The sequence below is a fragment of the Haliotis asinina genome, chromosome 6, assembly GCF_037392515.1.
Source record: "Haliotis asinina isolate JCU_RB_2024 chromosome 6, JCU_Hal_asi_v2, whole genome shotgun sequence".
Lineage (NCBI taxonomy): Eukaryota > Metazoa > Mollusca > Gastropoda > Lepetellida > Haliotidae > Haliotis > Haliotis asinina.
In genome coordinates this window covers 53576704-53720882 of record NC_090285.1, presented here as the reverse complement: position 1 = coordinate 53720882, position 144179 = coordinate 53576704, and the positions used below count along the sequence as shown (strand labels likewise).

At 39.2% G+C, this 144179-nt stretch overlaps 5 protein-coding genes across 6 annotated transcripts; 2 read left to right on the top strand and 3 right to left on the bottom strand.

Moving 5' to 3' along the window:
- The first annotated feature begins 12010 nt into the window (after window positions 1-12010).
- Window positions 12011-30850, top strand: LOC137287595 (sterile alpha motif domain-containing protein 9-like). Its single transcript, XM_067819967.1, has 6 exons — window positions 12011-12245; window positions 18790-19099; window positions 21055-21274; window positions 21410-21456; window positions 22069-26780; window positions 27631-30850. Exons 2-6 carry the CDS (start codon window positions 18796-18798, stop codon window positions 27700-27702), a joined length of 5355 nt encoding a protein of 1784 aa, XP_067676068.1. The 5' UTR covers window positions 12011-12245; window positions 18790-18795; the 3' UTR covers window positions 27703-30850.
- An 8951-nt stretch (window positions 30851-39801) lies between these two features.
- LOC137287955 (circumsporozoite protein-like) lies at window positions 39802-40230 on the top strand. The gene has a single exon (XM_067820322.1). The coding sequence runs from the start codon at window positions 39802-39804 to the stop codon at window positions 40228-40230; it is 429 nt and encodes a 142-aa protein (XP_067676423.1).
- A 3677-nt stretch (window positions 40231-43907) lies between these two features.
- On the bottom strand, window positions 43908-52568 carry LOC137287954 (brain-specific homeobox protein homolog). Its single transcript, XM_067820321.1, has 7 exons — window positions 52550-52568; window positions 51714-51764; window positions 49607-49683; window positions 49233-49322; window positions 48240-48516; window positions 45830-46014; window positions 43908-44177 (listed from the first exon to the last, which is right to left on the bottom strand). The coding sequence occupies exons 1-7, from the start codon at window positions 52566-52568 to the stop codon at window positions 43908-43910; spliced, it is 969 nt and encodes a 322-aa protein (XP_067676422.1).
- A 39389-nt stretch (window positions 52569-91957) lies between these two features.
- On the bottom strand, window positions 91958-99473 carry LOC137288212 (leucine-rich repeat neuronal protein 1-like). The gene is made up of 3 exons (XM_067820654.1): window positions 99307-99473; window positions 95162-96405; window positions 91958-94183 (listed from the first exon to the last, which is right to left on the bottom strand). The coding sequence occupies exons 2-3, from the start codon at window positions 96388-96390 to the stop codon at window positions 93889-93891; spliced, it is 1524 nt and encodes a 507-aa protein (XP_067676755.1). The 5' UTR covers window positions 96391-96405; window positions 99307-99473; the 3' UTR covers window positions 91958-93888.
- Window positions 99474-101865: 2392 nt separating this feature from the next.
- Window positions 101866-143750, bottom strand: LOC137288211 (centrosomal protein of 164 kDa-like). 2 transcript variants are annotated; one of them, XM_067820652.1, is made up of 35 exons: window positions 143556-143750; window positions 142125-142208; window positions 141530-141641; window positions 140013-140143; window positions 139769-139839; window positions 139259-139414; window positions 137430-137534; window positions 134811-134873; window positions 133919-134002; window positions 132910-132993; window positions 130514-130537; window positions 126046-126146; window positions 125408-125522; window positions 124929-125026; window positions 123738-123869; window positions 122763-122880; window positions 122359-122535; window positions 121899-122018; window positions 121613-121735; window positions 120503-120646; window positions 119973-120056; window positions 119181-119249; window positions 118451-118644; window positions 117640-117860; window positions 117102-117157; window positions 116321-116391; window positions 116021-116174; window positions 115491-115649; window positions 114753-114891; window positions 114003-114209; window positions 113514-113598; window positions 112991-113079; window positions 110486-110558; window positions 110084-110251; window positions 101866-108424 (listed from the first exon to the last, which is right to left on the bottom strand). In XM_067820652.1, exons 2-35 carry the CDS (start codon window positions 142198-142200, stop codon window positions 108265-108267), a joined length of 3963 nt encoding a protein of 1320 aa, XP_067676753.1. In that variant the 5' UTR covers window positions 142201-142208; window positions 143556-143750; the 3' UTR covers window positions 101866-108264. The 2 variants fall into 2 exon arrangements, with proteins under 2 accessions (XP_067676753.1, XP_067676754.1); XM_067820653.1 differs by lacking the exon at window positions 130514-130537.
- Window positions 143751-144179: the final 429 nt, after the last annotated feature.

Here is a 144179-nt window from a genome sequence, read left to right as displayed (position 1 = left end):
GAGTGAACGCTTTAACCACTGTGTGACCCATACACATGTTAAGAAGTGTTAGTGTTTCATTCCATAATACAGCTGTTAGCAGTATTTCAGACATTGTGGCCATATCAAGTCTGGGTGAGATAAACCAGTGATTGAGATTATGAGCAACAGTTAATGTCACGACACAAAAGACGCACGGCGGTGTCAACATTTTTTGAAGATGTATTCTAATACTTACTTTCACTTGGGGGTGGGGGTGGGGGTGGGGGGTCACTTGCTGGTAGAAAAGCCAGGTTTGCAAGGTGCACGTGTGAAATTGACACATGTGATTTGCTCGGCAAACCAGACATTCGTGATTTCAGTACCTGAAACAATGAGATTATCACACGACGCTAAGTCAATTATTTGCAAAGTATTTAACTTTTTTAAAAACGAAGGTGAAAGGGGTTGGTCTCAATATGCTTTGGCTAAGTATCGTATACGAACAGCACGTGCTGTTGGGATGACTGAAAGAAAGTTAAAAACTATCTTGAAAATCTGTACCGATTTAACCTGCACGGACACAACTGAGGGGACCGTCTCAAAACCCACATGATGTGAGAAAGTCGATTCATTTCAACAAAAGCTGGTTAGAAACGCCATTAAGTCTCTATATAAACAAAATACCTTTGTCTCTCTGCGTATTCTGAAAAAGCATATGGAGACAAATCATTCTTTGGTCATTTCAAAATATCAGTTATGGAAGTAGCTTCACAAATTTGGTTTCTGTTACGAAAAAGTAGGCTCAGAAAATAGACGTGCACTGTGCGAGAGGTCTGATATTGTTCGTCTAAGAAACCAGTACTTACGCAAAATTCGAAAGAAACCTACAGAGGGTTACGAGCCTGTATATTTGGATGAAACATGGTTAAATGCTTCCCATACCACAGGGACACAATGGTTCGCTAGCTCCTCCTCAGAGTCCTGTGCCAGAAAATTGCCACCTGGCAATGGAGAGCGACTGATTGTGCTCCATGCTGATTGCAAGAGTCGGGGATTCCTACCTGGCTGCTCCCTAGTCTTCAAGGCAAAAAGACAACAGAGACTATCATACCGAAATGAACGGGGTGGTTTTCTTAGAATGGGTACACAATCAATTGGTACCAGCACTCTCCCCCAAAAGTCTGATTGTCATGGATAACGCTCCATATCATGGGCGTTCAAGTACCTAATACAAAGGCCCCAACATCTAACAGTAAGAAAGGGGACATGATAGAATGACAGACAGACAGACAGACAGACAGGTTTTATTCAGTAGTGAAGGCCCAGTGGCCCATAGTACAGTTAATTTTTCTTTTTAACAAATACTGGTCACGTGACACGAAATTATGGTTTTACATGTAATTTAAGGATGGACAACAAATGTTTAATAAAACTGGCAGCTGATTTAATAGTGTCATCGTTTTTAGATTTAAGTATTTTATATATCGTTTGTGGGGAATCATTAAAGCATTTTAAATACTTCCTTCGGCCGGCAGAGAATGCCTCACAATCTAATAATAGGTGACGTTCGTCTTCAGTTTTACCAGAAGAACAATAAGAACATGATAAATCTTCTAGTGTATTTTTATCTTTTCTATAACGCTGTATTTTTAAGGCATGTAGAGAGATTCTAAATTTACAAAAATTTCTTAAAAGGGACTTATCATTAAGGACCCTAATATATTTTTCAGGTCCAAACATCGATTTACATTGTGAATAATGACTTAGAAAACTCGATGAATTTACTGATGCGTGCCAATTCTGAATGTATATATCCTTTATTCGTTGTTTAAATGCTGACAGAAACATTTTTATATCACCAACATCTTGCTTAAACCAAACATAAGAAAACCCGCTTGAAAATAACACATTTCGCACACCCGAAGCCCAAGAATACTTTCCACGTTTGTCTAGGGATAATAATAATTGATAGCTTTGATACGGGTAGCGGTAATCGGGCATTCTGATAAGTTTAATCCAGTATCTGATAACTCTCATTTGACTCTCAATATGCATGTTATAGCGTCCTGTATCGGCAAGTACGGCTTTGTTGGAAGCAAATTTACCTACAGTAAGAAATCTTTTAAAATATGATGCATGCACATTTTCAATGGCTTCGAAGTAGTTTACTCCCCAAATTTCAGATCCACATAACAATATTGGTGCTATTTTAGTGTCAAAAAGTAAGCAAGCTGAGTCAAATGAAATAAATTTATTAGCCTTAAAGAGTTTGAAAATGGGAAATAATGCCTTCTTAGCTTGTGCTGCAAGAGTTTTAGATGCCATGGACCAATTTAATCGGCTAGAAAATAAAAGACCCAAATATTTATAATATGAAACAACATTCATACTTTTGCCCCGGAATAACCATTTTTCAGAATGTGCCACTATGCCCCCATTTCTAAAGACAACTATATTAGATTTTTCCATATTCAACTCTAGTCCCCATGTGTCACAAAATGTTTGAAGAATATTTATCTGTCTCTGCAGTCCGTTTACCATAAATGAAAACGTAACAATATCATCTGCAAAGAGAAGCAAAAGTAAATCTTTGATTTGGGGAGTAACAAATATTCCATTATTACATGATTTATACATATCATCTACAAGTTCATTAATAAAGAATATGAAGAGTACGGGGCTTAATACACAGCCTTGTCGCACACCAGCGGAAGTATTAAACGATTCAGTGTTGCCAGAATTAGTTCTAACACAGGCTGCAACAGAGTCATACATGCTTCTTAAAATATTATACATTTTGCCATGGCATCCTTTGGTATGTAACATAAATAGCAATTTCTTACGGTCAACAAAATCAAAGGCTTTCTTAAAGTCGATGAAAGCGCAATAGAATCTCCCTTTAGGTCTGCAGAGGTACTTTGTACATAATGACTGTAATATAAATAAATTATCAGTTGTACTATAATTGGATCTTAAACCAGCCTGAGCCTCGTCAAGTAGTTCGTTTAGGTCAACCCAGGCACGTAAACGCTTTTCTAATATATTAGCAAATAATTTTCCAGAAATATTTAGAAGAGATATTCCACGATAGTCGCATGGTTCTGATACACATTCCAGACTTGAATAAAGGGACAATCATGCCTATATTCCATACCGATGGGAATTTACCACTGTCAAGAACTACATTAAATAAATCTTTCAAATATGACACTAAAGAAGTAAAAGTACATTTGTAAAATGAGGGAGGGATACCGTCATGCCCCGCTGCCTTATTCCATTTCAATTCATTTATAGATTTTATTACCTCCTCTTCGGTAATTGGAGTTGACAAAACATCATGCGAGAATGAAAGCTCTTCACAATCGTCACAGTTATGCGTTGAGACGAAATCGTACACTGATTTATCAAAATCTGAAAGCTGTTTTGTATCTCTACAGGAAAGAAGACCTTTGAAGTAATGATACCATTGGTACGGAGAAATATTATCTGTGGGAACTGTTTTCTGAAGATAGCGTTTTAACGTGCTCCAAAATATCTTACAGTCAGGATTTCTTGCTGCTATTTTAATATCATCTGCAGCTTTGGCTAAATAGTTATCTTTTTTTAATTCGCAACATTTTTTAAAATTGTGTTTTGCATTCAAATAGGAATCGAGGTTAGAATCGCATTTATGCTTTCTGAAACAGTTTAAAAGTCTGTATTTTTCAGACTTAAGTTTGCCACATTCTTGATCAAACCAAGGAGGTTGGCGCGATTGACGGTGATAAGGTGAAGTGAGTCTGATGGCTCCTGCTCTAACGCCGGATAATTGAAGTAGGGATGTAATTTTTGAAATGGCAGAGTTAACATCAATATACAGTAGATCTCTGAAATCATTCAGGATACCATTCTTTATGCCATCTACCAAGTACGTATGAAAACTATCTCTCTGGTCCTCCCGTAGTTTATACCCTACGGACTTGAACATGGGTATTACTGTATCATTACTTACGCTAGGCGTAGAAGCGATTATGTCATAGATTACACAAACAATCGGGAGATGATCCGACTCTGTACGAGGTTTAACCTCAAAACTATCAATATTGTTGAACATCTCAGATGAAATAAGCGCATAATCAACAGTATTACAGCCAGTCTTTGAAATGTAACTTAAACTTCCAGGGATATCAGGCAAACTTCTACCGTTCACAATGTGTATACTCATCGATTTACACAGCTCGAGTAAACACTTTCCATACATATTTGTGACAGTGTCATATGAACTGCGAGGTTTATCAAAGTTATCCTGCGCGTAATCGTCACCAACGGGTATATAGTCAGAACCGTCATTTACTATAAAATCTGGCTCACTCGCTGTTCTGGCATTAAAATCACCAAACAAAATAAACTTACTGGCTGCCCCATAATCAAACAGTACTTGTAAAAGTCTATTTTCTAATATGTCTATGCCGTTGTCTTCTGAAGCAGTATACTCAGGCGATCTTTCTGGGTGGATGTATACAAATGCAATGAATATATGGAAATGTGCAGAGTCATCTGTTAATTTGAAAAATAAACAGTTCTCCCAGTCCATATACACTCTCTGAAAAAAAGAAGAAATATTCTTCCGGATAGAAACTGATATACCTCCTGAATATCTGCCAACATTATGTCGCCTGGCGGCATTGCATACAAAATTATCAAAATTGCTGAATGTAGCATCTAGGACGTGCTGTGCATCAGGACTCATTGTTTCAATACAACTGAATACATCATGAGATTCACAAAATGATGTAAAGTCAGGATCTAATATTTTGGTATTTATACCACAGATATTCCAAGTACAAAAACTTAGATAATGTGAGTGAGTGAGTGAGTTTAGTTTTACGTCGCACTTAGCAATATTCCAGCTATAAGATAATGTGAAATACTTATCTCGTGATCTTTAATACAAAGAGAAGATTCATCAACGGGGCCACCGCCAATTTCCTATCTGGACCCTTGAGCAGACGACACAGCGTGAGGGGAGTCAGCCTGGTGATGAGCAGACGACGTGTTGTCTGGGGGGACAGCGGGAGGGGAGTCAGAGCGGTGATGAGCAGGTTGACTTCTGCTCGACCAATTACGGCGTCGGCCGATCTGACGGATATCTTTGGTATACTCATCAAAAACAAAAACATCACCGTCAATGACAAGCTTGTCATAGCTTGAAAAAGCTACCTTGTTCCCGTCCCTTGCCTGTTTCATAAAGGGAAATAACTGTTGTCTGATCCAGCGAATGTTTTCGGTAAAATCCTCAGAAACTTTATTAACACCATCCCCCTTCAACTGACGTCTCCCCCGTTCCATAACAGATTCCTTATCTTTATAAAATGTGAAACGGACAATGACTGGTCTGGTACTGGACTTGCTATACAAGCGATGGGCGCGGTCAATGTGAACAGATGGGGCATTAAGCATGTTCAGTTTATTTGAGAGAAAGTCTCTAACTCTATTTTCAACTGTGTCCCATGTTTCACCTTGTTCTTCTGCAATGCCATGTATAATGACGTTATTACGTCTGGACTGGGCCGCTAACTTGTCTGTCTTCTTCTCCAAGAAAGACACCCGGTCTCGGAGGGAGTCGTTTTCAGATTGAAGCGCACGTATCTGATCGTTGAAATCACGTGCGAAGCGATCAAATTTATTGTTGAGAGAGGTAAGATCAGCTTGGATCGACTTTAGTGCTACAGCGAGGTCCGACCCATCTGTCAATGGTGGCGATGATACGATCCCGGTGACATTGGTGGTGGATAATCTGGTCTGCATCCTATCCACAGAATTGTTAGTCCTGCTCTGGGACTGGCGAGGTCCTGGGTTGGACTCAACGTCCCCCACCTCCACCTGGCTGTTTGTTCTACCAGCAAGAGCCCCCCATCCCACCCCCACCCCCACCCCTTGTATAAATTATGAGACACATCATCAGAGTTGGTCTGTCGATTTCACGTGGCTGTGCAAAATTTGGTTTTGTTGCAATTATTAGATTTTGTGTTAGTGAACAATTCATCGGTCTCAAATGGAATCAAACGGACTGCAGAGGTAACATGTCGTTTCTCTTCACACGTTTTAGGGTATATAGGTATCTTTGTTAATCCGGACAAAGGAAAACGGATAAGCGAGATTTGATCATATGATTGTGCTGTTGTCAGCAACGTAACTGTTGCCGGTTTTTACAGCGTTGTATCAGGTAGTGTAACCTAAGAGAGGATTATCGCATTCAAGCACACAAGCGCTGTACTTGCGCACTGTAATGTATACTTCAACTGCATCTGCACAACAACTTTATGACTGATAAGCGCACGACGAACCTACATGTATGGCCTCTTGCACGTTTTCTGAGAAATATATCTCACTTACTGGACAGAAGGTCGATCAACGTTTCTTAACACAAGAGGGAATAGGAAATATCGATACAAGAGTTATCTATAGTATTGTAAACTGTAACGGGCTTTGAAGAACCGCACATGGATAGCATATAACTTTCAAAGCACACAAGGTGGATACAAGGTAAGTAATATGGCGGCCCGTACCCCAAACAGCCATGATTTGCTTTCTAGGTTGTCTAGTGAAAACTACGTAGCATGTGTATATACCATTTGATATATTGTGATATATTATCCTGACAGTTTTAGGTAAATTATATTTTGGACTCGGGAGAGCTGTATCGGAAAGCGAGTTGAAAAGTCGTGAAATGGTTCAGGACACACTGTAAATTAGGAGGCGTTGTTGACAAATCTGCCTCATTATCCTGGGTTGTGTGTGTAGATGGGTGGGGTGTGGGCCGTAATGGGTTTTATTCAGTTCAACATGAGTAATTGCAATTTTAATTACATTAAAAGCAGGTACGGTATAATGTCTCTAATCCATAAGTCAACAACACTATTACTGTTTAAATTCAACCTTATCACTCTAAAGCGAAGTTAACTCGAGAAATGTTTAAGTGCACACTCACAGTAAGTACGGCTTCTGTTCATGTCTGTGCATGCTATGCAGTATAGCTGAACATACATTCTGTCAGTTATAAATGTGATTGTGTAATATCCTTTCCAGGAAGTAGATCTCTATTTCGAGAACGATATTTGGGGTGAACGATTACATAGGAGAATACACAACGCGTTGTCGTCCCGTTAAAATTAACGTTTATATTATAAAGGACACATGTAACAACACAGATACGGGTGAAAATTTGGTTTGCTTTGGTTGTTTACCGCCGCAATCTAGGTTTTCCACCTATTACGTGGCTGTGTGAATAATCGAGTCTGGATTACACAGTGTGTTGGATAATGTAGTATCTCCTTGCTTGAATTCTTTTCAAACAGTATATAACTGGTTAATATCATGAAATTAATGCTTCATAGCTATTTTCTTGGTAAATAAAGGAAAAAAATAAATTCTGTATTTACATGTACACGTGTATAATTGGACATATCATCTACGGCAAAATATGCATACATGTACTTCTATCACAGTCATATTCAGTATTCCATGAAAAGGTCCTCTATATTGCATCTGTAATTATAATGATCTACAGATACTTATTCAAGTTAAAAAAATATACAGAATATCAGAATATACATTGTTAACTGCATGTCTCGTGTTACGTTAGTTAGAAGGTTGAAAAGTGCATTTCTACCTCTTTGGGCAGTGACATAAATTTTACTGTTTCCTTGTTGTTCAGACACAGTACAAGAATCTCGAAAAATCTGTGACATGGCATGTCTTTGAGATTTAAGTGTAAAGATTAATTGTGGCATTCTGTCATTCATTTGACAAATGAAGTTTTGTATAGTAAAGTAGCTCAAAGAGTCACTGTTCTGATATATTTTAACAGAATAGGGATAAACACGCTCTTTCAAGATTGAGCCCACTAGACTAAAGATTAAATCAATCTAAATTTAAATCTGAACCCTATCCCCGGGTTTTCCTAATTCAGTTTAAGGCTCTCATATCTACAGACAAGCCAGCACTCCAGTGAACCACAAACGTAGATTTCTACTTGACATTTGGATAACAATGTGTTACGGTTAAGAATTTACCGTGACAAACAATGTAGAGAAATCCCCTTGTGAACCAGCGAAACAGAACAAAGATGAGTCATAAACGTTCAAATTATGTATTATTATGCAACGCGAGCAAGGAATACAAAGTCGCAAGTCAATTTCACAATGCCGATTACAAATACAATTCAAGAGAGACAAAATCTAAGTCAGTGGGTCACAAAAAATACAATATATCAAACTCACCAAGGTCTCAGTACGAGAGGTAATCAACCATGCAGAATGTCAACACAACGATGGGTGTGACGGCAGATAATGTAGGTCAGGCGTTGACGGGTTTTGATGATCAAGCGTGGCAGTGATGTAACTCCAGCAAATATGAATGAGTGTCCCTCAACACGGCAACCAGCCTTTTTATACATATTTAACCATTTCCCGAAAGTTTGGGCACAAACGAACGTCGTCAACACTGTAGAATGCCCTCGAATAAGTCTCCCGGAAGTAGACACATAGAAAACTAGCAGCAGATAAATTCCGGAAAACCAGAATGCTAAAAGTGTTGACAAGATATTAAAACGAAATGTGATCCATCATATTTAATATTCAAAACACTAAATGTTGTGACCCAATAATAATTATTACTTAATTAATAACAAAAATATACAGAAAATACACACTCGTAACACTCACCCCCTTGAGGAAAAGAAAGTTTCGCAGAAACTTGTTACAATCATAGCAATAATAACATAATAACATGACATGTAATAATATGAGTAATATGCAAACTTCTTGCAAAATTACAATGACAAATGCAGTTATATACATACAGCATCATAAAGTCATCAAACATTCATACCCTGGAGAGTGCATCAGCACAAACATTGTCTTTGCCTTTAATGTGTTTGATCACAAGATTGGTGCTTGTCAAATTTCTTTGAAAAATAACAAACTGGATGTTCAATTCCTGAATCATCCTCTTGAATAAGGACATCACCTGCACAAACATCACTTGCATCTATTTGCAACTTAAATGCTTTCTCAAAATTTGGTGCCTGCAATACTGGAGAATTCATGAGTAAGGCTTTGACTTTTTCAAATGCAGTCTGACAACTGCTATCCCACTGAAATTTTACCTTTTTACCCAAAAGGTTAGTAAGTGGAAATACAACATCTGAGAAGTTTTGACAAAACTTTCTGTAATAGCCAGCTATACCCAAGAATCTCATGAGTTCTCTCTTAGGTTGAGGTACTGGAAAATGTACAATTGCCTCAATCTTAGCATGAACTGGTTGTACCTGGCTGTGAACTACAATATGCCCTAAAAATTCCACTTGTACCTTCCCGAATTCACACTTGGCGAGATTCACAGTTAACTTCGTCTCAGACGAAGAAAGCACGAGTCCTTTTAAGATGGTCATCCCACTCCATGTCATAATCGATGACATCATCCATGTGTGCCTCGACACGATCAGGTCATGGTGTGACATTGTTCATGAGTCTCTGGAATGTTGCTGGAGCGTTCTTCAGACCAAACGACATCACCTTGTATTGATACAGTCCATCTGGTGTAGCGAATGCCAATATTGTCTTTGCACGATCTGTAAGTGGAATCTGCCTGAAGCCCTTCAGTAAGTCAAACTTACTTATATACTTGGCTTGACCAATGCTAACATTGCAATCGTCCACTCTCGGAATAGGATACGAATCAGTTCGTGAGAGCGCATTGACAGCTTTCATGTCAGCACAGCAGCGTCAACTACCTCCACTCTTCGGCACAAGAACACATGGTGAACTCCACAGACTGTCACTGGGTTCAATAATGTCATTGTCCAGCATGTATTTCACTTCTTTCCGCAGAATTTCACGCTTCATTGGATTCATCCGATATGGGTGTTGTTTTACAGGTACAGCATCACCTACATCTATATCATGGCTAACAACATCAGTTCGACCAGGCAATAAGTGAGAGAACTCATAAATCAAATCTGACATCTGAACTTTCTGCTCAGGTGATAAATGTGATAGTTTCTCATCAAGGTGAGCTAACACATCATCAATGTTGTCAACATTTTCACAATTGTCTTTAGTACATTCAGTAACTGGGGAGAGTGTGGCAATACAGTTGACATGTTTGGTTTCTGACCTGTCATGATATTTCTTAATCATGTTGACCTGACACAATCTCTTCTGTTTACAACGACCAGGCATCAGGACGACATAGTCTGTGTCGCTAACCTTTTTGTCAGCAACATATGGACCTTGATATCTTGCTCTCAGTGGCTGACCAGGTATGGGAAGCAAAACTAACACTTTCTCACCACAAGTGAAATTTCTCTCTTTTGACTTTTTGTCATAGTTTAGCTTCATTTTTTCTTATGAAACTTTCAAATTTCTTCTAGCCACCTCACTTGCTTTTGATAGTCTGTCCCTAAAAGTAGACACATAGTCTAAGAGACTGATCTCTGGTCTGTCATTGAGCCATTGTTCTGTTAAGTGTTTTAGTGGCCCACGTACACTGTGGCCAAACACAAGTTCAAAGGGGCTAAACCCTAAACTTTCCTGAACTAACTCTCTGACAGCAAACAACAATCTTTCTCTGTCAATCCCAATCTTTCACTGTCTCAAAAAGTCTTGACCATATTCTTCAAAGTTTGATGAAATCTCTCTAAAGCTACCCGTGACTCTGGATGATAAGCACTAGACTTAACTTGTTTAATACCTAACTGGTACATAGCTTGTTGAAACACCTTAGACATAATATTTGAGCCCTGACCAGACTGAACAACATCTGGCAAACCAACTAAGGTGAAAAACGTGATCAAAGCCTTGACAATCACAGGAGCAACAATCCTACGAAGCGGAATTGCTTCAGGAAATCTGGTAGAACCACACATTATTGTGAGTAAATACTAATTGCCAGACTTAGTCTTGGGTAGTGGACCAACACAATCAATAATAACTCTACTGAAAGTTCCTCAAAAGCTGGTATAGGTTTCAAGGGAGCGGAAACTAATTTTCTGATTTGGTTTTCCAATAATTTGGCATGCATGACAGCCACATCTTGTCTCAAACTGGGCCAAAAGAAATGTGCTCGGTTGACACATGTCGTCCGTTCCCAATTGCGCAGATCAATGTTCATGTTGCTGATTGCTGGATTGTCTGGTACAGACTCGAATATTTACATATAGCTGGAATATTGCTGAGTGCGGCGTAAAACTAACTCACTCACTCTGATGTTGACCAAGTTACGACTCAGAAATGTGTTGTTGAGGTGCCTCAATAAACTTGTGTTGCATTGAGGATGTTTCAGTTTGATCACAATGATCAAAGTGTTCTTCTCGCATAATGTATTGTGTGCAAAAGTGGGATATTATTATGTTCCCCATTTGGGATATCATTACATTACATTGCACTTGATGTTTTGCCATTTTTGACAACCGTCATAAGTGTTGAAGAATAAGATGCATTGTAACAGTTTTGTTGTTTGTTTGTTGCTTTAACCACTAGGTGACCCATACTGGTGTTAATAAGCTGTAATACTTCATTCTATAATACAGCTGTTAGCAGTATTTCGGACATTGCGGTCATATCAAATCTAGGTAAGAGAAACCGATGATTGAGATCGTGAGCAGCAACCAATGCCATATGATTCACAATAACCAAAGACGCAAGGTGGCGTCAACATTGTTTGACGATGTATTCTAATACTTACTTTCACTTGTTGAAGTATGTGAACAATTCACCTTATCAGTTGTGAAAATGTTAGCATACATTCAAAAGTATATACGTTTTAGAATATCTAGACATCACCGTTGATCCGGACAGAGGAAAACGGATAAGCGAGATCTGGGGCGTGATCATGTCATAATCGTGTTGTTGTCAGCAGCTAACTGTTTTCGGGTTTTACAGGGTTGTATCGGGTAGTGTAACCCAAGAGAGGAGTTTTGCATTCAAGCACACTAGTACTGCCCTTGCGCATTTTATAATCTATACTCCAGTTGCGTGTGCAGACAGACGCTATGACTGATAAGCGCGTCACGTGCGGGGAGAGTACAAAGCTGTTAGGCATGGCCTCTCCCTTTGTATGTTTTCTGAGAAATATATCTCAGTTACTGGAAACAAGGCTGATTAACGATTCTCAACACAAGAGGGAATAGGAAATATCGATACAAAATTTGTGTAACGCACTATAAAATTTCACGTGCTTTGAACAACCGCACACAGGTGGTACATTGATAACCTATAGCTCTCAAGCAAGGTGGATGCAAGGTAAGCAACATGGCGACATGTACACCATGCAGCCAGATTTTGCTAGTGATTGTCTAGTGAAACTACTATCATATTCACATAGCATTTGCTATACTAGCATTATCATACATTATCGTGATAGGTTTAGGTAAATTATGTTTGGGACTCAGGAGAGCTGTATCGGAATGCGAGTAGAAAAACCGTGAAATGGTTCGGGACACAATGTAAATTAGGAGACGTTGTTGACAAATCTGCCTCATTATCCTAAAATGTAATCATCTGTAATGCTACAGCAACTAGAAATTGTGCAACATCAAGGAACGCCCTTTGATTGTATCACATAGGCAATGGTTGAAACAGCAATTAATAATATGAGGTAATGTTGTATAAGATCTCTATAAATAGCACCCGTAATGGCTGCGCCCGTGAACAGTACACAGATCAATGTTTCAAGCCATTACGTATTGAATTTGACTGATTCAAATGTGACAGCACATGCTAGGGTACTTCAACATAGTGCTAAATATTACATTTTTAATAATGTATAAATTCAATAATCCAGTGAAAATCCGTTGCTGGGGTGGGGGACGTTAATGAGTTTTATTCAATTCAACATGAGTAATTGCAAATTACATAAAAAACAGGTATGGTATAATGTCTCTGACAGCGCTATTACTGTGTAAGTTCAACTTTATCACTTTAAAGCGAAGTTTACTCGAGAAGTGCTTAAATGCACACTGTCAGTAGGGTTTCTGTTCATGCCTGTGCATGCTATGCAGTATGGCTGAACATACACTCTGTCAGTTATAAATGTGATTGCGTAATATCTTTTCCAGGAAGTAGATCTCTATTTGGAGAACGATAGTTGGAGTGAACCATTACATAGGATAATACACAACGCGTTGTTGTCCCGTTAAAAATGAATGTCTTTAAGGACTGAAAACACTTGTAACAATACAGACAGTGAAAATTTGGTTTGCTTTGGTTTTTGTTTACCGTCGCACTCAGAAATATTCCACCTATATGGTGACTGTAAATAATTGAGTCTGGATTACACAGAGTGTTGGATAATTCAATATCTCCTTGTCCAAAGTCTACAGCAGTGTATTGATGCTCATGATACTCTTTTTTGCTAATGGAATTGACGTTTTACTCTACATTTGACCATCATGATTTTATCAACGATATTGATAAGATGTATTCATCTTTACCCTCATCTGATGACTTAATAATAAGAAGGGATGTTCTTTTGTCATTCGAACATTGTCAACTGAAGGAAGGCAAATCTCGCTGCCTTGATATCTTAACTGCTGTTGTTTTGAAAGAATGTGGAGAGCGACTATTTGCCATATTTCAGATGTTTCAATGGTCAGTTAGGTCCAATGTAATCCCCACTCTCTATAAAAATTGAAACGTAATTCCAGTCCCGAAAATAAATAATCCAGTCGTAAATAATGACTATCGCCCAATTGTTTTGACACCTATAACGATAAAGTGTTTAGGATGGGTTATCAAAATATTGCTACTTGTCATTTGCTAGATCCTTCACTGTTTGCATATAGACCAGGGTGTGGAAAGGAGGACGCAAAATCAACCCTCCTTCAAAATTTTTACTCTCATCTGGAGACTTGTAACAGCTATGTAAGAAGCCTCTTCATTGATATTTCTTCTGCCTTCAATACCACCCAACCGCACCTTTTCATGAGTAAATTGTTTAACCTTTAGCCTGCTGAATTAATTTCAGCATTCAGCGTTGATAAGAAGGTGGTAATTTCAAACAGTCGGTGTGTCACTAAATAAGGATCAAATGAAAAACTATTCGGCTCATTAATACTAGATATCGATTTCAATATTCTTATTACTGATATTTCATAAGTATCTGACTTTAATTTCGTTCAGTTGTATCGACAAATATCTGCGTGACGGCAAATTACAAGTTAATTCTGAAATAGTCGAAAACGTTCGTTGTAAACAAATCATATTTTCGAGTCATCACAGGTCTTACTGAAATGGCACTATTACGTTTTTTCAAACGTGTCATGTCATGAAAATAGCAGAATAATATTACATGATTTATAAACATTCATGAGTGCTAATTTCAAGTGTTATGGTTCATTGATATTTGCACAAACCCGCAAAAAGCCGGTGTTAGATCGTGTTTCACGAACAAAAAACAAACATGGCGCGCTTCGTTCAACTCCTCCATAAAATATACCTATATTGTCCTGACGAAAGCATACAGAACGCTTCTAAGTAAGACATGGCGAAAGAGGGAGAAATTCACATTCTGCAAGTGTTTCATTTATCATTTTCCGTTTAGTATGACGAGAGACAGGCGAAAATTATATTAAGATCGTGAAATCTAACTTGTTTTCTACTAAATGCAAAGGCCACCGGATGCGATGTCACAGTCAGGGATTGCCTCATGAAATTCATTCGTTATTGAATATTAACAGAAAAGTTAAAGATATTTTGTCTGGCAAACCCAAATTTAGCACAAATAACTGTTTGGAATGATTAATAAGAGCTCATAGCAATTTCTTGGTGTCTTTTTTACTATGTAATTCGCACACTGCAGATGCCAGTTTTTCAGTATCTTTTATTTGAATTTTTGTTCATATTAGGCACATTACTTTATTGTCCACTTAATATAAAGATAGCAAAGATATAATTGTGATGCATGTTGATCCCAGCTTATTCTTTTTTTCACATGGTCCGACACAAAAACGTTTACAAACATCATTCTCAACAACAGGTGCGCGGATATGGGCGTGGCATTTGTGTTTCAAAATAACATTCATGCTTGTCTTTTTGTGACGATGTAGTGTAGTAGCAATTGCAGTATACATGTTTTATAAACTAAAATATATTTTCGGTTATAGTTTCACATGAAACCGGGGATGATTTAATAAATATTGCGTTCATATTACATGAATGCAAAAATTATATGTCTCACTTGAGAACAAGTTGAATTACATTGATAATTGTATGCAATAGATTAACGTTCTTGCTGAATAATTATGATAGATTTGTCGATGCTTTATGTTTCATAACTGGTTACAACTTTAAATCTTTTCACATATTTTCATATGTTAATTGATATTAATAATATGACAATTATGTTTCTCTCCCAAATAGTCATGGGCAAAGACACTCACGATCTGTCAATGCATTAGCAACGTGCAAATAACCAAATTTTAATTAATGTCTTTCAGTGATGTGGAAAACTGATAATTTTACACAATTCTTTAATACAACTACATGTATGCCATAAAATATATGGAAAGATGTTTCATATTATTTTGTGTATTTTATTTCTTTGTAATATCGTGCCAAAATGTATATCAAATACAAATGGGTGATGAGCTATTTTTGTTTCCAACAGTACCTCTTTGTTTGATGAATTATTTTGAATCACACATGACTAATGTCATTTATGTTGTTGCAGTAACAGTATATCTATCAGAAAATGTTATCATTTGATTAAGAAAAGAAACCATATACATGTAACAATTTATATTGTCTCTGGTGAGAGTAAACAGGTCTCATATTCTGTAAATAGAAATTATTCTACCTCATTCTCTTTTCCTGGGTTTAGGAGCAATGTCACAATATGAAATGATTCTATTGAACTTTCAAGGATTGTTTCTGTTTGTTGAAGTGTCTGATGATGATATACTCCAGTTATATAGAGTTCAATAGCCTACACCATCATAAAACAAGAAATATCAAGAACAGTCTTCTTTAAATAACAAAATGCCAAGGACTGAGCAGTCTTTCGTTTAAGATCTGAAAGCATTTGATAAATATGTCTTTGCCATATACACCTGGCAATGAAAGAAAATCCAACTTGAAATCTTAATGAAATGGCTCCAAACTGGACAACAAAAACCACCTACTGCAGAGCTCAGTATTAGGAAAGAGAAATCTACTTGTCCGTGGTGCCACCGTACATGATTACCTTGATACACAGACTAACACAGGTTGCACCTCCTGCTCAACAATTAATTATCTGTCACTTGTAGTTTTGACATTCCATATTCAAAACATCACTACAAAAACATTATTCTAGGTCTGGTATGATAATTTCACATTACTTCATGAAACTTCATCACAAGAAAAAAAGGAGTCTGTCTTTCAATCATTGTCGGTGTTATCATTGCTCCAAGAGTTCGGATCATCAGTCTGTTTCCCAGGTGAAGTCTGTTTTAACAGTAAACTATGAACATAGACAGTGTGCACGTAGGTAAAAAGTATAGCCATAAATATGAGATACATTTTGCAGTTCAGGTTGCACTAGTGCAATATCTGAAAGCTGTATGGAGCCACGGACTGAGCCACATGACATGATTTTTTTACACAAATATGCATACACTTCAAACAATTTGATCTGAAACATTACCTGCATTATACTAGGAAAGCTCTGCTTTTTGGAGTAACAGAATAATTTCAGTTTTGCTCCAAATTCGTGAACAAAAGATGTGATGTTTAGCTGTTTTAATGTCTAAAATAAATACTGATTCACAAAGACGATGACAGTTATTTTCTAAGCAGTCATTAATTTTATGAAATCCATTTACGTTACATTCTCACACTAGCTCTGCTTTCGTTGGTTCTGCGAAAGGAAAAATGATTTTATTCATGACATCTTCAGTCATCAAAATTGTACATCTTATAACGATATACACAGAACAATATAATATTATTGTTACGACACACTGACATTTATAAGTCTCCCCGCGTCAGAACATTCTTTGAAAAAAATAGACCGCGAAAATCATCGACTTTGGATTTGCTAAACTAAAGATCAACACATCGACGGCTAAGTTGAGGAAAAATACTGCAACACAGCAACAAATGACAACTGCTATTGAACACAACTAACAGTAAATAATTGAGGATGACTGAGAGGTAATTCTGGTGTATAGTATGGATTTTAAGGGGGAATTTGAATCAATTTAGAAAATGTATTAATGGTCGTTTTCCAACTCGTTTATATTTTACCTCCACGAGTGCCATGACGTGTACGCGCTTCCGGTTCATCAAGGGTGGGTACAATTACAAATATTGTGATATTGTTTCCTGATCTGCATTATATAGGTATAACGTCGTTTTCTTTTAATGCATATGAGTTCAGATTCTGCTTACGAACGCGTATTTTCAAACATCTTTCGTGTCTTGTCACTTAGAAAAACCGCAAGGTTGGCCACGCCCTCTCGGGTCACCTACGACTGTCAACATTGTGAATGTTGGAAGGTTTATCAAACAAAATCAAAATAAACTCTCTAAATATTGTAATTTCTGTGCATCACAATAACATTTACCCATTCAGACCATGTAATTAATTCCAGATAAAATAGTTGGATATATGAAAAGGATGGCACATTTTCTTCGGCATCACGATGCATGTGGACTTGTTTGTTTACCGCCGTTGCCATGATCGTTCCTGTTCATCCAATCGATGATGTAACATTGAGATTGGTTTTGTATATAATTATTTAAGCCGAAAGTTAGCAATTTTTAGAAAATGGGAAACTTGTGAGCTTTCTCTTCGTCAAAGAAAAACATATTGATTAAACTATCAAAAAATATTTCAGTATGAAGAAAATATTAGACTGGGTACCACTCGACGTGGTGTGCTTGAAAGTCAACAATGGCCGTTATTTTCGACTGCGTGGCGAGAAGTTTTTTAATTCGTAGGCATTTCGTTTTAAGGTACATATAAATATTGAAGATTATATATTTATAAAGCTGAGAATTAGTACATTCCACGCATAATTCATATGACACGTAAATCCAACTTGTTGAATAATTATTGCAAGTTTTATTTAGAGATGCCATTATCCTGCACTCCTGTCGAATAGGTTCGACAGTAGCATTGAGAGGATTAATCTTGGCGTTAATAGCAACCATATCAAATAGGTTAAAGAGTTCATGGTATTAAACGTAAAATTAGAAATGATATCATTTTGTTTTCAAATATAGCAACGTTTCAGCATTTTTATCATCCTCGATATCTCCAGGGTACACGTTCCGATAAGTCTCCACTATACCCTGTATGCATCTATTACCTCCCTTGGCTGGCTTTTTTATCCAATCAGGTGTCTACGCTGGGAAGTTGAGCGTAGCAATCACAACTTACTTCCGCTTTTTAATTTATCTAGTCGATTTCACTTGGCAACACAAGCCATGCAGAGGTTCTCTGAACGACGTAGAAGAGGTTCTTGCATATATGCCTTTGAAGTTTTGGACCTGTCAATTTGTCTGTATGATTTCCCCCAAATCTGAGTCGCAACTGCGACCGCTATGTTTTAGCTGACACTGGCAAGCGCGATAGTAACGGTGGCTATGCTGACTGGCTACTGTGAAAATGCGGAGCCAGCAAAAAGAGGTAACAAAATTATCGGGCCGACATGTAGATGCATCCAGGGTATAGTGGAGACTTATCGGAACGTATGCCCTGGAGGTATCAAGGATGCATTTTTATACGTGTGTAGAAAAGTAACCAACGCTACCTGTAATTGTCACCTGCTTGTAAGAATAACCAATTTATGTGGTATTTCAGGAGACAATGAATTCCCGGGATTGGCGGAGGTTAATGAAGAATTTGAAGTATCTTAAAACGGAGCTTCAGCTGGACGAAGGGAGTGACATACTCAATGGGCTGCTCGAAAAAGACGCAATCAACGAGAGCGAGTACAGAGAACTCAAAAAGATTTCTTCTGAACGTGAACGGGTTGAGGAACTTCTTTTCAAATTGAAACCGAAGCCTCCAGGCGTACAAGCGTACAAACGTTTCTGTGAGGTTGTGAGGGAAATCCAACCACACATAGTGGAGAAACTTGAAGCTACCCCAGACGACGCAGATTTGCAAGGTAAATTCCTTTTGGAGAGAGAGAGAGAGAGACAGAGAGAGAGAGACAGAGAGACAGAGAGAGAGAGCATTTTGTCAGAGCGCTCGGCCCATTAGTCATTAGTGAGGCGAACAAACCTTTAATCAAATCGTAACTAAGGACCCAGGACAACCCCCTGTTGGCAGTGTGCCTGACTGGGTTACCTTCTTTTCCATGTAGACCAGAGATCCGACCTCGGATCAGAAAGCCCATGGGTCTAATTCCGTCACTGGATTTGGAAACTGGAATTTGGAACATAGCCGCAAAATATGTCTCAGTATCCTCTACTATAATACTGTCAACTATGTGCGTCCGACCTCTGACCAGAAGGTCCATGGTGCTTATCTCAGCTGTGCGTCCGACCTCTGACCAGACGGTCCATGGTGCTAATCTCAGCTGTGCGTCCGACCTCTGACCAGAAGGTTCATGGTGCCTATCTCAGTTGTGCGTCCGACTTTTGACAGAAGGTCCATGGTGCTTATCTCAACTGTGCGTCCGACCGACCTCTGACCAGAAGGTCCATGGTGCTAATCTCAGCTGTGCGTCCGACGTCTGAGCAGAAGGTCCATGGTGCTAATCTAAACTGTGCGTCCGACCTCTGACCAGAAGGTCCATGGTGCTTATCTCAGCTGTGCGCCCGTCCTCTGACCAGAAGGTCCATGGTGCTAATCTCAGCTGTGCGTCCGACCTCTGACCAGAAGGTCCATGGTGCTTATCTCAGCTGTGCGTCCGACCTCTGACCAGAAGGTCCATGGTGCTTATCTCAGCTGTGCGCCCGTCCTCTGACCAGAAGGTCCATGGTGCTTATCTCAGCTGTGCGTCCGACCTCTGACCAGAAGGTCCATGGTGCTTATCTCAGCTGTGCGCCCGTCCTCTGACCAGACGGTCCATGGTGCTTATCTCAGCTGTGCGCCCGTCCTCTGACCAGAAGGTCCATGGTGCTTATCTCAACTGTGCGTCCGACCTCTGACCAGAAGGTCCATGGTGCTTATCTCAGCTGTGCGTCCGACCGACCTCTGACCAGAAGGTCCATGGTGCTAATCTCAGCACCATGTTATGTTCGCTAAATATGATATCAAACAGTCACTTCGCCGCAGTCAGCACTGGCACCAAAAGCCAGGTTTTTGCAAGCATGTTTATAAATGTAGTTTTCCGTGAAAAAAACGGTGAGTGCAATTCTGTTGAAACTAAAGTACTCTCGGAAATAGAAAAAAAGACGTTTTTTCACATTTGTATCTACTGTTTATGTAATTAATATATATGATTAAGTTTGAAGTATCTCTCAAACTAAGTTCGGCCTAACTGCGGTCTCAAAGGTAGGGAGATAGGAAAGACAAATTAGGGACTTAACATCGGAGAGATTAGTGCAAAAACTGGAATGTGTTATTTTTCTAAATCAAAAGCGGCTTATTTGGAACACACCACGGCTTTATGCAGATTAGTGTGCGATGATATAATTGTATTTCAAAGGACACTTTTTCATTGCCCATTCATTACACTTAGCTTCGTTATATATGATAGCTGACGTAAACAATAATAACTTTAATACTCAAGGGTGTAGCTACCAAAGAGTGCTCACTGTCATTATAAAAAGAAGGAAGACATAGAAGGGTGTCGCCGACCGTGGCTGGGGTCGGGATGGGGAACAGAGACGGCGTCATACCTGGCTGAGCTACCTAGTGGGCACCTATAGTCTGATCTATTGTTTTCAACAGCTATGCGTCTTTTTTTCAAAGTTTTGTCCGATTTACGAGTAAACATGCTTTTCCGGATATCCTATTACGCATTCCTCTGAAGCCTCGGTTTGGCCCATGTCGGTTATTTCGATATATCCTAATTGCAGTTTAGGGATGCAGTGTAACAGCATGGTTTCTTTTCTATTTCCGACAGTACTTTAAGTATGTTACTTCCCACAATAATTTATTCATTGCTCGCAGCTGACCCACCGCAAACAGAAGATGTCATCAGGGATGCTCTGCTTGATAGATTTATCAACCGAGGAGGCTCCACATGTCCCCTTCCAGATCTGAAAGATATAATCAAGGAATGTGTGACGATGGCAGAAGTGAACTATGACTGGAGTGACAGACAGCTGAGGGACTTCATCACAAAAGTATTCACTGACGTAACTTGGCAACAGCGTTCTAGAAGCGAAATGTATCCTTTCAGTGTTGAAGTCTTATAATTATGAAATATAAATATTTTATTAACTTTACAAAAACATTTTAGCAATGTTCGTCTCGCATGTTCACCATGCTCAGTCTTTATTCAAATTTCCTTAACCCTTCCAAGACCGTATTTTATAAACTTACAAATTAGACCTTCACTGACAGCTACACGTACGTAAATACTCTATTCAAACTGCTTGAGTGTCACTTATTGCTTCTTTTTGTCTACAAGTTCCTGTGAAATCAATATATGTCTGTCACGTAAACTGTTTGAAAAAGAAGTAATCTGTGAGTGAGTGAGTTTAGTTTTACGCCGCACACAGCAATATTCCAGCTATGTGGCGATGATCATTTTGTAAATAATCGAGTCTGGACCAGACAATCCAGTGACCAACAACATGAACTGAATAAGAAGTATATTTAAAGATGGAGCTTTGTTCATTTATTAATGTACTCTTTAAAAAAAGTAGGGACACATTTTTTTTATATTTACAATTAAAAATATTTAGGAGATTTATCGGAGTCAGTCAGTGTTAATATGATATTATTGAATGCTTTGAGAGTGCGTCACCATTTGCACTTCCTTAGAACCGTAGCTATTTGGAATGTAGTTTTGAAAGATGATTGGTTTTATGGCATGTGATTTGCATGTGTACGATTTTAATTTTAAAACTAAATGAAACAAACACTATCAAATGTGTGATGAGTGTCAAATTTAATGTTCCAAGTGATTCAATAGGCTGCATAAAAATTTTTCTTACATACCATTGTTCCATATTATAGAACCAGAACTGGGCATCACATCAACACCGACCAAAGAAAATGTCGAAGTGATGCAAGTTGACGACCTTTGTTGTTTCCTCAACCGTCATCCTACAATTGGCAAGAAGGACGACGTCACAGCAACATGCAAAGACGAATGCATCACTGGAGAAGTATTCCTTTCACTGGAGGAGAAAGACATAAAGGAACTTTTCCCTTCTTTGAAATTTGGGGAGAGGCGTGCCATGTCATTACTCATTTCAAATATCAAATCGCAGTCTCTTGTCTCTGGAAACACGAACACTGACGAAAGTAACATTAAGTCACTAGACATGCCAAAAGAAAGGCCGTATCAAGAGACATTAAGGAAGTTTGACTGCCCCATAGAACCGTGGACCAAGTATGTGAAAGGAAGAATTGTGAACACTGACTTGCCCGGTGGTAACATGGTAACGCCAGTCAAATATTTTGCAAACATTGAACAGTCAGCAGACACAATTCAGCGAATGGCAGATGTGACAGTTGCATTTGCTGCAGCGTGTATAAACGACAGACTTAATGGAACAATCTACTTTGGTATATGTTCAGATGGCACACTGGAATTTCAGCCCGGGGAAGTTGTAGGATTCAACCTTGACAAAGAAAAATGTTTAAGTGAAATCAAGAGCAAAATACAATTTGCCTTTGAAAAAAGACAGCATGAGATTGTAGCTCAAGTAATACGAGATCCATCATTTGTAGAAGTCATTGACAAGGGCAACACTGACATCCTTCTTTATGTTGTAGAAGTAGATGTTGTTCCAACAAGTCAGGTCGTAAACAATGAAGTGTTCCTCATCAGCTCGAAATTTCCCAGTGGAAAGAAGAATAAACAGAGACTGTTTCGATATACAGATGGTGCTATAAAAAGGCATGATGGTAGAGAACTTGTGCTCTTCACATCTAAAACGGTCAAGGATTTAACAACTTTACGTAGAGCCCAGGAAGACAAGACACAGGCACCAGAACCTACCCCAAACCTCAGAAAAAAATTCCTCAATTTGTTTACCGGTGGAACGGAAACCTTAGAAGATGACGTTTATCTTGTGTTGCTGTTAAGTCCCCTTGGTGAAAAAATGGATGCTGGTTTCATAGAAAAAAATCTATCATTCATCAAAGATATAGATGCAACAGCAGTCTTTGACTTTGAGCCTGAAAGTGACACTAAAGGCCTATATCATTATGTGAAGAACGAAGAAAGAGTTTTGCAGGTCTTAACGACGGACAACTTTGACAAGAATGGAAGCGAAAATCACGCTGCATTTTTGGAGAATCTTCAAACGTCTTCTATGAAAACATGGACATTTTCTAACGGCTATGAATGTCTGGGAAAGCAGGCAATGGGGCCATTTGAGTGGAAACAAAAGCGCATTGAAGGTTTTAGGGGAGCCATACAATATTATTATGATACCATACCCCTAGGAAGAGCACTGGTGGTAGTCTTTCTTTTCTCTTCGAATTATGAGGTTATGCTGGAGGCAGCGGATGAGATATTTACAAAATTCCAAGACCAGTGGATAATACTGGCTGAAAACGATACTATTTCAGATCTTTGGAAAGAACAGATGGTTGCTCGCCACTGTGCTGATACGAGATTACTCAAAGAGAGGTGCGTTATAGGTATTCCTTGGAATCATCTGAACGAAGTCATCTGTCAAGTCACAAATTTGAGAAAACCATCTGCGTGCCTTTTACCAACATCAAAGGGCATGTTTTGCTCTCTGCGTCAAAGGATGAAAGAGGATATGTGTGATTTGGACATTCTCAGTGCTCAGCAGTGCAGTGACAGTGAAATTGCAAATGATGTCGAAAAGAAAGAAGCTAAAAGACGTGAAGTAGAAGAGAACTTTTTCAGGGGAGGTGAAGTAGACTGGTGGAATTTTTGGTTTTCTGGAGATCATGTCCTAAAGAGAGCTTGCCACGAAGACCTGATGACTGAAATAACAGACGCCCTCACTGCTACTAAAGAAACTGACAACAAAGTAGCTGTGGTGACACTGGTACATCAGCCGGGGTCAGGGGGTACCACAACAGCTCGTCAGATCCTTTGGGATCTAAAGGACAAATACAGATGCTGTGAAGTGAAGCAAATCAATGACCAGACACATGAACAAATAGCAACTCTGAGAGGGTACGAGGATCCTGAATCTCCAAAACCCCCACTGGTTTTGATTGACAACCAAGATGATGAAAAGTTAGGCCTTCTCTATTCTGTCCTGGAGGACAAAGCTCGCATTGCAGCAAGATCATCTGATGGTATTCTGTCTGTTTTCTGCGTTCTTCTTGTTTGCCAACGAAGGGCTGACTTGCCAATACAGTGTGACAGTCGGAATGTACTACTCAAGCATGAACTGACCAAAAAGGAACTTGCCTGGTTTGAAATAAAAAATGCTGCTCTTGAGAAAAGGTTTAAAGATGACAAGACAGTTGATCCAAAACTCCTGATATCCTTTAACATCCTAAAGGAAGGATTCAACAGTGATTATATTCAAAGAACTGTTGGAACACTGGTCAGTGACATCACAGATGTAAAAGAGCAAATGGTCCTAAAATTCCTTGCTCTGCTAAATGCCTATGATGTTGACTTCAGTCAGATCCCAGTGGCTTGCTTTGATCCGCTGATGCAAACAAAGTGTAACATGCTTATCCGTACAGGACATCAGCGCATCTATGCAAGGCAAAAAGGTTGGGAGACATGCCTAAGTTCATCATTGAGGGTGCTCCTAAACAAATCATCACGATCAGCTGGCCAGGGGTCAAAGGGACAGACATTGCGCATCATACATAGCCTCCTTGCACATGCAATTCTTCAGAAGCTAGTTAAAAAGCTAGAAGAATCCATTGTTGACATAATGACCCAGCTACTTGATTCCAATGTGTTTCTCGTTCACTCAGCTCATACTGAACGTTTACTGAACATTGTCAAAAACATCATTAAGAAAAGATGTCTCTCTAAAGATAACAGAAAAGAAAGGTTTTCACCATTTGTTTTGGAAGCAAGTGAACGTGTAGATATTGATGGAACTGTGAACGTCATGATCAAAGTATTTGATATGACTGAAGACGCACTCATTGCTCAACAAATCGCTCGATTTTACATGCATTGTAAAAACTGGACACAAGCTGAACGCTTTGCTAAGATTGCAACAAACAAATTGCCCCGAAGCTCCTTCCTCTGGGATACTCTAGCAATGGTTTACAAGGAACAGCTCTATGTTGAATACAATCAATATACAAAATCAGATATGAAAAAGCTCAATGAGGATGATGCCAAACGTATTATTGGAATTGCCTTCAAAGCAAGAGAAACATTCAGAAAAGAGCAACAGCTCAGTGAAAATGAAACCACAGCTATCAACAATGCCGGATATTGTGGAGAGATCAGAGTTATTATACTCTTGCTGAATATTTTCCCTGCTTTTCAGTGCTACACAGGGAGGGAGGACATGCACAAATTCTTGGTTGATGCAAAGTTTGTTCCTGAAACATTTCAGTTTGTTGGCGAAGATGACATTGGGCGTTTGAAACAGATGCAAGATGATGCAACGAAAGCTCTTCGAAGACTTGATGACGAATTGCATCAGCTTAAAAGTGTGACATCTGCTGACATTATGCCAAAGGATTCTCACCTAAACAAAGATCTCCTTATCAAATATAAGGAAAATCTTGACGATTTCTTTGGAGAAGGAACTGATGCAGTTCCCCGTGGCTTAAATGAAGAAGAAGCTATGGCATATCGCAGAAGACGTGCCAGTAGGTTAGGTGTTTCATCACTCGCCAGTGCTCTTCGTCTAATGACAACAGATAAACTGAAACTTTCCAATGCCTACAAGTTAATGGTGGAAAATGTCAATTCACCTGAAGCAAATGCTTTTGATTTTGTTGCCATTCTGAACACAAGTATTGCATACAATTTAATGGCCGAAAGGGAACAAACAAGTGCAAGTTTCCAACAGATGCTAGAGTGGAGTAACAGGCTTTATGAGCTAAGAAATCAACAGCCAACAAGGCCTTACCTTGAGACTTTCCTGTATCTTGTTCTGTTTCATCTGCCAACGGAGGATCGTCACATGTATCAGCTGTGCTCATCTGCAAAAATTTTGGAGGCAGTCACCCAATGGAAAGATGCATTTTACATGAATCATCCGAGACAAAAAGATGGAAACCGCCATTTCCGGAAAAAAGATACAACATATTTCTTCCTTGGAAATGGAAAAGACATGGAGAGCATAGTTTACTATGAAAAACTAAATGGTCTGAATGATGGGAAAGCCGACATTGGAGATGGAGTATGGCGCACAGCAACAGCCTTGCACAGACTGAAGCGAATGAAAGGAGTCCTCCGAAATGACGGACTAGAAATCAGCATGCAATTGCAATCATCAGGGGGCAACATGTTCACTGTAGCAATCCCAACATCACTACCTATTCGAAAACGATCGCTATGGCAAAAGAATGTGTACTTTGTCTTGGGTTTTGGCTGGTCAGGTCCAAAGGCATATGATGTTACAGATGAAGAAGTCAAGGAGTTTCCCGACACTCAGCCTTCAGAAAGCAAAAGCAGAGATCGAGGTCCTTCCACACGTAATCCTCCATTTGTGCCAAAGAACCTTGACACCATCATGAGGAGTATCACAGAGAAAGAGGCAAAACTTGACAAGTTGAAGAAACTGGATGTACGAAGACACAGAGGGGTAATTACCAAACTTGAATCCAATACATTTTTAAGTTTAGTAACGTACTTTCTCACAATACAATGTTCATGAATCAAAGTGTCCTCCTTTAACACTGACACAGTAGTACATAAACTAATGTGCATACTAACCCAGATGTTGTTCATATAATATCAAGATACCTTAAACCTATAGTGAATGAAACGAAATTGTGCACGGAACAGTAACAGACCTTCCAAAACAAGACAATGTCAGTAGATTTAATCATTCAATTTAAACTGTGTCATTTAGATTTTGGTGCTGTGGATATGCAACCTCTCTATTACAATATATGTTCGGGGACCAACTGGACCAGAATCAGTTCAAATTATTAACGTAGTGACATGCCAAGGAGCGTAAACTCGTCTTTTCGGATGAGTACCCTTACAACCTTTTTCTTTTGTTGTGTCATTCAGACTAACAGATGGGGTCGAGCAATGATTTGGGGAGCTCTTAGCTTCAGCCTAGCTTCGTGTCTTCCAACAACTATTAACTGATGTTGCATGTGTGAAAATCATGTTGTCTCTATAATGTTTCCGTGTCTGTTACTCGTCCTTAAAGACCACAAGCTAGACATCACCACTCTACCATGGCAATCTTTATCCCCACACGTTGTTCCCACTAGACATTTTGGGGATGGAACAATGACCGTCAGCTCTTAAACTGACAGCTCTCAATTTAAAATGTGATTTCACACTTTTGCATTGTCCCTGTATGAAAAAGCTTGGTATGAGTGTTACTAGCATGTTCAGTTCATTCTAGAATTTAATGCATAGAACTTTATAATGTGCGTAATTTTCTTATGTGTTTATTTGTATTACAAATTTTACAGGCAGTCAAAAAACTCCAGGAAGAACTTTGGTGTCTCTATCGAGAAAGAAACGATCTGTTGGGGATGCAGTAGACACGTTCATTTGGCCAGTGGCGCAATCCTCACCAGATAATTTCAACAGGACTACTGACTTAATCGTTCAACTGATGTCACTGATGGCATGAAAAGCTTCTTATACAACAGAACTGCAGCATCTAGGATAAGGATGAGAATATGTAAATGTAAATGGATCGAGCATGTATCTTTATCAGCTGTGATGACGAAGGTGAAATTTTGATCTGTTTATGTTATGTTGAATAATATGTTTCAGTTTGTTATTTGGGTTTTGAGGTATTGAGGTTAGTCTGGCATGTACATTTGAGTTGTGTTCTATTCTTGCTTGTGCTCTTGTTTATCTTCTGTTTACTTTTTATGTAAACTGATGCTGAATATGTACTTTTTATGTATGGTGATATTGACTATGTAAATGATTGTTTCTGCACCACACAATCAAGTGATTAACATCATGTGCATTGATCTACACAATTCGCATGGGATGACACGTCAGCATAACTGACCTTTCAGTTACCAAAGCACGGGTCGCTGAAGGCATATTTACATTGGGGGTACAATCATAAGATGTTGAAAAACATCTCTAATACGTGCATGTATGTACCTAGAAGCCTCACCAGTTGATATGCAAGCTTCAGTCACATCGAGTTACATGATGCCCAGATTATTGCACGGTTGCAGTCATGCAACCAGTATAATTTTGTATTCATTACTAACAAGGGCAGCTGAAAGCTTGTTTGTTTTGTAACGTTCAATCATTTCTCATTTTGCTTTGAACTAGTTTATGTACATACTTATAGTTGAGCTACTAGTTTATTCATCAAGTTTGGGGTTAGGGGACGCTCCTTTATACTGTGTATTTGCATTGAATTCTTTTTTTTCTTTTTTTTTTCTTTTTTAAAGGGGGGGCGGGGGGGGGGGGCGGGTTGTCAGCAGTCAGCTTTTAAAAGATTTTGTCAATGCCTTTATGTAAAAGCATGGATGGGTATTTGGACTGGTTATAGGTAAATGTGTTTAGAAGTGTGTGCATACGCGCGTGAGTGAGTAATGTCTGACTTGGTGTGTCAAGTTCGGGAGTGGGTGTCGTGCGTAGTGCCTATGAGTGTGCTTGCTTGATCAATTACTTGATTATATTAGCAGCTTACCTGCTGTTATTTGGCCTTGTTGGGTTCTATATCCAAACATTTGTTTAACGTGACTCATAGCAGTTCTGTAGAAATAGTGTGTTGTTTTATTACCTATTTTATTATTTCATTCACATGCTTGTATTGGTGTTGCAGTGAATAATGTTTCCTGTCGTTAATTATTGTTACATATTCCATGGAATGTAACCTTAAACAACATTTGTCTTTATAAGTGTACACTGTTAAATAGATTAAGGTGCATCCGTTTATCTCACCAGGAACGAAGGCTCAGTTGAGCCATATCCTTTGTACATCCTCCCTCGGACTCCATGTCCTTCGCGCATCGTCCATCTGACGCCATGTCCTTTGTGCATCTTCCTTTGGACGCCATGTCCTTTGTGCATCTTCCTTTGGACGCCATGTCCTTTGTACATCCTTATTCACACGCCATGTCCTTTATGCAGCCTCCATCGATGCATGTCTTTCACGCATCCTCGTTGAGACGCTATATCCTTCGTACATCCTCCTTTGGACGCCATGTCCCTTGTACATCCTCCTTTTGGGTGCCATGTCCTTCATGCATCCTTCTTCAGACGCTATGTCCTTCGTACATCTTCCCTTCAGACATGTTATAGGTTGTTCGTCGCATTCTCAGAGACGGCAAAACTCGTCAGCTAAACTATAGCTGCAATGTTGCCGATGTGAATTTTAACTCACTCATTCTTTTATATAATGAATGGGCTACAGTGCCCAAAGGCTGTTACTTTAATAAGCTAGATGCTTTTACTTTCAATATGAAAAATATTGTTACAGATCTAATCAAGTTTTCAAGATCACCAGATCGAATAGACATGCAATAGGAAGTTGGAAAGTGTGAACCTGGTCAAGATTGTAATCTAAAACCCAAACAAAATGTACATATACCGAGATCTATGACAAAAACTTTCTTTAGTTTATGCTCATTGTAGCATGTTATGTTGATTATTCATCCTGCTACTTCCGGCGTGTTTGTGTGTCATTACTATCAGGTTCGACTGTATGTACTACTGGTCTTTCACCTTTTATGAGCGCTTCTGTGTAAACGTTCTTGTTGCAACGAGTCAGTTTATATGCTTCAAATGTTCGAATGTGTGCCCGTTTTTTTCATGGTTTCATTTTTACCGAATCTATTATACATCCGCCGGCACAAGTACGCTCGGGCAACGGCATAGACAGCTTCGCATACATACAAAATGACAAATATATTTATATTGATATAGCAATGTGCACAGAATTATGTAGCTGTACTGTCGTATTCACAATATGAAACTCTCTCAATATGAAAATGGACTCTCTCTCTCTCTCTCTCTCTCTCTCTCTCTCTCTCTCTCTTTCTCTCTCTCTTTCTCTCTTTCTCTCTTGGATAGCCACCTGCCTTTTTATTGGACCTGTCTGTTCTAGCAGACTTTTGACTGATTTCAAGCGTCAAAAAGTAAACACGATAGGATATGTCATTGCCCATAATGAAGTTAGATGTGATTCGATGATAACTTGGCACACTTACTTAACTTGGGTTATAGTAACATGACTGGACACTCCATCTTGAATATGGTCCGCGAGACCACTGTCTAATCACCAATTTAGTCTAAACTTAATGGATACCTTTTTATTATCATCCTTAGCAAACTTTGATAATTAATCTTCCTAGTCAGTGTTGTTTGTTATTGATACACCCAACTGTGTGTTTTAGAGCCAATTATGAATCACTTGTGAATTAGATAATGCATTTGAGATCAGATTGAGTTTGCTCTGTATCTCTATATGACGCTAACAACACTTTTGAAAGCATACATCAGCAGAATATTTTGTTTCGTATTAGTTTTATACCTGCTACTGAAATACTGTATGCACATTGTTTTCAAACCCACTTACAGTTCATACTTTCATATTCGTAGGCAAGAAATTATAATATATTATAAAATCTACAATTTAAAATATACTTTTCATCCACTGTTTGATAGTGTGGCTCCCTAAAACAGCCTTTATCTTTTATATTTGACTACTGCACAAATAAAATATTGATTGTTTGTTTGATTAACTTGTGTATACTGTGAAGAAGGCGATCTGAAGCGCTACACAGGTCAGAAGACACGTTTCATGTGGGGAACTGGAATATTTGAAGTAAAAATGTAATGGATGCCAACTTCTTTACTGTTATGGACACAACGTTTCGGGGTAGATTCTTACTCCTGAATCAGGTAAGAATATTCTCCGAAAAGTCGTGTGCATCAAACTAAAGAAGCTGACATCAATAAAATTCTTGCCTTTATATGTATCCTTGTAAATGAGTGTGTTTAGTTTAACGACGCACACAGCAATATTCCAGCTATATGGGGGCAGTTTGTATATAATCGAGTTTAGAGCAGAAAATCTAATGATCAACAGCATGAACATCGATCTGCGCAGTGAGGAACCTACGATGTGTCAAGCAAGACAGCGAACCTGACCAACCGATCCCGTTAGTCGCCTCATACTACAAACATGAGTTGCTGAAGCTCAGTAATCTCGAACTTTCATTGGCCCCCTTCTAAATGGAATATTTGCCTTTTGCGTCATGTTCAAGTTGTAAGCTAATGGAAAATGTAGTTTCTGTGATTACAGTCAGCGACCCTTGACAATGGTTACATCGTGAGACAATTTTAACATAGGAGAATGAACACTTGAGACACAAACTGAATTTAAGTGATATAGTTTACTAACATTGTTCGGACTAGTCGCTTCGAACCACTGGTTCACGGTTCACTGAATGTGATGGATGCTTTTTCCATGGGGCGGGGTATACATGATTTATTCTCCCTCGCAAACTTGTATCCGCCGCTTAGGTGGTGTACAGCACCGGGCATAAATGATGACTTTGTTCAAAAGGTCACGCAAACCAATCAGCCATTGAAATTTTACATGAGGAAGGGTAATCGAGCTTGTTGTCTCTATAAATATTTCAAAACGTGTCAAGTGATTTTTGTTCAAACATTCAAGGCCTTATTCACGTTTCACAAAGTTCCATTTCAAAAGTTCTATTTTGGACCCTGACATTATTGCGTATAGCTACCAAATGCTGGAATGGAGGTGGACATAAAAGAAAACTTTACCATTAACAAGTTGAAGTTATTCGTCTTGATATATGCTTTTGTACAACATTTCACTTTCAATCTTTGTTACCACAACAATACCGATACAATGATCAATGTACCACCAGTTACCGCTAAATTATTGATCAGTATCATCAGTTAGCACTGAAGCAGTGATCAGTATCACCAGTTACCACCAAATCAGTGATTAGTATCACCAGTTCCTACCAAGGTCAGTGATCAGTATCACCAGTTCCCACTAAGGCAGTGATCAGTATCACCAGTTATCACCCAGGCAGTGATTAGTATCACCAGTTCCTACCAAGGTCAGTGATCAGTATCACCAGTTACCACCAAGGCAGAGATCAGTATTGCCAGTTACCTATATCACTAGTTACCACCAAGGCAGTGATCAGTACCATCACATACCACTAAGACAGAGATCAGTATCATCAGATACCACTAAGGCAGTGATCGGTACCATCAGATACCACTAAGGCAGTGACCGGTACCATCAGATAACACTAAGGCAGTGATCAGTGTCATCAGATACCACTAAGGCATTGATCAGTATCATCAGATATCACTAAGGCAGTCATCAGTATCACTAGTTACCACTAAGGCAGTCATCAGTATCATCAGATACCACTAAGACAGTGATCAGTACCATCAGATACCACAAAGTCAGTGATCAGTATCATCAGATACCACTAAGGAAGTGATCAGTACCACCAGTTACCACCAAGGCAGAGATCAGTATTGCCAGTTACCTATATCACTAGTTACCACCAAGGCAGTGATCAGTACCATCACATACCACTAAGGCAGAGATCAGTATCATCAGATACCACTAAGTTACCACTAAGGCAGTGATCGGTACCATCACATACCACTAAGGCAGTGATCAGTATCATCAGATACCACTACGGCATTGAGCATTATCATCAGATACAACTGAGGCAGTGATCATTATCATCAGATACCACTAAGGCAGTGATCATTATCACTACTTACCACTAAGGCAGTGTTCGGTACCATCAGATACCACTAAGGCAGTGATCAATATCACTAGTTACCACTAAGGCAGTGATCAGTATCATCAGATACAACTACGGCATCGATCAGTATCATCAGATACCACTACGGCATTGATCAGTATCATCAGATACCACTAAAACCGTGATCAGTATCATAAGTATCCTGAATATACAGCCTTTGTTGTCATGATTCAGCATTTCTCTTTAACGTCTACATTTCATTGAAGACCTTTTTTTAAAAAAAAGACAGCATTTACGAAAATAGAGAAAGAACAGCGAACATATTGATATCATGTGGGTATGTCATTTCAGAGACATATGGGTTTGACCATCTTCGGTGACAAGATCAATAATGTGTCATTTTACACCAATTATTTTTTCATTGATCATCAGTGGTGAATATTATCATAAACGGAGGTTCACCTCCTTTGGGAGTACAAGAACATCCTTTCTCTTCAGCTGAGATAGAAAGGGTCTGGTCTCACAGATGCGGTCAGGACACCCGCAGATCTTCACTCGAGCTTCAGTCACCAATGCTCTGGGGATATTGGGATATCACAGACAATATTTTCAGTGAGTGGATATTGATTTGCTCCACACGAGTGTTTCTTTCAGCTAATCACTTATTTAGTCAACGAGGAGTTACTTAAAGAGTACCACAAAGACACGCGTTCTGATATCTGACAATATTTCATATGAGGGAAGTGGGGTTGGCTCGCTGCTAGCTCGGTCGTCACACCCAAGGCACGCGTTCGACCCCTATCATAGGTACAGTGTGTGAAGACCATTTATGGAGTGTGAAGTGTGTGTGAAGACCATTTATGGAGTGTGAAGTGTGTGTGAAGACCATTTATGGAGCTTCCTGTCGTGATATTGCTAGCATCTTGCCAATGCGGCGTAAAACTCGGATCACTAACTGAATATGTTTATGTCCATTTTCATGCCAAATAGCATGACTCCAGAGCGAAACGGAAAACTGGGTTCGATTTCCACTTGGGTACAATGCGCGAAGCCCATAGTTCGTGTCCCCTGCTCTAATATTGCTTTAATACGGCTAAAACTGACTTAGTACTAAATTCACTCTCTTTCCTCAAATACCGAGTCATAGGTTCCTATGAGGAGGACATAGCTAACAATCATGCTGTGGCATTAAGGTCGCTTCATCTTCATTTGAACTATAGTTAACTTTGAACCAGGTAGGTCATCGTGTTTCATTCGGTCTGGCAAACTGTAGAGTTGCTCCCCATTGAACTTTAACAAACATAAGCTGAGTTAATGGTGCAGCTGGTAGACAGGTGGTTCAGGGGTCAAAAACACCGCAATCCACTGAGTGCTGTGAATATATGTTCAAATCAAATATCTGGGGACGTTCCTAGTTATGATGACTCTATGCCTGTACGCGGGGGTTTGCACCAGACGAAAGACAGGATCTGACCACAGTTTGATCTTTCACGCTGGGTTATAAGAAACGTTCTGTGAGCGAGTGCGAGTACAGGAGTTTTCTCATACTTTGTACCCCTGAGGATTGGAAACTAGAGTACTCATTATAAGAAGTGACGTAGTCGGATATTATTGACATTGAATTATTTTCGCAATCCCACACAAGCAGTTACGATAAACATAAAAGTGTATTGTCTAATCTATGACAAGTGTTCATAAAATCGAAATTAGTCAGTGAATATTGTTTTATACCGCTTAGGGTAATGTTCCGACAGCGTCACGGAGATAAAATGGCTCTAAACATTGTTACATGTAGTTCCTCGAATGCAGGACGGGCAACCATTTTGAGTCATAGACTAAACCTCTGACCCTTAAGAGATCTAAAGGTTTGAAGCCCGTGAAGATCCAGGTGAGATCCGTGCCTATCTTAAGAGGTGAGTAACATGATCTAGTGGGCTTTGTAGGTCATCCATCAATGATCGATTTTAAACAACACAAAAAGTACATGTTCTAAATGTACAACGTTTAATGGTTTGATTAATTTGAACGTCAGATGATGAAAATGTATGCCGTCAAACTGGTTACACACAAAATATAAAAACAACGCCAATATAATTTCAATGATAACAAATCAATTATGCGAGTATGCGGCCCGTATGTGTGCGTGCATGTGTGTGTCTGTGTGTGTATTTGTCTATGTGTGTCTGTCTGTGTTTGTGTCTGTGTGAGTATTTTGGATTCAAATGGCACATTACATTAATTATCAATAAAACAAATATGGCACATGTATCTCTGTCACATACTCAACACACTTATTAATTAATTCAAGAATTCCAAGCATTCATAATTATTTTGAAATATGAATCAAACGTACTTGGTCAAATTTGAACTTAACATCAGTATTCACACCATAAAAAAATCCAATTTAAAAAATCATTATTGAAACTGCAGGCAAATTGCATGCACAAAATATCAATATGCTGCCCCGAGTTGAAAAGACAGCGTTCTGGCTACCTCACGTTCGCCAGAAAAGCCAATTATTTCGCTCGGTATTATGAGACGTTTATCATATGTCTCCGGTCACATGACCCGACGACGTCAGGTGGCGCTTCTCCGCGACAAAGTCATCCGTCATCACGTGACACTCCCAGAGCGAGGCTCAACGGTCGTAACTGGACGTTTAGCCGTCATTAAGCCTTGATTAGAAGGTTGAAAACATTCGTTAATACACCACAGCGGGCTAATTATCGCCAACGCTCTACTGAGGAGCGGGTTATTTTTGACGTGTAAGGTCCCAGTGGTGACAATTAGCCCGAGATCAGAAGGAATAGTGCTGAAAAGCCAGAACAAATATTTATCATGTCTGATGACATTAACCCATTGTTGGCTGGTTTTATCTAGTTTTTTCCCCTTTTCTTATAGGGATTGTAACATTAAAGATCATCTTCAATGAACTCTTGCTTATGATGACTTTTAAACATTTGAAATTGACAGAAAATAATTGAAATGCCACAGCTAATTCTGATTTTCCAATAGAATCAATATTAAATACAGGAAGTTGATTTCAAGTCTGAGACGGTAGAGATTTATTAGGATATCGCAAAACACAGCACCGATATTGTTTGTAGCATGTAAGAAGGTAACCGTTAGACAATTAATCACGTTATTTGTGACATATCACGGTGAACGTTGAACCAAATTGATTTAAAGTGACATGAGAATGCTTCCTGTAGAGACCCGACAGAAAACTTAAGACTTGAATATGTATGCCCATGCCAGAAATATCAATCAGCATTCTTTGACTTTTTATGACCTCAAGAGAAAAACACTCCATGTGGACAGAATTAACTGTCTAATTTTAAACTTATGTTCAAATTACGTTAGTGGAAGACTCATCCACATTTTGCCTGTGAACTCGGGTTTTTTTCTAAGCATGGTGAAAAGCGGGCAGTATTTCTTGTGTAAGCCCTGGCTGGTCCCAGCAGTGACACCAGGTGTCGCACACGCCACGTTGAGTCCCCACAGTGGAAGAAGTAACAGCTTTCTCAAACATATTACCAAGCTCAAATCTTCTTAACTCGAGGTGGAAGACGCTGAAAATTAATCTCAAGACACCAATTAGCAAGCAAGATCTTCGGCAAAAGCTCCCGCTTGAGAACAATGGCTGCTTATTGTCACTGATGACCGGTAGATGGCGGTGTTAGCTTCACTTCCGCTTTCTAGATCTTTGATTAATTTAACACTGTCCCGGCTCTCCAATGCGAGGGCAGGCGTGTAAGTTTTCCTATTAGTCTTCGTCAAATCGCAAATTAACCGGCTGAATATGTCATCAAAGCCTTCTTTGGCCTCGATTCGTCAGGAAATTTGGTAGGAGTCCCTTTTCCCGACTGACTTGGGTCGCAGAAGAGGATTTTTCGGCTGAGTGATGACAATGAATGAGGGGAGGAGTTTCCACTCTGGGCTGGAATATAGCATCTCCGTGTAAAGAAAAAGAGTGTTTGGCCATAATAGCCACATTCAGCTTCATTAGGCTTCAATAACGGGTTCACTGCTGACAATTTCCGAATACAAATCTCATTAAGTTAAAGATCATGAATTACGATAATTCCAAATTAATTGTGTTCCTATGGGATTCAAATAGGATTTAGATGACCTTCCCCCCTGAAGTGTGGTGTTAGATTGAAGGGGTGTATTCCTGAGCATTGATTACGTCACCAAACATCGCCCGAATCAAAATGTACTACAGCGATAGCTACAGCTGCAATGATCGGAACTTTAGTCACGCTGTTTGATTATGTTCAGGAGAACATAATCAATAATTTTAATTTTAATTTTAATTTTAATTTTAATTTTAATTTTAATTTTAATTTTATTTATTTTGATTTATTATTTTTTAATGTAGATATACATGTATTGGGAATTTTCTGTTATCGAAGAAACGAAATAGAAGCTAAATAATTTCATTATCGTGATGCATATTTCAGTGTTATCAATAATATATGTATTGTACCCGTCTTTCGTGATACGTTACTCATATCACATAGTCTCGAATCATTTGAGAACGTTTCTGAGTACGTTTGATGTTGACATGTCGATATAATTAAAAGGGTGATTATTCCATGGAAATACTGTTATTATGAATCCGTCATATTAATAACAGTAAAGATTTGAGGCTGCCATCCAAATGATATTTCCTAGGATATGCTGTTCGTATACATTGTACGAAAATGTCTGACACTAAACAAAGCAATGGTTTCGTGGTTTGTTAATGTAATAAAGATGTATAAAGATGCAAAAATGAATGTTTTCCATCATTCGTATCTGTCGGTAACAGGTGCAGGGAAGGTTTTGTGTCTTGTGTCATGTAATCATGATGGTTTGATAAGTATTGCTAATGTTTTCTGATAAAAGCTTGTAAAGTTAGAAATGCATCAATTTCGGTCAATATTACACACGATTTTTTGGAAGTGAGGTGGGGGTGATTTCAAATGCTGTCAGAATCTGCATGTTCCGACTTGTCTGACCACCACCTCTTTGGGATGTTTGTGGTTTGAGCGTCTGGCAAAGTGAGAAGAGGTGTAATCCCCAGTTGGGTCAAAGCAAGACACTTTTAAACATTGTTCTTGTTGGAATGGTCGGCTCAGGGTCATGAACTGTGCCCGGCATTACAATGAACCAGTAATCACTGTATAAACGCACTCACGCACGCACACGCATACGCACACGCGCGCGCAGACGAGCTGAACCGAATTTCACAATCATAGCTCTGCGTACATGAAGAATGACTTTATGCATGAAACAACTATATGGCTCATATGCTTACCTCTTCCGAGGGTTTTGTATATCTGTACTGCACTTGTTTCGAGCAGCCTCTTTAAAACCCGATTTGGATTTGTCAGGGTGTATCATGGAATGTCAGGATGTATCAGGGTTTTTAGGGGCGTGCCATGGAATATGAGGACGTGTCAGGGTTTGTAGGGGTGTATTATGGATGTCAGGGTGTTTCGGAGTGTTTCGTCAGGATGAGTCAGGGTTTGTTCGGGCATGTGATGGAATGTCAGGGTTTGTTGGAGTGTGTCAGAGAGCGTGTTCAGTCACGGTGTATCGGGCTATGTGGGGGTGAACCAGGCTGTATCAGGCTGTGTCGGGGTGCATCAGGCTGTGTTAGGGTGCACCAGGCTGTGCCATTGTGTATCAGACTGTGTCAAGGTGTATCAGGCTATTTCGGGTGTATGAGGCAGTATCAGGGTGCCATTGTATCGTGTGTATCGTGATGTGCCATTGTATATCAGGCTGTGTCAGGGTGTATCAGAGTGTGTCAGGGTGTATCAGGCTGTGTTAGGATGTATCAGGCTGTGTTAGGGTGTATCCGGTTGTACCAGGTCGTATCAAGGTGTCATGATATCATGATACACAATGATACGTATCATGATACACAATGGCATGATGTGCCATTGTGTATCATGCTGTGTCAGGGTGTGTCACGCTGTGTTAGGTTTTATCAGGCTATGTCAGGTTCTGTCAGGGTGTATCAGGCTGTTTCATAGTGTATCAGGCTGTTAAGGTGTATTAGGATGTGTCAGGCTGTGTCAGGCTGTGTTAAAGTGTATCAGACTGCGTCAGGGTGTATCAGGCTGTCATTGGGTGTATCAGGCTGCGTTACAGAGTATCAGGCTGTGTCAGGGTGTTTCAGACTGTGTTAGGGTGTATCAGGCTGTTAGGTTTTAGCAGGCTATGTCAGTCTGTATCAGGGTGTATCAGGCTGTGTCACTGTGTATCAGGCTGTGTCACTGTGTATCAGGCTGTGTTAAGGTGTATTAGGGTGTGTCAGGATGGATCAGGCTATGTTAAGGTGTATCAGGCCGTCATAGGGTGTATCAGTCTACGTTAGGGAGTATCAGGCTTTTTCATTGTGTATCAGGCTGTGTCAGGGTGTATTAGGATGTGTCCACATATATCAGGCTATGTTAAAGTGTAACAGACTGGGTTAAGGTGTATCAGACTGTGTCAGGGTGTATCAGGCTGTTATAGGGTGTATGAGGCTGCGTTAGGGAGTATCAGGATGTGTCATTGCGTATAAGGCTGTGTCAGGGTGTATCAGGTCGTATCAGCATGTATCAGGCTGTGTCGGGATGTAACAGGCTATGTCAGGGTGTATCAGGCGGTCTTAGGGTGTATCATGCAGCGTTAACGTGCATCAGGCTGTGCCAGGGTGTATTGGGCTGTGTCAGGATGTATCAGGCTGCGTCAGGGTGTCTCAGGCTGTGTCATATTCAGAATAATATGGGAGGTTATAAACGTTTGCCACCTTGGTGGATCTAGTGTGGTCCTGACACGAGTCCTGATCTGGATCTTGGTGCTGACAGGAATCCTGATCTGGATCTGGGTGCTGACAGGAATCCTGATCTGGATATGGGTGCTGACAGGAATCCTGATCTAGATCTGGGTGCTGACAGGAATCCTGATCTGGATCTGGGTGCTGACAGGAATCCTGATCTGGATCTGGGTGCTGACAGGAATCCTGATCTGGATCTGGGTGCTGACACAGCGAATCCTGATCTGGATCTGGGTGCTGACAGGAATCCTGATCTGGATCTGGGTGCTGACAGGAATCCTGATCTGGATATGGGTGCTGACAGGAATCCTGATCTGGATCTGGGCGCTGACACAGCGAATCCTGATCTGGATCTGGGTGCTGACAGGAATCCTGATCTGGATCTGGGTGCTGACAGGAATCCTGATCTGGAACTGGACGCTGACAGGAATCCTGATCTGGAACTGGACGCTGACAAGAATCCTGATCTGGAGCTGACAAACAAAGGATCTAAACCGCAAGACTGATCGAGCTTGGTTTTACGCCGCATTTAGCAATATCCCCGCAACATGACGTCTGGGGACATCAGAACTAAACTTTAACATATGTGTGATAAAATAAATAAGCAGACAAACAGTAGAACTATATGAATCATATATACTTGCCGCATCTGTCACTTTGCCCAGAAGCCTAGTTGCACTTGGCGACAGCATGCTCCTTTAACAAGAGAACACGAGTTGTTTGTTTCTGACCTTCCATGTCTTGTGAAACGGAATGGTTGGGTAATTCTTGAAATGACATTTTAAACCACCAGAGTGAACAGTCTTTCGAACGTATACTTAACCACATTATGTTCTACACCATGTCAAAAAGTCATCAGCATTCACAATTTGTCTGATTTCACCCAAGAATCCGTCCGGTATCTTATATCATACTTTCGAAATCCTTTCAGAACATCAGTTCCTATCACAGAGTAATCTAATAAAGTATGACGTCTGGACGCAGCGTCCAGTCACGGATCTTGCCCCTTTCCCATGACACCTGAACCTTTTCCTCAGCCTTGATAAAGTACATTCATTCTTCACTGAGCATCGCTTTCAGAGAATCCTCATCATTCAAACACCCAGCTAAAACCTATAGCCGAATTATACCAGTGAGAGTTATCATTCGAATGTTTTCATTGGAAAAAGTCTTGTAATTATGTTAAATTACTGGAAGAGGCTGAATGACTCTCAAAGAGCAGCCTAAAGCTACGCAGTTTTAAATCCTGGCTATATTTGATTTGTGGTCACGCGAGGGTAATTTAGAGGTAATGTCCTGTTTGTCGGGTTGAGGGTGGACATTGTATTGGTTGAGTGGCGGACGCCGGGGCCATCCCCAGTTCTATTATTGAACGTGGAAAGTAAGTGACAATGAACCTCTTCCCCGAACGCAACGTGAACACATGTGCATCTGTTTGTCTCGAGATAAAGTGTTCAGTCCGTGGAATAAGTACTGTCTCATCCGCGAGTGTCACATTCTTAACGCGTCATCTGGTTGCAGGTAATTACGACTGTGACCAGAGTTGGTTGGTGAAACCCTGTCAAAAGGGACGGTACCATGAATTCAAAGGGATCAATTAATCATTCAGTAGTGCCTTTATATACATTTGGCAATACCAGATAAAACCGCCCCAAAGAAAGGGAATCCGGATTGAGGTTTCATTGTATTTTTGGAGCATTTAACACAAGCGATTCTGTCATAAAAATTTGCAGTCGATCAGCTATTGATGTCTTTGTATCTCATATCCCACGATTACTTCCTTCAGCTTGGTGATTTTCAACAATGTCATCCACCGTCTCATCTCGGCCCTCCCTCTCACTCTGAGCTGCCATACAATGATAACTGAAATGTTGTTCTCACTAGCCTTAGATGAACTTGCTTGCGCATTCAGTTGGAAAATTTCGAAGTTGTTGATAGTCGTAAACGCCATGGAAGTTGAGGCAAACAGCATTTCAGTATTTGTTTATGCGTGTTATTTAGGAATAGCAACAGGCTAAAGTGTCCAGGGTTCATAAAACACTCACGTGACATTAAATTGTGTCTCCGTACAAACTGACTCAGTAAAGAATATAAAAGATTTGAACGCTTTTGTCCAATCCACTTTACTTCTCATATAAGTAAAATGTTATAAAACAACAATAATAAACTGTTTAGGATTTTTTGTATTTCATATAATTTAAGACATCAGATTTTCTTTTCTGGTGTATAAATTCAGGCGGGATGCTCATATAAGAAAGAAACATGTTACAAAACCATTTTCTTCACGGTAGTTTAACATATTATGCGTAACAAGATTTGACATGAACCATTTACGATCACCTTTTCCCATTACCTACAAGCCAACTGGAAATAATAGGGTAACAGATTTTCCGCGCGGTTGGCAACAAAAGAATAGGAGCAAGAACACTGCCCCGCGGACCACCACTCACCACAGTTTATCTCGTTACTCCAATCCGCTTGAATAATGCGCCTTACAAACAAACCACCAGACACTGTCTGTTAAAGGTATTACTTAAACCTTATTTCCTAAATACCGTGAAATTTCTCCCTATGGTCTGACGGTAGTGGTGCTTAAACAGCTATACTGTAGATACGTACAGTTCAATACATAGTTGGACACATTACAGTTAGTCGATTGTACGACTGTGTCAAATGTGACAAGAATTGTAACTCAGCTGCTATGTATGTACTCCAAAATTGGATTTGACCAAAATACGTCATTAAAAGGTACCGAAACTGGCAATACAGCAAAATATATTTTAAAGACGCAGTCGTGATGCCCTTATCAAGCATGTCACCATTGAAAAAACATTTTTCATTTGTTTTCATTCCATCAAATATGGGTGTGTACTTCCTCTTGCCCGGCATTTTATGATATAAACAGCGCTTGACAAATACAAGTTGATAAAACAAAATTATGTACAAGCGCTTTTTTAACTCGCTGCAAAATTTCACAAAGTTACGACCGAACCGTCTATGCATGGAAAGCTGGTCATCAGTCACGGAAATGTAAAATATTTTTTTTAAAAAAATCTGTGATAATGTTAATGTCAAATGTGATCATTTCCGTTTTATACGGCTACTGAAGTTAGAAAGAATGCCATTAAAGACATGGCGATTTACAGATATGCATTACATTGAAGAGTGCAAAAAGAACTCATTCAATCATTATATCCATTTTTCGATTAATTATCAAAAATATATGTTTGAACAAGGTTTGCATTATCCCCAGTACCGCTAAACAAATATTTAAAGAATAAGTGAGTGAGTTTAGTTGTACCAGCTTTTGGCAATAATGAAAGCAATATCACAGCGATGGACACTAGAAATGGGCTTCACACGTTGTACTCAAGTGCGGATTCGAACCAAGATCTTCGGCGTGACGAGAGGATGCTTTATCCACTCGATCATCCCAAAATATTTAAAACAAAAAGTGGGGTTTGTGTTTTGTGCACCTAAAAGAGTTAATCAATATGGTCACAGGTCCTCTGAGTGTTATTTGGCATCATCATCACCACCACGATGGATAACCTGTCCGTTTCGGTATATCAATAATGACAAAGAATTAGGTATACACATATTACAACATCATTTATTGAACAGATACTGGAAATCCGCCTTATTGACAGACTATTGCACAAAGTCCAGATATGTTTTATATAAATATTATTCACAGAAAAGAAACAACTTCAAAGCTCTACATAGCACTGTACATGACCGAAAAAAAAACACATCAAGATTCGTATGAAAATAGTCAAAATTATTTCATTATTCACAATAGCGATGTGGTTTGTCTCTTGGTCAATGATAAACAACGTGTCTTTCACATGGTGATCCTTGCCTCTTCAAACGATGCTGTCAATGTCTCTTTGGTTTGAATTTATGTCTGTTCCTTCACATATACCATCCCAATAGAACAAGAGAACACACGTCTTGGCAAAACGTTCCTAATGTGTACAAATGTCTACTTGTCGGTCGATCTGCTATCATCAACCGATCAATCAATCAATGAATCGATCAATTTGTTGCTGGTGGTGAAATAAGCCAGGGCATGAGTTAGTCCTGAATGCGTTGACAAGTCATCTTGCTTATGGATATCACAAAGGGGGATAACTCCCGTTTGCACTGAACATATGCTGTTCCTAAAATGTCTTTTGATATATTATGACGCCGATGTTGAAGGATGTTCAATATCTGTATCCACGACATTTATTTCTTCGGTGTCTTCGTTTTCTGAGCATGCGCAGTCCTTGTAACTAGTAACAGGTGTATCACTTTCAATATGGCCGCTGTCTGATCGGTCATCGCCTATGTCAGAATGGCTGTCAGAGTGATTGTTTTTGTCGCTTGTGTTAGAGGGGTCATTGTCGTCTTGTGTTTTACGTTGCAATTTCTTTTGTTTCATTCTTCGATTCTGAAACCACGTCTTAACCTGAAATTAAATAAACGACATTTTAAAAAAAAATAATACAAGTCGAAATGCATTCATAGGATTCAAATTGAACATAACGGCACATCTGGAATAAGGTTAACAAAATATATGGCAAGGCAGTTCCACAATCAGAGCATTTGCCAATTCAAACAGGCTAGATTCGATTAGTACACAAACCTTGACAAAACAAACACCCATGAAATCATTTCTAATGTAAATAGAGGGCGGAAGAGTGCAATTCAAAACACACATTCCTATAACACGAAAGTGTTGTATTTATAAATAAAAGTTCCTTTATACTGAGTCAAAAAAAGACAAGACATTTGTCGTCTTTAAAGTATTTTTAAATACAGATAATGGTCCTGGTACCGTTACCTTCCAGGAACCAAGATAGTTCTTACGAACTCATGCTAACTTTACACATATATTCTACATAACAGAGGATCTTATCATGTACAGAGCAATTCATTTCACACCCCTACAATCTGCTTCACCCCTTATCTTCACACGATGCGATACATTCACATCAATGTTTACGTCGGCGTCTTTATTGGTTAATCCGGCTATCCATGTGACTTTGAAGCTACTCAAATATCAACTATGTTGCTATCCAATTATCGCTTTGCCTTCTTCAAGCAATCTTCACCATCTAATGACTCCTTGAGCTCCACCGAGCGAGGCGTAAGTATGATCGTATCGTTACGCTATCGGAACTGTGTAATTGCTGCTATAAGAGCTCTCGAAACATTCGTAAGCTGCTTCTTAACTCATTAAGAGGGATTGAGATATGCTTCACTTTGGCTGAATATCCGGCGCCGGATACATTAAGCGATAAGTCGGGATTAGCAAAACATTATATTATCTAATTTGAGCGGCTGACAATATGTTTTAGATTAAATGATGCGATAACCAATATTTTCTTTCGAGACACGATAGATATTTCTTTGCTATAAATTAGCTTAATTGGACAGTTCAAATTTCGCATGTGGCTTGAGGACTAGTTTGATGAATGTCACTTGAAATAATTATATTTTTAATATCAGTTGAATTTTCATGTAAATTAGAGCCATAAAATGCACATTCACTTCAGAGGATTTTATGCTGATGTAGATTGTTTCAGGAAGAACCTTCGGCCTCTGAATTACGCATTCAGTCAAACTAACTTTTTTTCTTGGCATAGCGTTCGTCTTGGCCCTTTCCCGTGACTAAAGTTTTATTGCAAACATGCGATTTTAAAAAACAGGAACAAAATTTATATGTTTCCTAAATATATGGTAGAGAAAAATATGTGCATTTTAATGTTTGGGGTTGTGAAAAAGAAACGGATTTTAAAGTTTATGAATCAATCTTTCAAACATTTCCATCAATGACATAAACGATTTTCGTTAAAGAGCAAGGCTATACTTTCTATAGGTTTTTTTGTAACTGTACATACGTCTTGTGCCCACTTCTCTGTCTTTTTATACACATGGAGAAGTTTCGTTTCGTGAATATGGCGTACATATTTGCTCAGAACGAAGCAACAAATATCATTTTGCATAGTCTTCATCGTTTCAATACGACTTCCTATGCAGCATAAATCTATACATTCCTACACAAATGCATTGTGAAGGAAGATGAAGAACGGGATGAAGAATGGGGTGTCTTCCTACCTGTGTCTCTGACAGACTAAGTTGAGAAGCCAGTTCCATTCTTTCGGGAGTCGATAGATATCGTTGGGCTTCGAACCTTTTCTCTAATCCATTCAACTGCTGGTCGCTGAACACAGTACGGGCCTTCCTCCGGCGACAGTGTTTTCCTGGGCTGTCGTGTTGGAAGAGCGGGGTTAACGGGAGACCTACAAAAAAGAAGGGAGACAATTTAAGTTTGTATTTAGCATTTTTGCTGTGTGATGTTGGTACATGGATAATCGCTCTGATTTTCACTTTCATTATTCACATGGATGATTATTCACATTTGATTATTCACATTAAACTTACTACCATACCGACCACGAGTGGAGTATGTATCGTAACTGACGTAACATGTGCGTTTAGAATTGAGATTTTATTAAACAGAAGGATTTATTCAATCGACGTGTGCTTATTTTCAGTGTAAGTATTGGAATTGGTGTAGGGTGTGAAACGGAAATACTGTCTCTTGTAATTTGGGATCATAAACTGTTAAGAGAAGAAACGAAAAGAAATCGTGGTATATTAGTAGTCTATGTAAAATGCACCACCCCGAGTATGAACTGCATATTGGTCCATTTTGTCGTTAATTAATGTGTGTTTCAAAGGTAACGTTGACACTAGGCTGCTTAAATTAATATTCAGCTGTACCTTTACAAAACTGGATCCAAAATATTTTCCTAACACATTTACAAATGTTCCTATTTTGTTTGTATTTATTTTTTTTTTTTTTTGTAATTGTAGTGGTGATTGTCGTTATTGTTGTTTTCATTGTTCAAAAAACAGTTTCTCAACACGGATATCTCCCTACTTGTATTACAACATTCAGTATCTGTAGTAATCTCTACTAATATTGGCAATGACAACACGGCAAGATATGGCTCTTACAACCTCAAATCAGAAACGGTATATATTCAAGGAATGTCAAGAATATAATCCCAGAACGTCATCAATCCTATAACAACTTCGGAACACAGACAGATCCATCCTTGAAGATCAAATTTCAATATTTATTTTCTCATATCTGAATAGTACACTGAGATTTTGATACCAATCTCTTTGACATCTTATACAAAAGGATCAGTGAGGCTTCAGTTCAAATTAACGGGATCAGTGCTGAACATGATTTCCCATAATGCAACGCGGGCGCCCGCTAAATGATTACGTTTTGGTCACCGTTCAGCCACGTTAATTGCACTTTACATGACGCGGGTCTAATAAAGCCAACACGTTGCACAGGTAATTCTCTGCCAATTAGGCTGAGTTCAAAGTGCGTGCGCTACCTGTCTTTTGTTAGTACATCATGGCCTAATAATTGTTGTTTGATGTAACCGCCTTATGCCAGGTACTTCATGTGATCCCGTCACTGGCTTTATCAGCTGATAAAAGTTGATAAATTATTATTAGAAATTTCTTGGGTAATATTTATTGATTGACACGTGTATAATAGAATATGGTACTGCAGGAATTTGTTTAGACTTTGTCCATTTTGTAATCACTACATGCAATGACTGAATGATATTTATTTATTTATTTATTTATTTATTTATTTATTTATTTATTTATTTATTTATTTATTTATTTATTTGAAGTACACACCTGGTATATTCTTATGGTCGCAACATTTTTAACAGAATTAGAAAATATAGTTGTATTCAGATATGAATATTCACAGGTAAGTTGTTCAGCCAAAACTGATAATCGGTGAAACATCAGGCTGGCTGTAAGCTGACTTTCATGATTTGTTATAAAAAATGTTACTTCGGTGACACTTACTCTCCACATATTATTTGAACTAGAAATAGTGCAGCATTATCTGCACACTCTTGCTGCGAGGTACTCCCTCCATCCGTTCTGACTGACGACCAAATCACGGAATGTATTGATCTGAACTTATACAGTAAATTTTATGGAAATGCTTCTTTCCTTGGAGTAAATGATTTTTTTTTATTTCCATTTGAAATAAACTGACTTCTTCAACTATTACTTTGTCTGCCTTCCCGGGAGTCCAAGTCAAGATAACAGTGTCATAAATGTGTATGTGTTATTTATTTATATGTCCTGTATGTTAGTTGCATTATTTCCTGTTATACAGCGCATACACGTCGTTAGAAGCATCATTTTATTTGAGAGTGAAAAAAAATATTTTCTTAATCAGTGTTCACATTTGTCGTTTTTTGTTTCTATACCCTATTATGCCGACAAAGTATAAAAAATCATATTCATTACTAAGTAAAATGAATAGCGAAACGAAATATCTTTTTAAAAACGTTTTGCTTTGATTTTTAAAACATATACCAAAGTATAGGTTTCAGAGTAAAACTACGCAACACCACTGTGTCTATAACGGATTTAACCATCTTGTAAAGGAATATTTAATAACAGTACTTACTGGAAGTCGGGATGAGAAAGGCTGGGTGGTCTGGGTGCTTGGGGATAAGCCCTGCCCCGTGGGCAAGGAACGGGTGGGTGTAGAAGGCGGGGGTCCCGGGTAGACACGCATACCCATACTCAGGGAACGCTGACCGCAATCCCGCCACCGCTGTGAAGTCGCGAGGTAGTTGTTTAGGTTTGTTGAGGAGAATGTCGTCGATGAAGAAGGAGGTTGATCTGCTTGTGTGAGGCTCCGTGAAAGAAGACATTGTCATACCCACACCTGACGCGTTTTGCTGGAAAAAAAACAATTTCATCAATATCGGGAATCCTATTTTCGACATTTTTTACACCTACGTAAACTTATTTCTGTATGACATGACACTTTTTTATTATTTTCAAAACAAAGACAAACAAAAAAATCTATTACAAGGTTGTTAAGTGTTTTAAAACATTTCAAAATGCTTTTGAATACGTTTAAACCAGTCGTAACAGGAAATAAATATAAACAAGTAATTCATCTAAATACCTTTCTTGTGAAACGAACTTGGAAGAATATTAAGTAGAACGAATCAAATATTAGTGTTTCTAAGCTAAAGTACTTCAAAAACATCGGTAAGGAAACTGGAATTGAAGAACTTCAAAGCAACAGTTTTAAAATAGTAAATTAAAAATACATAAGTAAATGGGTATTCTTTACAAGTTAAGTCACAAGTGATACATCTCTGTCAGATTCAAATAAAAACTAGCATCTCTCCCCCAGCTCACAAACATCTCCTATCCCTTCCCAGATTACCTCGTGTGTGCGACCCACGTGCCTTCTCGGGAGAATACCATTCAACCTCCCCAGATAGCTTTAAAAGTGTTAGCCAAACAATCGAATGTGAGATTGTATCAGTCCGCCGATGCCTATTCGCCGTCACCCCAAGTGGTAATTTGGTTTATACTTCCGCACGAAAATCCTTTGGACTAATTCGCCCAAATTACTGTGATTTGTCGTTGCCTAATTAACATAGCGCGAGTAGCGGTTGGGGCAAGTGAATGCTGCCACTTTCGCCTGGAAGCGCTCGGTGACTCGAGTTCTGTGGGTGAGATGGCCAAACTAGGAACATATCTCAAAACCATTAAGTGATCTTTCATCCAAGGTGAAGTCAATGAAAACGTTTTTCATGTAAACACCTGTGTTTAAAGGGGGAACAAATTTTATGGATTGATTACTTCTTATCGTCTGTTCACAAAATGTCTTCACCTTAATCATACCATGTTCTAAATGCCGCTTATAGAAGGAAACTTGTGTTGTAAACAACACGGTGTCGTCTATTTATCATCAGATGACGGAACTGTCTGTTTAAATGAAATGTTAAAGTGGTTTTCAGTTTTATTCACCTTGATGATCATCTTATCCTTATTAAAACATACATCTGCTGTCTTAGGATTAGCAGATGTCTCGACTTTAACAGCATCTGAATACAGTATTATTATTATTCTTACACACAGAAAAATCGAATTTGTGTGGTTTTTTAGAAGAACTTTGAATCATAAACGAATGTAGTTATACCTGAAATATAGGGACGAGTAGAGTGTTGTTTCACAGACACCCCAATCCCCTTGCCCCACCCCTTCTACACCCGCCGAGGCCACAACCAATATATAAAGTACCCATATTAAAAGTAGTAACATGAAACGTTAGGATCAGTCCTTAACTATTGCTTGCCCCGATATGGTTGGAACTTTGTTTTGTCATGAGAACGTTGCATGCTTGTCAAGATAGACCCTTCGCCATTCAAATGTGTATAATTGATAACATTATGTAAGGCTGAAGGCTGAGGCTGTGGCTTGAATACACGACACTTCTCAAACCATTCCATATTCTACAAGCCAGTCTATTGAACAGAAGCCAACAGACCTGTTAAACATGCATTGGGTAGTTGTCCACCGGTTTGGTGATTTTTATCGCAAATGTTATTACGAGATTTGACTGGATGCGACTCAAAGATTGCCTTTTGTGCAGCATTAAGATTCACGACACTCCATCTCCCGCCGTTCGGTAATTCGTCAAATTCGGCAGCCAGGAAGCACGAAATGATTGAATCAATTATAGAATTAGACGTCGTGATTTCATGGACTAACTGGCTTTAACCATCCCCCATTGCAGCGTGGAAGTTCCGTGTATGATATTCCTCACACCCAACGCCAAGCCAAGACGCCACGATCACCCGACTATTATGCCAATTACCACTATAAACAACCCCACTTGCCACGCTACTTGGACGAACGCTCTGCTCGTCTCGAGGGGGACTTTTTTGCCCTGTTCGTCTGATTTTTGACCGAAACGCATTAGCAATGTGAACAGTGAGCATTACCCGTCAGCCTCGATCACCTCGGAGGCCAGTTAGAGAAATCACTAGCTAATTTGGACCTAATGACGATGCGTGGTGTGAATTCTTTACTTAGCAAAACGGATGAGACTGTAATTTAATGAACGCTTGTGAATTTGATTCCTTTTCCCCCAATCAAAGCCTAAATGAAGGAGCCCTTTGTTGCTGCACGGCCGTTTCTTATAAGACTTCTTCTTCATTAGGCAAACTCCAACTGCAAAGCGGAGATTTTGTAGTCATCAATTGTAACCCTTTTCCAAGGTATGGGTACTTCTGAATACTGAATCAATGGTTATGCATATCAGTAACTTGTTAGCTTCTTCGGTTACAACCTAATTGCATAGTCCGCGTCGTTACAGAACATACATCAGAGATCCCCTATTGTATACTCCTCATCTTGTAACTGATGCTGTCAACAGGGCTCTTTGGCTGATGGAGACATTTTGCTTTTGCCATGATCCTATGGCTTAAGAACCTTGAAACTGTTATATTTATGCTGAACATTGAAATATATTGGGTCCGAAAATTAATGTTGGATTATCAATATGCATGTTAATCCTTTTAAATTAAGGGCTAAGCTGAATTACGTTGTATGATCGCTACAGACCGTGTACATGTACCTTTCTGTCTATGTACTATTTGCGAACATGGTATCGTTTTGTCGATGGGAGACAAAAGTTCGCTCAGTTTGACGCATCTCAAAATCTACTTTTTTGCATGGCTAAATTGATAATTTTTACGATCAAGGTTCTTCAAAGATCGTCTAACTATTAATTTTCTGCATTTTTGAACAGTTAATTCTCACTTATCATTAAAATACGAAATGAAAGAACTGTTATTTTGTTATTAGTCCAGCTACGCCCATCACTAGAGCGATTATTGGCATTTAGCATCAGAAAGTTTACAATGAAAATCAATAAGTCTTTATCCAGCAAAGAAAAGACCCCTGCGCATGGTTTATCATCAAAGTACAATTATGTGATATTTAGGAGGATTACCTTATGATTACCCCCCGATTCTACTTCCCGCTCCTCCCCCTTATTTCTGCCCCTCCTTCTCTTCTCTGCTAGCAGGCATATAAACCCCACAAAAATGCCGTCCATTTGACAAATTACCCGTCACAACCATAGCAAATGGTGGAGCCTGGAAGGCAGTAGAAATGTTGGCTGCCAACAATAAGCAAATACCCTCAAACCGGATAAAATGCTGTTCAGTAATGCGACAAAAATTGCCACAAAACGTCGTGCATATTCTGAGTTGAAGCAGGAAATAAGTTAATAAGGCCCTTTGCAATAACTAAATGCATCCCGCGATGGGATATGCCTCGCCACATTTCGCTCTTTCCTCTTCAGCCCTGGAAATTAAATAAAATCAGAGGTCTAATAGCTGTAATTGGTCTATTTCCAAGCTATTTACGTCATTGGTCATCTTTGCTTCCCACTAGCGACGTCAGGCGCATCAACCCCAGTCCAAAGGAGACCTGATTCTTCCGCCAATCACCTTTTTAATGGATGTTTGGTGCCGGATGCTAAGGACTGGGGTGGGATTGCGCATCCATTTTAACAACGTAAAGGTGCCCTATTATCCCGCTATTTGAGCCTCGTTCTGAGGCTATTTCAACCTGACTATTTAATGATTCCTGACGGCTAGCCTCGGAATCGTGCATAATGACTGATAATTGTAGTAATTACCTACAAGAAAAAACACATCAAAGTATTTAGATCTGAACGCCAAATCTCGTGTAATAAGCGGGCCAAGATGATGTAGTTTGTAAAAGCGACGTCTTCGACAAAGCAGAAAATATCACTCCCTGGTCAAACAGCGAAAAAACATCGCCGATCCTTTTAGCCTGGTAATGACGGCAATAGCTGCTGATTGAGGCTAAAGTTAGGTGAGATTTGCAACATAAATCACACCTTTTCGTGAATAACAACCACGGCATGTTACGAACCTCCACCACTCTCGGCCATGACACCATTGAATGTTACCGTGGTGAAATGACGTTGAGAAATGGCGGCGTTTTTACGTCACAGTTAAGCTAAGATCTGAGGCGGCATGTGGGAAAGTGCTAATGTACAAAAATTACAGGGATTTGCTGTAAAATTAAAATATCTCTTCACAACTATTTCAACTATTTATCGTGATGAAAGGACTTGACGTTTTCGAGTAATTTGTGAAACTCTCCCTTTTAAAATCCATTAGATTTACATGCGTGTAATGAACATTGTAATTGCGAAGCGAAACAGCTTAAACATCATGTTGCACGTATCAGGAATATTGACAATGCCATGTGTGACGGGCTGAGATAAAAAATACCCGTATGGAATATGCCAGAACAATTATTACAATGCTTCAGTGAATTATTTATTCAAGAACAAATAAAAGTTCTTTAATGTAAATGGTATTAACTATTCTTAGTTTACATGCATTCAGCATGAACTGTTTGTTTCTCAAATATAGATCTCAGATTTGGCATCTATTTCGCTTCCTTGTTGCGTTTTTTTAACGAAATGTGGACACATGCTGTGCAAAATTATTCAAAAGTAAGGAATTACATAATGAACACCAATGTGTTTTTGAAATAATGTATGAATATCAAAAACTATCTAGTGATTGGAAATATTTCGTTAGCCTTTGGGTGTAATAAAGACGTTTTCAGTACAACTCGATCGATATTCCCCATGCCTGCTAACAAGCGGACATGAATATAGAACTGTCGTTGTCTTGTTATTTGTATAGATCGCGTTCTTTTTAACACTCGTTACGTTTATTAGGAAAGTTAATAAGAAGTTATACACTGAAAATGGAGTGTTTGAGATGAGCTCTAGAACAGTGAATGTGAACAGAAAAAGGCTGTTCTAGTCTATTTTGGACACACAGTGGCAGGCGTTATGGACGAAAATCAGTGAAATGCGAATTTTCGTTTTGTAAACTTTAATTTGTCATCACAATGAAGATTACTAAAGCAACACTTTTTACATTTTTTGAGTCAAATTAGATTAATGAAAAACATTATTTTGATTCACTGATATAGAAAATAGACACGATGAATTGGCCAAAGTGGAATCACAAGAATATCCTCACTTGTTTCGTCATGACAGTAGTTTAATAGGTTGAATAACAGTAACGGATAATGTATGCAAAAAGGTTCGATTAAAGAGTGACCGGTTTAATCGGAAGCTTGTCTTACTTTTTCATCTATACTAAAAATAATGCGAATATGACAAAATTACTAATACCCTTTGAATTTAAACCTCGATATATTGTCGTATACATACATTTAGAATATATGACATTAATAAGTATATTCATAATTTGTTTACTCCATCAGGGCATGCTAAGGAATAGCCAGCTGTATGCCAGGTAAAACAACACGTGAGACAATACATGCATTGGGAACTGTCATTAAGTGACCTCCGATCGTTAATTACCAAGGATTTACACATTGTAAATTGATTAAAGACTTCGATAGATTGATATGTAATGATATCAGATATACACGGTACATTGACCTGATATTCTGTTTAAACGTTGGAATTCGCATATACCAGGATATATGTCGGTGATTTTAACGTGCAAAGATCTCCAATCGTTAATTACCGCCATTTTGCACATTGTAAATTGATTAAAGATTTCGTAAATTGATATACAATGATATCACATATACATGATATATTTACCTGATGTTCTGGGTAAACGTTAGAATCCACGTATATACATAATTCCTGTCAATGATCTTAACGTGCAGTGAACTCCGATACTAAATTGCCAACAATTTACACATTGTAAATGGATTAAAAACTTGGGTGAATTGATATATGACATCACATTTGTATGATGTATTAACCTGATATTCTGGGTAAACGTTAGAATTTACATAACACCATTGCTGTCGGTGACGTTAATGTGCAACCATCTCTGATTATTAATTGCCAACATTTCACAAGTTATTTATTGATTAAAGGTTTGAATGGATTGATATATAATGATATCACATGCACATGATATATTTACCTGATATTCTGGGTAAACGTTAGAATCCACGTACACCATTCCTCTCGGTGATGTTATGTTATGCAGAGAGGGACAATATCCGCACTATATACTGCTACAATCCTTGGCTAATGATAACAAATCTGTGTTACAACATTTACACGTCTGTACCCCCAAGCCACTGACCAGTCAATGAGGAAATGGTCAGTGTCGTGTCCACCATGCTTATAAAACAGTAGCTGGACGGTCATTTATCAGCGGGGCGGAACAATTAACGCGTCAAGCAGCCCTTCACACCTACCTTGATCGCAGTTAGATTGACGGACAGGAAAACGCTTGTCTGGAAATCACGGCTGTTCGATCGTACATTTGGATTATTGATTGGATTAAAATATCTGAGTGTTTTGGGAAATATAATGGATCCTTTGATTTTTTTATAAATACGCACGGTATTTTTTTCCTTTTTTATGTGGTTCTGAATTATACCGACAAAAACTTGCTCATTATTTTGTATGACTTTGCTACTCGGCTATAGTGAGCAATGACTCTTTTCGAAACCATTAGTGCAGTATAATATTTCTAATATTATGATATTTTTACAATATACTACTGACCTTCAAACATTTCATGCAAGGCCAGCACAATATTTATACAAGTCAACATAGACATGGGCACGAATATTTTGAACGAATATTTTATAACATTTTAACGCAGGTTTCAAAACACACATTAGACAGTAAAACCTTTTATGCATAAAATATTGAGAACCATTTGTTCTTTACAAAAAGTAATAGCAAACAAATAACAGAATTCCTCGCACGTGTATAGTGTCTATGGTAATGTTTGTGATATGCCATAAGCAATCCATAGCCGTAACGGTTTTCAAGGTGTTTTCTTATAGCAATGTCCATAAATGAGCTTCTTACTATTATCGTCATCTCACTGGTTCGTACTGTATTTTATGTATCTTTTATTATATTTTAGAGTATTAATCTTTTAATGTATTACTTTTATGTACAACATGTCCTGTGTGTATTTAGTATCTCATGGGTCAGTGATGGCCGTGCACTATTATAAAGGGTGTGACGCTCAAATGCAATGTAAAATATTTTTTCTTCTGTGATATTGTTCGTGTTACATAAAACAGGGACGAATTCTTGATTCATGAAACGTCTTGAATCATTTAAACAATTAATTACTATGACATTATACATATCAACAAGTGTGTCATGTACACAGCAAACAGCCTCATTCCCTTCAGCTGTTATTTGTTTACGAGTAAAACTGTCAATCATTGATGAATTCAGTGATATCGACGCTCCTGATAATAACAATCACAGCTATCTATCATTATCAACATCATGTTAATACATAGAAACAAAATTATATAACAAATCACAGAAACTGTACATGAACCTTTCCTCATTTGACATTTAAGAAAATGTCTAAAAGTTAAATTTCTGGTCAATGAAAATGTAAGGTAAATGTATTGAAAGCGCGCTACAGATAGTCTAAACAGTTCCCGTGAACACAGAGGTGATACATTACATGTCGCTATTAGCTGATGGAGGTGCAACCTTGTGGATATATTTACACTGCTATTTGACCCCTCTACAAACTTAACATGCAAAGATCCTCACTTCTTCTCTCTCAAAACTATTTTAAATTCGCTTTTTACCAAGAATTTTGGTAGAACTATTTTCAGATGGCGGGCAGGTGGTCAATGCCCCAATGTAAAAGTTCTCTTAGAATAGTTTATCGTGACTACGATTAATTAATCACCATGAACTAATAAAAGAGAGTTGCACAACATATCTGTTCTTAAGTACGATACCTGTTTCATGTTTTCTTGATTGTTTGCCTGTAGTAAGAATTTAATTTTGTTCAAATCAAGTTCCAGATTTCATAATTTTGTCAACATCTTGGCTCATTTTATTTGTTAGCCCAGGGTCATTTTACTAATAAGAAAGTTTTAATATCGTAATTTGAAACCATGGCAACGATTATCAACATGAAATGACTTTAGTATCTGGTCTCCCTTGGCAGTGTTATTTTCTATAAAACATTGATGACAATTTCAACAATTAAACATGAGATTTTCAAGTGTTTGAAAACATCTTCAAATATTTAAACGCTTTGCTGTAAAAACGTCCTATTTGTTATTTAACATTTTTGTTATAAACAATCATATCAGAATTTTAAATCTTCACACCAAACTATGGCATGTTATCAATCAGTGCTAAGACATAGTTACAAGAACAATAGTCAATTGTATTGTGATAATAATTGTTATAGAGGCGAGAGCGTCTCCTTACCTCTGACTCGCACGCGTCCTGTCCAGCTAACTGTCTGTCAGACTCTCCGATTGCAATCGGCCCGCCTAAGTACGGCTATGTAAACTCACCCAAACAACAATACCCAATGTCGTATGATTATATCGCTACTCGGCTGGTTGGAAATCCCCCACCCGCCCCGCTAAGCCAGACAGCGTAATAGGTACATAGAAAACACTGTGGTTTTCTTTGGCTATCAAACTGTAACAAATCACCACAGTAGGTGAGTATTAGGAGAGAGGCGGTAATCTTCTTTACGACTTGATTGGGCCATTACTTGACTTTAAACAAGCTATCATCTGGGTTTGCACCTGTGTGTTGATGAACGCTGGCTCAGGTAATCGTGGTAGGTGTATAATGGTGTTAGCACCTGTCTTTTGTCGTTGCAGTTGGTAACGTTTTCACGGCGTTCGTTTTATATCTTTATGACGGTGCTTTTAAGGATTGTCTCGTTATAGGGATTAGATGCCGAGAACGTGTGAATTAGATGTATATTGTTATTCATGATGTATTGGGTGATATCTAGATTCAGCCTTGTATTCACTGGCAATGACAACGCATTATGCATACGGTCATTTAACAATGACAAATCGAGTCATAAAATAGATGGAGTCGTTACAACATTTAGTTTGATTTGTTACATCTAGTGGAATGTCAGAATGTCACTGAGTGCTTCGACTAAAGATCAATATTTAATCATGTCAGTCACCTGAAGGAAGGAAACATCACTGAAACGTTTTTCTATTAAATATTGAAAATAACTTATTGTCTATAATAATCATAATCATAAAATTTAAACCATTGATGTTACACACAACGACACTCATTCCGTTATTAAGATGGTAATGAATTACAGTGTGCGTCTAGTTAATGGTTAATATTTTGGAAATCCATGTGGTAATTTCATAACATTCATGATCAGATGCAAATTTCCTATTTCTAAAATGTGTTCATAATCAACAAACTATGATTATACTTTTACTGTCACACTTCATAATCATTTACTAATTGAATTATAAATTACATATCAAATAAATGCGACAAAATCATTTATGTGAACATATGAGAAAATCGTCACCATCAAATAGTGAAGTTGCAACAAAAAGCATCTTAGAGCATCTTAACCCATCTTTGCAGTATGCCGTCAGACACACAAGATCGTATAAGACGAGCACTGACTGCTGAATAATATATGACAGTCTTTTGTTGAAAAAAATGTGTGTGATAAAATGTGCTCTTACATCATTAGAACACAGAGTCACAAGTGTTTTGTCGCTTTCACAAAACATTATAAGTGAATGACTGTTTGAAGAAATGTATATGCGTTGAGGAGTACAAATAAAAATGTATTATTCTGAAATTAGTTTATTTTTCATTATTTCCACTAAAACCGATCCACCTGAATCACGTACATTGCTACAGACAGTTCTACCACCCGACATGTTCATCCAAACTGTAGTTCCGTCTAGAGAACGTCTAAATGGGAGCGGACCCTGACCACTTACCTTTTAAGGTTGTCATGAGAGCAAAATATGATTATTAAACGCTGCAGAAATATCATCCAGGCTTTATCACAGTTATCATGACTAGCTTTGAGTTTTATGTCTTTCAGTACTGGCGAAAACAGAAAAAACACCAGTTAAGTCATTGAAATAATGATTTGAAATAAATGAATTATAATTGTTGAATTGTATGCTACAATAACAAGTCACTGTTGAAAGGATAACTTAGATTGCAATAACACAGAATATCAACACTTACAATCGTAGTGTGTTGCTGGAAAAATGATAGCAATGTAGGTACCTCAAAATATAAACCATCATTTATTAAACACTTGCATAAGTACTCACAGCATCTTCCAATTGTCTCATACGAGTGTCTAAAAATGTTGAGGTTAAAATAATTATTTGTAAATCCAGAAGACCTCATGCAAATATATATAATAAATCCAATTTTTATTTGATGCTAATAATTCACATAGAACCTGTAAAATATCGTTAAACGTAAAACGCGACACAAACAGAGCGTTTTCAGTGAAATCTGTTTGGCTCGTGAAAGTAGTTCCTGGTCTTTAATATCATTACGCTTGCCCCGCCTGCTCTCTCATCACCTTCGTTGTCTCTTCCGCCGTCGAGTATCAGTCGATATTCTGCCGTTTGAGGCCTTGATTGGTGCAGGCCATATCCTCACAGTGTATTTATGAGTGGAATCCTGATACAATTTAGGCAATTTCTCGCTTCATTAGTCAAATTAGAAAGTTGTTTCTCTCGAATATGGGACACAGAGGACGAGTTTAATTTGCGACTAATTCTACAACAAAATTCAATATCCGCTCGAACGTGTCCGTACGGCTCGTGTTTTGATTGCCTCAGACACAGGATCGAAGACGTTTAGTCACTGTTGCGCTTTTGTGACTCAAGATCTTGATTCTATCTCATCTGTGTTTGTGAACTTGAGAGAAATGGACCGCGGACTCTGTTAATTTTGTATAGTCGGCCATTATATTGAAACACAAGCAACGCAATCATGTCCACATGCAAGAACATCTGCTGGACCTAGAATTATTTTTTGTCCCATTCCAACTTTTTCATCTACGGGTTTTTACGAATCCTTATGAAAGTGTGATTATGTCAAATGTTAGCAAAAAAGGTGAACGTATCCTCCTCGAATGATGGTGTTGCACTGGCGGATACAGCCTTTTTGAGAAAGGGAATGATTGCACAGTTAAAAATAGGACAGATGGTGCACAGTTCATTTTCACCCGTTTTCACGAGAGTTTCATTAGAACAAAAAGGTTGGTGGTGGGGTGGAGGCTGGGGTGGGGTCGCACCCCTACACACCCCCTCTGCATCAGCCTGTGCTTTGAATTGTTTATATACATTGATTCTATGTACCGTCTTTAAAACACGTGTTTGTGAAAAAAAACATAAAATCATGGTCGGATGGTTTTTAGATGACGTTTATAGAAAAATCGGGCTGCAGGTTTAATGTTTTAAGTAATCATGAATGTTTTCACTATGTTCCATGAAATGCTTACAGAACATTCGATAATTTTAACATTGAGCAAATCTGTATTTTAAACACACGAGACCAAAACGTGAGCTAAATGTGCCTTTTGTACTTCCGGAATATTCCAGAATTTATTTCACTTTCTGTAACTGACACCTCCTCTCCCAGTCGTTAATGTCTCACCGCTGTAATGGTTGATTTTATCACACGGGTTTAGAAGTTTTTGTGTTAATACCTATAACTTGCAGTGAGCAAGATGAATAGATTTCCAGCCATTTCATGGAAAGAAAACAGCTCCACAGAGTGCACCAAAGTCGGGAATCAAACCAGTGGTCTTTATCGTGACAAAAGAACACTTTAACCACTAGACTACCGTCTCCCCATTACAAAGGGAATATAGTGTATTCACTCCTAACATTTCACTATACAAATATTTATAACGGTAGCACCAGAGAATATTAAGTCCCCAAGAATAATTCAGAAATATTCAGAATACCAGGATTCCAATAGTCGTTTAAGAGGTGATATAGTTACGAATATTATGTGACTGGATCGCTGAAAATCAGTGATGACACTGGGTACTCGAAGAAAATCAGTGATGACACTGGGTACTCGAAGAAAAGGGTAAATATGTTTTCGAAAAGGGTAAACATGTTCTGTTCTACTGGTAGCGTTCGCCTCTAACGACTTTACCGAAAAGTAAACGTTTGTTTACTGCCTAACGCCACAACCAGCATTCCGCCCCCAACACCGTGTAAGCAATTGAATGTGGACTAGATAACCCTGTGATCAGTATTTTGATTATTATTCGAGGAAAATAATTTTTAAGTGCTTAAATGTACTATTGTCTGGACTCCAAGTGGAGATTCAAATTAGGACAAACAAACACAGAAATTATCCTGTGACAGAAATGCTCCTCCATATCGTTAGTCAACTGCACCTGCAAATGTAGACTGCCTTTACAAATGTTATAGAGAATAAACCTGCACGTTACACGAGCGTTGATTATACTTACTCGGTAAATAGCAGCGACAGGGAGAATACACTGCTGAGAGAAGTTTCAGTGCATGGCGTGAGCTGATTATTGCGATCGATTTAAGACAGAACTGTCAGAAAGGCCTCTTGCAATACGTTATCACGGAAACGTTTAAACAAGATGGTGCCAGAATATTGGAGCGATTAAATCATTACACCCCTTTCTCCTTTCCCGTCTCAAGTTTCATCTCATTAAAGTAAGCAAATGAAGTTTAACACCGCTCTGTACGAGTTGCTGTTAAAGCGAGTCAAGCGGTTACTGTGGCGGTACAGCGTACTTGTGTGGTGCTGAAAAATCACACTGCAAAATACGGATGAGGCTGATCAATGTATCCGAGACTTTGTTTTCGTGTTTGATGCCCCACTTAGCATTTACACAACTTATTACGTCGATTTGTAAAGAACTGGGGTTTGACAACACTATCCAGTGACTGCCATCCTTAGCACCGATCTGGAAAACTGAAACATAATACAAAGTGTCCAACCATGCAAGAGAGCCTAAAAACCGATCCCGTTAGGCGCCTGCTGAAGATCAGTTATACCAGGATCTTCACGGAGTGTATCCTGGATACACTAAGGGGACTCTACTCAGTACAATCAGACTGAGTGAGTTTTGTTTGACGCCATTTTAAACTTAATGCAGCGGAACAAAATAATTGCTTTGTTTTACCCCATTTGCATAGGTGGTGGGGGCTGTCCATGTCTGTGTTGTAGCTGTGTCGGTGAATGACAAGCGAGTCAGTAAATATAATGTACATTTCGGAGACTCGCGATACACGGGCTGTATTGTTTTGTTTATAGATTTGAGGAGGTTTCGTCAGTTTTGTTTCCAATCAACTACGGGCCAACAGGAGGCACAACCGGGTGAGTGTTGAGACTGACGGCGTTGAAACAAGGAAATTCAAATCAAATGTAACCTCATGTAAACAATTGATTTTATTCCGTTTTCCGGCGATTTAATTTGCAATTTCTTTCAGATTGTTTTTTTTCAAAGTTGGAAGAGCTGGTTAACAAGCGAACATTTTGAAAAAGAGAAAGCAAAAAGTAGGATGAGCTGTTCCGAAAAGTTTCAAACTTTTGTGTAGAAGACAAGTTCTTTGGAGGAAATAACATTGGCGTCATCCGCTGCTCTTTAGTTAAGAATAAGGAGGTTTTTTGTGAATGACCTTTTTGTGTGTATCACTCGTCTTTAGATCTTTCTGTGGAAAACAGCTTTAACAGTGACATAAAGTGAGCCGAGTCTTAATGTGATTATGAATGTTGCATATTTGTCAGTAGCGATTGCTAGGTAATGTAAAAACATTTCGAGATTAAGAAAGCAGCATTGTTCCCAGTTTAAATGTATTACTCGTCACCCACATTTGCTTACCTTTCTACAATATTACTAATATCTGATCATATATTTACGTATATTTAGGTTATAACTGTTCTGTGTTTGGCGATTTGGGAACGTATACTTGTAGTATAAATTTAGTTATATAAATTTAGTTTCGCGGAAGCGAAATAAGTTGCGAGTTGCTGTAAGTTGCAAGTTGTAAACCCGTTGCAAGTTGTTTGACCTTACAATTAAATTTATGAGACTGTTTTGTCTTTCTTAACGCAAATTCCACCAACTTTAGCTGAATAGGGGAGTTAACTGACCTCGAGCGTCTGCAAATGACAATGCCCTGAAAACTACCGCTACCCCAGTAGTGTAGGAATACATTCCAAGCCTTTGGTGAATCAGTTTTCAAATTGGGACCGTATATGCTGACTATATAGTCGGAAATCTATAGAACTGACCAATCAGAACTCGTGTTATATACTAAGTTGGATTTTTAGACTAATATATACCTGTAATTACAACATAAAAGCATAGAGAAAAGCATCATCATATGAAAGCACTACAATATACTAAAACACGAAGTGAAGTAAGGTGAACTAAGGCGCTACAATATACTAAAGCACGAAGTGAAGTAAGGTGAACTAAGGCGCTGCAATATACTAAAACACGAAGTGAAGTAAGGTGAACTAAGGCGCTACAATATACTAAAGCACGAAGTGAAGTAAGGTGAACTAAGGCGCTGCAATATACTAAAACACGAAGTGAAGTAAGGTGAATTAAGGCGCTACAATATACTAAAGCACGAAGTGAAGTAAGGTGAACTAAGGCGCTGCAATATACTATAGCACAAAGTAAAGTAAGGTGAAACAAAGGCTTAAGTAATGTGAACTAAAGCACTAAGTGAGGTAATGTGAACTAAAGCACTAAGTGAGGTAATGTGAACTAAAGCACTAAGTGAGGTAAGGTGAACTAAAGCACTACATCAAACTAAAGCACTAACTGAAGCTAGGTGAACTAAAACATTGCAATAACTAAAGTATAAAGTGAAATAAGGTCAGCTTGAGCATGGAATTAGGAAAGGTGAACTAAAGCACAACAGTATACCACGGTACGAAGTGACGTAAGGTGAACTAAAACAACGTAAAGTCCCTCCTTGAACTACCACCACAACACCTACAAGGCATATACCCTTCCATTAGGTTAATCATATCAAGGTGGTCAGGCTGTGAACGGTCAAGGACTCTATCATCACTTGACCGCTACATATTCCCCGAAGGAGGAATGACAACTCCGGACAGTCTAGTGAATATCCTGTAGTGTCCGGTGTCATACATGGCTGTCCGGCGTCCGATCTTCACTGGTCAAACTAGGCACGTTGACTTTCATCACGATATAATATGGATATAGAGAAGCGATACCGGGCACGATTAAATGGATATGTACAAGTACGAAACTTTGCTTTAAAGCATGGGAACGGTTTTTTTAATAGTCATCTAAGTTTGACACTAAGGGAGTGGGTTCGAATCCCGGATTCGACTCAACCCACTGAAATTGCTAAAATTTGTACTTTACTAAGTAAGTGTATTCACAAATCTAACATATGTTAGGACGGTAAATTTATCACTCTGAGTCAACTACTTGCTGTTAACTAAATCTGAAAAGGGTACTTAAAAGTACAAGTTTAAAATATACTTTAAAATTTGATAAGGAAAACTTTATTTGGAATAGTACGGTAAAATTATTCCTTTTTTAACTGTTCGCTGTTAACCCGACGTGGAAAGAGTGTTTGGGGGTACTTACTCTTTGGACCTTCACTTAAACGCATTCATCACCCACCAAACATCATCAGGTCTCCAATGAGAGGGGCGGTGGGGTAGCCAATGGCAAAACGTTCGCTCGTCACTACTAACACCAGGTTCTATTTCACATATGGGTACAATGTATGAGGCTCATTTCGGGTGTCTCCAATGTGATATTGCTGGAATATTGGTAAAGTCTCACTTACCCACTTATTCACACGAGACTTTAAATGTTACCGCAAGAAGATCAGAGCAGCTTGTGCTGGACGGAATTGGATTGGATGATCCCGGAAGATTGGTCAATACTGTGTCCTCATACCCCGACGGCGTGGACTGTTGCTTACAATATCGATCACTAGATTTTCTTGTCCAGTTTATTTACAGGACGTAGGTGAAATGATTCTCTTTTCATAAACCTCACGCATTCCAATAAATACCGATAAAATATCACAATATTTCACGCAAAATAAGTGATTGAATATGATTATAAGCGGAAAAGTTAGCTCATATTCACTTCTGAAAAATCTAAGACGAATTTCCAAAATTATGTTTGCTCAGGTTCTGCTACAGACCAATGAAATGTGCATACATTATTAAGTCAGAATGAAACCTACAACCTTTACAGAGATCTGTCAATTGCAAATGGACTCCTCCCATCTTTTTGTTTCAGTAAAATATTATAACTTGCATAGCGTCACTGTGAACAACAGAAAGGTCAGCGCACCATTAATTTGATAATACTTTGTCAGCTGTTTAAGGGATACGATTTCATGGACCATCAGAATATCCGACTATATCACAAGCATGAGTGTATGAATCTCTTTCAAACTGTGGAGGGGAGAGGTAGCCAAGTGGTTGTATAATGTGCGGAACCCATTTTTGATGTCCCCCGCCGACATATTGATGGAATATTGGTAAAATCGGCGTAAAGTTCAACTCACGCTTTCACTTTCAAACTGTGATGACATCAGGTGTTCGCAAACTGATGGCCAACATCACAAACACACGCAAAGGGAAGTTAATGATGCTTCAGAATTCATTTCCTGGTTCCAAGCTATAGAGAATGAAAGTACTGTCAACGGGTACTGGTCAGCCCAGGGGTTAAATCTTTCGATCGATCGGTTTGATTCCCAATATACGTACAATATGTTGACATATTTTTAGTATAGCCAGTGGTGGTGCGGCTGGAATATTGCCCATAGTCTGGAATATTGTGCCAGATGACTTGCCCTGAACCTTGCCACGAACCAAAGTGCACTTTGAAACACTTCGCAAACACTAAGACTTCTGTGATCACTGCTCATAAAATCTTAAATTTGTTTCATTACATTAATGCATTCATGACTGAAAATTGATTTACATATTCATGTTATGCCAACAAAAGGATCGATAGTGATAATGTAATGTAATATACGGAAGTTTGAATACTAGATGGTATTAATGTTCCCTTGTGACTCTCCTCTCTTCTCTCTCTCTCTCTCAAACCTCCCAACCTCCCACTTTCTCTCTTTCCACGAAGAGGAATAGCGTGAAAAAACACAAATGCATCAAAGAAATTAACACATATCTCTAGAAGTGATTAGATTGTGATTGAGGACTACAAACATAGAATATTTTTGTGAAAGCCTAAGCATGTGTCACCTGTAAGTCCTGACGGAATAATCTTTAAGTAAGTCTAATAGGCAAGTGACAGTCGCTAGCATATACACACATATCAAGACGCTGATCTATCTTGACCTTAGTGCGTTTCATTTAATTGACACATAAAACATATTTACTAACGCTGTGTCGGGTAGAGTGCAACGGTAGAATATTTACCAGAATATTTGTTGCGGTAGACTTTGTTGCAGTATAAAATACCACTTGTTATAAATTGTGACAACCACCTTCCTCGTATTTATACATGTAACATCATTATCTAGAGTGAATGGTTTAAAGGAAATGCATACACGCTATGATAACAGTATAGAACTGAAAAATAATTCATCGTAAAAAGTGAACGTGATTAAAAGAGATATTCGTTGAGATTGAGGGAGCGATGTGTTTTGGGTTTTTTTGTCAAGTAGGTAAAAACGAATAGGACTACTTTCACGATTAATCACGGATTCAATCACTTGGAGTTTTGTCAAGGTTAAAAGAATCTCTCGTCTAGGAAAACTAACTGCATACTGGGCACTTAATAATAGTGGTGACGTATTTGTAAAAGTATAATGTATTTTTATTATAATTATCTATTTGTAATATATTTTAAATCTTCCAACTTAACAAAATTCGAAAGGAGTTCTGTAAACGAAAACTCAAAAGAAAAACATCACTTCCATTACTTTGTAAGTTCACAGAGCAGACACATACTTTGTAATGATATATATCAACGAACCTGTTCTACGATTTAAAGATTCAAATATTTATACAGGAAACTGCAATCAGAAAAGAAACGTAAAATGTCGTAATCTGGGTTTACATCTTTTACCAACCTCTGTTTCATTTCGATATAACAAGATAAAGATTTATAAATGAAGGCCCACCTGTGTTATCTGTTATCTGTTATAAGTGTACGCTACGCCGCCAAAGTTTCTTTAACCGGCCACCGTCGCGTTCGGTTTGAAGTGTGTCCTTCTTACACCAGTGACAGCAGTCTTCTCATATATTAATCCAGTCTTTAAAGGGTCATGCGTCAATTCCTGGCAACGACAGAATAACTAGTAAAGTTACAGGGAAATAATAGCATAATGGCTTTTAATAGAAATACCTTTGAGATTGAATGGCTGCTCTCGTGTCATCAGGACAAATTTATTTCAATTAATTTGCCGATCAAACAGACCTAGAACCCCATGCTCGTCTCACAGACGGAAGCCGATTAAGAAGCTAGCTCGGAAAATAACAAGCACCGAGCACTGTGAACCAGATGTGCGCGCGCTCGGTGCGGTATTCCAGTGAGACGAAATGGCGACACTTCCGTTTCGTTATCCAACGAATGGACAAAACCTTTAGTGTGGCATTAGGCCTGCGGCTAGTTGGGAGCAGGGTGGATTTCATCAGCTCTGATGAAGAGGTCTTGACAACTAAGAATATAACGACTCAAGAAGGGTGGGTAGGATTAACTTTGACACCAGGGCCGGAAAATTTTTGACATTATAGAAATGAAGAGGTGAAATCGTTTTGATATAGTTTTTACCATCCCGGGGGGATTACGAATTCCGACGAAAACACCCACTTAGACGTTTACCATTCTTCTCGATTTCTATTTACGATGGTAATATGAGATTGAGAGTACCAAGCTCCAGAGCCCTAACAAGATAGACGAAAGACCCTCATTATTTGCGCGTTTGAAAACTATCCCCCCTTGGTGACTAATTATCAATGACGTCATGGACTTTTTGCAGTCAAGATTAATATTTTTCGCAATTACAAAATAATCATATATACCTTGAGGGGAAATGGCTTACGACGAGTTTTTTACGTTAATCCCAGAAAGATAATTCCCCCAAGATTTGGTTACAGACGTATTTTCGTGAAAACATGGGCATATAGAAATTCTTCAAAACCATGCCGACTTTGGTAAAGTTAATCATAAAAGCCTCGTGTGTGTTTTTAGTGCGCTATGAAATAATGTGTACTTTTATTTTAACTGGGTTACTTTTGAAGCTGTCCGAAATAAGAAAGTCAATTGTTTATTAAACGGAAAAGCCATCGCCTCGTAAAGGTAAAAAAGTAAAAGACAGAAACTAACGAAAAAATATGTGTTAGTTACTGAATTTCTTCAAACGATTCTCGCGTTATGAGTGTCTGAAATGGATTTATTGTATAACAAGCTAGTGGTTTTTATCAAGGCACGTAAGTAAAGAACACTTCAAGCTTGCCGAAAATTTAAACTATAATCTCTCTAAGCCGTTTGCTGAGAATGTTTTCAAAAGAAAAATGCTTAAAAACTTGGAAACTTTTAAACTTACACTGGTTACACTTAGTTAGGTTTGCTGATCAGTAACAATCTCCTATACGTCTTAAGGGACTTTGTCACGTGTGTGGCTAAACAGAACATGGTATGACGGAGATCACCAACAGTTATCGTGAACACTTTACGAGTCTGTATACAGTATGGTCTTCAATAATGGCGCGACTTAGTGAACCCAAGGCCGAGAAATATTGGCGAAGGTCATCAAGCCTCGTGGCAGAGTTTGTTGCCTTTTTATGTCTTATAATTTGTTTTGGTCATTTTCTTTTATGTGTTTTATATTTTTTGCAAATTTTGTCGTTGAATCTCAGCATTAGTAGAATCTGTTTTATCTTTTAGTACAGGGTTCTTCGGGAAATAAGTCTCGTTTTGTTCTAGTTTTCAGCTGTTTGTAGTTTTTTTTTAATTTGTAAGCGCACACGTGGACGAGCAGGATATATCTCACGAACAAGTACTTGGCACTGGTTTTACAGCTTATGTCGATGAACATTCTCAAATTTGAATTGAGATCTTCCCAGCCTATGTTAACATAAGTTTATCCAAGGTGCTAGATTTTCAAAGATGACATATTTGCACCAACAGGAACAATGAAAACACGTTACTGTATTGCATTAGAGGGTTCATTTGCAAATCCTTTTCTGAAGGCTAGATTTGTGTAAACATGAGATTTCCACAAAACCGAAATAAAAACTCTGAATGAAAAAAATAAATATTTCCACAAAACAGAAAGCAGAAAATTGTTTCCAAAACTATCGGAATCTTTATATAGGGAAAAACTGCAAACTATTTGAAATTAGGATTTTTACGTATATGACTGTCGATTTGCGAAAAAAGGGATCCCTACACCAAAGCCTAAAAACCACATTCGCTGACGGGTCTAGTCGGTGGTGAACCTAGCTTAAGGCGTCCGTAGTTAATTCTGTGTTTCTCATCGTCTGTTCCAAGAATGGTTTAGGCGGACGGTGAAAACAAAAAAAAATAATAAAAAAATAATGATAATGATAATAAATACTTTTCACTATTGAAATATGAATGTATACTCACCAGTGCACTGGCAAAGACAATATGGTCTAAATTCCTTATCAATGTGTATGTTCACCGGAAAGGAGCTTGGTCACGGTGAGGGTGGAGTCTTTGCGATTTTTGTAATAGAAGATCTGACAGAGTCTGTGATTTGTCACAGAGCCTTTGCAATGATATGTATTACAAAAAGTTAAAATAGTAATTGTAGCTTCTACATGTATAGCAATAGCAGAGACATCAATTTTATCATAATTTGCAATGAAAATAATTTTAATGGTAAAGATGAGTATAACATCAAGATTATCAACCCACGAGAAAAAATAATCATAACGAGGTATTTCAGTCGCCCAGATGAGCTAATAATACTATAAGATGATTTATGCATTAACTCAAAGGAATATTTGTGTGTATCGTGTACAGTTCTCTACTCTATAAAACATTTTAACGAGTACCTGCCAGTGATTGAAAGTCACAATACTATTACCTCTCAAAATGGAACACACAAATAGAAAGAACAAAGCTCCATTGACAATGGCATTATGCTCAACCCACATTGTCTGTACAAAGCAAATATCTTCAGAAGACACTGAAGTCAATATTAATGATGCTTTTGATGATGTTTATGATCTACACATTGTTATCGATAATAATTATTAAAGGGCTGTCTGTCAAAATAAGACTTCAAAATGTAAAGCGTTGTCTCATGTAACACAATATGTGAATACACCCTACAGGCATGAGGAGCACAGTGTAGTGTCACATCCCTATCCAAGTGGCGACTCGTGACTGTTTTAATCCCATACGTGGATTCATTACATTGGTTTTTACTGTCTGTATTTCCGGAATATTGAAGTAATTCTATGCATGGAGAAAAAATTATGCCAAAGAGGAAGGTGTGGCAGGTGTACCTAATAGCAATATTTACATCAGGAGATTTTCAACCAAAGAACTGATCCTGTACAATTCCATCATGAGAAATTCACACAATATCCATACGCGTCATCGTGGAATTAAAACCAAGGGACAGATATCACCACATTACTCTTGGCCTCTGGAGACTAAATATGATATTTTTACATTCAATAAATCAGGTCAATTTATGGGTACAACCATTCATATGATCTTTAAACACCACATATACGTCAATAGAAACGCCCGAATCCGATTCATGAACAAGATTTAGATAATTGTGACGCCTCAGTTCCACCTTTGGGATTGTGAATTATTTGTGACCATGAATGAATTTTCCGTTACACCAATATTGTAAACTTTTCTGTCACTATAGAGCATCGCAGTGTTTTAGATATGGGTTTGCTTTTCACAGATAGAACAACACATGCTTCTTTATAGTGTGCGATAAACCCAATTAGAATGGTGAGTGTGTATGCTAAATAATTTATTCAATCATGTTTTTCAAATACATCAATACATTATAAACAAATTATGGAAATTTCAATTTATGACTTGCATTATTATCAGGGAGTTTCTGGTTTCTTACCGATTTTCGATCCTGAAGGAAGATATCATTGAGGTAAACGTGGAGTTAATTCCCGTTATAGTTGAACTTGGACGTCAACGGGACCTTTATTGTACCTTACCGTAACCTTGTAGATGTTATGTGTAATCATAAAGACACTCACTGTAACCAAGTTTCCTACCAGTGATATTGTGTGGTTGAGCGCCATGTATGCGCGTGAAACTTGCGCTCCTACCATTATCGGATAGCAAATAATAGTGGTTGGCAATCTTAGGTCGTGACAGGGAGTAAATATGCAAGAGTTACCTCAGGCTGAAGATTTGCTTTTCAATATGTCGAAGATGTGCTGGAACTGAGATCTGTTGTAACTGTATGTAGAACTGTGGCAGAACTTCTGCTCAATCGTCGAAAGGTACCAGTAAAGTTATCGAGGCTCGACACCTCGGAACTAGAAATACACGACGTACTCAAACTCTAGAATTAGCGAAGTTCTGGGTGACAGCGGTTGAAACATTTCCAGCAGCACTAGGTTTTCTGTCCCTATACGTAGTGAGTAGGGAGGAACAGCGTTAATCCCTAGATTTCATCCACACACTTCATCCTCTTCTTTTTACGGTTTCACTTGTTCCTGGGTGAGTCAGATTTTGTTTGTTTGTCGTTTAGCGCCGTACTCAGCAGAAGTTCAGCTGTATGATGGTGGTTGTATTGCTTAATGTTTTTGTCGAAATGCTTAGGACGAACAACGGTTATCTCGAACGATACCACCGTAGTTTTATATACCTACTAATCCCGGTAGTCGACAAATTTGTCCAACGTGTTAGGAACGACTCTATACATGCGTTAAAATGTTAAGTACTGCTTACGACATACATCCAAAAATATCAGTTGTGACACTTTTACTGAAACAGTATGTTTTACTAAGCGACCAGCTTCCCCCTAAAACTGATTCCTATCATTTCTGTGATTGGCATTCTAGAAGTTGGGCAGATGAAGGATATATACAACCATTTACTTGTACTGGCTATCACATATCAACTTAATCCTGTATATTATCTGTGTTGTCAACCTCTTCTATTGTATACACAACTCATTTTCATCTCATCCCTCATCTATTGTCCAACCTTCTGATCCGTGAAGATTCGGGTGGAAAAGGCCTTCAGCAACCCATGCTTGCCATAAAAGGCGACTATGCTTGGCGTAAGAGCTGACTAGCGGGATCGAATGCAGATCGATGCTCATGTTATTGTTCACTGGATCGTCTGGTCTGGCTGGGATATTGCCCAAAAGTACTCTCCATGTATCACTTGCTTGACAACGACATTAGAATCTATGTCGAAACGTCACGTATGGGGAGAAGAGAAGTTGTTTATCCATAAAATAGTACTCATCCTTTCTGTCACTGTTGATCTATCATGATCTGATTCAGCACCGGTGCTTAGGTGAACTTGTTTTCGTTGGTATCGATGATTCATTAGCATTGGCTCATGTGATACAGATTTCAGTGAAGTATAACACAGTTGTGTCGAACTTATGGTCGTCCCGAAATATGTGTTTTGTCCCCTCGCATTCTGTATATATTCATTGTCTGCGGTTGTGTCGTGGATTACTCGAAACATGTGCTTTGTCCCCTCGTATTCTTTTTATATTTATAGTCTTTGGTTGTGTCGTGGTTCGGATTACTCGAAGTATTTTGTAGACGCCTCGACACAACAATATATGGCTGAAGTACGAAAAGATACATGGGTGTTCGAGCCACTGCACAGATCACAAACATATTGACGTGAAGCAAATTTCGTGGCGGAGAGAATTTGGGAGTTATGAAGCTTGCCTCGTGAGTTTCTGGGATTTCTACACACTCTCAAACCAGAGCAAATATAGCCCATGCAGAGGGCATGTTGTGGCATCCAAACTAGTGACTTTTTCATACCCTTCTGGTCACGCATCAGTAAGTGGGTACCCGGAAGGAAAATATAACAATGTGACTCTTCTAGCGGTACCGGGAAGCTTGTGTTGTAAACTCCTCAGGGAGTTAAGAATGAAATGACCACACCCTGATGCACTGACCGTAGTAAAAATAATAAATCCGCATGAGCGAGCACTCCCTGTAATGGTGAATTACATATTGCAAATTACATCTCACATTGTTTTGACTCACTATTAGCATCTTGCTTTTTTACTCATAATGAAACTGTATGTGTGGCGAATGTTTAGTGATTTACTCTTCTTGTTCAAAACATGCTGAATCCTTAAGACTGAACACGAAGATTTGATGACTGACGTAATCATGAGATGAAGTGGGTCTATTTATAACAACTTTGAGTAACAATGTAGGCGACAAAGGTCAAACCCAGCTCTCCGCGAATAATAACAAAGGGAGGCAACTCCCCGATGTTTCTCGCGTGAAGCGCTGGAGTTTTATATCTTTAATTTTAGGTTCAATTAAACCGTTGCATATGGGCGGATTATGAAATTATACGCGTGAATTTTGGTGTTTACGGGATAATTAATCGTTCCATTTCACACTCTGTCGGGGTCTAATGAACAGGCAGACGAATTTGACCAGCAGAGATAACCGCACGCGCACCAGCCGAGGATAGGTCACGTGACCTACTCGGGAGTCGACAATCTCCGCCTCCCACTTGCGATGTCGCAGCAAGCCATCAAGTTTGCGGATAATTTCATTAGCAATTCACAGTGACAACATCTGTGTTCAAGCGACTTTCTGGTCCTAATCAGGAATTACGGTAATCTCTTGTGGAAGCAAGGCCTACCTTGAACAAGAAACGGAGATTTCTTAAGACTGGTTAGAACGTTTTCGCGCGATGAAGATCGCGCCTCCAGGATATGCTGATTATTTTCAATGGTGATGATTGATAAAGTTGACCTTGTGGAACTCTCCATGTCATCAGTTGTTCATGTTGATGAAGAGATTGAAGTGGCTTTACCTACGACGAAAAACACTTTACACCGCACTCTCGCTTTATTTCTTCGGTATATTTCAATATTTTTCTCGCGAAAGTGCGTTTATAAATCTGCTGTTAAATGCGGGAAATGGAAGAAACATGTTTCTGAAATGATGCTAATGACCTCGAATAGGTTTTTTAATGAGAGTTCCTGAATTGCTTTAAGGGATTATCACACATGGCATATGTTTGAGTAAGTTGACAAAATCCTAAATCTATCAAAAATATAATTTCCTTTAAATATTTACTTCCGGATAGAGATAATTGGAATGACACGATGCCGCAGTTTAATATATTCTATAACACTTTGCACTGCTCATACAATCACTAATTTGTTCCATTAATGCTACTAGTTTAAATAAAAGGTTACTCCTTGAGGAATTAATCAACAACACAAACGCGATTATTCTTATTGTGGAAACGTTTACCTTGTAAAATGTGTAAATCCAGATACAATATGGCATTTTTCATGGCAGTAGTTACCTTGTTACTATGAGTATTTGTCCAGTAGATATACTGTATATCTTCGTAACTCATCATTAACACGTTAAACAATAAAACGAACGAGATATAATGTCAATGGCATTTTTCATGGCAGTAGTTACCTTGTTACTATAAGTATTTGTCCAGTAGATATACTGTATATCTTCGTAACTCTTCATTAACACGTTAAACAATAAAACGAACGAGATATAATGTCAATGGTATTTTTTAATGTAATGAACTGAAGTTATAATACTCTTTCTCTCTCCCTCTCTGAAAACCTTCCTCCTTCCTATTCTGTCTGTATCGAAAAAGATGAATTGGATCCATTTATGCATAAAAGACATTACCGTGAATCCCTTCAGTACTGTCTGAAATAGAGAAAAACTGTTTCTTTTTTTAACATCTATTTCTACAATTTATGTAGCTGAAATGTGAAAGTGTGAAATATCTGTTAATCTGAGTTGGCCTAACTACAGTTTCAGTAGTGGGGAGATAGGAAACGTTAAAAAAGGAAGAGAGAGTAGTGCAGAAAAGGGCAATAGCGGAAACCGACTATATGGAACAGACAAGGGCTCTCTCTTACTTACTAAGTGTGGCAGCGTGGATTTGCACGTGTTCCAATATGAATATGTACCGGGCATATGCTGCTTTATTGCAAAAAGCAATCATTCAGCAACAGTATTTAATGGATAACAAAAAGAAACACGACGCAGCTCGTGATCTAAGATCACATGAATGACACGGGGGTGCATTGTCAGTATTCGATCACCAATGCAGACTCAAGTGGGAGCTTTTACTACTTTCTGGGCAGCACATGTTGTTCCGTGTCGGGTCTAGCACCGATGCAGGCCCGAACCCGGCGTTGAACTGAGTAGCCGTGTCTTCTGACGTCTTGATTAGGGATCCGGGGATCCGATGTCATTCCTTTAGCTGAGCGGCTGCTAAAGCGTGCCTCGTCAATGGCTGATTACGACGTCCCAGTTATTCCCAAAGGTGCTGAGTTGGGGACAGATCTTGAAGAGCTGGAACTTGCTTTCGACATCAAAGTTCACTCTACGCCAGTTTCGCTGCTGCCAGTGTGGCACAGTCCTTGTGCATCTAAATCTGGCAGGTAGGTGTTAGCATGTCAACGTCATGCCCTTGAAAGGTCCATGAATGCAGTGTCGTCTGATCACACTCTGTCAGCTGTGTGTCCAATACTGTTGGCGCTTGATGACACCACAGTGACGTATCAGTTCCTCAAGCGCAACACCCGTAATTTTGTTGGGTAGAGGCCTTCAGTTTGTCTCTCTTTGACCTGTCTGCACTACCTCCAGTCTGTCGTGGACGTGTGACAAGTCTTCCGATGGGGGATTTGCAGCATCCCATGGTCCTAGCCACATGGTCCTAGCCACATGTTCTTGTGTCTGTTCCATCTGTAACATACCGATTGCTCTCTCCCTCTGCTCTGGTGTTAAACAAGGCATGTTCCTGGTTGTCAGTCGATTAAAATGAAGGAAGAGAATAAACCTGGTTAGCTTTTATACCCTAATTTGACACGGGTAACTTAGTACACAGTTTCCCTTTTATTCGTGTAAATTCGGGGTTTTTTCACTGAATACGAAATGCAAGTGCAAATATTCTCTTTGAATAGACATGTTTTCGATAGATGTGGTTTTAGCTATTTTCAAACAGACTGACAATTATTTTGAAACATTACAGTCGTTTTTATTTTGTGGCATTTCTTCTGGCCGCTAGTTGATATTCTTCGAGGGGAATCAAGAATTGTAAAAGCCAAGGCCAAGTACTAGATACCCGCAAAGACCGTTCAGTTCCCATGGATGCAACGTGTGAAGCCTGTATCTGGTGTTTCCCGCCGCAATACTGCTAAAATATTGCAAAAATCAGTGTCAGAATATACTCGCTCACTCACTCACTCATCCTTGTGTATTAACTAGCGTGCGTATAGCGTTTACATACCGATGTAGATCCAGGTTACAACAGATCTCGAGCAACCCGTGCTAACGTGATCGGGTGGTCAGGCTAGATTGCTTGATATTATCCCATTTTCGTCTTGATCACTGGATTGTCTCGTCCAGGCTCGATTATTTGCAGAACAACACAGTATTGCTGGAATGTTGCTGAGTGCCGCCTAAAACAGCAATCAAAAACAAAACGAAGCGTCTACAGGGTAATGACATGATGAAAAGTGGAAAGAAAACGCGTCCATTGGATATAGCGGTCTCTCGTCAAGCCCAAGACACGGATGCAACGATCCCCTTGGGTTCTATGACGACGGGCATTTTTGTTCTCGTCGTCATATTGTTGGAATATTGATAAAACAGCGGGAAACAAATTTCACACACTCTCAAATTGCCTTCTGTTTCACCCAACACGCAGACCACAGGAGGACAGAATCGATTGATCCGACAGCCGGACCTACGAAGCCGAGCACCAACGGCGAATCAAAAAGAATGCTACTCGGATTTATGGTGTACGGGTCAACCCGATCAAACCATTAAATATGGTCGTCAAGCAGCTCACCCTCATGCTTAGCCTAGCGGTAAAGTGTTCGCTCGTCAGGCCGAAGGCCAGTGTTCGATTCCCCACATGGATACTATACGTGAAGCCCATTTCTGGTGTTGCCCACCAAGGCATACGGGAATCATCTTCACCATCACAACATTCAAAAACCTTGGACTGATACAGACATGTGCGCCAGTCTGAGGGGTCACCGACCACGTTGACTGAACTTGCTCAGACTCTGCAGGAAGAGTTGGACTCTCTTGAATCACCATTGGAAAATTTATCCTCATGCTTTTTATATGCCATGCAAATGAACTACAAATCAATGTTAAGACATCACAAACTATAAACTGAAAACTTCCCCTTATCCCATCTTACCAACACTTGGGTGGTGGAGTAGCCTAGCGGTTAAAGCGTTGGCTCGTCACGATGAAGACCGTGGTTCGATTCCCCACATGAGTACAATGTGTAAACATCTGGTGTCCCCTAACGAGAAATTGCTGATCACTAACGGCCATGACATGTACTGACATATGCCACAACGAACAGACATGTGTTCCGAAATTGTTCTTTATCCCAACCACCTCCTTCCACCGTCTCTCCGTCTGTCTACACTTATATATGAAATACACTTATGACAAAAAATGTAATATACCGATAATGATCGTCTGTGTGAAATACCTAGATACGTATATAGTACTTTGGCGTAAAATATTTAGATAATGTTCTTCGAAAGGAAATAGACAAATACCAATTTTCAATATGAAATACCTAAAGGTCTTATGCAACCAAAAAGAACAACAAACATAATTAAAAACACACTTCTTCACGACACATAACATGCATTGCTGATTGTGAAAAAAGACCAATAAATAAAACCATAAGTATACAATCGCGAATCAAATGTGAATTATTTCATATTTTGGGTTTACTTACCTCGAAACGAAGAACCCAGGAGACCGAACCCAGTCACAGCGGGTGGGTGTGCACTCACGTGCAACGATGTCTTTCATTGGCTGGTTCATTTGCCGATACCCTGATGGCTCATTGCTATCCATGGCTTTATGGATAGCAACGTCTTTTACTGCATATGATGCGACGTCTCGGTGTGGATTCATATACCGGTGTCAAGCAAGAGTGACAACGGTATAATATTCCATACCGACATCATATACAACAGACGAAGTTGTTACCCATAAATAACTGATATAGAGATGTTGTTCTTTTTTGTAAATGCTCTCTGCATTTGCGTTCGATCCAATCAACAAGTGCTGAGATGGTGGACTACTGCGTGGCTGGAAACTGTCGTTCGTCCAAATACAAAGCAGAACTTGGCAATCTGAGTTTACACTTGTTTCTACATAAGCGTAGTAGGGCGACGGTGGAAATGTTTTTGGTGTCACTATCTCCTACGTAGGAGTTAATATCTCCTACGTTGAACATACTATCTCCTACGCAGAAGTTACTATCCCCAGCGCAGGACTTACTACCTCATTCGTAGGACTTAGTATCTCCCACGTAGAACTTACTATCTCCTACGCAGAAGTTACTATCTCCAACGCAGGACTTAGGAATACTATCTTCTGCGTAGGAGTTATTATCTCCTACGTAGTTGTGGCCCTACTTCGCTTCCGTATGTTTCAGGCCGATCCAGTCATCCAAGAAAAACGGATGGAATTTGTTTGCAACCCACAAACTTAGTAACATGTCATGTATGCAAGTGCCACACCTGTCTGTCTGTGTAATTACATAATGTCACAGAGACGGAACTCAGATGCACGAGCCATAAAGCAATGTATATGTTTTGTTTATGGTGTGTAGCCTGATAGGTGATAGTTCAATAACTGAAGTTGTCAATGACTGAAGTTGTCTATTGCATATTGTCATTAGAAGACACACAGGTGTCAATAAAACAGACATTGAGTTTTGTCTGTGACAGAAACTGTTTATCACTATCCACATACTTTTCTATGTTTCCACAGACATGTATTAAAACGTTTCAGTTTTCAAGCTGAGCATATTTAACAATGAAATTACTATTTCTAATGCTACTCTTTCTTTGGTTTGAAAATCTGCAAGTATTGGACCAGTATATTTTTGGTACTGCAGAACCAAGGTGATTGTCTCTTGTTTTCCAATTTCGGTCACAGCGATAATCCTTGCCACATCACTTGCTGTGTTTTTAAAAGTCGGCTCACCGGTTCAAGCCGCGCAGACTGCGCATGCAGTAGGGATGCAGCGCAGCGCAGTAGAACAGTTGAAACCACTTTTCACCCCAGCGGGGGTGAATCCTTCAACTCCGACTTCGCGGGGTTTTTTCATCGCGTCATTTTTCAACTTTATAAGCTGAATTTGTGTTTTTAATAATTTGTAACTGTAAGTCCATACCGAAAGGTATTAGAATCTGCAAAGATGTGTTTTGCGTTGCTTGTGACCTTTAAAAACACACTTCCTTATTATTTATGCTTCTTTGTGGTTGTTGTTTAACTCAGCAATGTTTCAGTTTTATGGCGGTGGTATGTAAACAATCGTGTGTGGATCGGTCAGTGATCAACATCACGTGTCAACCTAATCAGCGAGCCTGACCACCCAATCCCGTTAGTAGCCTCTTACGACAAGCACGGGTTCCTGACAACCCAGTCTAACGTGGATCTTCACAGGCTTTTTTTATGGAATACACCCACAGTGTGAACAAACAGAACAATGTAACCATGCGGACATATTCCGGGCAAATCCCTCTGTTCGTATGCGAGAATAGGCCAAACAACGCAGAGATCGTTAAACACAGCTGCCTTTTAAACTGACGAGCACAAGAAAGTACACAAGTGGAATTGTTGCTGCAATCCCAAATTTGCGTTCTAACTAGTGCAATTATGGAAGAATACTGATTGGTTAAAACGCATATATGCAGTATGCAACCGAAAGCATTTGCACGTGTTTGAGCCAGTTGAGATGGCACAACGTCGACAGAACGAGAACGGACCACAGGAATGTCACAAATGGGTGTTTCCAACAGCCAATTGCAAGAACATTGGGTTGCACAAGACAAACCATAATTCGGCTGTTTATCCGTTTCAATATGATAGGCCAGACATGTGATCGCCCCAGAAGGACGTCCCAGAGTCACACCACCCCAAGAGGATCGCTATCTGCGGGTTATTCACCTACGCAACCGGATGTTGACGGTGACGTCATCGACAGCCCCACAATTGAGTTGTCGCGTGAGCCGATTCATAGTGCTGCTGGCATATGGGCCAACCGGCCGATGCTTGGCCTTGACCTTCCAACATCGTAAGAACCTTCTGCACTGGTCATCACTGCATCGCTGTTTATTGTTACAATGTCATTTTGCTGAATATTGCAATGTGCTTCAACATACGTTTCCATTTCATCAAAAGGTTTTGTTATTTTTATTGTATTGAACCTGTCACAACCTGTGTACTTTCTTTTGTAGTTTATATGCAATACATAGATTATGCGCTACTTTACGTGCTTGATATGTATAGAATTTACATTGTTTATATCTATGTCATTATTGATTTTTTACTGTGTATAATACGTCATGTCATACTGTGCTATAGTTTCTCACAATCTAATCCTAAATTGGTAGCTTGCTTTTATGTTATATTTTTATGTTAATATGTTTGTGTTTTTGTGAGCTGAGACTGAAATGCAACATCTGTCTGTCTATCTGTCTTCTGTAAGAAACGCGCTGATAATGTATACCTACCACCAACCCATATGGAACCGAGCTGCCCTGTACTCAATATTAAATACATGTGTCGTGTAACCCTGCGTTACATACATTCGTTAAGTTCATCCATGTGCAATGTATCCGTCAATCATTTACCTGGTACTTCTATATGAAATATATCTGCGATGCAGTTCTATATGAACTCCCATAAAAAAATACATCTATCATGCAGACAGCGGATTCCCGTACGAAATGTGTCTGTCCAGTACTACGACATACCATATATCCGTCATGTCCTATGTGAAATGTGTCTGTCCCGTACTACGACATACCATATATCCGTCATGTCCTATGTGAAATGTGTCTGTCCAGTACTACGACATACCATATATCCGTCATGTCCTATGTGAAATGTGTCTGTCCCGTACTACCATGTACCATATATCCGTCATGTCCTATGTGAAATGTGTCCGTCCCGTACTACGACATACCATATATCCGTCATGTCCTATGTGAAATGTGTCCGTCCCGTACTACGACATACCATATATCCGTCATGTCCTATGTGAAATGTGTCTGTCCCGTACTACGATATACCATATATCCGTCATGTCCTATGTGAAATGTGTCCGTCCCGTACTACCATATACCATATATCCGTCATGTCCTATGTGAAATGTGTCTGTCCCGTACTACGATATACCATATATCCGTCATGAGGTCCTATGTGAGATGTATCCGTCATGTAGTCCAATGTATAATATATCTGTCGTGTCATGAGTCATATAAAAAAGATATATGTCACCTACTCCATCGAAAGGGGCGGTGGAGTAGCCTAGTGGTTGAAGCTTTGGCTCGTCATGCCGAAGACCCGGGTTCGATTCACCACGTGGGTACAATGTGTGAAGCCCATTTTCTGGTGTCGCCCGCCGTAATGTTGCTGTGATGTTGCTACAAGCGGCGTAAAACTAAACGCATTCACTCACTACTCCTAAAATACATCTCCCCTGCAGTCATGGTTGATATGTTTCTGTCACACACTCCCATACTTGATACATCTGTCCTGCGGTCCTATATCATATGTATCTGTCACATACTCCCATATGAAATATATCTGTCATGCAGTCTTATATGAAACATATCTGTCACTTACTCCACATATAATATATCAATCATGCAGACCTGTATCATATGTATCTGTCACATATAAAATATATCTGTCATGCAGTCTTATATGAAATATATCTGTCACTTACTCCACATATAATATATCAATCATGCAGACCTGTATCATATGTATCTGTCACATATAAAATATATCTGTCATGCAGTCTTATATGAAATATATCTGTCACTTACTCCACATATAATATATCAATCATGCAGACCTGTATCATATGTATCTGTCACATATAAAATATATCTGTCATGCAGTCTTATATGAAATATATCTGTCACTTACTCCACATATAATATATCAATCATGCAGACCTGTATCATATGTATCTGTCACATATAAAATATATCTGTCATGCAGTCTTATGTGAAATATATCTGTCACTTACTGCACATATAATATATCAATCATGCAGACCTGTATCATATGTATCTGTCACATATAAAATATATCTGTCATGCAGTCCTATATGAAAGATATCTGACACGTACTCCCATATATAATATATCTTTCATGTATCGTACCTCAGTATATGAAATGTCTGTCACACAGTCCTATAGCATCTTGATGTGTACTCCTAATCACATAATCTTATAATTTGCATTTAATTATATCTTTGGAAGTTCATTTAATCGTATTTGACCTTCACATCATCTAGGTTGCTAATACTGAGAATTGATTTTATCGTCCTAATATGAAGAGTTACAAAAATCGTCTTGATTTGCACATTTACAAATATCTTCTTGATATTTAAGATAGGGTAATAGGATATGTATTTTCATCATTAGCAATATCGTAATCCAAAATGAATTCATGACGTCTTCATATTTACAGCTGATCATAACATCTTGATACTGTAATCATATACTATTGAGACTAACAGCAATAAAAATCCTAATGATCTTCACAGGTGATATAGCCTCTTGATATTCTCAATAAACCATAGGATCTGCATGTTGACAATTAATCATATCATCTGGATATTCACAACTATCGTCTTAACCTCGGCTGTGTACAAGCCCAACACCGTGAAGAACATTTCTTAGGCGAACATACCAGTGAAGGTCCTGGGGTAGAAAAGGCCTTCAGCAACCCGTGCTTGCCATGAGAGCCGACTGTGCTTGTCGTAAGAGGCGACTAACGGGATCGGGTGGCCAGGCTCGCTGACTTGGTTGACACATGTCATCGGTTTCCAATTGCGCAGATCGATGCTCGTGCTGTTGATCACTGGATTGTCTTGTCCAGACTCGATTATTTACAGACGACCGCCACATAGCTTGTATATTGGTGAGTGAGGCTAAACTAAACTCATTCAGTCAGTCTTAAGCGAACACCTGTTACAGAGACGGGTTTTCAACATCAGTCGAGTGAAGCATGATGGCGACCAAGAAGCCACGAATGGAGATTTTACGTGTGCTTCAATAATCAGATAACCACAGACTGGAAAATTGTCACGAAGCCAGTAGCGTACCTGCCATTAGGCACTTTAGGCACGTGCCTGCTCTTAGTTCAAGGCGTACCTTCGATTCACCATGGGTGATGTTCGCATATCATCACTTGCACTTACCCATGTCAAAACAACTTTCTTCTCAGAAGACAAGGAGCTTGGATTTCATTTGAGACGGTACAAAACATTTTGGACAGCAAGTTTACTGCTAGGAATATAGACCTTTTCTTATTGATCCACGTAACTGTCATTTGTTCAAATTGTGTTTATGTATAAAGTAATAAAGAGCAAGCATATTCATATTTTCATATTCAATATATATTCACTACACACAACACTAGATATAACAACTGGCTTCAGACGATATTACTAGTACTAGGCTACAGTTTGTTTGTTGTTTGGGTTTTTTTCTAAATGCATATAAAGTGTATGCTGACTTCTGTTAATCCGCCACACTCCCACAAGAAAATGCATGGAAAGTTGTTGTTTGGTATTATTAATAAAAAGTAAATCAGTTGGTATATGACGTTTTATTGCCAAATAGAATCATGACTTGCTGAAGACTTGTTTTGCCATTGCTTAAATATGTTATAAAATATTATTAATAACAGTCAAATTTCAGTAAAGTCCCTATAAAATATATTTTATGAAAAGGTTGAAATATTTTTTTAAAGAAAATATAGCAGAAAATGCTGTCTAGAGCAACCATTTTTTTAAAAAAATGTTCTGTGGGCAGTAGATGCTGAACAACCTTCACTGGAAGTCTTGTGTGCTACGCGCACTGCCACGTCCAGTTGTGCGGTACACCGTGCTGGTAGTTGCCTAAAACTACTCAGATAGTTTGAACACGTGGCACCCACTTGAAACAGATGTGTCTCTACATATCTTCGAACCACATGATCACAGCTGCTATGATTGTAACCACAATTTACAATCAGCTACGTGGCAGGAAGGAAGAATGAAGATACTTTGATTTTGATACTCGTCATATTTTTATAAGAACACGAACTATGATTTAGTCATGGTGTTGAAAAGGTCCACAGCTTGACCTTCAATACACCTATGAAACTTCAAAAACGGGATTCGGATGGGAGTGCTCACTCCTCCGTCCATTTCTAACCCTCACCCATCCAACATTCTCCATATTCATTTGAATCACTGCCACTCTTAAACACTGCAACTGTTGTGAATATATTGATAAAAATGAACTTTAACTTCGTGGAACGGGACATATGGTATCATTCATATAAAATCGATCTGTCAACATGACGCTAGTTTGCATGATCGAGCTGTCACACAGGCAGTCTTCTGGCTACAATTTTCAACCAGAATGAAGACTACACAGCTTTAGATACGATCTGGCTCTCTACACACAGCGAAACCTCACTAATCTGGATCATATCGTTGGGGAATCAACCTCATGAAAACAAAATCTGGACAAAATCCGAAAACAAGTTTTGATTTATTAGTGAAGATGCCCTCACACACATTACCATAAACATTATCATTCACATAGTGTGAGTTTAGTTTTACGACGCTTTTAGAAACAGCAACATCACGGCGAGGCACACAGAAATATGCTTCACACATTGTACCCATGTTGGGAATCGAACCCGGGTCTTTGGCGTGAAGATCGGACGCTGTAACCACTAGGCTACCCTAACGCCCTTTTATCAATCACATCTGTAACCTAGGATTACGTCCAATTATCGGGTAAACGTAACAATTGTGAAATGTTAAAACAATGTTATAAAAATATTTACCTACTTATCCCCAAACGACAAGCATGTTCATTATAATAGTTTGGAGTGACCAAATAATATTTATAAAACAGAGAAACACAAATTAGGGTAGGGAGAAGTGGATAAAGTGATACAGATGGTTAGTGCTTATAGCAATTTTGTTCGTCACGTGAGTGTTTATAGCATTTGTTCGTCACGTCGAAGATCCGTTTGAGGCAGAGCGGGTGGGTGTGCAGTCGAGTGTAACGAAGTCTTTCATTGGCTGATTTATTTTCTAACACACTGAAGGTTCATTGTATGTATATAGAGATGATCTGTTTAATTGGCATTTTAGAAGTATGGAGAGTAATAAGAAAGTAAGATCTAAATAATATTATTACAACAGAGAGGCTCTAAGTGGGGGTGGGGTAAAAAGTGATAGAGATGGTTAGTTTGGTTTTTTTTATAGCATTTGTTCGTCACGTCCAGTTTGTGTTGTTACATGCAAAAAAACAAAAAAAACAACCACGTGTCCATCGGTTTTATATTTTAAAAAAATCAGATAGATTGTTTATCTCTAAACGTCAAGTCGCCAACCGGAGCAGAAACTTGATATGTACTTGAAACTTATACTAACTTATACTAACTTATACTAACATATACTATCTTATTCTAACTTATACTAACTTATACTATCTTACACTAACTTATACTAACATATACTATCTTATACTAAGTTATACTAACACATACTATCTTATACTAACATATACTATCTTATACTAACTTGTACTATCTAATACTAACTTATACTAACTTGTCAGTGAATTGGTCCATCTATAACTAAGTCCGTAGTACTACATTATTCATTCAAAAATACTCAAAGCATTAGTATACGCTCATACTGGAATATTGACGTCATAGAACACATAGAACCATGCTAACATATTATATATCCTAGCAAGTTTACCGTCAAATAGTATAAGAGCGAGTATAATGATCTATTTGATTCTAAAAAACAAGCAGACACATTTGGCTTTCTTCGTTCATATCACCGAAACCGTTTTGACCTCTTATAACTGTGCACATGTTTTGTATAATTCTAGATCGCTAAATATATACTGAATCTATATATTCTTTACTTGTATTAGATACAACTCATACAATAAAGGTACTTACAATAAATACATTATACATGTACCCAAGTGGTATTTTCATAATGTTTGCGTTAATACCAGGTTGTTTCTTGACCTTGTGTCCCGCGTCTGCTTTTCCGACCACGCCACTGTAGCAGATCCTAACACACTACCTTGGATTTGATGTACCCAAAAGACACACTCTATCACAGAAAACCTTCCACAGTGGTATCCTTCCATACACAGAAGTTTAATCCTGGTGTTAAACATGAAATGATGTGAAACTGTTCATCACAAAGTGCTGTGGTTGTGAGCACTTTGCTGAATATGAGGGTTACGAAGTTTACATCGCCATGTTGGCTTTACAAAATGGCGCCACAGGTCGATGTTTTCGGAACGATCTCGAAACTAACACAAGTCCATCTTCATGAATGGGAGTTACGATAATCTCGAGACTAACATCATTTCTAAAATATGAGTATGTTCAGATACTCCTCTCAAGAAAGTTTTCTTACTGCACGACCCTCCCTGGACAGTTTTAAACAGAAGTTATCCTTACAACACTGACATCGATTTGCTGAGCCGGGTTCTGCTTGGACTTGTATTGTTAATGTGTGTCACATACCAAAGTAACCACAACAGAAGAATAGTTTGTTTTGCAAAACTTTATTCCTCCCCTTAAGATATAAGTAACCCCAATACCTATACTAAACTAATTCTACAGGTGCAAATACAACTAACTAATCTAATTACCTAACCTAGCTACATATACAGTTCTGTCTACCACTTAAATTGCTAAAGTTCTAATACTACTACTACTACTACTAACTACACTAAAATCCTAATACCCTCACTAATATAGATAATGATTACATATAATCCCAATCAGAAACTAAACAATTGAACTAAATAACAATAAAGGAATTTGCCACTCAGAGAGAACACTTTCTCTTTACAATGTAATCAGAATGTCAGTGCACTTTGGTTCCACTTGGTGACGTCATGGTATTTGTGTGGTATCCCTCACACCCAGGCGATGGTTTCCCTCACGGAGTTTAAGGGGCCTGTGTAATGGTTGATGGCTATGCCATCCACATCTCACATTACTAGGAGATACATGCTCCTTGTACAACAGGGAAGACTCTTGTCTGTCTCCTTACAGGCGGAGATACTACCCCTCTCCTTACTTTAAGGATAACCGGCCAGTTCCGGGACACTACAATACAATATAAGTAACTACAGTTACTCAGTAAGACATGTGTCAATGTCTTATACTTTATGCATGTACTTTACTCCGATTTACATATTTGAAAGTGGAACAGTTTTTGTGGAACGATAACATTCAAATTTTGAATGGCTTTGTGGCTATATAGTGTTACAATATGCACATATATCTAGAAATACTACATCAGTAAAACAATTTCTTGCTACATCTACTCAATCAATAAATACAAAAGTAATAATGATAATAAAAACTTACGCCAGCCAGCGTGAGATGCAATCCCATACAAAAGTTGAACCCATACAGGTGAACACAGTGGTGATTCTGGCTGACTGTGCAGATTACTACCCTTCCTCACTATTTATATTGACCTCCCATACCCAAGCTACTCAACACCTCTCTATTGTTTACAAATTAACACCCCAGCTCTCTGGCCATACCTGGTCACGCTTCCCTGAACATAACCCTGTTCCCATAGTATTACCGAACATAATCTAACAACAACTCCCAACAATATATAACACACTCTAACAATACCATACTACATCTATTTACAGTACCATAAACTAATTATATAAACGAAATCATCTGTGATCTTGACATCACTCCCCTCTTCAAGTAATTGTACACAAGTACAATTATATATTACACTCAAGATCACATTTAAGTTTGTTTTAATGCATAAATATCATAAAACACAATTGTCTAAATGTACAATAGCACAGTAATACATAAGAAATAACTGCTGACAAATAATCTGGATATGCAGAGAGTACATTATTTACACACTACCATACACATAGTATGACTAGGGTGAACACCGGCTCAAGAGATCAGCCCCAACATTCTCACTTCCTTTGATTGCACGAATTAGAAATCTGTAGGGTTGCAAAGTCAGGGCCCACCTCATCACTCGTCCATTGGTCATTTTTGCCTTGGTCATCCATATTAAGGGCTGATGGTCAGTCTCCAAAATAAATTCTCTCCCATACAGATATCTTTCTAACTTCTGTATTGCCCACACAATAGCCAAACACTCTTTTTCTATTGTAGAATACGCTCTCTCACGATCTACTAACTTCCGACTCACAAACAATATTGGAAATCGCTCACCTTCCTGTTCTTGTAGCAGTACAGCTCCGATTCCAACGTCAGAAGCGTCTGTTCTTACCAAGAATGGTTTCTTCAAGTCGGGTAGTTTCAAGATAGGAAAACTTGACATATGGGTTCTTAACGTAGTGAAAGCTAATTCCTGGCTTTCTGTCCATATTACCTTGTTTGGCTTTCCTTTCTTTGTGAGATCAGTTAGCGGAACTGCTATGGCTGCATAGTTTGGGATAAATTTCCGGTAGTACCCGGTCAGTCCCAACAACGCTCTCACTTGTTTCTTGGTTTGAGGTCGCTCCACATTTAGGATCTTTTCTACATTCTTACCTTCTGGTCGAATTAGACCACTACCCACCTTGTGCCCTAAAAAGTCCAGATGTTTATATCCCACTTTTACCTTTGAAGGTCGAGCTGTAAGATGGAATTGTCTTAACCTCGTAAATATTGCTCTCAGACTTACCATGTGGTGTGACCAGTTCTCAGTTCCTTCTATGATGTCGTCTATGAAGTTGTCTGTATTTGGTATGTTGTGCAATACTTGTCTCATCAGTCGGGAAAATACTGCAGGTGCATTAACTACTCCAAATGGCATCACCTTCCATTGGTATAATCCATCAGGAGTTATAAATGCTGTCAGTTCTTTGCTACTCTCTTCCATTGGAATCTGCCAATATGCTTTGCTTACATCAATTTTGGTAAGATATTTACAGTTCCGTAACCGTGCAAAGATGGAATCAGCTAATGGAATTGGTTCGGCATCAAATACGGTCACCTGATTCAGTTTGCGAAAATCGGTACAAAATCTGTAAGTCGAGTCAGGCTTCTTCACAAGTACAATGGGGGATGCATATGGTGACTGAGAAGGTTCTATCACGCCCATGTCTAACATTAGCTGTATCTCCTTAGCTACAACATCTCTCATATGATGAGGAAGTGGATAGGGCTTGGATCGTATAGGCTCATTACATGTCAGCTTGATCTTATATTCCATACAATCTACCTTCCCTGGTAAATCACTCAGTACATCTTTGAATTCACTTATGAGCTCCTTCACCTCATTTTGTTGCTCCTCTGTCAAATCTTCAGAAATGTCTACATCCTGATACGTTTCCTTAGAAACTAAAGAAGGTGAAGCTATGTCTAACATACTCACCTCTTCAGCCTTGACATCCACCAGACCAGCACTGACATGCACAAGTTGAGCTATGCTGACGTCACATGCAGCTGTGTCCTTGACCTCCTCTCTCTCAATGTACCTTTTCAGTAGATTGGCATGATAGGTTTTAATCTTGTTACCAACCTGTATTCTGTAATTGCCAATGCCAAAGGTATCCAGTATTTCATATGGCCCTTTCCACTGCAGCAACAGTTTGTTTGAATCAGTGGGCAACAGAATTAATACTTTATCACCAACCTTCATTTTTCTTGGCTTGGACTTCACATCAAAGAACTTTTTGTATTTACATGCTTTCGTTTGAAGTTCTTGCTGTGCTACGTGAATAGTCTCCTCAAGACGGTTTTGAAGATCTAGCACATACTCATATGTGGTTCTTACCTCTGGATTTGGTATATCTCTTGTCCAGATTTCCCTCAGAATCTGTACTGGTCCTCTCACAGTGCGTCCATATAAGAGTTCAAATGGGGCAAAACCCAAACTCTCTTGAGGTACCTCTCGGTAAGCAAATAACAAAGCAGGTACATACCTGTCCCAGTCATTTGGTCGTTCTGCACACATCCGTTTCAGCATCGTCTTCAGGGTTCCATTGAACTTCTCCACTAGGCCATTGCACATTGGATGATAAGGGGAAGTAGTAAGCTGATGTATGGACAATAGTCTACTTACCTCCTTCATCACGCCTGACGTGAACTGGGCTCCCATGTCTGTTAATATCTCCTTGGGGATACCAACCCTACTGAATATCTCGAACAGAGCTTCGGCAACATATTCCGTCTCTACTCTGGGTAAAGCTACTGCTTCTGGGTATCGTGTTGCATAATCAACCACCGTCAGTATATACCTATTACCCTTGTCTGTGACAGGATACAATGGACCAATCAAATCAACAGCTACCCTCTCAAATGGCACTTCAATTAATGGCATTTGTCCCAGTGGTATTTTCCTTACCTTTCCCTTCGGCATGGTACGTTGACAAATATCACAAGACTGAACATGTCTTCTGACATCACCAATTACTCCTGGCCAATAAAACTGTGAGATTACCCTATCTAGAGTCTTCTTGATTCCAAGATGTCCACCCATCAGTGCTTCATGACATACCTTCATTACCTGTGTGCGCAATCCAACCGGTACTACTGCCTGTACAACTTGTTTACCATTGTCCATTTTATTGGAAGTATGCTTCCTATACAGCATATCATTCTCCACAAAGTAAGAGGAAGTACTATGTCGGTTCTCCCTAATCTTACGTTCTTCCACTAATTTTCTTATTTTGTTCAGACTTGAATCCTGATGTTGTAGGGATACGAACTCACCTCGACTCAGTGTCAACCCAACAGGTTCCAATGTCTTCAAGGGTTCCACGCCTACTTGGCGTACTCTTCTCTGGCTCCTTGTCTCTACAGCACCTACTGTTTTAATGTCCTGCTTATCCCACATCAAGTCTGGATCTCCTGGCTCTCTAACTCCGGGAATATTGCCTAATATTAAGTCACAGATTGGTGTGTCCATACATGCTGCTCTCACCATACCCGTGTAAAAGGGCGTATTTACAGTAATCCATGCTACCGGAAGTGTCAAGATCCTGCTATCTGCTAATTTACAAGATTGTGTTTCTGAAGTCAAACATGCATCTTTTACCATTGACCTCCTCACTATTACACCGTTACATCCCGTGTCTCTAAGCACATCTACTGGAGTGTCGTTTACCTTTCCCTGATAAAATGGCATGCGGTGATCTTTGGTAAGCACACTCCCTGAGGCTACATCTGCGTTAGTAACCTCCTCTGAAGTTGCTGCATCACCATCTAGAACTTCATGTATGCAGGGCTCTACTTTTGTGTTATCTGGATGTATTAGAGACATGTTTGTGTTGTCTTCACTCACCTGGATACTTGCCACTTTCAACTTGGGTTTCTTGCACTGTGCTGCCAAATGCCCAGTTTGATTGCAGTTGTAACATGTCCTTTCCTTAATAGGAACAAATTGTTTGGAACAAGTACCATGTTTACCTGATGCGCTACCCTCGACTATTTTCCCTTTGGAAACCTGCTTGTCAGTTTGACCTGGAATAACTGGTCTATTGTATCTTCCATGACTCGTACCTCTAGCTTCTATAAATTGCTCTGCTAGTCTAGCCATTTCCATCGCGTCTTTTGGCTTTCTCTCTCTCAAGAATATACCCAGATCCCTTCCAGTCACATTCAAAATCTGTTCACGCAGCAGCAAATCTCTCACACCTTCGAACGTCTTTTGTGTACCACTTAGTTCAATCCATCTGTTGAAATAGTTCTCAATTCTAACTACAAATTGTGTGAAAATCTCACCTGTTTCAGTTTTAGCAGTCCTAAATTTCTGATGGAATCCATCCTCAGTCATTTCATAGCGTTTAAGTAATGCAGTTTTAACTGCATTGTAATTTTCAGCCTCAAAGGCATTTAACCGGGAGTATACTTCTAAAGCCTTACCTTTCAGCAGAGTACACAGGTAAGCTGCCCAATGGGACGGGTCCCAGCCTTGCGCTGTAGCTACACGTTCAAACCTTTGCAGATATGCATCAATATTGTCATTGTGGTCGTCAAATGGAGGCATTTTAGGCATCTTGGGAATGGCTGCCGATCTATTCTCTCCTACCTGCCCTTCTTGATTTCCTGCCGCACTCTTTTCTAACTTGGCTAGTTCTATTCTTTCATTTGACTGTATTTTACACTTTTCTTTCTCCAATTCTAATCGTTCTCTCTCTCGTTCCCATTCTAACCTTTCTTTCTCCTTTCTTTCCTCCAGTTCTAACTTTTTAATCTCCCGCTCCCTAGCTCTTTCCTCCCGTTCGAGCCTGTCCTTTTCTTTCTCATTCTCCAACTCCATTTGCTCTTTCACAAACACTCTCAAATCATCTTTCTCATACCCTAAACTCTGACCCAGTTTGATAAGTTTGTCAATGTCCATAATTGTCTGTATGAGGGCAAAGCAGGGTACACAAAAAGTCAAACTGTCTGGAATAAATAGGGATCCTACCAAGAATAAAACCGGAGGTGATTTCCCATATATCCCAATGTTCAAAATGTTCACGACGAACCAATGGCCTTAACTGACCAATAACCACAATACACCCTCCACCCTTGAATTCCAAATCATACACTCAAGGACGCAGAAGTGGTGCCGTATGTTCTAACCCTTCTTTATGGACACAAAGATTCTGCAGCGATATACAATCAACAACGCTACATCAAATGCGCTACAGAACACAACTAGGGTTCCCTTTGATAGTGACAAATAATCTAATTATCCCACCGCTGCCACCAAAATGTCACATACCAAAGTAACCACAACAGAAGAATAGTTTGTTTTGCAAAACTTTATTCCTCCCCTTAAGATATAAGTAACCCCAATACCTATACTAAACTAATTCTACAGGTGCAAATACAACTAACTAATCTAATTACCTAACCTAGCTACATATACAGTTCTGTCTACCACTTAAATTGCTAAAGTTCTAATACTACTACTACTACTACTAACTACACTAAAATCCTAATACCCTCACTAATATAGATAATGATTACATATAATCCCAATCAGAAACTAAACAATTGAACTAAATAACAATAAAGGAATTTGCCACTCAGAGAGAACACTTTCTCTTTACAATGTAATCAGAATGTCAGTGCACTTTGGTTCCACTTGGTGACGTCATGGTATTTGTGTGGTATCCCTCACACCCAGGCGATGGTTTCCCTCACGGAGTTTAAGGGGCCTGTGTAATGGTTGATGGCTATGCCATCCACATCTCACATTACTAGGAGATACATGCTCCTTGTACAACAGGGAAGACTCTTGTCTGTCTCCTTACAGGCGGAGATACTACCCCTCTCCTTACTTTAAGGATAACCGGCCAGTTCCGGGACACTACAATACAATATAAGTAACTACAGTTACTCAGTAAGACATGTGTCAATGTCTTATACTTTATGCATGTACTTTACTCCGATTTACATATTTGAAAGTGGAACAGTTTTTGTGGAACGATAACATTCAAATTTTGAATGGCTTTGTGGCTATATAGTGTTACAATATGCACATATATCTAGAAATACTACATCAGTAAAACAATTTCTTGCTACATCTACTCAATCAATAAATACAAAAGTAATAATGATAATAAAAACTTACGCCAGCCAGCGTGAGATGCAATCCCATACAAAAGTTGAACCCATACAGGTGAACACAGTGGTGATTCTGGCTGACTGTGCAGATTACTACCCTTCCTCACTATTTATATTGACCTCCCATACCCAAGCTACTCAACACCTCTCTATTGTTTACAAATTAACACCCCAGCTCTCTGGCCATACCTGGTCACGCTTCCCTGAACATAACCCTGTTCCCATAGTATTACCGAACATAATCTAACAACAACTCCCAACAATATATAACACACTCTAACAATACCATACTACATCTATTTACAGTACCATAAACTAATTATATAAACGAAATCATCTGTGATCTTGACAATGTGGTTATGTCAAGAGAGGATCTGCCAATCTCTAACAGCGTCCAAAAATATGAAGAACCTAGAGCCCGTTAGACAAAGTAATGGCAGGTTAAGTTCGAAGTCAGTGTTTGAATGTTGGAGCATGCGCTTTGTTGTGATAATCTGCCGTGAGAGTAGCTGGTCGTCGTAAGATCTGATCTATGGAGGCTCGTATCCTACACCTCACTGTCCTTCAGTGGTACTTCATCTTCTGCTGAAGTGATGGTCGCCGTCCCTTCGTCGTCATCTTGGACGTCCTTAGAGTACACAGACACGTACCGTCCCTTGGTCCGACGGCAAGGCAGTTTGTGTCGGAACCTCCATGCCACGAGTGAAACGAGGACAATCAGGAGGAGGACAATACAGATGACGAAAGTCAGCAGGATCCAGATAAGAGACCGAGGACACCGCAGATCTTCTGGGGATATCCCCAGCAGGTTTTGACCTCGCAGTTTATCGGGAGCATCACATCTGAAACAGAAACAGTAATGTACTTTTATGCACGCACACGCACAAAGAGAGAGAGAGAGACAGAGAGAGAGAGAGAGAGAGTTAGAAGGAACGACTTTAACCAATAGGTTAAAATTTCCGACCCCGACAGAATTCATTACATCATCTCAACATGTTCCAAAACAGACAGACGCCCACACGCACGCACGCACGACGCACACACACACACACACACACACACACACACTCACTCACACAACACACACACACACACTCACTCACACAACACACACACACCATACACACACACTGTATCTCTTAATTGGATTTAACAGACAAAAGTATGTCAAAATTACATTACTTGTATTCTATCTTCTCAGAAAAGGGAAATTATTTATGAATGTCAACTTCTTTATAAGAAGGGACGTCCCTGACATTGAAAACAGATGGGCAGATAAGTACACATGATTGTTGTTTTTCTTATCGACAAGTATAGTCGCATTTTGTGACAAGGGTAGTTTGCAGAGGACCTATTCTACCCCGGATCAGAGACCATATTCCTTCGAATTGTTTAGTTCAGTTAATATTGACCAGTGGCCCGGGGTAATCTGGTGATTCAAGCGTTCCCTCGGCATGCCAAAGATCGGGGTTTGATTCTCTAGTACAATTCCATTCTGGTGTCCAGCGATGCTATACAGCTGGAATATTGCTAAATGCGACGTTAAGCAACCAACCAACCATCAAAACGCGGCATATAACCATCCCAACTCACGCACGCACTCACTCACTCATTCTCATGAAACATTATATGGATAACAACAACTTTGAGGTCTGAAATGTCTTGATAAAGACAAAAAAGAAGTTGTTATCGGTAAACTTTTACCCACCGCCAAGATATAACTAGAATATTGTTGAATGTGGAGTTAAACAACGAACAAACAACGTGCCACGTATTCAAGTTTGTCCTACTTCTAAATGTCTTTCAAGGACTTCCGTTACCTGATAGTGTTGTTCTTCAAGTACCCTCCCTGCAGCACCCATCGGAACCTACAGTCACAGTTCCAGGGATTACCGTCCAGCTCAAGCACCTCTAGGGAGTCCCAGGGAAGAAGGCCACCAGCAATAAAACCCAAGTTATTGTCCCGCAAGTAAACCTCCTTAATCTGATGAGTGTTTCCCAAGAAGGCGTCGTATGCAATTACTTCCAGCTGTTTGTTACCGGATATTGACACTTTCCTTAAAAGAGGAAAGGAAACAAAAGCTTTGTGCTTGATGATGCTCAGACCATACATCTGATCGAGGTAGAGTTCCGTCAATCTGGATGTGACGTCTTCCGGCCAGTCACTGGCTTCAAGCTCAATCACGTGGTTCCGACTCATGTTCAGGATCTTCAGGTACCTTAGATCTTTAATCGTATGGTACGGGATCCCTTTTAACCAGTTTTCCGAGAGGGATAGGGTTTCAAGATTGCCCAAACCCCCTAAAGCCTTCGCGGGTAATGTTTCCAATTTATTTCCGTCAAGACGTAGTTCCCGTAGTTTAATCAAGGCTATGAAGTTGTCTTCTTGTATGGTTTCAAAACTATTTCGGCTTAGGTCCAACAAGTCAAGAAAACTAAGTCCCTCAAAGGAATAAGGGTCAATGATTTTAAGGCTATTTCCACTGAGGTCAATCTCCTCCAGCAATGATATATCATCGAAAGCGTGTTCCGCAACTGATGTCAGTTGACAGTCAGATAAATCCAGTTTATTCAGCATTCTCAGCTCGTTAAACCGGAGCGTGAAGTCAGTCAATTTCTTCAACGGGTTTCCCTTCAACGAGAGAAACTCGAGTTGTAGCAAGCCATCGAAAGTCATGTAGGAAAGACTCCCGCCTGTGATCTTGTTGTAAGAGAGATCCAGAGTATGTAGACAGTGGAGCTTCTGGAAGGCTTCGTTTTCGATCTGGTCGATGCTGTTGTGATGGAGGTAGAGTTTCCGGAGGCAGCCTTTACAAGAGTGGACGGACGTGCACGTGGAGTTGATTCGGTGCAACTCCAGGATGCGGTTGAAACTGAGGTCGTACACCTGCACTCCGTCAGGGATGCTGTCTGTCTTCGGAAAGTCCAGCGTGAAGGTGTCGGAGCAGTTCCAGATGTTCTCATCCGCGGTGATGTTGTGTCGGCAATGTGTTGATGATGATGCCATCGTCACAAGGGACAGAAGGAAGATCAGGACAGCAGACTGCATGATGAGGTCAGTTGTCTACGAGAAAGAACAAATTATACAGTTATGATTTATCATAACAACGCTGTTCGCAACGGTGAGGCACGATTACGACACTGGTAGCATAGATTGTTATACTTTTCTGACAGTTCCAAAGCAAACAACATTTTTGCCTAAAAAGAACAACAAATAGAAATCTTTGTGAAGCCACACATTATTTTTCAGGCCATGCAACTGGTATGGAGAATGTCCCCAATTAATCTCTTCCTAACCAGCCTAATAACGTTGAGTCAGGTGAGCGAGTGACTTTAGTTTTACACCACTTTTAGCAATATTCCAGCAATATCACGGCCAAGGACACCATATATGTGCTTCACACATTGTATCCTTGTGGGAAATCGAATCCAGGGTCTTTGGTGTGACACTTGAAAACCATAAAGCTACCCAACCTTTACCTCTACTCTCAGGCAGAAATGTTTAAACAACACATATGATAGTCTAGAGGCACATAGGCATATTTATATCGCCTAAAAACATGACAATCACGCCCAATATGTGACTACAAGTCCAGTTAGCACTTAGATGATGATAGGCGAATCTGTGAAAGGAAGAAAAGGAAGCCAACGAGCGGTACCCACAGGCTGGGAGACCTGCTGTACCACGTGACTTAAATTGTCAAATTGAAATGCTTTTCTGCATATGCCCCTTGAGCTATAACTTAGGATGTATGTGCTCAGAAAGGAAGTGATGTTTATTATGGCCCTATAATATAACCCGTTTTGGTAATAAGCAGTGCTTGTAATGAGGGAGTCGATGGCTACCTTTAAGCAGGCAGGTGGTGTTCTTGTGTTGGAGATGTAATCAGCGATACTAACACAATGACCTGCAGGCGTAGTATATACAGCTTATCTTATATACGGCTGTCGCTATTGCTATGTACACTGCTGCATCATGAATGACGTAAGCAATGTTTTTTTTTCATTATCAGTCAATATATTTATGATATATTGATAACAACAATCGACAAGTTCAACGTTATTTGTCAGATGTGAAAAGTGCTACTTTATGCTGTCTCTTTGTTTTCAGATGCAACGTCAGCAATATTCCAGCTATATGGCTGAGGTCGCTAACAGTCGAGTCTGGACCAGACAATCCTGTGACTAACATCATGAGAATCAGTTAATGGAATTGCATGGAAGCCAAAAAGGCCACTGTCGCGATGCCGTATTGTCGCCCTTACAAAAATACAAGGAACGAGTGGCAAAATTAACCAAAATGCGACAACGCGACATATTTAGATGTTGAGACTGTCACTATGTCGCATTGTTGCCCTTTGGTTCAATACAAATAATATTCGAATAACAAAAATAGTCGAGGCGCGACAATGCGATAAAGAAACCAAAATGTTGCACTTCGTTTAATTTGGCAACTGTTTTGGTTGTTTGTTGAGGACGATCGACAATGTCCTTTTTAGGATCCCAAACTAGTGGTGTACGACGATGCGCGCACTGAACTGTGTCACCTATCCTCACCAACTATCTATCGCCTCAGATAAGAAGACAATAGTCCACATTCACCTGTCATACCTGTAACAGATGTACCAAGCATCAATAGTTCAAAATATAAACCAGGATAAAAGGTTAGAATTGGATGTCAACTTCTTTGTTGTGCTTGGGAGTATTTTCTTACACGTCCATCAGGTGAGTGAGTTTAGTGTTTTACGCCGCACTCAGCACCATTCCAGCTATGTCGCGGTGAAAACATCGGTGATAAGAAAATAACGGTGAGAACTTAACAAGTGAAGCCAGTAGTTAATTGGCGGTGATTGATAACGGTGACCAGGAACACACATGCAGCGCTTGGGACTGAACAATTAATCATCTGCGCTGGTTTCCATGTCTTCACTAGCTACAGTCAGCGCTCTGATCCCACCGCCCTTCTTTGTTAATTAAATATCTGTGTTTGATCACCTACAGGTCTATTTGTACCCGGATTAATTCCTGGCTTCGGTTTGATAATTGTCAGTACCAATCAGAGTCAGTTAACTACAGGCTTCGCTTGGAAAGTAACCACCAGTGTTATATTATCACTGACGTTTTACGTGTTATTTACACGTGAACATCCGGGTTAAAACTGATCTTCATCAACCCATCCTTGTCGTGAGAGGCGGGTTAACGGGATCCAGCGTCTATGACTAGGTTGAACATGTCAGCGTATCTCAGATGAGTAGGCCGATGCCTGTGGTTTCAATCACTGGATTGTCTGGTCCAGGCACGAGTATTTACCGTCCGTCGCCATATAACTGGAACATTGCTTAGTGTGACTTTAAACAACAAACCAACAATAATCAAGAAGTTGACATTCGTATATAATTACCGTTTTCTGACTAGATAGCATACTAGGAGATTTACTTTTGATGTAATTTTGTCTGTTAACATCTAATTCAGGGATTCAGTGTGTGTGCGCGCGCGTGCGTGCGTTTGTGAGTAAGCGCGTATTACCGTCCGTCTGCAGTTTTGGAACATGATGAGATAATATAATTAATTCTGTTGGAGTAGGAATTTTATAACATATCGAGCTAGGGTAGCCTAGTGGTTAGAAGCCTTTCGCCCTTCACGCCGTAGACTTGGGTTCGATTCCTCAAATAGGTACACTGTTGAATCCCATTTCTGGAATAAGCGATTCACTCACTCAAACATATCAAGAAATTCAAATGCGAGTTGTATTGTAACATGATATGGTGATTCAGTTTATTAAAATATGTTATAAAGGTGTGTTCATAAGTCTAACACTTTCTCGTCGAAAGAAAACCATAAGTGTAAAACTAGATTGTTCATACCGGTAACTGCGCAGCATGAACCATGCATACACTGAACATCACTACAATGAATAATTAAGATATAATAAGCATACCATATGAACCAACAATTGTCAACTAACCTTTCAATACACAATGTTGTCAAATGGTGTCGGCAAACGTTTCACTGATCTACTGTTTCAGGGAAGACGCCATCTTCATTCGGGTCTAGGACAACGTGTAATGTCCATTGATGGAGATGAACTTTACCCTCCCTGTGACAATGTGCTCTGACGGCCATCATCACACTGCGATGACAACATTATCATATTTGTAGACACAGTCATCCCTATCAGTCGGCTGATAACCTATCTGCTCGAACTTTGTGTGCAACGTGTGCCTGAGGTATGTCTTCTGCTAACTATACAGTGCAAGTCAATTTTCGCATCGACTGTTATTAAACAGAGCCCACAGATTACAAGGATTACAGATTTCATGACGTAGCTCGCCTCTCAGCCAATAAAGTAAACGTCACTCTGGGTTTCTTTAAGTTCCTGACCCCTTGAAGATCCAGGTTACAACTGATCTTCAGCAAAACTTGTTTGTCGTAAGGGCGAGTATTAGGACTGAATGGTCAGGTTCGATGACCTGGTTGATACATGTCATCGATGCTCATGATGAGAATCACTGGATTGTCTGGTGGAGACTCGATTATTAACTGTTGCTAGAATGATGCTGAGTGTGGCGTTATACATCAACCCAAAACAAAAAAGGGGTGTCGCCACAGAGTTGGGGAAATGCTGAGTGCAGCCAAAAACCCCCAGGAAAACGCCCCAAAGACTAAAAGAAACATGTCGTTCTTCAACGCAGCCCTGTTAACCAGAAACTGTCACCAGTCGTGTACTCCATGCACATAACGGTCTTATAGATCTCGGCCTGAAGCGTTCACTAACATTACGGATAGATTACTTGGATTTGAGCATACTGTTCCTTTTGAAGGACAGTCTTATAGCCTCAATAGCTGTTGGATTACTGATACTTCGACAAACACTCTAACCGACAGAAAGACACTGAGACTACGCACATCAAATCAGTTACCATGGTTTGGACAGTCTGAGTGAATGCTGTTTTACGCCAGTTCAGCACTATGCGGGGTTTATCAATGCAGTCTGGTACTCATTTACACAAATGAATCAGAAAAGCACACAATCATACATCATCATTAACAAATCATACTTTTAAAAATACGTATCATAATGATATCAAAAATAGATAGTGAAGGAAATACTGACAGTGTCTCCAGCGACTGTACGTGTATTATATCCTCATCGCCCAGTGGCTGTGTGAGCCAGGTGTTGAGAAAACTGTGAACCCCGCTTAACATCGACGTTCGCGATATCGCAGATCTTCAGTATCGATTTCAGTCAGGTGTGACAGGTGTCTTGTATATCAGGGGAGGTCTATTATTGATCATAAGCACAAACTGTGTGAATAGATACTATCTGACCAGTGATTGCTTGAATGGAAATTGTGTGACAATACAGTTGACACAATTACCGAAACAATACCACTTCCTTTTCGTCAACTGCTCTTGACCAGTGAAAAATTCAGCTAGATAATCCGAGCAATTCCAGCAATATCGCAGCGGTGCTACCTGACCACCAACCCACCATTCTGACCATCTGGTTCTTATGAGAAGACTGGCCAGCAGAGAAGCCATTCACACAAAGGAATACACTCAGAGTGGACCTAGGACTTAAATTAAAGAGACAATTCGAAAGGTCATTTGTGGGTGTGCCCACGTTCAAAAGTTAGTGAGTATAGTTTCAAGTTGCTACTAGCAATATTCCAGTAATATCAGGGTGGCGGACACCAGACTTCACATATTGTACTCAATGAACTCAATGAAAGGCCACCCTGTTGTTGTTAATCTGAGAGAGTGAATTTAGTTTTATACCGCTTTTAGCAATATTCCAGCAACATCAGGTCAGGGGACACCAGAAAATGGGCATCACACATTGTACCCATGTGGGGAATCGAACCCAGGTCTTTGGCATGACAAGTGAAAGCTTTAACCACTAGACTAGCTAGCCGCCCCAGTTAATCTGAGATCAGCAGGGATACAAGAGAACCAATTGAGCATTAAGAAATCCCATGAAGGATTGAAACAGAAAAGACATTGTAGAGATGCATTTGTAGACTCATGTCAAACACATTTTGAGTTTACTTGTCCTTTAACAAGCACTTTTATTCTAGAATATACCATGCAGTTTTTATACATGTGGACCCTTTACAGAATAGTCTTCAGTAACCCATGCTTGTCCTTAAAGGTGACTAACGGGATGACTAATGAGTGGGAAGACTCCTTATGGTTGTCATCACATCCCATTTGTGTACATGCTCATGCTGTTGATCACTGGATTGACTGATCCGGATTCAATTATTTACAGACAGCCACCATACAGCTTGTATACTGCCGTGTGCAATATTACAGACCAACCATCCTGTTTCTATACAGTCACTATAGTGGAGATTGGCCAAGAAGAACCTGAAACCTGTTACTGAATACATGTATGAACTATTGATGCAGCCCAGAGAGGAACAGTCTTAAACATTGTATGTCTCCAGGAAGACAGCCACACGCTCAAAATAAACATACAACTTACATATCTTGAGATGATACATACAACAGACACACTTGCTAATGTTCCGTTCTTTATTCAGACAAAAGTCTTAAAATATACGATACAGTCTGTGTTGGATGTTAGTACAGAGCAAGGCAGGGTAGTATATATCACTAAAACAACACTTCATGTCACTGTAGAACATCAGCATATACACCATTCTGTTAGATTAAAGAATCTTCTTAAGTCATATTCATCAACACTTTCACAGTAATAAATAGAGTACCAGAAAGGACTTTGAGCAACTTAGGAATCCAATTTTGTTGGTCAAGGCATACTGTAGCTACATCCGCTGAGAACTTTCACACCATAAAGTATTATCAGCTAACAACCATTTTCCAAACCAACAGTTACTTGTAGAGTGACTCTCCTCTCAAATAAAAGTTCCTCTCGGAGCTAACATAGGTATTAACTAAGAATGTTGTAAGAGTTAATAGTATTTCAAGAAAATTGAAAGAATGTTTATGGATACTGCCCCCGACGAAAAGAGATTTCTCTCATAAAACATTATTTGCTGCTTTTAAAATTTTATTTTGAAAATCAGTAAAAAACGTAAAATCCTAAAACTTAAAAATCAATATCTGTCAGTTACAGGTGTGATTAATATATTGATATTACTGGTGAGAGTAAGACAGTTTGTGTGTGGACGGATATCTGTAAAATGCATATAGAAGGACACTATCATTATGGGCTTAGAGAGTCAGCGAGTTTATTTCCAGACATATTCCAGCAATATCACAATGGGGCACACCAGAAAAAGGCATCACACAATGTAGTAATGTATCCATGTGGAGAACCGAACTAGGGTCTTCCACATGACAAGCGAACACTTTACCTACTAGACTACTACCGCCTTTCCACAATTCAGGCCTTCCCCCAGCTAAGTGTAGAGAGACCATACCAACATCAGACTTCACTGTGTGAAAAACCATTGACGTCATTCTCAGTATCACTTTGGCTGTATGTGTTAGACAGAGGGACACCACAATGATGCTTACATCAGGTCCCATGGACAAAAGATGCTAATCTTATCTAATGAATTCAACCTGAGATTGTACAAGATAAAAAAATCAAGAAACACCTTTTCATGATTTTATTTTATGCAAATGACATAAAAGCATGTCGTAGCATTTTCTTTAAACTTGTTTGACAAGCATACCATGACCAAATTATTGTTATAAACTATTTAGTCAAATATGTTTCAATCATTAAATGAGGACGTAAGAGATACCTGAAATTGGTTTTATTTGCTACTGTAACACAGCTACATTTAAACTTGTGACTATGTTTACTTTCTTTTATTAAAACATTTAGTTTGGTTTTCAGTTATATCTTGTTATAAAATGACATTTAAGTGCTTCTGCTCGTCATGACTATCAAATTCTACAATTGACTGATTCTTCATTTATCTAATTGACATGACAAACTGAGAAATGCCATGTCTTTTTTTATTTAGACCTTTCGATATGAAACAAACTTTCGTCAACATCTACTTTATCCTTCATCTGAACTAAAATTCTTTTAGTTTTGAGCTGTCAAAAATCTATTGCTTAAAAGACTGCTGCATATATTTTGGACCTTGTCCACACTTCTCTTAATTTAACAACACAATCTTTGATAGTGTCCCTGAAACCACATTCAGGGCCACTGTCACTGAAATCAAAGGCCCTGTAAAGAGGATCTTGTACATGTTTTACGCAGAGTATAAGAACCAGACATCTATTAAAATGTTACAACAAACTACAGCAAACATGCATAATATCAAGGCACACATATAGATGAGATGACAAATGCATGATAAAAAGTGAGTTCCCAACAGCCAGCTTGACATACATCTGTTGTCAGATTTATTCGAAAATAACCACAAAAAGAGACTTCCCTAACTGCAAAGTTTCCTGATTTCATAATGGCATACAATGTGTGTGTACATGAGATGCTTGGGTAACAGCTTATATCTTAGTGCAGCCAGTACACTTGAATTGGATACCTGTCTGCCATGTTGGTTTGATGCTTCAGATACAGGGCAATGTGGCATTTTGAACAAAAGGGCATGAAGTCCTAATAAGCAGAAAAATGATCACATGTCATTGTATGTTTAATGGTAAACCAAACAAAACTGAACATCAAAAAGTAAATCACAAACATAAAAAATCAGACATTAACATAAAAAAATTACAAATACATTCTACCATAAGCACATATCATCATCAAAAATTGTTCAAAAATAATAATTCTATTATACTGTGCATCGTCATCCGAAATAATTCGAAAAATGAAATTTCAATATAGTGTGCATCATCAATGAAAGTTGCTCGAAAGGGGAAATTCCAATACAATGTGCTGCAACATCATCAGTTAAAGGCACCGAAAAGACATTTCATCAGAAACAAATGTAGAACTACAGTGTGGTGAATAGAAATATTACTTACTTCTGAAAGCATATTTAGGAAAAGCAAACACACAAGCCCCTTGTTATTGGCATCTGAACAATTAACAAACCATTACAAAGTAAGTAGCTTATGCAGATCTGTTACCAACATGGCAGAAGGTATCCAGTACACGGCAACTTAACCTTGTCATCTTTTCACAGTACATTTTGATCATTTCCCAAATATTCAAATTTGAAACCAAATAGCACATAATATCTGAGTTATACAGCACTAACTTCAAGTCAAAATGTTGGACGAGTCCCTAAATATGTGTTTCAATACTTGTGAGCCGATTCTGTATGGGTCAGATAATGTGAGATTCCTTGATGATATCATACATGTAGCACTTGAAGAGATTACACAAACGACATGACACATCACATATAGGACACTGTAATGCTGATTGCGTATGGTTATCACAGAGAGCTCTACTACACAACTCCTCACACTGCAACACTTCCCTGTGTGGAGCAGGAAGTGTTCAGCTGAGGATTATATACACATGACTTTGTCAAGTCAGACGCGTAATTCATAGTTCACTATATCTTTCAACTGGAAATAACCCTAAAACATGATTTGCACATAATCCTAACCAAACATGAAGTGTAATGCAATCTCCAGTTGTCTCCCCTGTGAAAATATGCAACACTTGAAGGTAAATCCTGTAAGTGTTCTTGATCATGGGCACACTGCCTAGCATTACAAATTTTGACATAATTAACCCAAACAGAATTGGACAAGTCTACCTCTAAAAGATTCACTTCAATAAGCTCAGATCCAGTCCTGTTACCATCAAATAATGCAATATCTGAAAGAGTTATGAGGTGAGCCTTTCTGATATATCAGACTGAACTAAAAAACATATTCATTCGACTGCAAACAGACATGAACTGACACAACCCTGTAGATATTTGGTCGTACTGACAAACACAGACCTAGTTAAGAAACTAAAGATGCTGGGAGATCTAAATAGTTGTATTATTATGGAGTACATTATTTCAAATAATTTTTCCTTCTCCTCTGATTCAGTGTAAAGAAAGATAACATGAGGAATAAAATAAGGAACTAACTTCTTTTCTTCATGTAACAATCACACCATGAATAAACTGTGGAACTAAATAAAATGACCAGCAGTGACAAATTCCTCTAACTGTTGTGATATAAATTTTAAGAAAGATTTCCGATCTATTTTCAACTAAAAAATCCTAACATTCTATTGAATGGCCAATATTAGCTAATACAATGCCTCCTTTCATCTGTTATTGAGCACCTGTATGACTAAAGGTTAGAAATGAGAACATCAGAGGGTCAGGGTCATTACAAGGTGAAGGTTATACACACTATTCCATGTACTGCACACAAGGTCATGACCCTGAATACTTGAGACACTGTACCTTCCAGTGATACACTACAGGCTACAAAGAAAACAATCAACAGATGGCTTTTTTTACAATGAAAGAGAATACACATACAAGGCTACAGACGTAGATAATAATATTCATGCCATTACTTATATATGTGTTAGGCAGCTGGTTGGTCTGCTAAGCAGGTGTTGGAGGAGGGAAAAAATGAATGACATCAATCTCAATCATGGGACTGCAGGTATGTGAAATGCTGGCATTACTTGGAAGACATAGGGAGTGAATTTCAGCATGGAGTTAAAGCCATCTATGTAGGAAACGGTAGAACCTGACATTATTTTGCACAGAATGTGACAGGGTATCTGGGTATGGGTATGGTTTTACACCACTTTCCGCAATGTTCCAGCAGGGCCTACCAGAAATGGGATTCACACCTTGTACCCATGTGTGGAATCGAACCTGGGTCACATGAGAGTTGCATGTGATATTTCAAAAATTCTCAGAATATATTTGCACAAGGAAACACCTTTTTAAATAACTGTTTCTCCATTTCAAACGATGATCACCATATCCTTGCTGCAACAATGTAAAACTAATGGCAATATGATGAAGTACATGATAGAGACATTATGTTCATTGTATCAAAAGTTGAAGATGAACATGACGCCCAATACTCATATTCAGCTGTGTTTAAGAAAATATATGATAACATGTCATTATTACTGACTATATACAATCATACAACCAGCTATGCTCATTTACAATCATGGCAACTATCCAAGCTGGTTACATATACAATGATTCACCATGTAATGTTTGATCAGACAATCATGCACAATGTACTATGTCTGTGAAACCATGCAGTGTGTAGTGTGTATATACAATTATGCACTATGAAATAAGTGTATACACAATCTATTGATGCATGCAAAATCATGCACTGTTCTATAAGGGGTAATATACAAAATGCATTAAGTATGTCTGCATTGTTTACATGTATTTACAATCATTTACACTGACTTCATGTATATACAATTATTTATCTCTGCCTGGTGTTAAAATTAATCACATGCATTTCATAAAACATCTATGTACACTGCACTCCATCAATTAAATGTTTAACTTTCCAAAGATATATTTACACACCACAAAATATATTGCATAGATAGGCAGTCTCATTGCTCTTAATAAAATTGTTCTTCTAAATACAAATATACTGCGAGTAAGATCATAACAAGCTTGCACTGACTGTTATCTTCATAAAATAGTCATCTGCTAGCATACACAGCCACAAAAGTTAAACCCTCATAAACATAAAAATAAACTGGACGGTTAAGTAACAATTTTGAAGATGGCACTTGTCTTTCTAATACATGCATAGTGATGCAGAATATTTCATTAACAATGTCAGAGCAGAAAATATAAGCAAAATATTTGTAGCTATGTCAAACACATCCACGACACTGGGTATGTTCCATCAGGTCAAAGACAGAAGTGATTTCTTTTCTTGTAACAGTCAACATCAGTGTATAAGTACTATGGGTGAGTTGGGTTTAATCTGTCAGTGTTTCAATCTTTTCAACTCATCAGCCTAATTTGTAGAAAACCAGCATGATGCAGGTTCTCGACATTCATTACTTTGATAAATCCAGAGTGTTATGTGGAGAAACTAAGTACCATTAAGGGGTGTTATCTTTGATTTGGACCCATGCCTAGAGGATCCTGGCACATACAGGGGAAGTAACTCTTCACAGCAAAGAGGGTCCTGATGACCAGTGGACCAACAGTGCACCCCCTCATGACAAACAACAATTCATGATTATCATTTAGACAGGATATCAAAAAAAGATTTCTCATACAACTACATCTTTTTAAAAAATTCAGTCCAGTGTGTGACGAGTCAACAACAATGTATCATCTTATATGAATATTGGTTTAGGGTTACAGTATTAAGTACAAAACAGCAACTGGTCATGCCTGACAACTGTCCAGCATCCTCTGCAGTTGGTTATGACACAGGTGCCACTGTGAAGGTGTGCTTGCTTGGTTATCTGTGACCGTTAAGTACATCACAAGGATTAGTTGAAAAACACCTTGGCCCTTATTCTCAATCTGTTTGTTCCCCTTAGAATTCTTAACTTTGATCGTGGCAAATGTGTTAAGAATGGACTTAAGAAGTTCAAAGGGCTACAAACATTTTGAGAATAGCTAGCCTGGAGTGAAAGGAAGCAGTGGACAGGAACAGAGGTTGGCAGTGAGACAGTGCAGGTGCTTGGTGCATCTTTGGTAACACCCTCCTCAAAACATCAAACCGCAGGTTGTTCCCTTGTTTTGGAGTCAAACTGTATGTAACCATAAGAATTTATCATAGTCATTGTTTTCGCTGTATCATTGGGAGTAACCTTCATGTTTGACGGTCAATAATTCACTGACAAGAGACACAGTGAGTTTCTAAAACACCAATACAAACATTCCTTTCCTGTTTCAGACCAACAGTTATGGATGCTTAGTATCTGCATGAATGTGAATAACATTGCTCTTAACAACGTGATGCCATAGAGCTTCTGGAACACTGTTATCCTGCCTTGTTTTTCTGTCTTACCTCATTCTAGAATGAGGAGTCAGAATCACAGCTGGTATTGCCGGACAACGATGTCATTGTTGTCATCCAGTTCAAGACGGATGGCCTCTCCCCTCCTGCGAGAGGCTTGGGGAGAGGGACGGGCTGGGGTGGAGGAGAGAGGCTCATCATAAAACTTGTGGTCAGAGTGGCCACCTAGACTAGTGCTGTCATAATGTTAAGGTAAACGTGCAAATAAAATGCAACATGCAAAATAAAAAACATGTAAACACAAAGAAATGTTTAATATTACCTGCAAGACTTATTACTACAAATCAAAGCTGAAAATGTATTGTTTCCATTTTGTGTAAAAGTTAGCATTACTATCACTAGTAGTTTCTCATGTCACTGTCAATTTCACATTTCCAGACAAGTGTCAATATTTCCTGTAACAGGTTTGATTCTTGTAAAACTGTATCCAAGAATCATGTGCCTGCCATGAGGTGGACACTTGTACCAACGAGTCATGTGACTGTCATGGGGTGGACAATTGTACCAACGAGTCATGTGACTGTCATGGGGTGGACAACTGCACAAAGGAATCATGTGACTGCCATAGGGTGAACAATTGTATCCACGAATCATGTGACAGTCATGGAGCGGACAACTGTACCAAGAAACCATGTGACAGTCATGGGGTGAACAATTGTATCCAGGGATCATGTGACTGTCATGGAGTGGACAACTGTACCCAAAAATCATAACACAGTCATGGGGGGGACAAATGTACCCAGAAATCATGAGACAGTCATGGGGTGGATCATGTGACTGTCATGGAGTGGACACCTGTACCCAAAAATCATAAGACAGTAATGGGGGGGGGGACGTGGACAACTGTACCCAGACATGGAGTGCACATTCCCGTGATTCCACACCAATTCCTGTTTTAGGCAGTATGAGAGACCTAAATTTGTGCCTGTTCATCAGAGAGGGTTATGCAGTTACAGGACATACTGTCTCGGTGCAAAACAAGTTGATGTTAGTTGGAACGCAAACATAAATACAAAATCTGATTAATTTGTACATATCATTGAACACGTATACAAACAAATTATTTTAATTTCAACACGATCCAAAATGAATTTATCAACATGGGCCAAAACATTTTAACCTACTCCCCATTAGAACAATAAATAACTTTGGATCCTAATGACAGCATTCCCCCCATCTGAAAATGATAGTCTTACATAGTCTTACATACTTCTGAACACACATGGTTCCACTGTCAGTAAGACACTAGTTTTTCAAAACAGCAAATGTTAAGTAAAATAGTTCCAAGTACCAGTATCTATCCTCATTGTGAGCAGAGGTGAGAAGCAGAAAGACAAAAAGGCATGAAACTTCCTCAACTCAAGCATACCCAACTTATAGTCACTGTCAAAGAATGAGCTGACTACATGAATCAAAAGGACATCTTTCTCTCCTCCTTGTCATCTTAACCATTCTGGGCAAAGGAATTACCATAGTCACCATATTAAGCTCCCTGTTATGATGAAATTTGTATTGTCCTGTGTATGTTACAGATATGTTTCAGAAAACAAAAGCATAGAGGTGCAAATATGTGCCAAGTACCTATTACCCAAAACTGCTCACTGCTTGAAAATAACTTTAAATTGTCTATGGTTCCAAGTTGCAGACCCTTTCTCAATCTTCAAAGCACCCATAACACTTACTATGGCGCATACGGTAATTAGCAGGATCACAAGCTGGAGCTTACTAAACACTTGTGACATTTACTGATGTTAACTACTTCCACACATAAACATAATCTATTGATTATGTGGTGCTTAATCTGGGCAGCTCAAGCCACGTGTACTGAAGGATACATCGACCCTGCATCAGACCCGGAGGTCCGGAATTTGGAAGCCCCGAAGCTGATGTCCTGTTGGAAGCGCTGTAGCCAAAGCTTGTGTTCTGCCAGTCTGTCTGATGTGGACACACCAGGCTGCTGGTGGGTCTCCAGCAGACTCAATCGGTACTGTCGCAGCTGTTCCCTGTAACCATGGTAATGAGCAGTCAGAGAAGCAAACAATGAATCAATACAAAGTACCTACTGAATACAGCATATAAAGAACCTCAGAAAACATAGTGATAGTGACAGTGACAAGAAACTAACATTTTGTCAATGAGAAATAGAACTTTGGCTAAGTTGCAACATATCGACTGTGTGAGTGAGTTAAACACAATTTGCATGTGTCAATGCCTATCAGGCCTTACAGATTACTCACCTGACTGGAGGATGACCTATGCCCACTGATCCTGTGGTCAAATTTGAAGCACTGGTCAAGGGTGGTCTCCTGTCTGAAAATATACAGAAACCTTTCAACATGTCTTGAAAGTCACTCTAAGGTTCAACAATCAATTTGCATACTATTACATTTGAGGTCCTGTCATACTTGCCCCTGACATAATCAGTTTCTACTTCTACAATTTGTTCATGACACAACACCTATTCCATCTGTATGGTAGATACATGTTTCAGTGTAGTCCAGTCAGTATTGTTGATACAAATCTCTTAGGTCTAATCAGCATTGTTGATGCAAGTCTCTTTGGTCCAACTGGCATTGTTGATACAAGTCTCTTTGGTCCAATCAGCATTGTTGATGCAAGTCTCTTTGGTCCAACCAAGCATTGTTGATACAAGTCACTTTGGTCCAATCAGCATTGTTGATTCAAGCAGCAAATTCCTTTGGTCCAGTTGGTATTGTTGATGAAAGCAGCAAGTCTCTTTGATCCAATCAGCATTGTTGTTACAAATCAGAAAGGTTCAATCAACATTGTTGATACAGGTGTTCACAAGACCAATCTGTGTTGTTCCTACAAGTTCTCAATTAGGACAGTCAGTATTGTTGACATTGGTCTCTTAAGGCCAATCAGCATTGTTCATACAAGTCTTTCTTATGTTCCAACCAAGAGTCCGTAACATCCTATTGAAAATGTTAGTACAAGCCAAACCACTACTGTTAACACAGGGCTACGGCTCTCTTTATCCCACCAAAGCTGTACTGAAGCCAGCAAGACCAGGATGTTTGAATGACTGACTGAATCTTTGATTGTTTCTTTCGGCATGCAAGGCTATAGACTATTTGATCACAACATGAAGGTCCACTCTAATTCTTTGATCTTTACAGAAAGCATCACAAAAGCCACCTGTCATTGTGTCCCCACTGAAGCTACTGGCTTCTCTCTGCAGTATATAGAGGTGGAGGAAGACCTGATGAAGCATCACCAGTCTCATTATCATCTCACTGCACTCACATCTATCTCTTGCAGAGGACTTTGCTTTGTATTCCCACACCAATGGAAACTGTTTCAGCAGCCACCCAGCTGAGGAACCTACTGCTGGCTCATGACAAGGCCGTGTTTCTGATCTACGCACTGGGTAAGTCGCACATGATTACTGACACAGTCAGCCATAGTATAGGTGTATCAATGACATACCTGTTAGTGAAGGTGCTGCGTTAAATGCCACTTTGCACAATATTTCTCTCATATTATGTATCTTATGAGTCTGTGTGAGGTATGTCCAAAAGAGCCCCAACTCTTGCAAAGCACTGAGCATGAGCCAAAGACTACTCTGAAGGTGAATGTTGAATCCTGATCACTGTTAAGGGATGCAACTCTGTGCTGCTACTTGCAGTGTTGAAGATGACAAAACAGAAATGTGCAATATAATTAATTATTCCTTATGTTCTACTTCATAATTCCAAAACTGTCTTTTCAATGCAGTAAATTTCTCAATCCAGATTTGGAGGTTTTTAGCCTCATGAAGAAGATGACAAAGCAAGTTGAGGATGGTCACATCATCCATGGCATCAAGCTGGTCCAGAGGAGATGTGTTGTGGAGGGAGTGAAGGAGATGTTCAGCCACTACCGACACAACAAGTGGAGGGAGGTTCAAGCCTGTATCAGCACCTTCACCGAGGATGGACAGCACCAGCATCACACAGATGCGAGTCAGGCAGATCTGGGGAGTGACAGCAGGACAGGGGACCAGTACATCACCACTGACCACCTTCAAGAAGGCCAACTTGTCAGGGCTGAGGAACATCAGCTGAGTGGTGACATGCTGGAACATGGGTCCCAGAGTCTGGAGAGAATGGGGACTGGACAGGACATCTGGAGTGAGCAGCAACATCAAGCACAGGACCAGCAACTGCAACACCAACACCACGCACAGGACCAGCAACTTCAAGCACATCTATTGCAGAATCAAGGTCAGATGGGTCTGTTTTACTGGAATCGTCACACACAGGCTAGGGTAGACGAGGATGTGGAAAACTCCATCAGCAGTGACAATGAATCTTCCATGGACCTCAGCTATGAGGATGACTTCAGTGAACAGGAGGAAGGTGATGACATCATCTACTGCCATGACAGCTACAACCAGTATATGGTGACAATCACTCGAGGCCTGTGTCTTGAAAACTGCGAGCTTCACAGATGTGCATGAAGACAGCCGCACCGAGCTACACAGATGTGTTTGACAAACTGTATCTCTTCTACCCCCCAAAAATGCTGTGTTCATGAATACTGTGATAAATTCAATGTTTTGAATGATTATCGATATGACTACAGCAGAATTGTGCTATGACCATGTGCTTATTTCTAATATATGCTCAGTTTGTGCTAAGTAATAAAGTATTTGTAACCTTTGGTAATTGCTGTCTTTACAATCTGACATCATGGCAAACCTATGCCTGCTGTTTTGACACACAACCTGATTCCCCTACCTCCAAAGTACTTCCTCCATTTCCTCTCTAGTGACGCCTCTGCTGTGTGGGCCAAGTTGGAGTAATCCACTCTATGGAGGGGTGAGTGGCTGTTGATGGTATGATATCTCACTTTAATATGTATCTAATTATATACAAATCAAGCTGTATCACTGGAGGTAACTATTAAGGGGGGACACTTTTTGCTCAGTCAGCCTGGGTGAGGCCATGGATCAAGTAACATCATGAGGAACAGTAAAACAATGTAAATTGAAATTGTTTTAAGACTTTAAGCCTAATATTTTCAGCCATTTCACAGACATTGGAAAATTACAGAAATCTTCAGCACTGATTCTTCCACTGTATTGACGTTTACATCTGTGATGAAACTCACAATCATATCTCGCAAAAATAATGTAATTTTTCATCATTTAATAAAAACCTTAAATATCATAAGATTCTAAAGGAAGGGTATAGAAAAGCAGGGGATAAGGTTACACTTCTGTGTCAAGTCAAGCCTAGCAACAACACCAGGAGTACTTACATGTATCTGTTGCCCGTTGCCCAGGTTGAGTAGGGGGTGCTGGGAGCATGGGGAACATAAATGGGGAACTGGGGGTTGTTGGAGGCTGCAACAGAACAGACAGTCATACATAAGGCAATTGGATGTACTGTACATGCAGCAGTATGTGCACTGATTTTATCATTTCACAAGGTTATGAGAGCCTGTATTTAACAGGTGTTTGCATTCAAATGTTTAGTTTTGATCATGTTGCTGTTTTTCAAGTTTTAAAGGAACAGAATATTTTGAAGGCAGATATTTATTTCTTTAGTACACCAGTCTACTCTGACCTCAGTACACATGTTTACTGTAACTCTGACCTCAGTACGCGTGTTTACTGTGTGGGTAGTAACTGCAAGCAGTAGTGGTGTCTTGTAGTATAGTGTGGGGGTAGTAGCTGCCTGCAGTTGGGGTGGCTTGTAGAATAGTGTGGGGGTAGTAATTGCCTGAGAGTAAAGAAGAGCCACCTACCTGTGGAGTGGGTGCTACCACCTTCTGGGGGTGGTTGGTTGTTATTAGTGCTGATAATCCCAAGCACCCGAGACAGCTCACTGTTGATCTTGTACAGCGACTGGGCTAGCGGGTCACCACTGGGGCTTGGTGCTAACTCGTTGTGGACGGAGGAGGAAGACCCTGGGGCGGTTGGAGTTTGATGCTGCAGATGCTGTTTGGTTAATCCTGAAGAACAAGTCCTGTACTAGTCAATCACTTAACCCATGCTTGTCGTAAGAGGAAACCAATGGGATCAGGTGGCAAGACTCGTGGACTTGGTTGGCAAGTTGTTGCACATGCTGTTGATCACTGGATTGTCTGGTCCAGACTCGATTGTTTACAGACAGCTGTCATATAGCTGGAATATTGCCAAGTGCAATGGGAAACTAAGCTCACTCACTCATTTAGACAATCTTTTACTGACTGTCACTTCAAACATACTAAGAAATGGAACACACAAGCTATTGTGGATTTCCATCCTACTTCAGTGTATTACTTCAAAAAAATATGTATCATAGAATGATCAGAGTGGGTGGATATGGCAAACCACTGCTTTGTAAATCCAATGGGAAATAGCCCAAACCCTCTGCATGTATCCCGCCACAGACAACTGACAGAAGCTGTCAACATTCGCCTCCACAGCCATGAAACAGTTGAAATCAAGGCTATTTCTTCCCATTTGCCTAGAATGAACACATGCAGAAAAAGTATAGTGTGAAAACATCTTACCCTGAATGAAGTTGTCGAGGTTGTAGTCGGTGCTGCTGATGCCACTGCTCTCGTCGTCATCGCTAATGTCGAGGGATGGAAGACTCATGGGTTTGTAGCGATGTTCAAAGGGAGTGTACTCTGTCTCACTGTCACTGACCTTGAAGACATGGTAAAGGCTAGAATCCCGGTGTGTTCAACAAAAATCTATTATAAATCCAATGTTGAACATCAAAGTCTCTCACCTCACCCCTAACTCCACTGGTCTACAACATTAATAAATTATCCTCACTTCAAATGATCTCATTTCCAGCAAATGCTGATTCTTAAAATGTGGGACACATTTCATGAAGTACACCCTTTCTCATAGGGCTAAGAAAGTCATAGGTTAATGTTAATGTATGTTACTTAGCACTAAGAGAGATTTGAAAATCTAGAACCTGATCCACAAAGTGTTCATAGCACTGTGACAGTCACAATACTGTTAGTGGGTGAGTGAGTGAGTTTAGTTTTACGCCGCTTTTTAGCAATATTCCAGCAATATCACGGCGGGGGACACCAGAAAATGGGTTTCACACATTGTACCCATCTGGGGAATCGAACCCGGGTGTTCGGCGTGACAAGCGAACGCTTTAACCATTAGGCTACCCCACCGCCCCCAATACTGTTAGAGGGTGAGACTACAGATCATCTTAGCACTGAAAATGCTTTGTGGAACAGGGCCCTGGAACATACATCTGTAAGTCATGTGTATCTTACATTGCAGTTCTCCAGTTGTTTTATCTTGAGCTCCTTCTCACGGACAAGCCTGGATCCAGCAGCCATCTGCACCTCCATCTGGTCTAGCTTAAGGGCCTCCATTTCCAAACTGGACCTCACATCATCCAGGAGCTTGGCACTGCTGTCATCTGGCAGAAGCTGTGGAAGAACAGTGGCATCATGACAAGCTGAGCATGTTCCCTTTCATCACTACCGCCATGAGATCTATCTACCACGTGATGCTCCACCTACCCAGCATCTGACTCAACTTCCACTTACCCACCACTCCTATCAACATACTATCTACCCAGTCTGATGGACCATTTTCTTTACCTTACCCTGTTCACCATCCTTCTTGTTTGATCACACATTTGTTCAGTGTCACACACATAATGAGATATTTGAGGATGCCATTCAGGAATGATCCAGTAAACTCTTTTATGGGTTTCAGAATGAGTCAACAGCTGGAATTACACATCAGATCAGTAACCCTATATTGTTTTGTGCCAGTGCAATCAAAGACAACCTACCCCTTGCTGAGCCAGGCTCATGTCTCGAGTCAGCTCCTGCTTGGCTGCTGTCAGGGCCGCCTGTCGTCGCTTTAGAGACTGTCGCTGTTTGCGGAGGAAGGCCTTAGCCAATCCAATTGATGAACTCTCCTTCTTGAGGTGATCTCGTAACACTCTGCATCAGATAAATCACGTTTAAGACCTGTCATCCAAGCAACTATAATCACATATTTATTCATAAAAACATTTCAGGTCATAGACACGTTTACAAAACTTAACGAAAGATTATACTTGAAGTAAAGTACTGCAGGCTTCACCTACCTGTTGACGGTTCCTGTCCCTAAAGACTCGGGTTCATCATCAGACAACATGTCCAACACACTCGCAGAGATCTGCAACACACCGAGGATCAGACCAATGCAAGTCAGAATCAGACACTTACTGTCACTGGGGTTTCTCCCCAACAAGTGTCTGACCAACATGTTTATAAACAACACATGAAACTTAAGGGTGCATAAGGGAATTCCACTGTGAAAAATTCAGGTCACATGTTGCTAAGCATCTTAAAAATCCAATGACTTCATTTCATCAATGGCCCCTAACACCCAACAACATATTTCTATATACATCTATACGTGTAATGTTATACTTTGCAAAATTCTCATTTCAACACCAACATGCATTTGATTAAACATCATTAGAAAAACTAGTTGGCATTGAAAAAGGAACAATTACAGATATTTCTAGTAATTGTTATTTAACTTCCCTCTGGATTATGGTTGCAAGTTTCCTGTGGATGACACAGATATACAGTATGAAAGAGATTAAAAGGTTTCTTCTGAGTCATAGCTATCCCTAGTGGTCTAACTAAATAAATTCAAGACGTGAGTGATGTTGGACTGAACCGAACAGAGCACCGTGCTGTCCTAAGTCGAATGACTCTTGACCATGGGACCATGCATGCCCGTCTTTCTGTGAGTCATCAATTGAAAGAGTTGGCAACTATAATCCAGAGGGAATATTCACGACATAATTCAGACATATCTCGAAGCCAATTATGGGAAATGTTTTCCACACATTTATAAAAAGAGCAAACACGTACCATCTCAGGATCATCTGTCATCCGCACACTCTTCTTTTTGGAGCCAGGTATAGGCACTGATGGAAAGGAAAACACTGATTGGTCTATAAAGTATGTGTGTCAAAGACATAGTGTGAGGAGCTACTGCCTGGTTTGTAGTACAAACCTCAGTTCTACCAGCACTGTGTAATCTGAACAAGTATTTCAAGCAATTCTGTTGACTGCGGTAATCACTTTCTTACAAGCGAGCAACATTTTCTATGTTACCTCCTGGCAATGTGAGAATTCATTTGGTACTTCGTGTTAGTAGTGTTTGGGCTGTTGACTTACTCGGGTACTCATGATCCCATACCTCTGCTTCAAACAATTCAAAATTAACATTGAGGTGTTCAGTAAGATAAATATGTTGTTCAATGGTACCTCGGCGCCCATGGGTTGACATACTCTCTATTTTTGCTTATGTTCAGCTTGCCCTTCGGGCTTAGGGAACATAAAGAGACACAGAGTACACCGACCCATGTCCCCCTCATGACCAGTGAACAACTTGTATTAACCTCACCTTGTATAGATGAGTCGTCCTCACTGAGTGGGTTGCTGGTCCTCCTGCCTGTGTGATGGAGGTCATCCAAGGATAGTCGTCCAGCTGTCTGGTCAGCAACTTTAACTGTACTGTGTAAGTGCTGACGGCCAGCTGTCTCGTTTTCCTCAATAGCTTCATTGATGCGGAGATGCAGTTTATCTAGTTCCTGGGTCTTCTTGTCCAGCTTCTCCTTCAGTTCACTGACAAATGGACAAAGGACAATCAAACATAGTTTGCTCTCTCTAAATATACAGTGGAGTAGGTTTAGCCACCTCAGAGCTAAACCAAATCAAGACAGAAACATGTGGCCCATCAAACAATAAGATCCTTGTGATCAAGTAGTACATTTACAACCAGCATCAGTCTATCAATCTGCTTCAAACAGACCCAAACCATGCTAGTATGTAAAAGGGAGAATACTGTCCAAAAGGTCCTTGCCAAGAAAGAATATTGTCCAAAAGGTTCCTGCCAAGAAAGAATACTGTCCAAAAGGTCCTTACCAAGAAAGAATACTGTCCAAAATGTCTTTACCGAGAAAGCAGAATACTGTCCAATACTGAGAAACAGCTGATATATCTTAAAGACCACCAGTCATGAATTAGGATGACTCTGCCTTCATGAAAAACATGTTTCTTTTCAATGCCAAGTGATTGTTAATATATCTCACAGCCTTTCAGTCTTAAATACATGAAGACTCTAATTTTGTTTTCTATCATATTCACATTAAGGTGTAACTTGAACATCAGTTTCATAGACTATTTAGAAAACATTACACTTTGAGAACATTTACTTGAGTTTGCGAGTGTTCTGGTCTCGGGTCATCTTCAACTTCAGGACATCATCTTCCAGTGTCCTCTTTTCCTTCTTGAAGTCCTCAACATCAGTCCTCGCCATCCGGATCTCTTCCAGAAGCTGCTTCCTCTCTTCTCTCATTCTCTCCAACTCATGACTTGTCAAAGACTGGGCTCGGTTAGCAAAAGCATCCTGTAAAGTCATGTCACAATGTCTAACTAAGACATATGTTACTTGAAATATGTCCAGAATCCTGCAGGCTTTTATTAAATCCATAAACAGTGAGGAAAACCTGTTTACAGATATTTCCCAATAGGGAACACATATATTTTTTTTAAAGTTACTCGGTATTACTACATCCCTTCTTTGTCTTTGTTAGAAATCTGCATTGAACACATGAAAACATATCATATAAACCTCAGCTATCAGAAGGGGTGCTTCCAATCATTCTTGAATATATCAAGAAATTTGTCACATATGCTTAGTGTAGCAAGGTGCGCCTTATTTTAAGACAACACTATTCATGGAAGTGATATGACAAAACAAAATACTGATCAGCGTAACTATTTGTACAGAGAACACTGTTGATACTTAATATAATGACAGTGCAACAACATGCAGCATTACATATTGAAGATATGCAGTATTTTGTTAAGGTTTGACATGATTCTGTGGGATTGCCAAAATATTGTGTTGAAACATTCGACACTAACTGATTCTCCACTCACATCTTGCTGCTGGTCAAACTTGTTCTGGTCCATTCGAAACCTCTCTCTCCTGTCTTCCAGTCGTTGCTCCTGGACACAACCAAACAACCGCTTGTTTAAGTCAAGAGAGCTTAGATCACTCAGTGTTTCAGAAAATGTTATAGCATAACAAAGGTAACTTCAAAGTATTCTTTTCGACAAAAATGTTGCAAAGTGGATATTGTATACCCAATTTTCTAATTCAGTTGGAAAACAATTAAAGTATTGATGTGGTCAAACGATTATAATACACTGATTACAAAAGTGTTTCATATATCAATAGGATAACACCATGCCATGATGAGTAAATTTAGTTTTATGCTGCACTTAGCAATATTCTAGCTGTCTGTAAATAATCATCTCTGGACCAGACAATCCGGTGATCAACAGCATGAGCATCGATCTGTGCAATTGGGAACCGATGACATATGCCAACCAAGTCAGTCTACCTGACCACCGGATCCCGGTAATCGCCTTTTACAATATGCATGGGTTACTGAAGGCCAATATTCTAACCCAGATCTTCAGGGGTAATAGCATAATGGCGATGTCTGGCATTGGAATGCAAAATTTGAAATATTCCACCCAAACTATGTTTGTCTACAAATACTGAAAAGCATCACGCCACATAATCAACTGGAAAATCTTTCAATTTTTTTTGTTAAATCACTGTACTTGTTACAAATATATGTAACATATCAACATGAAAACATTTTCACATTAAAATTAGCCAACTATTTTGTGTGGATTTCAGTTAGGCTTTCATATGCTTACTTCAATGTCCAGATTCTTAAAACTCTTCTCAATGTCCTTTTTCTTCCTCTCCAACTCAGCAATCTTTTCACAGATCTCTTCTTCCTGTAAAACAAACTCGTCTTAAAAAATCCAACACTGTTGTGTTGAAACATGGCCGTTCTTGTCAGTAACCATGACAATACATGGTATTTACCACAAGAGAAGTAAAAGGCAAGATTCAGCAATGCCCTATCAATCAGACAATGGATTTGGGGGATACACAGTGAGACAGCAAGTGAGTTTTGTTTTATGCTGCACTCAGCAGTATTCCAGCTGTACAGCGGCTGTTTGTAAATAATCGAGTCTGTACCAAACAATCTAGGGATCGACAGCATGAACACTGATCCATGCAACTGGGATACGATGACCCAATCTGCTAGTCTGACCACCTGATCCTGTTAGTCACCTCTTAAGCATGGGTTGCTGAAGATCAATTCTAACTAGGATCTTTCTGGGTTGGGGGATACACAGAGACGTTCAGGATGATGGCAAAAAGGAAGGTTCCTCACCTCATCCTCCAGCTGTTCCTGCAGACTCTCCCTCTTCCGGGCACACTGACGCTTAAGACTCTCCATCTCCTGGCTGTGCTGCTTCTCAAGTTTCCTTTTCTCAGACTCAAAGGTGCTCGTCAGGTTCCTCTGTTCCCTGGCAATCTTAGGAAGATGGAAAACATACTTTAAAAGACGTAAACATCACTGAATCCTCAACACATGATAGTCAATACTGAATACTCAATACTGCATATTAAATAGTGGAAACCAATGCATGATGCTCAACACAGGAGATACAATAATGAATAATGATTGCAGGATACTCAATACTAGATACTCAATATTGGATACCTAATACTGAAAACTGAATGAATATTCAATACTTGATACAGAGCACAAGGCACTCAATTTTGGATACACACCAAAAGATACTCAATCCTAGATACATAACACAGAATACTCAATGCTGGATACACAACACAAGACAGTCAATACTTGATACACAAAACAATATACTCAATACTGGATACACAACACAGAATACTCAATACTGGATACACAACACAAGACACTCAATACTGGATACACAAAACAATATACTCAATACAGGATACACAACACAAGAAACTCAACACTAGATACATAACACAGAATACTCAATGCTTGTTACACTCATTAGTGGATACACAACAGAAGATACACAATGCTGGATACAAAACACAAAATACACAAAAATGGATACTCAACACAGAATACTCTATGCTGGATACAAAACACAGGATACTCAATACTGGATACACAACACAAAATACTCAATGCTGGATACACAAAACAGATTACTCAGTAGTGTATACACAACACAAGATACTCAATACTGGATACACAACACAAGATACACAAAGCTGGATACAAAACACTGGATACACAAAGCAGAATACTCAATAGTAGATACCCCACACAAGATACCAAGTACTGCATACTCCATCCAGGACACTCATCTCAGAATATACCCATTATCTGTATACCATAGTTAAATGTGTCTTCCAAAGAACCCCAAATAGTCTGTATCCATATTTACATATCTGACAAAGTAGAATCACAGCCCACCAAGCATGTCTCTCTATTTACCATGTTCTTGTATTCCTCTTGCATCTTCCTCAGCTCTTCCTCGTGATCCTTCCTTAACTTCTCCAGCCTCTTCTTCTGGTCCTCCTTCATCTCCTGCCTCCTCTCCGCCAGAACCTCATCCAGCTGCAAACAGAACCACACTTTCTACATCTCACATTTAGCATCTTTTGTTTTACAGGTTTCAGATTCTTCAGAAACATTTGTAATTGATTTCCCATGTCAGTCTCATGAACAGCCAATATTGATCAAGACAGCCTTGCATGGGTAGATGTTGTTGTGTACAAACCCCTTTCTCCATGTCGTTGATGGTCCTCTGCCTCTTCTGGGCCGCCTCCAGCTCCTGCTCCTGCTGTTCGCTCTGCTCTGTCTGGAGCCGCTGCACCTCCCTCTTCATCTCACTCATCGCCTGCAGAAATAGTCACAAATCATTGAATCTAATCAACAACTTAACCCAAATTTTAGAATCATCTCAATATCAGATGTGAAAAATGGCGACTATTTTGCTATAATATGTCAATAATAGTATGCTCTTCATCTGGTAGTCGTAACATTACCAGGAGCAGTTTCATTTTTCTACACTTGATTTTAAATGACTGTGGTTGATGTCATGTGATTGCAAGTCCTTTGACAGGAAACTCAGTTATCACCAAGAACTATCTAGATAAACTTGATAACTATCTAGACAAGTCTGAATTTGAACTGTTATAAGAGAATTAGAGTTAAACACACATTTGGTAACTACCAACCTTTGAATGTTTCTCTTGCAGCTCAGACCTGAGGTCATCAACCTTGGCCTTGTGCTTCCTTTCCAGATCGTTCTCGAGGTCCTCCAGTTCCTGGGCATGCTTAGACCTCATCTTCTCTATGTTCCTGTTGCGCTCCGCCTCCAGCTTCTCCCTCTCGCTGGACAATGCAAGGTCCACCTGGAAACACTGCCATACTGTGAATCTCGATCTATAACTACACTTCTCAACCAAGTCAGGACAAGTGTTCTGTTGTCTTAAAAATGATCAAATATTTACAGCTAAACATCACATTTCTTACTTTTTTAAAAAAAAGCAGACACATGTGCAGCCTCTTGTGAACACAAAGAGTTCACCCACAAATTCAAGATCTGAATATTTTTCCAGTCTATCTGACTGAAGTGTACCTGTGAGTGGAGTTTATCCAGAGCCTTTGCCTTCTCCTCCTCCAGCTTGTCCTGCTCCTCTGCCTGTAGTGACTTCACCTCCTCCCGGAGTCTCTGTAGAGCAAGCTGCATCTCCTCCCTGTCGTGGAAAAACACCAAAATGGTAACAGACAGACCATGTCTGGTGTTACTGAATACATCTCCCATAACTGTAATGCCTGGGTGTGAAAAATGAAAGCCAGTTCCCACGTGATAGTACAAGGAGGATAATGTTACATTTACATCACAAGTTTATTGTGTAACTTCCAGCCTAAAACTGAAGAACAGACTACAATAATCACTGATCTGTCATGAAACCTCACATACAGCAATCATAAAAGCTGGGTAATACCTCACTTAGTCTTGCTTGTCAAAGTATTAATGTATGGTCACAGTTAAAACCGGACACCTTGTGTCATGTCACCCTAACCCTAATGCAAACCCTAAATCTTACCCTAACCTAACCCTAACCCTAACGTAAACTGGCTTGCTTTCAAAGATAGCAGAAGGTGTCCGGTATCCTGTAATCTTGCCAATATATGTTGTGGTTCTAAAACAAAGCTGAAAAAGAATATAACAAATATGTGTACACAAGTAGGGAGAAGTGTCAACCAAAAGAAAGGTAAACTCAGAAACAAAATTGAAAACAAACTCAACAAAAGACAAAATACTTACTGAAAAATTTCAAGAAACTACACAAACATCATTTAGAACAGAAAAGCATGTTAGTATATTGTGTGCGATTTCTGCGACTACAAAAATGTTATTGACAAATTCACACATCATGAAATCAGAAAAAAACAGCAAAGAAATACATCCAAGCAATGAAACAAAACCAGATACAAAAGAAAGAAAAGGGGACCTCTATAATAAATGAATGAGCGGAAAATGAAAGTCAGAAGGCATTTTTATGTTGAAAGCATGAAATGTCTCCCCTCCTCCTGCATGCTGGCCTACCGCAGTTTCTTTTCCTCTTCTTGCTTCTTTCTCTCACACTCTTCCCGGAGTTTACTTAGGTCACTCTCTCGTGCATCCTTCAGGTCCTCACGCTCCTGCTCAGCCTGTGCCTGCAGCCGTGTCTCGGCCAGTCTAACATGGCCACCACGCAGAGAGAGAAGCACACGAGTGTAGGGGGCGCTCACATGATAACAACCTACACTAATATCCAGTACAGACCCACTTTGGACAGTCTGTATTACATCATGGAGTGTTACAATACATGGTTGATGCCTCTATGTTATGAAGTTCTTGCAAATATCAATCATGAGTCGTTAATGATACTAACAGGTTTTTCTCTTTCTGTTTCATTTCTCTTCTTTTCCTCATATTTTGAACAGAAAAACTTAACTCAGATTTTTTTTGAGCAAACATAAAATATTTGGGGTGTTTCATAATTTGTAATATCAGTTAAAAGCTTGTTATGGAACTTGCACTTAAGATTATAATTGATTGGTTTCACCAACCATGCTCAAACACAGGAAGAAACACAATGTCATGTCTAGTATATGATCATGATGATAGAATGAAAGAATGACTGCGATGGGTAGGCGTGTATCGTTAACTTCTTGAAATGATGACACTTCATGATCAGTCTGTCATGATGAAATCATCAAATGCATATGTGAGTTGTATGCTTAATCACTGTGACATGACACACTACTTTAGATGGAACTACCGGTACACACATCCTACACTACATCCTAATCACAACAAAAACATTAATCTCTCTCAGTGAAAACCTCTAAAACTACCTCCTGCAGTGAAAACGTCTACAACTACTTTAAGAGCATCTAATGTCAATGTTAATCTAGCACATCAACTGACAAAAACAGCATACACAGTTACTGTCACCCACAATCTATGCTCAATGAAGACTTTAACATCCTTTAACAATAAAGTAATTGTACTGAATAAATCAAGTTATTTGAAACAACATATATGATGTGAAGAACGCATTTATGACGCTTATAGCAAGATCTTAAAAGAATCAGAAATTTACAAATCTTTCACAATTTACAGTTACAACCAATGTTGGAAAACAAACCCCTGCTACAGCTGTCCTACATTTCTACCTGGTGCTAGCCACTATAGTGTCATCAAACCAAACGATGCTGGTGTCGTCTATGTGACAAAGACAGCAGAACTCACTTGATGCTCTCCTCCTTCTCATCTCTCAGCTTCCTCTCCTCTTCCTCCTGCTCTCGTCGGATCTCTGCCTTCAGCTTCCGCAGCCGAACATCCTTGTCCTGGAACACATTCAGAGACCACACATCTGGGTCTATTGTCTTTCTTCAAAGAGTCAGTGAGTTGAGTTTTAACAGTATTCAGATCATATTCAGAGAAATATCTGTGACAGCTGATACAGTGACAGACGCTTTTGAACAGAATGTCACCAGTTGTCCCATATGATTAGGGCATCATTCAAGCTTTATCATACTGGGATACCTATAATTAGCATTTGCTGGTGTGAACTTTCAGTGCATTAACCATTTGACATGAATGTGCGATGTTCATCATTAGCTTGTCATAAACCAAATCTTCACCAGGGTAAACTGATTAAGCCTGTCTACATATTGTGTGACAAAGCTAAGGTCTCTGTGAATATGACCTCCTCCCTGGTGACTGACCTCCAACAGCTCCAGCTTAGCATTTTCTAGCTCCTTCTCCATACGTCGCTTCATGTCACTGATAGCCCGGTCATTTGCCGTCTGCACCTTCTGTTCCTCATCTTTCACCAGACGTCTGACAATATGAACAATACCATGACTGACAGACCCACAACACCAATAATTAATAACATGACTTCAAGGTTACAACAACATAATCTCAACCAGGCAAGAGAAGACTGTCAAAAGCCATGGACAAGTCCAACACCTTAAATATAACATGTTAAAATGGGTTATTAATTAATGCTACATGAATCCAATTCCATCACATCAACACATGTATTATTAATAGCTGATAATGACTCAGTTGTTGCATTTTGCAAGATATGAACTTCTTAAGGCTCTTACACGTGAAAGGATAGTTATATGGACATCCTGCAGTACTGTGTGATTGTGAATGAAGGGTGCTTACCATCAACACTAAGCAATCTGATTTTAAAACACAAATTTTAACACATCTGATTTTAAAAATCCCATTGTAACCATCTGATCACAGGGAAGTCCTACTAAATGGCCAGGGGACTGTTAAGCAGTGCAGGAGCCCACAGGAGGCCAAAAGAGTGTACCCAAGGAGTCATGAAGCTGCTAGTGAAACTGACCTGTCTGCAGCAGAAGCTGCCATGTCTGCCATCCTCTTCCTGTCATCTTCCAGAGGACTCTCTCTGGCTGTGGACTTGAGGGATGATGTCAGCTCAATGTCCTGTTAAACCAATCTCAGCATTACACATAGCTTTCATATAGTATCACAGCACATGAGGATCAGTCACAACATCACACATGAGGATCAACGGAACCATCACACACAAGGAATCAACAGAACAATCACACATATCTCAATAATCCCATTACACAGTAGGATCAACAGCAGCATTTTCATTCAGTAAGCAATATTCCAGCTATATATCCTATGGCCTGTATGTAGGCGATCAAGTGTGGACCAAACAATCAAGTCATTGATATCGTGAGCACTGGTCCACTCCATCAGGACACACAATCCTCGTGCCACTGTACCAAGCACTATCCTGCCTTTCACTGAGGAAAGGTTCCTTGGGACCTATTTCAACCTGGAATCTTTGGAGGAATAATTCCACTACAGATCAAAAAATATAGTGAAGCACACTTATTGTGCACACTGTCATAATGACCTGAGTCAAATACCATCACACTTCTCATCCAATACAGCAAGATTACTACACTGAAATACCACAACTTCTGTTACATATCATGTTTCCAACCACACTACTTCTGTTATAGAGGCATGTTATGAGACATGTTCATCTGCATGCAAAATCCCAAGTGCTAATTCAGAGAGAATAATGATATGATTTTTTGTCATGACAACATATTTTTCCATAAACACACCAGGTTGCCTTGGAGATATAGAGGACACTATCTTGTACAACCAAAACACATCATAGACATAAACACTGCATTCACTACATGAAATCTAAGTGCTCCTTTAATAGATGTTTCACAAAGATGGAAAAACTAGACTATTTAGTAATCACAGGTTTATTTCAGAATAAAAAAAACAGAACGACAGTATGGGGTCTGCTCTAACCAGCTTATGTTGCATAGACAGACTCCATATTTCTTGGCATGAAAATTCACAATGAGAAGTAAGTACTCAACATAATACAGAAATAGGTAATATACCTGTCTGGGGGTTGTCTTGCAACACTTCATTTAAATTAAAACTTGCGCATAAATGTACTACTGGATCCTGACTCAACAAAGGGACACAACTCAGCAAACAAAACATGAGTGCCACTGGCCAACCAGACCAGTGACTACATCTATCACCTACCATGTGATCACTGAGCAAATGACTGTGATTCAGTACCTACTGCATGCAACATATGAATTAATCTTATTCTGGCAGCCCCTCAGTATTTGTATCACAAAAATGTGCTGCCAAATTTCATAAAGATGTCTAAGTAAACACACTTGCACCTCAATTCCATTCTAATTTTGGTTGTTGTATAACACCACACTTGTGAGAATAAATTCTTAGGACTCTGCCTAAATTACCTTGATCAGTATCAACAGACTGAAACACAATAATATCTTGATTCATTAATATATTTTACACCAACATTTATAGTTGCCATCCAAGTAGCACATTTATTGTTGGAAAATATCAGGGGCTGCCAGCCACCACCAAGTCTTCACCGCCAATTGTTGATGCATTCATATAACATGGATAATCTGATAATGTTATCCCTCAGGTGCTATATTGTTAACCTATTGTTAATTTTGTGTGCTCTCATTCATTCCCTCAAATGGTTCTTCAAGCAGTCACAGCACTCCATGCAAGTGTCCATGTCACCACCAAGCCAAACACACTCAGGGGTGTTTATACACCTGTTACAGTGGTTATTGCAAAGATCTGAGAAGGCAGCCAGCATCAGTTTATCAAGTGTAGGAATAAACCAAGGGCAGGTAACTCCTACATGTTCACCTCCTCCCTTCCCCAGATTCACATTTGACCTTCTCAAGTCTTATAAGGTCTTTCAGACATTTCAAATGCAGTTTAGACATGTTACTTCTTTACTTTTTCTGTGGTGAGTATTTCTGACAATAAATCAGCCGTGCCAATGTAGTCATTAGTCATCTGAAATAGCCAACTGTTCCAGCAAAATCCACACCTACATTCAACTGTGACCAATCAATTCTCTAGCCTCCTGGTAGAGTAAATGCTGGATTTCTTTGAAACATAAAGTCATCAGCATTAACCTATCTGAATAGTTCTTATAAAACAAACTATACATTCCTGAAGCAGTGAGGTGGGGAATGAGTTGGGTGGCTAGTTGAAGCTGAAGAGGGGGCTAGCTCTGATACATTTGCAGGGCAACATCACAGGGACAATGATTCTAATGATGGACTGATACATGATCACGTTCATCAGTGATGAGTTGGGTGGCTATGTTGTAGCTGGAGAGAGGACAAGCTGTGACACATGTGCAGGGCAAGATCACAGGGACAATGATTCTAATGATGGACTGATACATGATCACGTTCATCAGTGATGAGTTGGGTGGCTATGTTGTAGCTGGAGAGAGGACAAGCTGTGACACATGTGCAGGGCAACATCACAGGGACAATGATTCTAATGATAGACTGATACATGATCACGTTCATCAGTGATGAGTTGGGTGGCTATGTTGTAGCTGAAGAGACGACAAGCTGTGACACATGTGCAGGGCAACATCACAGGGACGATGATTCTAATGATGGACTGATACATGATCACGTTCATCAGTGATGAGTTGGGAGGCTATGTTGTAGCTGGAGAGAGGACAAGCTGTGACACATGTGCAGGGCAACATCACAGGAGCGATGATTCTAATGATGGACTGATACATGATCACGTTCATCAATGATGAGTTGGGAGGCTATGTTGTAGATGGAGAGAGGACAAGCTGTGACACATGTGCAGGGCAAAATCACAGGGACGATGATTCTAATGATGGACTGATACATGATCACGTTCATCAGTGATGAGTTGGGAGGCTATGTTGTAGCTGGAGAGAGGACAAGCTGTGACACATGTGCAGGGCAACATCACAGGAGCGATGATTCTAATGATGGACTGATACATGATCACGTTCATCAGTGATGAGTTGGGTGGCTATGTTGTAGATGGAGAGAGGACAAGCTGTGACACATGTGCAGGGCAACATCACAGGAGCGATGATTCTAATGATGGACTGATACATGATCACGTTCATCAATGATGAGTTGGGAGGCTATGTTGTAGATGGAGAGAGGACAAGCTGTGACACATGTGCAGGGCAAAATCACAGGGACGATGATTCTAATGATGGACTGATACATGATCACGTTCATCAGTGATGAGTTGGGAGGCTATGTTGTAGCTGGAGAGAGGACAAGCTGTGACACATGTGCAGGGCAACATCACAGGAGCGATGATTCTAATGATGGACTGATACATGATCACGTTCATCAGTGATGAGTTGGGTGGCTATGTTGTAGATGGAGAGAGGACAAGCTGTGACACATGTGCAGGGCAACATCACAGGGACAATGATTCTAATGATGGACTGATACATGATCACGTTCATCAATGATGAGTTGGGAGGCTATGTTGTAGCTGGAAAGAGGACAAGCTGTGACACATGTGCAGGGCAACATCACAGGGACGATGATTCTAATGATGGACTGATACATGATCAAGTTCATCACACATGAGTTGGGAGGCCAGTTAGAGCCGTGACACATGTGCAGGGCAAAATCACCAGGATGACGGATTTTAATGATGGACTGACACATAATTATCTTCATTACAGATACAAGTAAATGACATATTGCAAAACTCCATTACACTAAAATATTTACACTTCACTTCATTATTTTATCAAACTGACCCACAAGGCTCTGTAGCTCACCATCATTTTCCAGTTCTTTGTGATTGGAATTTTCAGAAGTTAATAAATAATAAGAAAGGTGTGATACTTATTAATGACAACTTCTTTATCATCTTGAAAGTGATATAGGAACATATACCCAAAACAGTGTATCATAATATAATAAAGAAGGTGTTATTTATAAAGTATCATGTCTTTCTTTTCCATTTTTATGGCACATCATATATGACGAAAACAGAACCAACATTGTGAAACTATGCCACAAAACAGGATTAACTGCTTATGCAGAGGGATCAACAATCCACTCGTCTCTTCTACCAGGGTTCTATGGGCAGCCACCATGGCACATAAACTAGTGAAAAAGTGAGGAAGAGTGTGCAGAGATCTTTTAAATCTGATTGAAATTTTGCAAGATGAGCTGACAGATGGAAGACAGACAATACACCATGACATAAACCCCCTCAACATCCAGTCAAGCGAGCTGTATATACATATATCTACAGGTGGAAGGGTGCTGTAAATCCTAATCCTAGGAACAGAAGAAACTGGAAGAAATGGTTCAGATCAGATCAAAATAAATTGTCAAGATGAAGGTGTTTGGATTAGCCTTGCAAGAACCAAGATTGCGAAACCATAAGACTGTGCTTGTGATAAGACAAGTTAGCGGGACACACCATACCTGGTATCTGCTTCCTGGATACAACTGACAAAGTCAATACATCATTGTAACTATTCCATGAAATAACCTTTGCAGGTTCAACATTAACCGTTCCCAATACTCTGTAATCAAGGCAAATACCAACCTGACAATCAACAAAAGCTTTGTTTGTTTCTTTGTATAAACTCATGATAAAATTATTTACCATGGTTACATATGCCAGTACCATGGTATATGAGATTTTTTGAGCTGAATGTTCACACAATGTATGACCAGAAATTATTGAGAATTTAAAGACTGTTTATTTTTTTTTTTTTTCACTCATTACTCATCTATTAAATGTAAATATTACCAGAACATAACTCCAGATTTAAAGACAGGTGAACACTTAGCATTTTGTCAAGTCACTATGCGCAACAATGCAGGCTTTAATGCAGCGGGGTATACCACTGATCAAGAAGTTAGAACGTTGTGGTCCATGCTGTCCCAAAATCGGGAAAAACCCAAAAACTTTCCACAGAACATGTCAACAGATGGAAGTAAATGTCACTTGAGAATATCTGTGTACCACCACTCACTGTTCATATTCCCTTCAAATACACTGAGGGGTGTTCCCCCTAACATAGATATTCCACCCCACACGTTAAGTTTGGACTGTACTTTGGGCACTGATATAAAGGTTTTTCAGTTTGTTTTGCCCAGAATTTTAATGTATTAGGAAACAGGCACACAGAACTTCCATCACTTTGTCCCAGTTAAAATTTCTATGCGCACCAGTTCAACCTTTGCTCCTTTGGTTTCATGATCGACAATGAAGTTCCTCAACTTTTCTGCCAAACCACTGCATGCAGCTCAGTTCTGATTGTCTGCATACAGAAAGCCACAGTTCCTCTATCAGTCATATCCAGCCTTAAGTTTTCTAAACTCCTTCATTTGTTTTTGGAAACAAGAATACAAGTCACCTATAGTCAATTTTCTGGGCTTATCTGTGCCTCCCTGGTGCTCAATAGCATATCCTTTCAAATATTTTTCCTAACACAATAAACAGTGGACAAAGGGATATATGTTCTACTTGAAATCACTTTAGCTGATCTGATGTCCTTGTTATGATACTCTAAAATCAACTTCCTCTTCTCTAAGGCTAAATAAAATAAGTGAAATATTTCATTAGCATCAACATGTCACTTATATTTGTGTGCATAACAAATTTTTATTGTCATTTAATAAAAATAATTCAGACTTGGTTGCATCCAGATCATCAATTTGTCCACCATAGGAATAAGCATCTGTAAGAACAATTGTGATTGAATCTACACCTCATTAGTACGTAATAAACTTCCCAAGCTGTATTTCTAAGAGAAAAAAATAAAAATGTGTTCCTCCCACACCAATATTTTTCTATCAAAATTACTGCTACTCCTCACTTTTGAAAAAAATGTGCCCGAGAAACATTTAATTTTTTTATGCAGCAAAAATCATCCACACTGAAAATGTCTGCTAGCAAGTAAACAAAGTGGGATAACTCTTCACAAACTAATGGAAAATGATTAATGGAGTTGTCTCTCATAAACGAAACCAAGCACTTGATAGCTGGTAAAGGCTGTTTATACACGAAATCAGTTTTAACATTTTCCTAAAATTGTCAATAATATCTGGTCATACTATACATCCTAAAACATTAAGTCCCTTGTAGCATCGATGAAACTCATAAAATCCAATTAACCTGGCACCAGACACTTGTAACTCACAGTATGTTGAACTTCTATCTGATACTGCAAGCTTTATTTATAATGAGTTAGGGTGAAAACTGCTATAAGCATGAATATGAAATGACAATCTTTCTAAATATCTGACTTGATACATGCAGGTATGTACATGATACATGAGGGTTACGGACTGCTGGTTAAATGTCATCTAGAGGAACTTACAGAAACCTGTGTTGGTGAAAGGCTAGGTCTTGTGTCAGTCAGATGATATAGTGGCTGTTGATTAACTCAGATAACCTTTTATACTGGACAGACCCCATCTATATTCATTACCATAAGTTATGCTTCCACAGTCATGATAAACAGTTCAAGCTAAAATTCCAGACTTACTCACAAAATTGCACACACAGTAACTTAACTTTACCTACATCATCAAAATCATCATCAAAAATAAATCAGGGTAGTTACTTTACATGAATTTAGAGTTAAAAACAACAACATCAAGTATCATAAATCTAGACAAATAATGATAGTGTGGAGAGGTGTTACATGGTCTAAATCCTCAAGGAAAGGTGCCCAGATTCTTACAGGAAATGGGGCAGAGTTATCTCCCTTGATCTGTCTCTACCCTCCTCTCCCTCAAGCCCACCACCGCTACTGCCTGACACAAGCTCCACCTTCCAGTGATGTTCTACATCATACATGTCTCACCTTCTCTAGTGACTCTCTCATCACAGGGTCCATCGTCTCGATGTCCATTAACTGCTCACTCAGCTTGCTGTTGATGAAGAAGTCCTGAAAAGCAGGAAGCAGAACAGTTGAGTAAAAGTAATGTGCAGTGTATATGCCAGAGATAGCAGTTTCATATCTTGATGTACTATTATCAGTTCTGGTCAACACATGCATGAGCAGAGGTTGGATCACACACAATCAGCTTCCCCATACTATGTGAGTGCCTGAAAATCCATCTGTTCTTGCTCTCACTACAAAGCATGGCATTCCCATGATCCACACTTCTCTGGACTCCCTACAGGTAAGAGGGTTCATTCAAAACCCACCTAAACTCAAATGTGGAAACCTTGTGCTTCTATTCATAATACATTCATTATAAGATCTTCATTTACACCGTGCCCACTACCACATATTCTGCCTCTCACTATCATATTGTGTCCATGTGTGAGGAAAATCATTGATTGCAGCCTTCACTACTGGATGAACATCTAAGAATTGATTCACTAAAACCTAATGTTTACGATTTATTTTTGCATTTATGTCATGCTGACTCCATGTTCATACACATGAGAACTAAAACATACAATGGTTCAAATACCAGATTGTTTTGAATATGATTCTAGTTCAGTCAGCCTTATACCCATGCTCATGGAATTCACCATAGAGGTGAAGTTCTGAGGCCTGTAACACTCCAGGCTCTCCTCCCTCATTCACCAGACCAACCGTCTTGTAACCTGAGTACCCTTTAAGTGTAGCAGTGTTAACATAAATCCCTCAATAATTACCAAACATGGAGAAGGGCTGTATCTAGACTATTGCTGATACCTAGATTTATCAAAGGTGCTGTTTTACCCTTTTGGTCGATTATGTCAAGAAATTGACGATATTGCCAATTCTGAAACACATGAACCATGCACAACTGATGACACCAATACAGAAAAATCAAAGCAGCTGTGTATAATGAGCAGCATCAGCAAAAACTACTTACAACATCCTTCTGGTAGTCATCACTGTCACTGTCCGTTTCTATTTTGATGGGAGGTCGGTCTTGCACGCTCCCTGGATCAGATTCCTGTAAAACACAAGTTAAACAGACCTGTTTAAATATGTTAAACAAGAACATGCTAATTTCAAAATCTTATATGATGGCGAAAGTCTTGTATGCACACAATGACATTCTACAAACGTACCCAAACACACCTAACAGTAAGCGTGGTAAAGAATGTTATTCCTGAGTCAAGAAAAGTTGATAAAAAGCATTATCAGTAAATGTGTTGTCATTCTGCTTGTGCAGCAGTTTTAATGAACATGATCATGGAGCATCTTTTTTTGTTTCCTTTCTCTATTCTTTCAAGACAACATTCAGTACAGGTATCTTTAGCATGTGACCATGGTGATGCTACAATGTCGATGACAAAGAAATGTACTCTGGACAGAATACTGTGTAGATACCCTTAGTATTTTGGCCAGCATACATTCTAATTTGTGCAGTACACTAAATGACAATGAGCCCATCAGTGTAAGTGATACCAAAGTTTGTAAATGTCAACATAGACAGCTTCAGCAAATCAAGCATATTTCGCTAGAATTTGACTGGTAGCTCATCCTGCATAAATAGTGACATGAATGTTTACTTAGGTCACATATTCCGTCAAGTTTTATTCAGTTCCAATTCAAACAAATATTGAAGCACTGACAAATGTGTCAGAAGTACAGACCTGAAATGTTATTTATCTACCAGGACGACCATCACTGGAGTTTTACATGTCCTCCTCACAATTTAGTTGTCTCAAACCTGCAGACCAGTGTTAAGACTGTACTGATGAAGTTTGTACTGTCAGGCAGAAACCAAACTAACCTGGCCCTAAGGGCCAACTCACCTCATAGCCTAGTGCACCAATATCCTGAGTGTCATCCAGGAGTCTCCTTGTCGGCTTGTCATCCTGAAAACAAGAAGGGGTTAGTGTGCGTGACAATCATGATGACCATTAAAACATGCCCAGTTTGGATGTGTATGTCAACAGGGCAATGATTTTGGGTTTGGTTGTTGCTTAATGATGCACTCAGCAATATTCAAGCTGTACATCAGCGGTCCATAAATAATCAAGTCTGGACAAGACAATCTAGTGATCAACAGCATGAGCATTGGTCTAAGCAATGTGGAATAGTCAGCAACCCTGACCACCCAATCCTGTTGGTTGCCTCTTATTAGTAGTCTTATGACAAGCATGGGTTGTTAGGATCTTTTCTAACCAAGATCTTTATGGGTACCAGGACAATAACGTGCATTATCTCCAACAGCATACTCCATCTGAGAGAGCTAACAAAGTGGTTTCTGAATAAAGAACAGGGCAGTTGGCTTTGTCAGACATAACAATACCAAGTATGGTGCAACACAAGAGCAAGGATAATACTGGACAAGGGAGACAAGTCTTCCAAGTTGAAAAATGGTTGGAAATGCACATAAGAAAAGAACTGCAACAACATTCAAAGCCTGCTTTTGCCAAATATTTTGAATTTGATTTTCAGGTACAAGCATTTCCAACCAACCAAATCACTTTGACAACAATTACCTCATTGTCATACTCAGTAGAGCAGATGTCATACCGTAACTATAAAAACATGTACCTCATCACTGTACTCTGTGGAGCTGAGGTCACACCATCACTATGACAACACCTACCTCATAATCATTCTCTGTAGAATAGATAGGAATGCTCATGCTACTGGTCATACCATCACTATGACAACACCTACCTCATCATCATACTCCATGGAGAAGACAGGGATACAGTCAGGCCGCGTTAGTCCGGACCCCGACAATCCGATTCCCGCGATATCCGAACAGTAGCTGGCTGTAACCAATCTTATTTATTATATAAACTCATTACCTGTTGATTCATTAATCCGATGCTTCAGTCTCTGTATCCGGACGTTAACTAGCGGTAACAGATTGGCTAGTTACACACGGTTTTGCTTCATTAATCCGGCGGTACATCAAAAAGGTTCTGATAATAGCCTTACTTCGTGAGCGCCTGTGATTAGCGCTGGTCTTCATCAGCTGACTTCAATTGTAATTGTTATCTGAGGTGACACTTTTGAGTTGAGCATGTCATTAGTTTGTGATTTTAATCAGTTAATAGGTTTCACTTTTGTGAGTGAGTGATTGGTATATGTAATACTATAAATAATCTATTCAGACATTGCATTGATTGATTGTTATGTTAATATTCAAGTTGTTATGTCTACAAACTGTAATAAAGTCATTTGATACATGTATATGTTTGTATGTTCTTGTCTCAGTATGTCAAAGGGAAGTAACTCTCCTGAAGTGGTGTTTGCTTCAGTAGTCCGTATGTTTCACTATCCGAACATTTTTGATGAAAAACAGAAGTGTTCGGATTAACGTGGCCTGACTGTACTTAAGCTGCAGGTCATACCATCACTATGACAACACCTACCTTATCATCATACTCCATGGAGAAGATGGCAATGCTTAAGCTGCTGGTCATACCATCACTATGACAACACCTACCTCATCATAACACTCCATGGAGTATATGGGGATGCTCATGCTGCTGGTCATACCATCACTATGACAACACCTATCTCATCATAACACTCCATGGAGTATGTGGGGAAGCTCATGCTGCTGGTCATACCATCACTATGACAACACCTACCTCATCATAACACTCCATGGAGTATATGGGGATGCTCATGCTGCTGGTCATACCATCACTATGACAACACCTACCTCATCATAACACTCCATGGAGTATATGGGGATGCTCATGCTGCTGGTCATACCATCACTATGACAACACCTACCTCATCATAACACTCCATGGAGTATATGGGGATGCTCATGCTGCTGGTCATACCATCACTATGACAACACCTACCTCATCATAACACTCCATGGAGTATATGGGGATGCTCATGCTGCTGGTCATACCATCACTATGACAACACCTACCTCATCATAACACTCCATGGAGTATATGGGGATGCTCATGCTGCTGGTCATACCATCACTATGACAACACCTATCTCATCATAATACTCCGTGGAGTATATATGGGGAAGCTTATGCTGCTGGTCATACCATCACTATGACATCACCTACCTCATCATAACACTCCATGGAGTATATGGGGATGCTCATGCTGCTGGTCATACCATCACTATGACAACACCTACCTCATCATAACACTCCATGGAGTATATGGGGATGCTCATGCTGCTGGTCATACCATCACTATGACAACACCTACCTCATCATAACACTCCATGGAGTATATGGGGATGCTCATGCTGCTGGTCATACCATCACTATGACAACACCTATCTCATCATAATACTCCGTGGAGTATATGGGGATGCTCATGCTGCTGGTCATACCATCACTATGACAACACCTACCTCATCATAACACTCCATGGAGTATATGGGGATGCTCATGCTGCTGGTCATACCATCACTATGACAACACCTACCTCATCGTCATACTCAGTGGAGTAGATGGGGATGCTCATGCTGCTGGTGATGTTCATCTTGCTGGACTTGAGGGAGCCGGTGGTAGTGTTCATACTGGATCGAATCTGTGGAACCACAGCAGATTAATATTAATCTATCACAGACATCAAGGTGTCTACAGCAGAACAAAGAGTATGGACAGGCTGGGTAAAAGACTACATTTGATACACTACTCCATATTCAATACAGGGATGGCAAGAGTTGAAAGAGATTTCAGCTGAAAATCAGCTGGGGGTCACAGGCCCATAGCTGGGTCCAAAGCGGATTGATTTCCATTGAAATCCATGGAGCAAATTGCCATCCTTGTTCAATAGAAATGTGTTTAATCCTTCATTGGCATATCAAAACAGAATGACATTTCGGATTTTCCACATGACAATTTGTGAAGCATACAAAGAAATACGACAGTGGAGAAACACTTGAACTTATTCATTCCAAGAGCCAAAAATGGATGAAAGTATGACCAAAGTAGTTGCAAGGGTGGAATAACATATATTTCATTAAGAGAAAGATACTTCTTAAGCAGTTTCTAATCTTATCTTTCCTGGATGATAAGTTCCATATAACTTAAATGTAAGCTTCTCATTAAATGCTTGTGACACTGCAATAATGTTGACAAGTTATGATCTGTTAAACATGACACTGATCACAATTTACAGAATGATGAGTGATACAGTTCTGTGACCACGATACCATTTAAACTGTTGTATAACAAAAGGCAATGATAACATGGTCCATACTCTTATAAATTCTCCAATGAATGAAGAAGCGTAACTACAATGTAAAACAATATCCATATTTTATACTGAACTAAATTATTGGCAGTAGATAACTCTATAAGCGACTGTGTTCATGAGTTCTGATCTTAAGTTTGGATCTAATGGTCAGACATATCTACTAGACTATGGCAGAACATCACATACAGGTTACCATGGTTACTGATATGTTACTAACATTAGCGCATTGGCCAATAGGCTGTAGTACCACAGTATCACATCACAAACCATAAGACAGGTCAATATCATGTAATTACATAAATATAAAAAGGCAATGACGTTAAACGCGCAAGAGTACACTAATTTTCTTAAAACTACCCTTTGACGGTTCAAATAAAGTAAAATGTAAGAATCGGATATTCTTTAACTACTCTTAAGATGTCTGAGTAGCACAAATCATTCTACTTTTGACAACCAATCCCTGGGAAATTATAGCCACTAAAAGCAGAATGTAGTTCTGAGTATACAAACTGTTGTTTGATAACACACTCACATTAGGTGAGAGCTGTAAAGGAAAATGTACCAGTCAGACACTATGATGACCGAAGTTGCCATATGGATGCTGATGTTTAATAACAGAATATAAGCAAAACATTCCCTCACCCCCAAAATCGTAAAACAGCGTCTTACTTGGAATTACTCTACCAATTGGAATTACTTGGAATTACTCTAAACCATGATCCAGACTGGGTCATACTGCTGACCTATGCTGCCTTAGAAGGCAAGGGATACTGGTGACCTTCTTTGTCTTGGAATCCCATCCTCACCCCATCCCGGGATCTTATTCCACAAGCATGAAATGCTGGGTGCCCTATGAAATCCATCAGTGTTCTTTAAAAAAAGAACTAAGATAATACAGACCAACTCAACCTTGGAAAACTTTTCCATGAGATTAAGAGGACCTCACATGTGGGTTATTTGCAACAAATGTCAGATATTGGTAATCAGCTCAATCCTTGAGCCACAGTGGGTGGGGACCAGCACTACTGCAGTCTCTGTGTGTGGAGACTTACCGGCTGACTAGCTCCTGCAGAGCCCCTGAGAGGTGCCAGCTGTGATGACCCTGCGGTCCCCTGACCATCAGACGACTTTAGAGGACCCAGCTGATTCCTGCCCTGGTGTACAGAAGGTGTGCCCCTACTTGGCTCTGCCTTCAAAGGTCCAAGTTGCTGAAGTTATAACGTTAGGCTTTCACCATTTTACTACAAAACATCATACTGTGAAACCAAATCTGCCACTGTTTGTTCTGCTGTACAGCAGGTTAAGTGGTGATTTCAACAAGATCAAATTCACATTTCATGTCTTCAGATGTTGGAACAGTTCACCACATTGAAACCGACTATAAAACTGCCTTGACCCAAATGAGTTGTTAAATTGTACTGTGATCTAGTAAATCTTGAATGTCAAGGTCAAACTTGTCAAAGAATATGAAAACATACAATAACTTTGGCAGCTGTTTAATCTCATGACTGAAAATTGCAACTTAAATTTAAATTGTAGATCATTTTATGCTGCAAAAGTACCTTGACTCCAGGTTTTTCCTTTTTCTTTTTGAAGTCCTCTTTAGCAGGTTTCCCTTTTTTCTTTTGAGGACCTGTTACCATGGCAATAAGAAAAATCAGTAACCATGAACACATAGCACATTGTCAGATATGTAGTAACAACAAGAATATCATTCAGGTTATCCAGTGACAAACACAAGGTTGTTTTGTTTAACAGAGCATAGCACTGTATCTGTTGTTTAATGGTAAGTTATTGGGTAACTACCTGACTTATTGAGAGCATGTTTGCGTCTCTCCTCCACAACCATAGCTCTGTAGAACTCATCACAGGGGTGATCCCAGATACTCTCCCCAGTGGCAAAGTTAAAGTAGTAGATGTTCTTCTCAGGGTCTTGACTGCAAGAAATAGTTATAACATTACTAATTGTCAAATCATGATGATATGATCACTTGACCAGATATCAGTATCTACGCTGAGGTGAGGTGAAATGGAATTAAACATTGCACGAATATATTTCCCCAATATCATGACATGCACACATGTGTACATGTGGCTGTTTGTACTAGCCCAGACTTAAGCTGGTATTATAGAGCCAGATCTTTGAGATGTCATGCCGCAGTTAAGCTTGAATACCACAGTCAGATACATTATACTGTTTCCAAGCTGACTAGTCCTTGCTGTTCCCATTAATGTTAAATGCCAGACAGGGACCAAAAAGTACTATATTTTAACATCTTTTGTTATGGCGTAACCAGGGATCGAACCACAACCTTCCACTCTCTGGGGAATGCTCTAACCACTACACCACAGGGGAGGATATTCTAGAATCTCTGTTCTCCATATCGTAAAACACATCGCCTGAATGACACAGAAGCAGTGATGCTTGTCACAGACGTATCCACTTTCTGTTACCATGGTTAGCCATGTACTTGTATTAGTCATCATCAGCAACCAGTGTGATCATCACCCCGTAGCTAGTTCAACAAGCTCTGGGTAAATGGTTTTGAGTCATTCTTATCAACAAACCCAGAAAATTATGAAGTTGTCTGCACAATACTTACTGGTGAGTGAGTATGGTTCAACACTGCTGTTAGTAATATTCCAGCAATATCCCATCAGGGACACCAGAAATGGGCTTCACACATTGTACGCATGTGGGAAATCGAATCTGGGTCTTCAGCGTGACGAGCCAACATTTTAACCACAGGGCTACCCCACCGCCCACAATACTTTTTAGCAGTTAGCTGAATATCTAAACGGCAAACACGCCAATATGAACTAGATGTGAGCTGTATATTTTACTAGTTAAAAAGCCAACACAATATGAATTAGCGGTGAGCTGTATATTTTACCTAACAAACCAGCACAATTAACATATTAGATATGGGCTGTGTATTTCATTTGTTACACCAAATAATAATATCAATAAAGGTGAACTGTATAATTTAATACTAGCTAACGAGCCAGCACAAGTAACATATTGGATGTGGGCAGTATTTTGCCATGATTGGAAGTCATGGTGGCTGATTGGGTTAGGCAGCTGACTTTGGGACTCAACCCAAAAAGGTTCTAGAATTTGAACATTACTAAGAAAGTGTAATCCCAAATATAACTTATACTACATAAATTTACTTGTGAAAGTGTCATCCCAAACATAACATGTGTTACATAATTTACTAGTTGACAAATAAGCACAACATAAGTTAGATGTGAGCTGTATATTTTACTCGTTAACAAACATAAAATGAGTCAGATGCATGATTAAGCTGAAGTAAAGTTACCATGGTTTCCAGTTTTCTGGCAGAGGTGCATTGATTCCTTCCTTGGCAATCCACATGAGGTGTGGCTCTACATTTGGGTCAAGTCCAATAATCTGGGCATATTCATGTATCTCTGCAATATAAAAAGGACAGTTTTTCAGCCTTTGCAAAACCAAATTTTAAAGTAACTAATATCAAATACATGTACATATACATGACACTTACATTTATCATCATTAGCATCACAACATTCAGGTGATTTTTTAAAACCTTTTGTCGTGGTAATGATGTTAAACACAAACCAAAGCACCTAACGAAAGAGCAAGGAAAAGCCAAGAAAAGTTGTGTTTACAATAAAGAAGTTGGCATCCCCAACATGTTGTCTTATAACTAAAATACGGTTGTGATTTAATGAAACCAGTTTCAAACTTACATGTATTTTCTGTTTAACTTCACATACTTAATCATTTAAATGTAAATCTAATAATATCATTAATATATTTGGGTGACTTTTCAAGATGCATTCATTGTTATTGTTATGGGACTGCTTGCATTTTAGAGACATTTACATCAGAGACTTAGATATCAAGTTTCTTCCTCCATGTCCATTACTCACCAGGTTCTGTGGGTTCATAGTTCTCGTCATAGTCCTCCTCCAGGATCACCTGGTTGTTTATCATCATTCCAGCCATATTGGTGGCTGCAATACAGATACAGCTCACAGTGTACATTAGATATATTTCTTTGTTTAATGTCACACTCAACAATACACCAGCTACATGATGTCAATAATCACATCCGGACTAAACAATCCAGTAACTGACACAAAAAGAATCATTCAACAAGCCAGCAAACCTGACCTCCCAGCCCTCTTAGGGATCTTTTAGGAGCATGAGTTGCAAAAGGGCGAATTCTAAACCAGTGCATATTTCAGACATAATGACTGACAAACCATAAACTGAAGAATGTGAAAGGGCATTATGCTTTGAAAGATGAATGATGCATTCATCTTATAACATTCCAATTCAGAAAGTAGAAACAAGTTCATTTCAGTGAATACCCTACAGTTCTGATCTTCATTGTCTTCAAAGACATAATACTTCATACTTATGTCCGAACAAAACCACATAAATGTTCAAAACGTATATGTTCATCAATATAGCGTCTTTTTTCTATTTATTTTGAATGATGTTCATGTTCTCGCTAAACATGATAACACTGCAAAAAATGATATTTTCCCTTAAGTCTGAAACTGAATAATCTAATTGTAAAATTGGTGATGACATTTCACGATACTAATGCTGTTTTTATTCCATAATCATATGACATCTACAATCTACCATGCCAAGAACAATGTACCATCGTATAGATAAATGTCAACCTGGTATAGCATCATATGCTGGTGTGGCTACTTCTGATGCTGCCTCCTACATTTCCATACATTATAACTCCTTAACAAAATTCATACAGATGGTCAGCAACAATGTTCAAGGATATATCAGTTCAACAAAATGACATTTAAATCATCTGAATTCAGCAAAATATGTGATCCAGCATCTTGCAAGTGTAACGGATTGAACTACAGGTCCACTTATTAAACTTCTTGATTCTATTCATGCATCAGTGTCTTTATTTTCCTGGAACCCTGTTTACCCATCTACAAATGCATGTATTTGTCCTTCAGGGAGGGAGAAATTATATCATGTTATCCCTACACCAGTTCCTGATTTGGATCCCTGATTTCCGTTTGCAAGTTTATGCTTTCATGAAAAAATTAACAGACGCCTGTGGAGATGTATGATTAAATAGATTACGCGCTCAACAACCTGACAGATCTCGTTTTACATTCCTTAGCAATGTTGAATATTTTACCTTGTATTTAATATGACTTAAGTGTATATGTGTGCAAGACACAAGCGATGTATCAGGTCGTTACATGTACAGTTAAAACAACACTTTGTACGCATATTTTACAAGAACAACAACAAGTGTCAAACTTGAATGACAACATTATCATGAGGTGTTTGGACATGTCTCCACATCATACCTTTGCAAGTTCCACCGGATCCTGCTTACTTCCAAATGAAATGCTAGTAAAAACAACTGTTTTAAAGCAGGTCTTTCGGACCTTGTCGAATCGAAGAATAATAATTCTTCATAATCGGCTACAACACAACATTTTAAATCGTTTCATGGTGACTGTCAACAAACAGCCGCCATTTTCTTTCAAGCTGTGCCTAACGGGAGGGACCGGTCATTGTGCACACTGTGTTAGGGGATCGGTTATTTAAAATGCGGTAATGTTTTGCAATCGTCAGTATTTCGCCGTAAAACATAAGGACGGGCTGCAATATTTTGCATGTTCGTACCCAAACATATGACAATACTAATAAGAAGAATATTTTCTATTTTTAATCTGAGGTACCGTGGTATTTGTTTTCTTTTTTGGACTAGAATCTGAATTACCTTAGATGTAAAACTTTAACATACAATCAAAATTTAACAGAGAAACAATTTTTCAGTCACATTTGGTAGACTCACTTTAAATGTCTAAAGTGCATTAAGTAATGTCATTTTGGGTAGCACTGATGGTTCAGATTTTACGAGGGCTGATTTGAAACCGCAATTTCTATTAATGTCACTTGAAAGTCATGGGATGAGATGGATAAAA

Coding starts and splice junctions, on each gene's coding strand:
- LOC137287595 (XM_067819967.1), top strand. CDS start 18,796: ATGAATTCCCGGGATTGGCGGAGGTTAATGAAGAATTTGAAGTATCTT. Junction 19,100..21,054: donor AGACGACGCAGATTTGCAAG/GTAAATTCCTTT, acceptor CATTGCTCGCAG/CTGACCCACCGCAAACAGAA. Junction 21,275..21,409: donor CAGCGTTCTAGAAGCGAAAT/GTATCCTTTCAG, acceptor AACCCTTCCAAG/ACCGTATTTTATAAACTTAC.
- LOC137287955 (XM_067820322.1), top strand. CDS start 39,802: ATGGGTGCTGACAGGAATCCTGATCTAGATCTGGGTGCTGACAGGAAT.
- LOC137288212 (XM_067820654.1), bottom strand. CDS start 96,390: ATGCAGTCTGCTGTCCTGATCTTCCTTCTGTCCCTTGTGACGATGGCA. Junction 94,184..95,161: donor TTGAAGAACAACACTATCAG/GTAACGGAAGTC, acceptor TTTCTGTTTCAG/ATGTGATGCTCCCGATAAAC.
- LOC137287954 (XM_067820321.1), bottom strand. Junction 46,015..48,239: donor CTTTCTCATCCCGACTTCCA/GTAAGTACTGTT, acceptor TCTTTTTTGTAG/GTCTCCCGTTAACCCCGCTC. Junction 44,178..45,829: donor TTAGTCTGTCAGAGACACAG/GTAGGAAGACAC, acceptor ATTTAATTTCAG/GTTAAGACGTGGTTTCAGAA.
- LOC137288211 (XM_067820652.1), bottom strand. CDS start 142,200: ATGGCTGGAATGATGATAAACAACCAGGTGATCCTGGAGGAGGACTAT. Junction 117,861..118,450: donor CAGAACACTCGCAAACTCAA/GTAAATGTTCTC, acceptor TCCATTTGTCAG/TGAACTGAAGGAGAAGCTGG. Junction 113,080..113,513: donor GCAACGGGCAACAGATACAT/GTAAGTACTCCT, acceptor TACCATCAACAG/CCACTCACCCCTCCATAGAG.